Source organism: Toxotes jaculatrix, chromosome 16 (assembly GCF_017976425.1).
Source record: "Toxotes jaculatrix isolate fToxJac2 chromosome 16, fToxJac2.pri, whole genome shotgun sequence".
Lineage (NCBI taxonomy): Eukaryota > Metazoa > Chordata > Actinopteri > Toxotidae > Toxotes > Toxotes jaculatrix.
Window position 1 is genome coordinate 5041235 of NC_054409.1, and position 137738 is coordinate 5178972.

A 137738-nucleotide genomic window follows, 5' to 3' on the forward strand; every position below is an offset into this window, starting at 1 on the left:
CATGTCTGCCACACCTTGTGGGAACACATCACAAGTAACTGCCAACTGATCAATCCCCCGTTTCCTCCCTTCCCCCCAGATACGTGGGGGTCATTTCTATCTTTTTATACTTGTAAAAAAAAAAAAAACGTAGGGTGAAGCCCTCCTTTATAGCAACATGTGTGACTTGCTTGTTGTGAGTTTCAGTTGGTGTCAAACTGTCAAATGTATTTTCAATATTTCGGTTTAAAAAAAAAAAATGCACAGACGATTAACTCTGTAAGCAGCATGTTTGTTTAGAATAGAAAGTGCCAAAGACTGTTGTACTGTCACTTTCCCATCTTAATAATGTTTGAGATCAATTATTGTATCAGATGTTTTTTTTTCTTTTCTGTGTGTTGCCAGATGGAGCAAATAAAGAAAAAGAAGATTTGGCTTCATAAAAGGACCAATAATTGTCTTTATTGTGGGGAACTGTCGGGGGGGGGGGGGTGTTGACTTAAATGGTAGAGTCTGCTCTGACAGTTTGACACTGGAGGAGTTGTCATTAGCAACATGTACATGTAAAAGATGTACAATGACAATAAAAGGCATTCTATTCTAGCAGGAACATGGATGGTCACAGTGCTCTTCAGGCCCTCCTGTGGTCACAGTGAGGAACTACAACTCTATATTCTTTTCTATGAGAATGCTACAGGTATCAAAACTGATTGTTATTATGTATTTTATTGTAGGGAATAATCGTTCTGCTGTTAGAGCTAATGTTACAATGTAATGAAGTTAATTCACAATATACAGTATACCATGAGTACTTGGTAATGGCATTGAGTGCATTTACTATGAACTACAGAGCACTCGCCAGGTGTTTCCAAATTTGCCATAAACTTCATTATGAATCTAAACGGATGTTTTAGTGAATTAGTGTTTTCAGTGTCATTCAAATTAGTACGAAAGACTCTCTTAAGGAAAGCACGCATTCTAATGTCTCCTGATCCTTGACAAGGTTCAAGGACAGCAACATTAAATAAACATTGCTATTATTTATGTAATTGATTAAAGCTAATACAGAAATAGGCTTGTGATGAATTGGAGAGAACCTGCAGCACCTGGACAGAGAGCTAACCGGGATGCCCTCTGCGCAGGCCCGGCTCATCTCAAACAAACCCTACTGTCACAGCCCGTTGAGTTTAGCGTGTGGTTGCTAAGAAACGTCTTAAACTGTCGACTAAGGTCCAATCACTGTTGACGAAATATGTCACGTGTTTCAAACCGACCAACCAGAGAGAAAGGAGCGTCACTACCTGTTGAAGTTTATCCAAGCCTCCACTGTAACAAGACTTTTTCTTCATGTTAACCTACGTATTTTTTCCCCCGCTAAACAACAAACACTGTGTTGCTAATGAAATATATTTTCAAGTCTTGACGAGTACATTTTGGTTTCTCATATGGTAAGAGTGAATTTTTGTTAGTGAAGTGCACAGAAGCGAGTAAGGCTGAATTCAAGGTTAGCTAATAAGCTAATGCTAACGTCAGGCTAATGTATACGTCTTGCTAAGCTACGCTACCTTTGATTATATCTTTGAGACTGACACACCCTCCACAATCATCTGAAAATATTGCCGAATCCCTGCGCAACATATTGTTACTGCATGTGTTTTAGGTTGGAATTCATAGCTGTGATCATGTGTGTTAATTTTACCACCCTAACTTAACTTAGTGTTATTGCAAATAGGATTGGCTAGTGTTTGCTACTAAATATAGTTTTTACTCAATATAATCCAAAATATTTTATTCCACAGAGATAAAATAGGCCAAAAGTGCCACAAATAGTTTAAAAATAGTCACTTTGAAACTTTCTGAACACTGTTTGACATTATAGTAATTATACAATTATCCACAAAATCCTCCCTTTTCCTCAAAGCCCATGTTGTTCTGTCATAAGTTCTGATGTGAACAGTTCAATGGGCTGGAGATACTCACCCCCCCCCCCCCCCCCCCCCACACTGTTTCACAGAAGAAAGCAATGAGAACCCGCTCAAGTTCTCCTCCAATTCATGTGCATGTCAACGACACCACACCGGTCCACGTGCACGTGAAGAGCCATAGGACAAGTCCTGCCAGAACGCCTCAGGTTAGAGACTGACTGTACTGACATTTTGAGTGCCTCAAGTTTTTGAAACTCTTTCCACTCACTCCTGTTCATAGTGCACACCTGTTCTCATTCAATGTACTGTACTTATTATGCAGTATAGGAAGAATACAATGACATGCTGCAGCACACAATGTGTTTTAAAGGGGAAGACCAAAGTGGACAAAGGAAACCTCCGTCCTACAGCCAAGGTCAAAACTCGAGTGCCGTGGATTCCACCAGGAAAGGCCTCCATACGGGACGCTTCATACAAGTGGGAGGTAAGGACAGCTCGGATTGTTGTTGTGTCAAAGATGCAGTGTGACTAAAAGTGTCATTTGCACCAAAGGGGCCAACGCATCGGCTGGAGATCACACCACCGCTCCCCGAACCAGAACCCGAACAGTCTGCGTTACGACTGGCTGACCTTACATCAGAAGAAGAGGAAGGGCTGCACGGAAGAATCAGCCAGTATGAGAGGAAGATTGACAGCTTACTGACTGAAGTCAGCTCTCTGAAGAATGAGGTCAGTTCCTTCTCTGTTTCCACTTTGGACTGCAGCACAAGCACTTTTGTACGTCTGTGAGTTGTAAATTTGGGAACAACGCATAGACCCAAACATACCCCAAAAAAAAAGTGTGAGTTGTGTTTGGGTATGTTAGTTCTACAATAGCCGCCCATATTGTTTCGTGTGTTGCAGGTGGAACTGCGGAAAAGGGAGCAGCTGCTGGAGCGTCAGTCGGAGCAGCTGAGCGTCTCCCAGCGGGTGATCGCAGAGCAGGAGGAGGAGATCGCTGAGGTGACCAAGGAGCTGGAAGAGACGGAGCGGGAGAACACGCGGTTACGCCAGTCCATGGAGAAGATGCTGGAGGAGACCGACTACAGCAGGCAAATACTACGCTTAGCGTGATATGAAAAGAAACAATAATACGTGCAGGAATTATCTATCACTTTATTGTAAACTCTTTTGTCCCAGTCAGGATCCTGTAGGAGTGATGACTCCGTTTTTGCAGTGATGTGATTGGTCAGTAGTTGACAGGTTTTGATCTGATCCTCTGAAGTTAACCTGCTCTGGAGCAGGTTAGGTGTGCAGCATAAGTTACCACGGCAATATAACCCAGTAAGAAGTGAACCCTTCCTACGTTTGAGCAGTTCGTGGCGAGGTTAATGAAGTCTCACACAACACAGACCTTGGCTAAACATGATTTCACTTTATGAAATATTTTTACCCATGATGTATTTGTTTGTGTGGTCAAGCGTTAGCGTCCAGTTGGGACTGATTTCTTGCTCTGAGACACTTGATAAACACAACATTGACCTTTGAGAGAGACTCTAGCAAATACTGGAGCAAGATGCTGGCTTTATTTTAGCCATGTTTTTGGATTTGGTTGTATACTTTGGAGGCAGAATACAACAAATTGTGGGTAAATCCAGAGTTAAAATGTTCAGGATAATGCACAGCTGCTCTGCCTGATCCCTCTCCAGTGGGTAGGAGGTTAGAAATTAGATTCTATTTCTCTGCAGCCTGAAGGCAGATCTGATTTTCTTGCTCTTCCTCTCTGACACTATCTCTATAGAATCTCATTAACATCAGAACTAAAAAGTAAGACAAAGTTAGTTTGTGTTAATCCCGACTCTTTTTCCTGTCTTGTCCCTGCAGACTAGACAGGGACAGCTCTCAACAAGATAAAGAGGCTCTGCTCAGGAAACTGATGGAGGCTGAGGTGGACGGGACGGCAGCTGCCAAGCAAGTCTCGGCCCTGCGAGAGTCTGTTTCCAAACTGTGCAGTGCCAGTGTGAGTATTCCCTCAGCCAGTAACTAGCTGTAACAGCTAGCTGATTACCAAACCCAAGTCTTTGCTCCTTCTCTGTCTCTGTCTCTGACTGTCCTTTCTGTTTCCTGGTAAAGAGGCTGTCTGGCTCCGAGTCTTCGGTCTTGGCCCGTCAGAAGGAGCTGTTGCTGCAGAAATTGGAGACGTTTGAGGCCACAAACCGAACACTGCGGCACCTTCTCAGAGAGCAGCATGGATCCCAGGTACTGTGTGTGTGTGTATGTGTGTGTGACGTACCCTCAAAACACATGTTCATGTGCTGCAGTTCTCAGTGAGGCTTGTGATGCAGTCACCTCCCTGACTGTTCCTGTAACTGACCTGTGAGATGCATGAAAACTCTTGTTTACTTCCGCTCTATCAAATCCCACCTGCAGTGTGTCTGCAGCTGCTTCTCAGAGGCTGAGAATTTCTCATGACTTCAGTAAATCTAATGTGATACACAGTCGTTTTCAGTACACATCAAGATAAGCAAACTTTTCTCTGTGATGTTGACCAGTCCCTGGTCCCTAATGATCCCATGTGTGTTGGTGGACTGTCTTTGAACAGATGGACTCCATTCGACTGTCAGAGCAGAGGAACACATTACTGAAGAGACTGGCAGAGACAGAGGCAGAAAACGCTGTGAGTTTTGGAGCTTGTAGACAAGCTTATGAAGATACTTATTAAAAGCTGGTCTGACATTCTTTTCCCCACGTGTCGTTTCCCTCCTGTGTATGATGTGTGACACATAAATAAAGCTTTTTTCTTTTACAGCATCTTGTGGTGAAACTTCAGGAGAAAGACAAAGAGGTCAATGAACTCTCCACACTGTTAGATACCGAGAAGGTACTGTGAACACAGGTGTCAGTGTGTGTGATGATTTTTATGTATCTGTCTATTAACAGGGCTCCAAAACAAATCAATGTCTCGCTGAGGCCTTTTGTTTTTTGTTTCAGTCGGTTAAAGCAGAATACGTATTTGTGACTAATGTTAAATTCTGCTGGATTTTGGGGAATGCAGGAAAATGCTATGAGCACAGCTGATTTGTCCAAGAGTCTGGAGTCAACAAGAGCTCATTTACAAGGACAGCTCCGCAGCAAAGAAGCTGAGAACAACCGGCTCACTGTGCAGATAAAGGTTTGTCCAAGTACTCGCCATCCTGTGCGATTAGTTAGTGTTAGTGCTGTGTGTTGTAATTATGTACTTGGTAACCCAGCCCGTAATCCCCGGCTTTCTCCTTTCCGGGTTGGTTCAGAACCTGGAGCGAGCAGCCAACCAGCAGAAGGTGGAGTCGGATCACCTGAGGGAGCAGCTGACGAGGCTGAAGCAGCAGGCCGGAGCAGACCGAGAGTCTCTGAAACGAGCCACGCGAGCCCAGAAGCAGCGAGCGGAGCGCAGTGAGGACACCGCAGGCCAGCTGAGCGCCCAGCTGCTGGACATGGTGGGCCACAGAGCAGACAGGGCTCTTCTAATAATACTCCATTTATGTGTGACAAGATACACGTAATGACACTTAACATCCTCATTAGGTACTTTTTTCATTAGATTTCTGTCTGTATGTTAAAGAAGCACTAAAGCTTCACTTCTGCACTGGTATCTGAAAGAGAATTGACCTTAAACATCCCACAGTGAGTATTCTTCATTTAACAGGAGAAGCAGGTGGAAGACGCGCTGTCGGCAGCCGAGGCCTGGCAGAGCCGCCATGCCCTAGAGGCGAAAGACAAGAGTAAACTGGAGATTGAACTGTCGCTGTTGAACAGGTATTTGCTTTGCTTCAGATACAGGCAAACACTCTGTAAATGTCTTTCCTTATAGAGCCCTTCAAATTTAGCCTGGTGAAATTTTACACTGCTGGTGGGGCAAAAAGCGACACAGGTGACAGGAAGTACTGTAGATGGGGTTGTAAACATAAATTGCAGTGTCGATCTGACTGACAGAAAGGGTTATCAATAACGTACAAAGCCCCCAGTGTCTGCATGAATTTAGCATCACAATTGCAACTAGAAATTGACTTTTTTTTTTGGATGCAGTGGTTACTGGTACCAAACTGTGGCTAAAAATGAGTCTAACCAGTGAAAATTTGCGGCTGGTTCTGGTTCAAAACTCTTGCCGTTTGTTCTGTTCTGTTGTGTGAATGCACAGTCGCATAGCAGAGCTGACGGAGCAGCTGCAGAGCACAGAGGAGAAAGGCAGACTGGAGAGAGAAGCCCTGCTGGACCGCCTGCATGGACTGACCACAGAGAGTACTGCTGCCAAACTGGAGAACCAGTCCCTCAAGGTGAAACACCCAGCAGAACACGTGTATTGAATATATTAACCTGATCACGCTGTGGTCAGACTTTCTGCATATTCGTTTTGTGTCTTGGACAACGTCCTTCTTATTCCCATATTTCATTCTAATAGACTTATATTGCATTAAGAGGATGGATCTTCTGGTTAATTCACAGTAATAAGTGATGACACATCTTGTAAATGTGTGTGTGTTCCTGTCAGGCCGCAGCATCTGCTGTGGAGGAGAAGCTGACCATGTCTCAGTCAGAGCTTCAGCAGGTCAAAGCTTCCATCAAGCAATATGAAAGCCTGCTGGACAGCTACAAGATCCAGGTACGTGAAGGATACTGGACCAACAGGAATGCAGCAGATTGAGATTGTGACAGTACAGCAGATAACAGTATCATGGACACTGTTAACTTTGTTATCCCCGTGTTTTCCTTCTGTTAACCATCTCTGTTCAGATGGGAAAAACGAGGGCCGAGGCAGATGAGTACGGCGCGCGGCTGGCTCAGGCGGAGCTGGAGGCCCAGGCCGTGCGGGGAAAGCTGGAACAGGAGATAGAGGAGGTGCGCAGGGAGCTGCTGGGGCGGCTGGCGGAGCTGGAGCCTCTTCCCGAAGCCTTACGACATGCCGAGCTGCAGCTGCAGGAGGCTCAGGACAGGGAGCGCAGCCAGGAGCGACGCAGCGTGGAGCTCAGCACGACCCTGGCTGAACTCCGCATGAAGGTCAGAACAGTCGTGAGCATGCAGGTTCAAGTTAGACAACATTTACATGCAAGTGTACAGTGACAGCTCTAATAAAGACCACAGACACTTGGATTTACAGTCAGTCCAGTACCTGTGTTTTCTCGTGTTAGGTGGAGACCCAGGGCAGCCAAATGGAGCTCTTCAGACAAAAGAACAAGGTGCTGTTGGAAGAGAACCGGCAGCTTCAGCAGCGAGTGGAGAGTTTGGAAAGGTCAGTCGCCTCTTCTGGAGTCACACTGAGCACTTTTTTTTTTCCCTGTGATTTCTGAGCAGTTTTATGGAAGTTTATTGACAGTGGACAGGAGAGAAAATTGTGCTGTCTCCTTCTTCATGTGAAGAAGTAATGACCTCTGGAAGGCTGATACCCTCTGATGCTAATACATCTTCTCCACATGCTCGCTAGCTTGTAAAAAGTTGTTTACAGATAGATAGATAGATAGATAGATAGATAGATCTTGTCACTTGCACAGAAGTACAGGCGAAATCTCGTTCTAACTGTTGTCACTGTCCTTTCTGTTTGTCATCTTGTAGGAAGCTGGAGGAGGCTAGCAGCCAGAACAGCGACCTGCTGGCGGTCATTGCCAAACGCGAGGACACCATCCACAGCAATCAGCTCCGCCTGGAGGAGAAGACAAGGGAATGTTCCCTGCTGAGCCGAAAGCTGGAGGAGGCTCTGGATGATGCTCGCAAGCAGGTCTGAACCTGACAGCAGCTGGATGCTGCTGGACACCCAGTGTCATACGAGTGTATAAGAATACAGAAGTAGATTTACATCAGAAAACATAGCATCCTCACTCATTCCAGTGAGACCTCTGCATTGACACACTAACACATCTGTTTTCTGAACACCCGCTTAGAGGTCATTGTTTCTCCCATGAGCCTCTGCAGCTTTTGATGTGTATAATTACAAGTGTCTGCATGTCTTGAGGTTCATGTTGTTAGGGATTTATCAAATTGCATACTATTTTTCACTTGCTGTCACCCATTAATTAAGTCCACTGAGTTACTGTACATTAATCTCCAGATGTCAGAGACCAGAGAACGTGCTACCACCAAAGAACGCTCCACCCAGGCCAAGATATTGGACTTAGAGACCCAACTCAGCAGGACCACCTCAGAAATCAACCAGCTGCGACGCAGCAAAGAGGAGGTAAAGGCCTCCACTGATAGTTTACTCAAAAGTTTTGTGCGTAGACAAACCGTAAGCAGGTCTGTGAGATGTGTGTTTGTGATGCTCAGGTGGAGCGGCGATATCAGAGCCGACTGCAGGACATGAAGGACCGCCTGGAGCAGTCAGACAGCACCAACCGAAGCCTGCAAAACTACGTCCAGTTCCTCAAAGCATCCTACACCAATGTATTTGGAGATTTGCCCCTCAGCAGCTCTCTGCGGGCCCCCTCTCCCATCTGATAGCCCGTCTATCAGAGGTATATTATTGTACTGTACACACACATTCCAAAATAGTACTTCAGCTGGGGTTTGTTACTTTTACTCACAGGCATTTCTACCCTTATATGAAGAATTTACGAGTTAAAAAAGCTACAGAGAGGAGTTGAGAGGTTCACAAGTTATCAAGCATAAAGCATATCATGACACTGATGTGTTAGATGGGCGTGGTGATAAAGGATGTGCAATGCAAAATGTGCAAACTCGGTGAACTGTGTGCAGAGTCTCACCTCTCATTTGAATGCTGAAAACAAAAAAAAATGCTCATCTGGGTATTTTTGCTATGCAAAATGAGTCATGACACAGTGAACTCATTCAAAGACAAAGCAATGTTTGGTGTTGAAGACATTTTAGTTTTGTTTTTTTTTTTCTAATATTTTCTATGATTTCAGCAGAATTCCTTGTCTGACCAAACATCTAACACCTAATATCCTCATGTGTAGTTCCAGTATCAACGGTTAGTTTTTTTTATGTTAGTGCCTTGTAGCAGTTCAGACTGAATGTTGTCTTCAGAAAGGTATGATTGGATATCAAAGTGAAGTTTGTATTAAATTTTCTCTATGTGGTCTAGCCAAGCCTTGCTTTGTCATGACACCAGGTAATATATCTGTTACCAGAAGAAAAAGAGTTATAATGTGTATTTTATTTGTACCGCTATATACAAAAACTATTGGTTTATTTTTCACATTTGTAACAACTTTGTGGCCAAGTTAGCCATGACACATTATGTGTTTAAATCTATCTGTGCTCTTTGATATGGAGCTGAAAACATTGGTGCTATCATTGTCATTTGGCTGGTACAAGACAGTGTGTGTGTCAAAACAAAGATTTTGGGTTTACATTCTCACATACACTGTTAGTCGAATCAGTAGCTGTTAATCCTCATGATTTATTTTTCCTAACTGTTTTATAGAGCATATTTAATAGCTGAATAATTTATATCTACTGTGGAAAACTTTAAAGCAATAAAACTTTTTTTTCACCTTGAATCAAAGTGACTGAAAATTTGTGGTGTATGTGTCATTTTCTTAGCTCAGCTCCGTTGTCCCATCGCAACTTTTCCATTATTTACACAGTGTGTTTCTGTCATGTTCCGTTTAAGAAGACTTGTTTAAACCCACAAAGTAAAACTGAACTGCGCAATAAATAGGTCTACAAGCCCCTTAAATGACTGTATAATCGTACTAGGGGATACATATGCACAAACCAAGGGTGTGATCACATTTGATAACATGCATTTTTAGTTTACATCAGAAAAAGGCAGTTGAAGTTGAAAAGAATATTTCTACCAATACGTAACAGCCAATGCACAAATGGGCTCTTGTCTGTGCTTGCGGTTGTCAGCTGATAGAAAGGACACTGGTGATGAATGGAGAGATTATATAAAGGCTTTTTATTCATGGTTGAACACATGCCTTTTACTCCCCAGTGTTAATGGATAGTCACTTGATAGTTACTGGTACAGCTACAGTGTGTTCTGCATCAGCAATGTGCCCTGAGCTTGCAGGAACAGAGCACATGATATTGTGCATGAGCAGAAAGCAGGAAGTCCCTCTGTTTCTGCTTCATCTACTACTTACCTCACAAAGCAGTTTAAAAAGTGTTAACATGGTTTTCAGTTATGATTAGAACATGATCATTTGGGTAGAACTGTTAAGCATTTGACGCTGAAAAGATTTCGTGTCTTTCCGGTATTTATCGGTTCTTTCCGTACAGCTGCAGAAAATTACGTCACGTGTTAAAAAAAAAAAAAAAAAAAAAAACAGCCATCCCAGAGAACACCCTCTCATCCTTCGTCGTCGATCCGCCTGGATAACCACCACTTCGTTAGCTCTTTCGAAACCACATAGAGGTACGAAATATTCTTTTATATGTATAAGTGTGGTCATTTTAAAGGAAATTCGGTGCACAATCTAGATGTACATAGCTTTCTTAGCTCCCCCCCTCTGCTTGTTCAGTTTGTGTTCCCCGGCTGCTTCGAATTCGCTAGCTCAATGTTAGCTAGCTGCTAGCTGCAAGCGTTTCTTTTGTTGAATGACATTTACAGTACGGTGGCTAACATACATGCAGATACCGACGGACAACATTTGCCAGTTTGCCTCTAAAGCGTCTGAGGGATAGATTAAATCTAAACGTTAACATTAGCCACCCTACCAAATGACATTAGCTTGCACTGACACCAATTGACATGCGCTACATTCAAACGAAAATGGTTTAAACATTCATAAGTCGACATATTTAACGTCGGCTGTTATGTTTTCCGCCTGGAAAGTGTAGCTAACATTGTAATGTTGCTAAGTTTAGCTCAAATGTTAACGTTACGGAACATTTTCCAGGCGTTTGTCATGAGCTGCTGTATGCTAGCTAAGTCCGTTAGTTTACAACGTAAATTTGCTGTAATGTTAATCAAATCTGTTTGCAACGATATCGTCATTAATTGGAATGGTCTTCCCTTCAACGTTTCCATGCGCTGTGTTTTAAACCAGTGAATCAAATACTACTGCAATAAAAAATAAAAGCTGACACGGCTATGTAGGTGGCTACTTTCTAGCTTGTCGGCCATGGCTAACAGGGAGCCGCCCAGTGCCGTTGAATACCTTTGGACATATGGCCCCAGCTGTTCGTCCTCCTGTTACCCTTCATTGAATTAAATGCAGACAGTGTTACCATGAATAATTTACACGAGGGTTCTGGTGGACGGACATTCCCTCTAATGCAGGAACTATTTCAGAGACAGTTTAGTCAAATCTATTGTCACTAGTTAGCCTTTACATGTTTCTAAGGAGTGGTCCAAGCCCACGAAAAAACCCTGGCGTTTCCAACAGAGCACGATACTTTTATAGCTCACATAAAGATAGTGCGTAGTTTGCATAAAGATGATTGTGGACGGTAAGGGCACACTTGTGATGACATGGAAGTGCTGTCTCGCACCTCTTACACCTCTGCTACTGATTCCCCAGGGTGGTGCCAAGTTCTTCACATACCAACTCCAGCTCCACTCTGAATTCCTCAGCTTTCTGTCTGAGGAATTCAGACAGAGAGCTGCAGTGTACAGCCTTAAAGATAGTGTTTAAACACAGTGGGAAGGGAAGGGCAGTGTATGCGAGTGTCTAGGCTTATGATTAAAAGTACTAGTTCATATCTATATAGATGTATCTAAGGATTTAAATGTGTTAAATGTTAATGACCAGAAATTTACTCAAAAACTGTTAGCGTATTGCATGTCATCTAAGTTTTGCCACCTTGAATTCACAATTTGAAAAATAGCTGTTGCATATTTTAGAGCCAAGGCCTCGGCCTGTGCTTTTGAAGCAGCTCTGCCTTTTAAAAATTATCAAGTATAGATTTATGTGTCCGTCCACCTGTCCAGATTAGTGTTATGGTTGCACTGCTGTTTAGACCTGCATCTGACTTGCATTTTAATTGACTCACCTCAAATGTAAGAAGCTCATGGCTAGGCATATGTAGACTATCAGAAACTAGAACCAAGTTTTTAGTGTCATAAAATTGCAGGAGCAGAATCTGATGACAGCAGTAATCATTAGTTTGACTGAACAAGCAGTACGTATCATTGTTTGGCAGCAGTCTATGCAAACGCATTGGATGATGAAGGGTGTTTGCTCATCCATTAGAGCCTCAAGCAAGAGAACTGGAGATAGTGAGCACTTCAGCAAAGCTGGAAGCGTCTGCAAATGGTATGGACAGCACCAGATGAAAGGCTGGAAGTCTGAACTGATAATACTGTGATACAGAAACGTGGTGAAATTGGGACAGCCGTGCCACCTGAACTAAAATACTTCCCAGAAATTCCCAGGGCAAATTAGACGTCCCTCTACGCAGCCTCATTTTAATTGTGTTACAGTCACCACTTGAAAACATGTCATGTAAAAAATATTGTGCTCCATGTTACAACTGACACAGACATTATCATTATTTTTGTCATCATTCAGTGTGTCTAGTTACAGCTTGGTAACACAGCTGTTGGTCATGCACTTTTTCCTATTGCACTGTTGTTTATTTGTTTCAATTTCTCATTCCATTAATGCAATGTAGACCTATCACAGCATTTAGTCCGGTGCATTACATGATGTTAGACGCCTGTCAGGATATTGTGCAGGATCATCTCTGCAGTCATTTGTAATTGACCTCACTTTGTTTTATGCTGTTGAGCAATACTGATAACTCATAGCATTTGTACACAGGTATATAGACCTTGCTGAATGCCATGGGCTATGCTACAGTGAATTAAAACCTATGTATTTCTCTTCTCCAAACTCCCTCTCAACCTATATAACCTTCAAATGGTCTTTTTTTTTTTCACCATTGTAACTGTAAGGCGACTATGACCCAAATAGAAAATAGACCTCCTTGTCTCAGGGCTGTCAGATTTGGTATGGGGCCTGCAGATACTCTACAGCCTGCTTCTAACTCATTGTCATTTTATTGCTGGCATGAACTACTTTCCAGACATTTTGAGACTGTGTTCCAGAGTCTTTCTGTCCCAAATGTGCAGTGATTCCTCACTGCGTCGGCTGCTGAAACATTATCACGACGAACTGCTTGTGAAAGCATCCTCTTATTCTGACTACTCACTGCTGATGGCTTCTTACTGATCAATGCTATGCCCTGTATCCAGCCCACACAGACACGGAACATGTCAACCTTTACTAAACCCAAGCTCAAGGTAACAGCTGTGTTTGTGTCACTGCTGTGTGCCTCTGTGTGTTTGTGCGTGCCGTTGTGTCTTTTAGCTTGTACAGTAAAGAAGATTCGAGAGAAGTAGCAGGCTGGTGGTGGTGGTGGCGGTGGTGGCGGCGGTGGTGCTGTTTTGCTGAGTAATTGAATGGGAGAAAGCTGGAGGGAGGGGTAGGTGGTATGGAGCAGAGAGAGAGAGAGGGAGAGAGACGCATGGGCTGGGCTACATCTTGGCTTGCTCTTTCGTACGGCGTAGTCACTGCAGGTGCAATGCGTCTGTCTGAGCTGCTGTAGATGAGACTTAGCTTCCTCAATCAACCATCAGATGGTTAAGGAGTGCACTGGAGGTGTACACGCTGCTGTAGATTATGACTTTGCCACAGATGTAGCCCTCTCATCGGCCTAAAATACAAGACAACCTGAGGCTCCAGACTACTACAGATACCTTGTGTGTATGGTTTTTCATCCTGTCAAACTATCAACTCAGATCTGTCAGTATTTAAAAACAGTGTGATGTTTGATTTAATTTGAGTGCCTCAAGGTAAGTGGCTGAAGATCTGATTTGTGCATGCGTTTGTCTCTTTCTGTTGGTCTTGGTTGATACTGGGCTATAGGAGGAATTTCATACTCTCAGTATGGAATGATAGACGTGAGCTGAATTTCACTGCATGCCTTTTGCTGATGTGAGACTTTGCATGAAAGTGAAGTGTGGGCTTATCTTAACTACCAACTAATTACCTGGTGTTTGCTAGGTATGAGCCTAAAGGGATTAGTGAAAGGCTAGTTTGAGTGGACATGAAGGTCTGTCGGCCTTTGCGGGGCCAAGACTCAGCAAATATTCATAAATTGTGTCTCCTGGGACCACAGTTGCCAGGATTGCTGAATAACTGATTGCTTCAAATTCCCAATTCTTTGCTATCAGCAGTTATTGTGAACACATACATCGCGTATTGGACTTATTAAGAGTTCACGAGATGCTCTGTTCAGTTTGAGGAAAAGGAAAAGACGCTGGTGTCTTCGTCCCTCTCGTCCTGTCAGGGAAATGGACTTGCCTAGTCCCATGAGACTCACCCATTTCCTGCAAATCCTGTTAGCTTCCATCCTCCCTTTATGGCGTCAGTATCACTTCCTATTCATAACAGATGGTTCACCATAGTAACTGGGAGTTGCTAAGAGAATGACTTCATCCACTCCTCTGTGGAACTCTAATGATAACAGAGGACTGAGGGAAGGTCACTGTAACTTATTTATCCATTGGGAAGATGCTGCATTCTCTGAGAGAGTCTGATGTAACATGGTTACACCCAAGAGGAGTTCAGACATTCTGTACTTGGCTAACATTGTTTTATTTGTGTCTTTAATGATGTTCTGTGTTGAAGAGGGTTTAGGGTCATTGTCTTGAAGTCCACGTTTGAGTCCATCAACTGCCTGGTCTGCCGAGGACGTGAGGTTTACGTGAACTTCCTCTGACCCTGTCAGACCTGCTCTGAACTGTTGTCGAACTCAAAGAAACTTCACAAACTTTTTTAACTCTGGGAGGTGTTTTTGATCAGTGTAGCACTTTTAGCAGGTAGCTGTGAGGCTAGTGTTATAGTTCGCACATCTGTGACTATGCGAGGGGGCGCTTGGGTCCGAGACAAGTGACATAAATGTCGCCATCAGAGGGTGTACGCTTGGCTCTGTGTGGACACCTGTGTATCCACTAATCTGTTGTGTCCACTACAAGCGCACCAACTGAACATAGTCCACACCAAGTGGACTCCAAGCCGACTAGACTAGTATAACAACAATCAACTACGCTTTTGTGATGTCTGCAGTTGTCCGTGTGCACGTCCACAAGGAAATATAAGTGACGCTTAAGGGGTTAGATTGTTTTCTCTGCCAGGAAGGATGCATAGACTTTGGTAAAGGCTTTCCAGTGAATTATGCAGGTAGTAGTGTGTGGATAAGTATTTTAATGGAGTGAATCGATAGCCATTGCTCTCCACTTATCCACCCCCTTGCACTGATGCCTTTTATCTCCCCCCAGCACTTAGATGCAGCATCTGCAGTGTGTCTAAAAATATACAGTATGCTCTAATATACTTCGCTCAGCCTTACTGCAACACAACTGTTTGTTGTGTCATTGCCATGCAGCAGTGAGTATTGGCATGACACACTTCACTGACTTGTCATCAGCAGGGGCTGTTTCAAACTGGTATGCCACTGGTAGATATGACCCCTGTAAGGCAGCTGGTACTTAGGCTGTGTAGTAGCTAAGTTAGTGGAGCTTCCAGTGTCTAAATGTAGAGTTTCTTATGTATTTGTTTTAGCCCACAAACCCTGGTGGTCAGTTCAGCTCAAGCAGTACGAATAACTCACTCTACAACATCAACATAGAATATTATTGTTTTTAATTTCTTGAATCTTAACAGCCACTTTTTCTGCATCATTTCCTAACAAATATGTTCACAGTGGTAATAGCATTGCATTTGCTGTTTCTGTGCCTGTAAAAGTGGATAATTGGACTTTGGAAGGGAGTAAGTGTCGAATGACTATCCATCCATATAACAGAAACGGGCAGTACTGCTGGCTGATGTCTGTGTGTGTGAGAGAGCAGAAAACCCCACAGAGGCATCTGTGAGGTAAAAAGAGGGAAAGCTGTTATCTAACTGATACAAGAAGGGAGGACGTACTATCAGCGGTCGCAGTGCTGTGTTTCGGGGCGTCGGGGAGCTGTTAGCAGACCCGCTCTGACACTGACTTAGTCTCGCTTTTTCAGATATTTAATTCATGCCAGTCACTTCTATTGTAATTACAATAAACTTTATATTGAACCAAATATGTTTTTCTCCCTTTTACACATCAGCTCCTCCTAGTCCTTTTTAAAGACTTTGTTGATAGTTGATAGGATGTCACATTGCTGTAAAAGTTTGCTGAGTCACTGAAATTTTGAAATTACAGGCAGTATGTAAGTGAAGTGACTTACATTATGAAAACTAGCTGTGCATGGCATGGACAGTAACTCCCATGCTGAGTGTGTCAGTGTCCAGCAGCACATGTGCACCATTCAGATGACAAAAAATATTTTAAGAAAAAGAATTGAAATAAAAAGAATTGTGTAGTCTAAATAAAGCATGTTGTCTCAGTAAAACCTTTTGGGTTGCCAGAAAATAAAAATAAAAAAAATCCGTCCATAGTTTCAGGTACTAAATGGGGAAAGTGGGTCTTTGTGTGGGTTTATTACAGGGATGAAAGAGAGATCACTCCTGATCTGAAATCATGCTTGTGTAGCCCTGTACTGTTGAAGTCATTGGGCGTGTCTGTTGCATTTGTCTGTCCCCTTTAGTTGACATCACTGTGCAGAATGAGGCTGAGGTCTGTTAAATCCCTGAGATGATTTAAGCTCTCTGTGAACTGGGGCAGGCTTTTAGATGGTCGGGGGGGGGGAAGGGCACGGGCCAGATTTTTCTGGACGGTCACTTTTCCCAGTCAGTGAGTTGATAATGCAGTGATACCGTGTTGCGTGTTTACATGTGTGTGGCCTCACAGGGATGCTCACTTGTCTGCAAAGGTAAATGGCACCTCTTGGGGACCAAAGCACGTCTGTGCACTGGCTCTGGAGTCTGGATAAAAAAAAAAAAAAAGTCAGCTTCAGCTGCAGTGCTGACTCCACTAATCCCCCCCATTCAGTGGTTTCGTGGATCAGGAGACTGTCTCACACCTATCCATTGCTTTTTGTATCACTGACTGCAACATCAACAAAAACTCTTTCATTTACATTTCGGTTTGACAGACTACACACACACACACCCACACACCCCTACCTCACCCTGCACTCAGCTTAGGATCTAGTTGACCTTAGTTGGGTTGACTGATCAATATCTGTCTCTCTTTCTCTTCCTCTTTACCTCTCTCTGTTGATGGGTGGAGTCTGGCTTCTTAACAAAGAATATAATCTGGTTTACGCTGTGGTTCAGTGCTTTTACTGCCTCCCTCCTTGGTGCAAACCACCAAACAACCACAAGTGAAACTTTCAGTCTAGTTGGTACTAATTTTAGTTGGCCTGTCGCTGCCTCTGTGCTTAGTAGTTGTCTTATATGTTATATTGACTAAATCAAAAAGTTGAAATCTAGGCAAATCACCTAAATGAGTTCACTGATAATGGCTTTTATTTTGGAAAGACTGTGCTGCCCACAGCCTGTTGTTCCCTGTTGTGGATGTGAGCAAAAGATCACAGTTTTGTCATGGTTCAACAGGGTTGCTAGCTGGACGTGACCTCTAGTATGAGGCTACACTGGCTATGGGAGCCAGGGACACAGAGAGGACAGAGAAGCTGACTGCAGCGATCCCTTTGTGTAGTGAAGCCGGGTTACTGTTAGCATGCGTGTGGAATTTCCGCCCCCCACCCCTGTTTGGCATTTCACTGCTTCAGCTGCTGGCCCCTTGGTTGCACAGCCTGGGACAGGATGGGGTGAGGGGCTTGTTTTAGGCAAACAACTTTGTTATATCGGGCCTCATAGTTCCAAGCCAAGTTTCCGTCAAGAGACAAGTTGTAAGTTAAGGATCCTCACACAAATGATCCCCTTTCTCTCATTTGTTTCCCATTGTACTAAATGAAAACAACTTTATATTGATGAGGGACAGAGATAGAGACAGAGGGACAAACAGGAGCTATTTACTATAAAGGCTAGATGGCTTTTCTGAATATTCCCTTTAGTCAGTGTTGTCTAAATTTCACAGAAATTAATTTGCTTTAAATTTATGTTAGCTGCTTTTCTGCACAGAGCTGATCTGTCATGGATGTAGTTTAACCTAGTAGTGGTCAAGCAGTTTGATGGTTTAACCTGTGTTCAGAACTAACAAGTGTAACCCATTGTCTGTTTCCAGAAGATGGACACCGCAGGGGTCAAAGTTCTGGAGACAGCCGAAGACATCCAGGAGCGCCGGCAGCAGGTGCTGGACCGCTACCGGCGCTTCAAGGAGCTGTCGATCATGCGCCGGCAGAAGCTGGAGGACTCGTACCGCTTTCAGTTCTTCCGCCGCGACGCTGACGAGTTGGAGAAGTGGATCCAGGAGAAGCTGCAGATCGCCTCTGATGAGAACTACAAGGACCCCTCCAACCTGCAGGTCTGTCAGCCTGGGTTTAATGTCTCTCTGCATATTTGAACTGCTGCCCAGTTAGCCACAGTATGTTTTATAGTTGGTGCAGGACATTTATTTGAATAATTTTGTTGATTTGTTAATTGGTTGAATTAATGATGGCACATTATGCTTCTGACGGCGTGTTTTCTTCTTTAAACAGGGTAAGCTGCAGAAACATCAGGCCTTTGAAGCTGAAGTTCAGGCCAATGCTGGGGCCATTATCAAACTGGACGACACTGGAAACATCATGATCAGCGAGGGCCACTTCGCCACTGAGACCATTCGAGTAAGGCACACAGTGATGAAGACGCAATCAGTCTGATACACATTATCGGTGTACAATAGCATTCAGTGTCCATGGCGGGCTGGACGCTTAGATTGCACCATGAAGGATGCTTATAGAAACATATGTAAACCTGACTTAGCTTTGCTTCCTGAATATCCTGTTTACTGTTAACACCTTCCATTTGATTCAGTCCTACACGCCTTACCGGACACAACAAAGACCCATAGTTACCAGTGTCAATATGGCTGAGTATATCCAAGTAGGTGTTGAACTGCTGTGTGACTCCTGAGTGCTGTGAAGATTCTTCCAGATCCAGTTCTTCTCAGTCAGCTTTCTCTTCTTGTTGCTCTGTTGTGAGGAAATGGCCTGACTTGTGTATTGTGTTGAATACGGTTCAGCTCACAAAAGAATATACAGTAATATATAGTATATATTTGCACCATTCAGCCACAACATTAAAGCAGGAAACTGGTTTTAATATTGTGGCTGATAGATTTTCATAAATTCTTTGACCTTCTGCTTCTCTTTCTTCTAACTTGAATAATAAAAAGTCTTTCCACCTGTCTTGTGTGTGGTAGACTCGTCTGGAGGAGCTTCATCGCCTATGGGACCTCCTGCTGCAAAGGACCAAGGAAAAGGGAATGCGTCTCCTGCAAGCCCAGAAACTGGTCCAGTACCTGCGTGAGTGTGAAGATGCCCTGGACTGGATCAGCGACAAGGTTAGATTCACAAATCTGACAAGCATATAGATGATGTCTGACTTGTGTGTAGACATCAAAACACTTTGACCTCAATGTTGTTCCTCCACTGCCGCCTGTAAGGAGGCCATGGCCACCTCCGAGGAGCTGGGCCAGGACCTGGAGCACGTGGAGCTCCTGCAGAAGAAGTTTGAGGAGTTCCAGACAGACCTGGCGGCCCACGAGGAGCGCGTGAATGAGGTGAACCAGCTGGCAGCCAAGCTGATCCAGGAGACCCACCCTGAGGCCGAGCTCATAGTTCGCAAGCAGGACGAGGTCAATGCTGCCTGGCAGCGCCTGAAGGGCCTGGCCCAGCAGAGGCAGGGCAAGCTGTTTGGGGCTGCTGAGGTTCAGCGATTCAACAGGTAAACATCACTTTTATACAGTGTGTGTGTGGATTGAAATTAGGTGTCGTGTTGAATACGAACACGTTATTACTTTCTCTCATGGCCCATATTGACGAGGCTGTGCGTTTTAATTCCGACAACAGGGATGTGGATGAGACCATCAGTTGGATCAAGGAGAAGGAGCAGCTGATGGCCTCCGATGACTTTGGTCGTGACCTGGCCAGCGTGCAGGCTCTGCTGCGCAAGCACGAGGGTCTGGAGAGAGACCTTGCCGCTCTGGAAGATAAGGTAGGACTTATGTCAGGACACATAACGGGAGCAGCCATGAAGTGGAAAAACCTGATGTACTAATTCTCATCCTCTCCTCTTCTTCTGCTCTTTTAATTAGGTCAACACACTGGGTGGCGACGCAGAGCGCCTGCAGCAGACACATCCCCAAAATGCCTCCCAGATTCACCTGAAGAAGGACGAGCTCATCACTAACTGGGAGCAGATTCGCACTCTGGCTGCTGAGCGCCACACCCGCCTGAACGACTCATACCGGTAAAACACTGCTGAGCCACACGGCTATTACTCGTGCAGTACACTCGGTTACTTTGATTGATTAGTTGATAGACAGAAAAACAACAGGGCGTGTAAGGCGGCGTCTGAGCCTCGCTCTCCACAGAAGTCTGCTCACTCCTGCCCTCTTGTGACCATGTCTTTCAGGCTGCAGCGTTTCACTGCTGACTTCAGGGATCTGACCAGCTGGGTGACGGAGATGAAGGCCCTGATAAACGCTGACGAACTGGCCAACGACGTGGCTGGAGCTGAGGCTCTGCTGGACCGCCACCAGGAGCACAAGGTAACAAACATGTCTCAGACCTAACCCCGTCATAGAAAGTTGAAATTTGATGAGCTTTTAAGTTTTAAGTTGAATACAAAATACCATATAACATTTATTTCACGCTTAAAAAGAAGAAATGTCAGTTCAAAGTGTCTTTCTTTCATGTTTTTCAGGGAGAGATTGACGCCCATGAGGACAGTTTCAGAGCCACTGATGAAGCTGGTCAGGCCTTACTCAATACAGGACACTACGCCTCTGAGGAGGTCAAGGAAAAGGTAACACGTCGAGCAGCACATCCAGATTGTACTTTCTTATTGTACTGGATTTATACCAGCACGCCACCATGTGCCATGTTTAAACTGGTGTGTTGTGTTGTGTTGTGTTGTGTTGTGTGTAGCTGGGCATCCTAGCTGAGGAGAAGGACTCTCTGCTGCAGCTGTGGGATGTTCGCAGGCAGCAGTACGAGCAGTGCATGGACCTGCAGCTCTTCTACAGGGATACTGAGCAGGTTGACAACTGGATGAGCAAACAAGAGGTAACATTAATACCTTTTGTCAGGAAAGAATTTTCCCTGGTTCTTACTGACTAGTAGATGCGATGTACCAGTTATTAATGTATTTTCATTGTATAGGCTTTCCTCCTGAATGAAGACCTTGGTGACTCCCTGGACAGTGTAGAGGCCCTGCTGAAGAAACACGAGGACTTTGAGAAGTCACTTAGTGCCCAGGAAGAAAAGATCACTGTAAGTTACTCCAGTTTGTCCACCTATATGATTACATTCCACCCTCCACTCTTTAAGCAAGAATATCATTTGCTCCTGCATGGAAGCTGTGCAGTCACGGCTAGATTTAACATTTACAGTTGTATAAAATACAAGTCTTAATCTCTTTGTCTTGTACATCTCCAGGCCCTGGATGAGTTTGCTACCAAACTGATCCAGAACAATCACTATGCCAAAGAAGATGTGGCTACCCGCAGAGATGCTGTAAGTACCAGTCAAATGTAGAATCCGCCTCAGATCTAAGCACTGAATGCTAACACAGATGGCCGGATTTCAGAATTCCTCTCGGTGGAAACCAAAAAAAAAAGTAACATGTCTTCCATGTCACATCTTTAGCTGCTCAGCCGCCGCAACGCCCTGCACGAGCGTGCTCAGTCTCGGCGCGCCGCCTTGGAGGACTCTTTCCACCTGCAGCAGTTCTTCAGGGACTCTGATGAGCTCAAGAGCTGGATCAACGAAAAGATGAAGACCGCCACCGATGAAGCTTACAAGGTAGTTTATCAAAGAGTCGGAGATTGTATGGAGCATTTTGAAATCCATGTAAGTCAGTTTAGAAATGTATTTGGACATTCCAGTGTTCCACTCTGTTAACCATTGTGCCTCTGTACCTCTCTTGACAACAGGACCCCTCCAACCTGCAGGGCAAGGTGCAGAAACACCAGGCCTTCGAAGCCGAGCTGTCAGCCAACCAAAGCCGCATCGATGCTCTGCAGAAGTCTGGCCAGGAGCTGCTGGATGGAAAGCATTACGCCTCCACTGAGGTGGCTGGCCGCATGGAGGAGGTCAGCTCCCAGTGGAAGAAACTGCTGGAGGCCACTGAGCTCAAAGGTAAAGCGTGGGTCAACCAGTGAGACCTGAGAATACGGAACATTCATAGTCACTGGATCGTTTAATGTAGTTACAAGATTTAAATGAAAAAAAGATGTGAGGTATGTTGGAAGGTTGTACAGTAGAGCTTTATAGATGAGAATCTTTTGACTTATTAAGTAAAATATTCAATATGTAGCTGGAACCGTAGTCTGCTGTCAAGTGTTTGTGTTTTAGCACCATCATTTACCACAACAGTCTGAGCTGAGTTTGTTTCCTGCTGTTTTCCTTTAGGCATCAAGCTCCGTGAGGCCAACCAGCAGCAGCAGTTCAACAGGAACGTAGAGGACATCGAACTGTGGCTGTATGAGGTCGAGGGCCACCTGGCTTCCGACGACTATGGAAAAGACCTGACCAGCGTCCAGAACCTGCAGAAGAAACATGCACTGCTGGAGGCAGACGTGGCTGCTCACCAGGTACCCAACACTAGGCATTCATTACAAGGGGATACCTGATACTCTGTTTTTGTTTTTTTTTTGTGCACAAAACTGTGATGTAAATGTATAAATTCCCCCCTGTGAACGTGTCTCGTAGGATCGTATTGATGGCATAACAATTCAGGCCCGTCAGTTCCAAGAGGCTGGACATTTTGATGCAGACAACATCCGCAAGAAGCAGGAGGCTTTAGTTGTCCGTTACGAAGCTCTGCGCGAGCCTATGGCTGCACGCAAGCAGAAGCTGTCCGACTCTCTCAGGCTTCAGCAGCTGTTCAGAGATGTGGAGGATGAAGAGACTTGGATCCGAGAGAAAGAGCCCATCGCTGCCTCTACGAACAGAGGTAAAAACTGAAGCTCACCCTCCTCACATACATTTCAAATGATTGATGAAGTTTTAGTAAAAGCTCCCCTCTCTGTTTTCCTCAGGCAAAGATCTGATTGGCGTACAGAACTTGCTGAAGAAGCACCAGGCCCTGCAGGCTGAGATCACGGGTCACGAGCCTCGCATTAAGGCGGTCACCCAGAAAGGAGAGGCCATGGTCGAGGAAGGTATTCTTCTTCTTTGAGATAATTGTGTCCTTTTTTTAATCCAGTGAAAATACTGTCCCAACATTCAAAATGGCTGATCATTCTTGTCCGGGGTACCCAGGGCACTTTGCTGGTGAGGATGTGAAAGCTAAGCTGGCTGAGCTGCATGGACGCTGGGACACACTGAAGGCTAAAGCCTCCCAGAGGAGACAGGACCTGGAGGACTCTCTGCAGGCCCAGCAGTACTTTGCTGACGCCAACGAGGCCGAGTCTTGGATGAGGGAGAAGGAGCCCATCGTGGGGAGCACCGACTACGGCAAAGACGAGGACTCTGCTGAGGTACGTGCATGGAAGAGATGCGAGCCAGATATTTTATATTTCTGTTTCTTTTGCACATTATCATCATCAAATGGATTTTTAAAAAAAAAATATTTAATTCATTTGCTTTATTCAACATGTCATCTGCATATAAAGTTGCTGATCATTCTGGTATTTCAACGTGAAGTCCTCCCTGTTCATCATGTTACTTGATGTTACTGTTACCTTGTCAGTGGTCAGACACAGCGGTGCTGAATAGTTTGTCTTCCACAGGCTCTGCTGAAGAAGCACGAGGCTCTCATGTCTGACCTGAGCGCCTACGGCAGCAGCATCCAGGCCCTGAAGGAACAGGCCCAGTCCTGCAGGGTAAAAAAAAAAAACCCAGTCCTTCTCAGCTCCTTAACAGAAGACAGATGTTCTTTAGTTTTTCAGAAAACACAAATCAGTGACACGAATTGTTTGTTTAACTGAACAGCAACAAGTGGCGCCGACGGATGATGAGACCGGGAAGGAGCTGGTCCTGGCCTTGTATGACTACCAGGAAAAGAGCCCCCGTGAAGTAACCATGAAGAAAGGGGATATCCTCACCCTGCTCAACAGCACCAACAAGGTACAGATAAGAACCAGCTCTGTGTACAATGAAGAAGGTATTTAATGTTAATGTAAGGGATGAAGTAAAGTGTTTAATCACTCATTGGCCACACTAATGATCAGTAATTGATTAATAATCTCTTGTCAAGGTTGAACAAATTAAAAAAAGATTAAAGGTAATAAGCAGGGTGTCCCTCTCTTCTTCCTGCTGCAGGACTGGTGGAAGGTGGAGGTGAACGATCGCCAGGGCTTTGTTCCCGCTGCTTACGTGAAGAAGCTGGACCCCACCCAGTCCTCTTCCAGGGAGAACCTGCTGGACGAACACGGCAGCATTGCACTGCGCCAAGACCAGATAGACAATCAGTAAGACGCCAGCATCACAGCCTCTGAAATGTTGCAGCAGAGCATCGTTGACTAACTCATCTCTCCTTTGAAGTTGAAGTGTTTCTCTCCAGTCTTTTCTCTGCTTTGTTTAACCTCTCTTTACTTTGCTGCTCAGATTTTAACACTACTGACCTCGCCCCCCCCCCCCCCCCCCGGCCTCTTTCTGTCTCTCCTCTGCTGTCCTCTCACTGTATTTAACAACTTAATTCTCGCCTCGCTGCGCGTTCACCCACGCCTTGCCAACTGAGCAGGCTTGTCACCAAGGAGGCCTGCAGCGTGTCTGTGCGCATGAAGCAGGTGGAAGAGCTGTGAGTAGGAATCGGCGTCCCCTGTGCGTGTTCTTGTGGTCACGATGCCGCTAAATATCATCTTCAGTTTTTACACCCCCACCTCCCACCCCCAACCCACCCATACCCCAGAACCCCTCATGTTGTGTGACACTGGTGTTCACGTCATCCTCATCTTCTATTCAGCACAGGTATAGAAGTACCACACCTTTTGCTTCCTTCTCATCCCCGGCTTGTCTATGAATGTTCATTTCTGATTTTTTTTTTTTTTTTTTTTTTTTTTAACTGCATCATCAGCCGTAATGTGCCTCATAAAACATTATGTTCTGCACATTTTTGTAGTGGCCACCTTTAATCCGTCAGAGAAATTAGCTTTAATAATCATTCAGTAACTCAGTTGAAATGAAATTCTGCTGATCCTGGTGCCTCAGAGAATCACAACTGAAATCTACTGCATTATAGATGAACTTGTACGTATAGATGGACATGTAGATAAACTCTCTTCTAACAATTTAGAGTTTAGATTTTCTGATTTCATTTTTATTATTTCCATTTTTTTTTTTTTAATGGAATTGATCGAAGTGTCCTTTGGGTTGTTTAGAGTTGTTAACAGCCTTTTGTCTATCTATTAAAGCAGTGAAATAATTATTACCTGAATTTACATTTTGGGTATAAAATATAGAGATAGATAGAACTTCCCAGAGTCCAGAATATCTTCAAATTGATTGTTTTGTTAGACAAACTTAGGGATAACTAGCAAAAAGTAGGTCGTCAAAAAAACAAAAACCAGAATCTACTCAAAGTAGATTTGAGTAGATTTTGTTCTTCCTGTCCCCTTGGTGTTCAGTAATAGAATCATCATTTCATGCTTTGGTTTAATAAGTGTTTATTTGCTTTCACAATGTCTAAAGCTCATAAATCTGTCCCACTGTGAGAGGCTTCCTCACAGGATCTATGTGCACAAGCTCCCATCACACAGCATGTCCGTGTTTTTCCAGTCACTGACTCTCCATTGCTTTTTCTAATGTAACATTTCCTGTTATCCCTTGTGTCCCCCCCTCCAAGGTATGGGACTCTGTTGGACCTGGGAGAGAAACGCAAGGACATGTTGGAGAAGAGCTGCAAGAAGTTCATGTTGTTCCGTGAGGCCAACGAGCTCCAGCAGTGGATCAACGAGAAGGAGGGCGCCCTCACTAACGAGGAGGTCGGCTCCGACCTGGAGCAGGTCGAGGTCCTGCAGAAGAAGTTTGACGACTTCCAGAAGGTAATGTACAAGGTTTTTAATGTTCGAGTCGTGTGTATTGTCATTTATTCGTGGCCGTGTCTCAAAGAAAAAAACGTATGCTGTTCTTTTGTTTGATGCAGGACCTGAAGGCCAACGAGTCTCGTCTGAGGGACATCAACAAAGTGGCGTCTGAGCTGGAGTCTGAAGGCCTCATGGCTGAGGAGGCCCCCATGGTTCAGGCTCAGGTAAAGTCCTCTGTCCTCAGGTCACCTGTATGAGCCACCTTCCATGTTTTAGATGTAAATTAACGAAGACCATGTTTTTTCTTGTTTTTTTTTTTTTTTCAATTTGCAGCAACAAGATATGCTGGGTGCAGCTCCTGGCAAGGTTGTAATGATTTCTGTAATTAATTTCTTTTTGCTTTATATTGAAGAACTTTTTCAGTGACGTGTGTGCTTACCACGCCTTATTTCTCGTACAGGATGAAGCTGATTCTAAAACTGCATCTCCATGGAAGGTAAGCTCCATCTAACACAATTGAATCAGTCTCCAGGAAACACATTCAAACATTCCAGTTTCTTTGTGTGTGTGTGTGTTTTTTCTTTTTTTTTTTAACTAAATGCATCAACTGCAAAGATTTGACAGCCTGTCGATCTTGATCTGATACTGTAACTGTGCATGACTGTTCAGCATTGGGTTGATGTTTGACTCTGATGTATCACTACTACAGTTTACTGCAATCATGCCCAATAAGACATCCACCTGGCATTGGGGCTTAATGTTACACGTCCTCATGGAATAATATGATTGGACATTGATGAGACAACTAGGGAGCCTCGGAATCCCCCCCCCCCCAAGATTCCATTTCCATTTAAATGATGTCTCCAGATGTCTCAATTGTCTTTGATTCATCATAATTCAGTGTTTGGGCTCTGGTTGGCTGGTTCTGCTCTAGCCATGGTTGCAGTGCTTACTGTTTCCTGATTGGTGTTAAAAGTCTCACTTGGTCTTGGGAGAAGACCAAGACAAAACCTGGGAGTTTTCATAACCCTCTTGACTGGTGTGGTGTTTTTCTGTTTTTGTCCTCCTCCTCCTCCTCCTCCTCCTCGCCCCTCCCTTCTCTCTGCCATGTTCTGTTCACCTTTTGACTGTAGAATATTCGCTTGGCTGTTCATACAACGGCTAACTTTAATTCTATCAAGGTAAGATGAACTAGTCCATCCCGTCCATCCCACGTCTGTCCCCTGCATTGTGATCAGAGAACTAACCCCATCAGTACGGTCTCCTTTCGGTTGTTACGTGATCTGTCTTCCTGTCCTCTGAAACCTCGTCTCCAGTGTCGACAGGGCTCAGTGTTAGTTTGGTTCCATCCCGTTTCCCTGTGGCATACGTTCGTCCTCTCTCAGTCCATCTTGTTTACTGATGAATGAATGACTACCGACATACTACTTGAGTTATGTCTTCAGCATCTCTTTGTAGATGTTGTCTTTGTGCTCGTACTTTTTTTTTTTTGTCCTTTACACCATGTCATGTTTAGGGCTGGATAGAAAAATTGATTTTCCAGTTGATCCTGATTTATTTGAACGATGCCTTGTTCAGATATCAGGCTGATGTCCTGTCAACACAAACAGTGCAGATGAATTAGTGAGCAGACTTTCAGTGTCTGTCCTGTCTCATCGAATCGATTCTGGACGTAGTGCATCCAAATCAAAGTGAGTCGGGAGATCAGTGCCGATATCCAGCCCTAGTAATGTATTCACCACGCATCCAGTCCTGTGCATCTCACCCTCATCATCCATTCACCTTTGTGTGTCCATCCCTGTCTGTGCCCAGCAAATGCACATCAAGTACAAACTATGCCAAATAGCACATGCTCTGTTTGCATCCTTGTAGCTAAGTTAAATATGTTTAGTCATTTCACTTTAGAACTTGATCTCTTAATTATCTGTTTTATCTTTGTATCTGTTTTATGCTCATGTTATTAGCACGTCTATAATCGCTTGATGAGTTCCTTTTATAATTGAGCGTATATTAAGTTCACGTACTGCCGTCTGATTATTTCGCAGTAGAGGAAACAAGCAGCAGGAAGGGCTGAAACGTGTCGAGCGCCCGTTCAATATTTATTGTTTTATGTCCAGGAGCTGAATAATCGCTGGCGGTCGCTGCAGCAGCTGGCCGAAGAACGGAGCAACATGCTGGGCAGCGCCCACGAGGTGCAGCGGTTTCATCGGTACGAACCAAAGCTCCAGTTTGTGTTGACACTTACTGGAGCCTGGGTGGTATCATGTCACACTGCACTTCCAGATGATGATGATGACACACGGGTTCTCTTTACAACATCTGGCCAAACAAGTTGTGTTTGTGCGTCCACAGAGATGCCGATGAAACTAAAGAATGGATTGAGGAGAAGAACCAGGCCCTTAACACCGACAACTACGGGCACGACTTGGCCAGTGTTCAGGCTCTGCAGCGCAAACATGAAGGCTTTGAGAGAGACCTGGCAGCCCTCGGCGATAAGGTCAGTCGGTCGTAAAGGATTTTGGCTGAATGTAAGATTTTACAGGATTTTCTTCCGAGACTTTAACTCATCGCTTGTGCTCCCCTGCCCAGGTCAACTCTCTCGGTGAGACGGCGGAGCGTCTCATCCAGTCCCACCCGGAGGCAGTGGATGACATCCAGGAGAAATGCACTGAGCTGAACACTGCCTGGAGCAGCCTGGTGGGACGTGCTGACCAGCGCAAGGACAAACTGGGCAACTCCCATGATCTTCAGCGCTTCCTGTCTGACTTCAGGTGAGGAGAGAACTGAAAATAGGGTGTGAGTCTAAGATGCATTAAGGTATTGTTTGGCTCAAACTCTTTATCTGTACACAGAGATCTGATGTCCTGGATTAACGGCATCCGAGGGCTGGTGTCCTCAGAGGAGCTGGCCAAAGATGTGACCGGAGCCGAGGCCCTCCTGGAAAGACACCAGGTACTGAACTCCTCCCTTCTGTATCTGTACATATTCACAGACATCAGTGCAGTTTATTTCCCATCTAACTTCTTTTCTCTCTTTCCGTCTGCTCAGGAACACCGCACAGAGATCGATGCTCGTGCTGGCACCTTCCAGGCCTTTGAACAGTTCGGTCAGCAGCTCCTGGCGCGAGGCCACTACGCCAGTCCTGAGATCCAGCAGAAACTGGAGGCTCTAGATCGTGAGCGTGCTGACCTGGAGAAGGCCTGGGTGCAGCGTCGCATGATGTTGGACCAATGCCTTGAGCTCCAGGTAACGAAGCCTTAAACCATGAGACAACCTGTAAGAGACCGTTATTACATCATCACGGGCAGCTGTCTCCACCGACTGACTCTTGTCTGTGTCCCTCACCAGCTCTTCAACAGGGACTGTGAACAGGCTGAGAACTGGATGGCAGCTCGCGAAGCCTTCCTCGCCAGCGACGACAAAGGCGACTCCTTGGACAGCGTGGAAGCCCTCATCAAGAAACACGAAGACTTTGACAAAGCTATTAATGTGCAGGTCAGTAAACGAGTCTCACGTTTTTAAATGGATTGCTCAGCGTGTTCTGTAAATGATCAAATGTTGCCCTGTTGTACAGGAGGAGAAGATCGCTGCCTTGCAGTCCTTTGCTGATCAGCTGATAGGGGCCGACCATTATGCCAAACCGGAGATCTTCAACCGCCGCAATGAAGTCCTCGACAGGTAGGAAACATCTGCGTTCATTTATGGATCCGCAAAACACACCGTTCCAAAGGGGGTAACACTTTAAGTTCCAAGAGACAAAGACAAAATTACATTAGTGCAAAACAGAAAGACAGACTTGTCCTGAATCCACTCCATGCGTCTGAATACTTTTGTTGTTTGAGTTCACTTTTTAAACTTCCGATTTCGATGTTTGAAAGGTGGCGCCGGCTGAAGGCCCAGATGATCGAAAAACGCTCCAAGCTGGGCGAATCCCAGACCTTGCAGCAGTTCAGCAGGGACGTGGACGAGATAGAGGCTTGGATCAGCGAGAAGCTGCAGACCGCCAGTGACGAGTCCTACAAAGACCCTACTAACATCCAGGTAAACATTAGTCTTCTGTTAGCACAGGCTCTTTGGGCCTGTGAAACGTTCAAAGAAAAATGTAGGGAACTAAGGAAAATTTGTTAAGGAAACATACATATTCACAGATGGTACCAAATAAATAAGCCAGTCATGTGACCTTAAAATGGCTAATGTGTTTTGTCTTGTTGTATTGACAATACTCTTCTTTAACTGATCCCTCCCTTTGTCCTGTACTGAATTTTTCTCCCGTTGTCGTATTTGTTTTTTTTTTTTGTTTTTTTTATAGCTGTCCAAGCTGCTGGTAAGTTTGAGTAGTGTGTCAGCTGACTAACAACCGAGCAAGGTTATCCTCCATGTGTCCTTGTCTTTGCTATGTGTGTAGTCGCGACTTAGACCAAGCATTCTGTCCGTCTTTGAGTTTGTCCCCTCATCAGCACTGTTGAGTTCCAGCTTCTTTTCCACTTGGGAATTAATTTTTGATAACTTAAAAAAAAAAAAAAAATCTTTGGTTTAATTCTGTGTTCATATTTATATATATATTTTTTTATTCTAGGTTTGTTTTGTCATCAAAGGCTACTAGTTTTTGGGTGTGGCTTCCATTTTTAATTTCAGTTCTTGAGGGGAGGGGGTTATCTTTAAACTTGCTTCACACACACACACTTGATTTGAGCCCGCAGTCAAAACAAATCAAATTGGACTGAGTGATTCCTGACTGACAGCAGTGTCGAGCTGACAGATTTGCTCCCTGACTGGATCCGTTTCTTGAAGTTGAAAAACATGATGGAGTGTGAGCGTCTTGTAGAGCGTCTGTGGAAACTTTGAAAGATACAAACATGAAGCAACTTTGAAGTGACTCCTTCCTCCAGTAGGTTTTCTCAGAGTCGGCTCTGTTGCGGATGTTGTCCCGCCATTTTTTTTTGTTCTTCACCTGTTCGTCCTGTGTGTGTGTGTGTGTGTGTATCAACGTCCGACACATTGTCTGTCACAGTTGCTGTTTTGTGTTGAAGCAATTTTATTTTTGTATTCCACTGCAAAAACTACAACAGCTTCATAATGGTCCAGACAAAGGGTTTGGTTTTTTTTTAAAAACTTGGTCAAACTGGGAAAACAAAAACCAAAATACTTCCTGTTCTACTTCCTGTAGTACAGGAAGTATCAGAGGGTTCAGTAATGCAGTTTGTTCCATTTGCATTAACTTTCAAGACTTCATTTAGTTCCATTGCTGCTGTAAAGCTGTAAGTTGATTACATTATTTTTCAGTTCTTGGTTTTATTATTATTATTTTTTAATCCTTACCTTTGTACCATTTAAGGTTACTCACTAGAAAACTGGGGGTGTCCTAAAACTCAATTAGTAATCTCAGTGGAAGGAAAGTTCTGGGACATTTACACCGTAAATCAGGAGCTCGTCCACCGAGTGGTTCTCATGCTGTGTCCCTGTTTTCTCCCACCTCTTGTCTGCGCTGTCAGAGTAAGCACCAAAAGCATCAGGCGTTTGAGGCCGAGCTGCACGCCAACGCAGACAGGATCCGCGGAGTCATCGACACCGGCAACGCCTTGATCCAGAGAGGAGCCTGCGCTGGCAGCGAGGACGCAGTCAAGGTGTGTTCTCCCTGTCTGAGTACACAGACAAGAATGAGATCCACGGACAGTGAATAGCTTAGTTCAAACACGACTCTTCTGGTTTCAGGCGCGCCTCAGCGCTCTGGATGAACAGTGGCAATTCCTCGTCAACAAATCTGCAGAAAAGAGCCAGAAACTCAAGGAGGCCAACAAGCAGCAGAACTTCAACACGGGCATCAAGGACTTTGACTTCTGGCTCTCTGAGGTGAGAGTCTGCGTGGCGGACAGAAACACTGAGAGAATCTTCTATGAGTGTGTGTGAGTCACATGATGACATGTTGTTGTGCCTCAGGTGGAAGCCCTTCTTGCCTCTGAGGATTATGGGAAAGATCTGGCCTCAGTCAACAATCTGCTGAAGAAACACCAGCTGCTGGAGGCTGATATCTCTGCCCATGAGGTATGAAGCTCATTACTAGAAGTGGCTCAGCATGTGGGTCAGCTAGACCTGAGGGAGCACACGGTATTTTAAAAGGTCCCAGTTAGGACGAGACCCTCTGACCAGTCTCTCTCCCTCCCTCCCTGCAGGATCGACTGAAGGATCTGAACGGCCAGGCCGACAGCCTGATGGCCAGCAATGCCTTCGACACCTCTCAGGTGAAGGACAAGCGCGACGCTGTCAACGGCCGCTTCACCAAGATCAAGAGCATGGCCGCCGGCCGTCGGGCCAAACTTAACGAGTCCCATCGCCTACACCAGTTCTTCAGGGACCTGGACGATGAAGAATCTTGGATCAAGTAAGAGTGAATTCCCCAAGCGGTTCACGTTACCTGCTATATCAGTATGTATAATATAAACATTTTTGCTCCAACTCCCCCCCTCACAGAGAGAAGAAGTTGCTTGTGAGTTCGGAGGACTACGGACGTGATTTGACAGGTGTACAGAATCTGAGGAAGAAACACAAGAGACTGGAGGCAGAGCTGGGAGCCCACGAGCCGGCCATTCAGGTAGGGAGGCCTGACTCAGGCTAGCTGCTAGCTAGCTTATATAATAACTGCCCTGTTTGATCAGTTCATTAGGTTGACATTCTGACTTAATCACCCCAGTATCATGTGAGTATAAGGGGGAATACTCAGGGAAATGCTATGGCTCTGGTATCCAGTGATTGGATCAGTGTGTTCTGTGTGCCCCCAGTCGGTGCTGGACACTGGGAAGAAGCTGTCTGATGACAACACCATCGGCCAGGAGGAGATCCAGCAGAGGCTCGCCCAGTTTGTCGACCACTGGAAGGAACTCAAAGACTTATCTGGAGCAAGGTAAGGCCGCTGAGCCAGGCAGCCGCAACCCGTAGCAAAGAAACCCGAAACGGGTGTTTAAACGCCATGCAATGTGTGTGTGTGCTCGCTCACCAGGGGACAGAGGCTGGAGGAGTCGCTGGAGTACCAGCAGTTTGTGGCGAACGTGGAAGAGGAAGAAGCTTGGATTAATGAGAAGTTGAATCTAGTTGGGAGTGAGGACTACGGAGATACGCTGGCTGCTGTGCAGGTGCTGTTCAGGGGAAGACTGAGAAAAAAAAAAAAAAACAACCTATTATTATTTTTTTAAACCTTAACAAGTGGTGATGAGTTTTACTTCAGCGAATTCTATATTTTCAACAGGGCTTGCTGAAAAAGCATGAAGCGTTTGAGACTGACTTCACCGTGCACAGGGACAGAGTCAATGACGTGTGTGCTAACGGAGAGGAGCTGATCAAGAAGGTACTGGTTAAATAGCACATTAATAATCATCTGTGTGACTTGTGCAGAATGACTGTAGAAGCAAATGTGTATTAACGTCTTTTTTTTTTTTTCTTGTGTGTGTGTGTCTCAACAGAACAACCATCATGTGGACAACATCAGCGCCAAGATGTCGGCTCTGCGAGGCAAAGTGTCTGAGCTGGAGAGGGCAGCGGCTCAGAGGAAGGCCAAGCTGGATGAAAACTCTGCCTTCCTGCAGTTCAATTGGAAGGCCGATGTGGTGGAGTCCTGGATTGGTACGAATACATGAAGCGGCTTGTCCCCAGACACTTTGTCCTCCCTCTCAGACCTTCAAGGTCCTTTAGAGGCTCCAAGACCAGTTATTTATTCTGTTTCATTATATAACATGAATTCAAAACAAGGAAACAGAATATGCTAAGCAAGTCCTGACTCCTGTTAGCTTGTTTGTGTTTGAATCGCTTCCTAACCTGTGGATGTGGTTTGTGTTTAGGTGAGAAAGAAAACAGCCTGAAGACCGACGACTACGGCAGAGACCTGTCCTCCGTGCAGACCCTGCTCACCAAGCAGGTACTCCCTCCCCTCAGACAGTATTCTGTGTTTCCCTCTGTGCCACGTTACTGTCTCCACTGACCACGTCCCATTTTCGGTGTCTCTCTGCAGGAGACGTTTGACGCCGGTCTCCAGGCCTTCCAGCAGGAGGGCATCACTAACATCACAGCTCTGAAGGACCAGCTGCTGGCTGCCAAGCACGTCCAATCAAAAGCCATTGAGGCGCGTCATGCTGCCCTGATGAAGCGCTGGAACCAGCTGCTGTCCAATTCAGCCGCTCGCAAGAAGAAGCTTCTGGAGGCTCAGGAGCACTTCAGAAAGGTAAAGAGGACAGAGGGCGCTCATGTTGTCAGGTTGTCCATGCCTCCACAAATCCGTTCGAAATCCACGCTTAAGGATCCTACGCTTCTTTTCCACCCCAGGTTGAAGACCTGTTTTTGACATTCGCCAAGAAGGCGTCAGCCTTCAACAGCTGGTTCGAGAACGCGGAGGAGGATCTGACCGACCCAGTGAGGTGCAACTCCCTGGAGGAGATCCGGGCTCTGCGTGAAGCCCACGAGGCCTTCCGCTCCTCGCTAAGCTCGGCTCAGGCCGACTTCAACCAGCTGGCCGAGCTGGACCAGCAGATCAAGAGCTACCAGGTTGTGTCCAACCCCTACACCTGGTTCACCATGGAGGCCCTGGAAGAGACCTGGAGGAACCTGCAGAAGATCATCAAGGTACAAGACACAGGCTAACTCCTGTTGTCTTCCTAATAAAAATAACTTTATTGGGAAGTACACGTAGGAAGTGATTAGCAGCTTCACACAGTAACACTCTTTACCTCGCTCTGTCTATAAACATAGGAGCGAGAGCTGGAGCTGCAGAAGGAGCAGAGGCGACAGGAGGAAAATGACAAGCTGCGTCAGGAGTTTGCACAACACGCCAACGCTTTCCACCAGTGGCTGCAGGAGACCAGGTAGAGGACAGCGGTCCAACCTCGAGAGCTCTGTTCAGCCTAGGCGCTCGGGCTACGATTGTTCCCGAAAATGTCCGATGTGGCTGACACGACGCCGCTGTCGACCGAATAGGTCGCGACACCGGCGTGTTGCAGGCGCGCTTTCGGCAGTGTGTGTCTTTCTGTAGAGCCTCTGATGACCTCAGCTCGAGGCATGCTTTACCCGTCGACTGTTCGTTCGTCAGAACACGTCTCCAATTTCAAAGCTTAAAAACAAAGTCGCCACCCTGCGTTTTTTGGGGTTGTTTGCACTGTGTTGTTGTCTCATGTTGTTTCATGTTGTTAATGTGTATTTATTTCTCTCTCTCTCCCCTCTCTTTCCCCCCTCCCTTCTCTTGGCTGCTTCCTCGCTGGTGCTTGGGATTACTGTGCTAATCAGGACATATCTTCTGGATGGGTTAATATCACTTTTTCTCTTTTTTTATTCGTCTGAGTGTTTGAATGTGTGTGTGTGTGTGTGTGGCTGTGAAACCTGTGTCAGTGTGATCATGTGATGATGAAATCTTTGATCTTTAAGGTGGGTGTTGTATTTAAATGATCAAGCTTGGTAGGACCAGTTTAAACCACATGTTCCTCTTACTCCTTATCCTTGATGTACATGAGTTTTTGGCTGGACCGCGACGGCTGTGGCTGAACTTCCACCACTGGTCAGCTGACTGAGTGATGGAGTTTCCCCATCAGCCGTTTTTAAAAAAGTACCTAGATTTACCAACTTTTCAAACCCTTTAACATCTTGTTATTTATGATGTCATCTAGCGACGTTTCGAGCTTTAGCTTCTCTCCATTCAAAGCAGCAGTTTACAGCTGTTTTCCACAGCGGTCCAGCCACACACCAGGTCTTGATCTAGTCTCGTTTTCTGGAATATTCCCTGTGTTTTCCCTCTGTTTCCTTGTCTGATGTTTAACCTCTGGTCCTCCGTCCTCTCTCTGAATAGCATAGCCTATCGACGGGTTATCTGTGTCTATCAGTACCAAGTTGCTGATGATCTTTCCGGAAGGTCAACCTCTTTCGAGCCTCGCTCTGGTTTCCTTTTTTTGCTTTTGTCTTGACCCACGCAGTTTGAGGGCCGTGTGACCTCATGCACACCCCAGTCTAAAAAAAAAAAAAAAACACCACATTGGGCTCTGGTGTGCTCAGTCACCCCCCCCCGCTGTAATAACACTCACCCAGTCCTCCAACTCCCAAAGTCCCAGCCACTGCTTCCAACTAGTGGATCGGCCTTGCCACCTAGTTTGTACTGTGTGTGAAGGAAACTGCACTTGGTTGTCTTCCATTATTTAAAGCAGCTTTCATCAGTGGAATTTGGTCCCATTGGGTCCCTGTGGTGTCTTTTCCTGCTCGTGTGCTGTGAACCTGAAAGAACACCATCCACCCATCACCCGTGACACAAAGCTGACTTTTCGTTTTTTTCCATGAGCTACTAACGATCGGCTGCAGTTTCCAGTCCTGCGTGCAGCAGCAGCAGCCTTAGCAGCCCTGCATGGTGTGGCATACCTGTAGATAGTGTTGAGTATTAATTCAGCTCCACTCTGCGGCAGTAAAACGCAGCACAACAGATCCACATTCAAATGTGAATTGGACTTTGTCCCAACAGGGGGACATGTTAAATGAATTGATTAAATAATAAATACACCCAAGTTTCCCAGTTTCCTCTGCACCTGTCATCAGAACTCATAAAGGTTTCTCTGGGGGGACACTGAATGTTGAAGAGTGTGTGTCTTCCTAACAGTGTGTGTGTGTGTGTGTGTGTGTGTGTAGTGGTGGACTGTGCTGGTTTCTCTCTGAATTCAGTTTCTGTTGGTGTCAGGTCCTGTATGGTAGAGGAGTCTGGAACCCTGGAGTCTCAGCTGGAGGCCACTAAGGTAAATATCACAGTGGCAAATCATGACGTGTAACAGCGCTGCTGCTGCTGGAGGCGAGCAGACGACAAGACCAAGCTCTTCTGATGTGTGTGTGTGTGTGTAGCGTAAGCATCAGGAGATCAGGGCCATGCGCAGCCAGCTGAAGAAGATTGAAGATCTGGGTGCAGCTATGGAGGAAGCGCTGATCTTGGACAACAAGTACACAGAGCACAGCACGGTGGGTCTGGCCCAGCAGTGGGACCAGCTGGACCAGCTGGGAATGAGGATGCAACACAACCTGGAGCAGCAGATACAGGCCAGGTACACACCACCGTACAGTTACTGCAGGTGGCCGAGCTGGTCTGGAGCGGGAGGAGGCCTCGTGTTCACCTTGTGTTCTTCCCTCTTTGTGTTTCAGGAACACCACTGGAGTGACAGAGGAGGCTCTGAAGGAGTTCAGCATGATGTTCAAGTAAGCACCGTCGACCTGCCGTCGCCGTGACGGTGTTTCTGTGCCTGATCCGATCCGATCCAGGTCGCATCCTCACCCTCGCCCACTTTCTTTTACAGGCACTTTGACAAGGAGAAGTCCGGCCGTCTGAACCACCAGGAGTTCAAGTCGTGCCTGCGCTCGCTGGGCTACGACCTGCCCATGGTGGAAGAAGGAGAACCTGATCCCGAGTTCGAGGCCATACTCGACACGGTGGATCCCAACAGGTCTGTCACATGTTCAGGAAATTAACGCTGAAGCTTGTAAAAGTGAAACCAGTGTGTCTGTTTGTATTTGTTGCCTAACTCCGAGGACTGTGTGCGTGCAGGGACGGAAACGTGTCATTGCAAGAATACATGGCATTCATGATCAGCCGCGAGACGGAGAACGTCAAGTCCAGCGAGGAGATCGAGAGCGCCTTCCGAGCCCTCAGCACCGAGAACAAACCCTATGTCACTAAAGAAGAGCTCTACCAGGTGAGACGAGCTCACCGCTCACACCCCCGTTTTCGGATTTAGTCTCAGTGCCACATCTTCTAGGTCTAACCCCCCCCCCCCCCCCCCCCCCCCCCCCTCACCCTACCCCCCCTCCTCTCTCTTCCCCTCTCCCCCCCTTCCTCTCTCCTCCTCTCTCCTCCTCTCTCCCCCCCCCCCCCCCCCCCCCTCTCTCTCCCTTTCAGAACCTGACCAAGGAGCAGGCGGACTATTGCCTGTCGCACATGAAGCCCTACCTCGACAGCAAGGGCCGCGAGCTGCCGTCAGCTTACGACTTCGTCGAATTCACCCGCTCACTCTTCGTCAACTAGCCCCTCCCCCCCACCAGTGACCAATCGGGATGCGTTTTCCCCACACACACACACGCTCTTCAACACAAACACACGGCTGAAACTGCATGATTGTGGCACCAGGAATATTCACCAATAACAACTGTCTGTATTATCTATTTATCTCGCTCTGCCCTTAACTTTGTGCTTCTCACAATAGCATAGTGAATCTGTCTGCGTTTGAATGTGATTGTTTTAGCTTTGTGCTTTCGATGAATTTAAGAACCTAATAGTAACAATAATGTTGTACCGACAGCTTAACAACTACAGTGTGCTTTAATAAACGCTACTGGTTAGAACTGGAAACCTCCACTCACTCGTTTTTATTTCACTTCCACGCTTTAGTTCTTTTCAGTCTTTGAGATTTGTGTTCACAGTTGACATCGTCGCAGCAATCTGTCCCAGGTAGAACGTGTCTCATTCTGCCATCTGATTGGCTATCTGCTCCAGCTGGCTGCTCTCTCTGGGTCTCTGCTCCGTCAAATCCGTGCTCAGCTGCCAAACACCGATTTTCCCGTCTGCGCTCCCCACGGCCAAGAGGTGGGGGTTCTGACGGTTGAAGGACAAACAAGTCGCAGCTTGGCCTGCTGCTCCCTGCTGGATGGTGGCTGCTGGTCTCAGAGACCTGCGGCCCAGGTCAAATATCTGCACCTCACCTGGGAGACAGAGAGAGAGAGACAAAAACACACACATACTCCATGAGAGGTCTGCCTGTTGATCTGAATCTGATTTGTAAATCCTGCTTTGAAATCACAAATGTGCTGTAAAAAAAAAAAAAAGACGACCTAACAGAAAATACACCATCACACAGTTTAGAAGTTGCACCTTGTCCTGTGGCTGCAGCAAACACCAGTGGTCTGGTTGGAGACCACTGCACCTGAAACACGTAGGACTCTGAAACCCTGAGAGAGAGAAGAGGGTCCGCCTGCAGCATAGAGTGGACGTGGGCCAGACCGTCAGTCCCTGCGCTCACAAACAGGTTCCTGCAGACAATATGAGACACAAAGTCACTACTGGGTCATCTGGAAAATAACAGCTGATCACCAATGTAATTTTCATTTCTTCAGTGTGTGAGTGCGTGGGTGGGGTGGGGTGGGGGCTGTCACCTGTGGAAAGGGGAGCAGTGGATGGAGTGGATGGGGCCGCTGCGAGGCCTGAATGAGAAGACTGCTGGAGCTCTCAGCGTCACGCTCTGGCCCTCGGAGGCTGTGGCCGCCAGGGTCTTGGAGGATAAGGAGCATCTGAGCAGCAGGCCGCCCTCAGAGCCCACCAGGAAGGTGTCAGGGTCCCAGGGAGACAGGGCCAGGGAGGTGACACCCACGGTGCTGCTGCCTCGGGCCTACGGGCAAAACCACACTGTAACTGTGTCTCAAATCCAGAATGATTCAGAGCAGCTTTTGAGTCTGTGGAGACTGAGGAGCTGCACACACAATCTCTGTGTCTGACAGCGACAGGTGAACAGTTCCTCAGTGTTGCAGTGAAGCTGTTGTCTTCCTGAAACTCACCTTGAAGGTGTCGCTGCTGCTGTGAGGAACCTGCTGTCGTACTAAGGCGTAGGCGGCATTCAGGACAAACCCGCCCTGGTCGGAGTCCACCATCCACAGCAGCACCCGTCCTCCTGAACTGGCACTCAGCACCCCAAACTCCCCTTTCTTCTGCAGAGGTACCCATGCAACCTATGTGCGCGCACACACACACACACACACACACACACACAGGACATGTTGTACTAATGTCTTTTCAACTGAAAACCAAACAGACTGTATCTACCTACCTGATAAACAGGCTCCCTGTGGCTGTCTGCTGACATCCCAGTTAGGGCCAGCACAGGATCCTGAGTCTGACTGGTGTCCCAGACCACCACCTCTCCACTGTACAAACCCCCTGCACCCGCAGCAACACACACACACCCACACACACAGACTGAGATTTAAACACACTTCATGACCTCACAGGCAAACGAGTAACACAGGAACACTCCCATGTTGGAATAACAGGAGACTTTCCCAATCCTACCATTCTTAACAGGATCATTTTAGCCTGACTACAGTACATAAACCTGGGTTAGTTAAGTTGAAGAAAGGGTCAAAGGTCTCAGCTGTTAGCAGCCTGCAGAGACAGCCTGTCATCAGCTGAGGGTCTACCTGCGATGAGGGCCGGCTGGTTGGGATGACAGCACAGAGCGGTGACTGCAGTGGGAACATCTATGACCAGGTCTGCTTGTTTGGGGCTGAGGGCTCGGCGATCCAGATTCCACGTGCAAACGTACGACCTCTCGGTGCTCCAGCATCCATCGTCGATCCTGCTCACAAATTACACACACACACACACACACACACACACACACCTGAACCACACTGACCACATGATGACTACAGAAAACAATTCCTTCTTCATGTTTTGGTCGAAAACATCCAGGAACATCATCAGCGGAGTTTCATGTTTGTTAACATAACACAGATGAAATTAGGTGACAGAAACATACCGGCCATATGCACAGGCAATAACTGAACCCGTACAATTCCAGGACACGCTTGTTACATGAAGACCTCTCTCTTGAGCGATGGGATGTTGAAGGCAATGGAGGCATGAAACCTGCAAACACGGAAGAACAGACTAAGGCACAAAACCTCTCCATAAAAATACGGGAGCGCCTCAAGATTCATTGGTCCTGCTTACCAGCTGACTGTGATCAACCCAGTTGGCCTGGAACCCATCAAAGGCATGACTCCTGGCATTTTTGACCAATTCTCTGATGACCGTGTCCTCAACCCGCTGCAGGAAGTCCTTCAGGCCTGGAGGCTCTGGCTCGTCATGGTTTTGTTGGAAGAGCTGCTCCGTTACTTGGTCCTGTGGCTCCGTCTGGGTACAGCTGACGGCAGTGGATGTAGTCTGGATCTCTGCCTCAGCACTGAGCACCGCTCTGGTCTGGCAGCCTCTCTGAAACACCAGCAAGCAAAAGCCACGTTCACATCAAATTCAGAGTAACAGGTGCGATAGTGATGGTTTATATTTAATATTTAATATGGTCATTTATTTCAGTACCTAAAACGTTTAAAAAGCTAGCTTTGGGTGAGTGCTTCCGCTGTATACCGTTGTTTGTATTAGACTTGGATAAATATGTTATGTATAAGTATTAATAAGTCATATTAATATACTCAGCATCTCATATTGGGGTGGTTTCTGTTATTTCATGCGGTGTAAAGTTACTTGCAATCGGTTACATTTCCGAGCAACACCTGAACGTAACGCGTTAGCTTCTGATAGCTAGCTAACTACTGTGTACAGTGTTGTTTCTATAATACATAGACAAAAAAACACTGTCATTCAAACTAAGAAAGAGCTCTGGGAGTTCAAGGGGGAACAGCTGCTCAGACATACCGACTCCTGCTCAGACTGATGGGAGTTCCGCCACAGTGACCGGACACTCACTGAGTCCAGAGCTTCGTCAGCAAACATGCTAATGATTCACGTTTAAAGAAAATGTGAAGGATTAGCATTCAGTGGCTAAACTGAGCGCACCGAGGCAGTCCGGTGGTACTATAGCTGGATGCCACTGTTCACACCACAGCCATAGTGTCGCTTGCTGTTGCCGGACGCTTCACGCGCAGCCATTTTCTACAAAGCTCGCGTTACCTTGGTTACGGGGAGGATGTCCGGGTCAGAGAAGTCTCGCGTTCACTTCCGCTTCCTCTCCAGGATAAACAAAATCAATGCTTTTCTTTCAGCAGCGGTTTCAGCTGTGGAGCCGTTCGCGTATTGGATCAAAATAAACAAAACAAAGTTAACAACTTACGAGTATCTGTCTCCACAATATTTTTAAATTGTAGCTAATGGTATTCTACAGTAATATCGTCTTCCCTGAGTATTCAACTCATGCTAACACGAACAAGGCCGACTCCCCCTCCCCATTAACTAGAGCCAGGTCATAGTGACCCGCTAGATTTTGTTCCCCCAGAGACCAATCCAGCATCACTCCCCAACGACTAATAACGTCCAACGGCTTCTAAAGCACGCTAATCAATCAGTAATAAGTTATCAGACTACTTACACACCCGATTTCACGCTTGTATATTAATGTACAACGATGGCTATGTCCTGGTGTTTGCACTAGGGCAGTGGTGTCCAAACTGTCCCGCAAAGGGCCATGTGGCTGCAGGTTTTTGTTCCAACCAATGAAGAGCACACAGTTTGACCAATCAACTGTCTGAAGACTGAGATCAGTTGATTAAATGAGTCAAGTCTGGTGTGCTGCTGCTTGGTTGGAACAAAAACCTAGAACCTAGACATTTCTGCCACCTATTGGTGGGAGAACTACATCACGCACACACATAGATGATGTATGGTGTGTTAGCCATGTTTATTTATAGTTCTGGTATTATTTCATTAATTGGGGTCCTCATACAAATAACACAGTCTTTTTCATGTTTTAAGCAATTGTGAGAAAGATGGGAAATATTCAAGGAGCAACACTTTATCCAAAAATGCAATGATGCAACATTAGTTTGGTGTTTTGTTAACCAACTGAGCCCCAAACTGAGTTCCTGACTGCTACAGCAGACCGATCAAATAAATCAAGGCTTTTTTTTTTTTTTTTTTAATAACTGTTCAGAAGTGTAACCAGCAAACACGAGAAAACAGAGCATGATGCAGGTTTTTATCAAACAAGGAACTGCAGCTGAAATGTGACCAAACTACTCCAAAAGATCATGTACACATTTATTTATTGTAACAAAGCAACTGGTACACTTAATTTAATGTGAACAGGGTTTCCAGTGGAACAGGAGAAAAAACGCTGCAGACTCCACAGAGGACTCCACAGAAAATCTTTTTTTTTTTCTTCTTCTTCTCTCCCATCTCAAAATGTTAAGCCGAGCCTGAAAATTAGATTTTTAGGTTGTTTTTTTTTTTTTCTTTTTTAATATATAAAAAAATGTACATTTCAAACTTTGTTGTGGGTGCCTGAAAAAACAAGATAATGAAAATTTATTTAACAGAAGTCCAGACTTGGTGTCAAAGCCCCCCCACCCCCCCAAGCTGCCCCACCAACACCTCCCCCATTAAATTGTGTACAATTAACAGCTGTCTTACCAAGATACATGTATATCCCAAAAACATTTACAACAGTTGAAAGGAACAAGCTGGTGCTTTCAATCAGTTCCATTAGTACAATAAGTCACAAAGGAAAATGCAACTTCTAATAAGCCTTAGTATCCCCCACCACTGGATATATTATAATATACATTTATATATAAAAGTGGCTAAGGATGCTATGATTGAGTTATCACTGCACCATGGCTTATTTTTAAATTGAACTCACAACTTCAACAGAAACTGTCATTTCATATCTTACATAAAAATTGCTATTGTACGTATTTTAAATCTACGTAGAATGACGTGCAGAATGCTACAAACTTTTTTTTTTTTTTTTTTATTCTTTTGCATGTCTTTGGGAGATGTAGAGAAACAATGACAGGTGAGACTTCCAGAGAGCCACCAACACACGCCCCGATGACCCACCCACCCCAATGCAACCCACGAAGACCTGCTGTGTATGGAGCTGGTCCTCTTATATACATGGCATTATGGACAGGCCTTGGCTGCAGAGGAAGAGGACGGACAGGCTGACAACACACAGGGGAAAAAAAAAAGTTGTTTTTTTTTTTTTTTTGTCTTTTTTACAAAACCCCCCCCTCCCCCCTCCCCAACAAAACAAAATATTTTGTTCCCATGGGTTGTAGGATGATCACAGAGGGAGGACTGGGAAAAGGTGTTGGCTGAAATCTTTAATCATCCTCACCATCATCCTGAAAGAACAAAAATAAGCAAATTAAATAAATTGTAGTGGCTCTTTCAGGGCATTTTGAGGGGACTTCTACAGGACAGGAGGGGATTAAAATCACTGGTTCAGGACTCCAAAAAACAGCAAGTGAGATGTTTTCCATGTGGTATCCTTACCTCTCCATCTTCCCCATCCCCGTCCTCGTCCTCATCCTCGCCTTCCTCTTCCTCCCCCTCGTCAATATCTTCCAGACCCTCCTCTTCATCATCGTCGTCATCGCCGTCACCTTCCTCATCTTCCATGTCAGGGACCTTGGAAAACACATAGACCAGAGGTGTCCAAACTGTTCCACAAAGGGCCGAGTGGCTGCAGGTTTTTGTTGCAAACCAATGAAGAGCACACAGTTTGACCAATCAACTGTCTGAAGACTGAGATCAGCTGATTAAATGAGTCAAGTCTGGTGTGCTGCTGCTGCTTGGTTGGAACAAAAACCTGCAGCCACACTTTAACGGAGAGAGAAAGAGGACTGTGGAAGTCCAGACGAGATCTACGGGACCAAGAAAACCTTCAGATAAAACCGTAAACTCGGATCTGTTCTTCACATTGAAAAGCGATGATCCTACCAGGTAGTACTGCAGGGGGTTGGGCCAGATGTCGTCCTTGATCACTTCCCCCAGCTCATCGGCCCCCGCGTCCGAGTGGTCGGTGAACCAGGTGAAGAAGCTCTCCGGCTCCTCATGCTGCCTTTTCTTCCCAGCTTTGTTTGGCGTCTGACCCGTGCGCTTCGTCAGGTCCTGGTGGGGCAGAAAATCAAGATTTCAGGTTAAAAAGAAGTACAAACAACACTAGTAGCACAAAAGTGGAATAAAAGTTTGTGGAAGTTTTAAATTCTAGCTTTCCTACACCTTAGGGTAAGGAGATTGTGTAATAGCATTAAAAATATAACTATAATTCTTCATAAATTCAAATCCAAAAGCAAAAGAAACATGCAAACCAACCTTTCCAGCTTTCCATTTGATTTCAGTGGATTTGGAAACAGGATCTCCGCTCTCGTTTACATTAAACTCTTTGGAGAGGGCTTTGTTCTCAAAGTACGGATTCTCATCAAAATACTGTGGAAGACAAAACACACCCGCGTCACATTACATTACATTACATTACATTACAGCCTGATATTTATAATGCGTGCAAACACAGAGTGAACTCACAAAATCTATTCTATATCCAGACTTGATATCCTCGAACTCGGTGACCTCCACCCTCGACAAGTAATGAAGTGCTTCCTCGTCCTCCTCCCCAAGAAGAGCTGAGACTACAGGTCAGACGCAACAGACACACACCAACACTGTTAGCTGCTGATCACTCTTCTGTATGTGTGTGTGAGAAAAAGATTTACATATGTAATCACAATGAAATAAGAGTTTACCTTGTGGATGGTTGACGAATGTTGTGACCCAGAAGTTGGGGATTTTGGCTATGAGTTCTGATCGCTTCTGAAAGAACGGCTGGCGTAATTTGTTGTACTTCTGCTCTACTTTTAAAATTTCTTCGCTAGCCTGTTCGTTCAGTCTGGGAAGGAAAGAAAACAAAAACATGTCAATAAAAGAACTTTCTCCATGCACCTGCCTTTCAGGGAACACACACTTCAAACTCACCTGTCAATTTCATTCTGTACTTCGTCAATGTGTTCAATGGCTTCCTGTTGCTCTTTTTCTGAAAGGAAAAGAAAACTTTATCAACTTTGGATTTATTTTATTATTTACTGGACAATGACTGGTATAATTAGAGTGGCATCATAATAACCAATTAAATTTGGCCACTATCACAAGCCCTTCCGTTGCTCTTATCATCTTTTTTTTATTTTATATAAACACAAGGCTTCCTTCCACCCAGAGCAACAGAGTCCCTCTATTTGCAGAGCAATAAGAGAAACACCCGAGCAGAAAATAAGCTGCTCTAATTGTAAGTGTTCCTCTTTTGATAAATGGCTTTCTTGGAGAAAAATGATTTTGCCACCTTCCTTTCACAGTCTTTTCTTCATTGCATTACAAATTAGTCGACCTATTTGCTCTTGACTTCTTTTTCCACAGACCATATTACCAGCCAAAACCAGCAGACAAAGATGGGGAGAAAAAAAATAAAGATATAAAAACATATTAAACAACATGACCTCCAATGATGCTACCATGTCCTCCCCTTTTGTTTGCACAAATTACATCCATTTCTACTAGTGTAAGAAAAGCTATTAAAAAAGTCATACAAATTCTTTCACTATATTCACATGCTCCTTGACTCTGTCAGGGACTTAATTCAGCATTTATTCAGTGTGTGGGTGTTTTTTTTTGTTTGTTTTAAAGACTTTTTGTCTCTGGTCAACGCACCTGAAAATGTATTGGGATGTGTATACCACAAAGAATCAATTACAAAAGAGAATAATAGCAGAAAATGGGCAAAAAAAACTGAGGACAGAATTAGTTGGTTTTAGTTTTGGTTGCCTTCTAAAGCTAGACTGATGAAACCAAATAAAACCATCTGCCATTACTGGCTTGTGCTCTTGTGCTGGCTTATTACAGATCTGCATCAGTGCATATGTTGGACGTCATTAAGAAGCAGAGTCTCTGTTACATAGTTTTTTTTTCTTGTTTGTTTTTGCAATACAAGTGTACTTCTATGCTGTTAAAATTATCCAGTTAATTAGGTACCTGGACCATAATTCTTCAAATAAATAATAATAATAATAATAATAATGAACAATAATAATAATAATAATACAATAATAATGGAATGAAATAAAAATGAAACATTTAAATGTCACACTTCACATTTTCGTTCTACGCGTGAACATAAACTGCTTACATTAACATCTTCACGCCGCCTGATTTTGACCGATCATGATCATCATTTTATGTTTAAAATATTTTAAAGCTAAAGCCTGACCGTGCAGCCACACGAACTCCTCGCAGTCATTTCTCCGTTGCATGAGAGGTGTGTTAAAATAACGCGGGACGCCAAAGCGTAATGTGTTTGGTTGAGGTGTGTGTGTGGTGGATCCATGGCAGACAGACCCTCTGCCTCCTGCAGTCTGGAGCTTCCTGTTGCTCCTAAAGGCGGCCTGGTTTGAATGAGGGGCTTAACGACGTCTCGCTACAAAAAAAAAATCTGTCTGCCGCACACGGATAACAACACACTGCGAGGTCCGCCAAAGCCTCTTGACGCATGTTTAGCTCATTAACATTCATGCTTCCACTACATAGCGATATTCCTGCTTTCTAAAAAAGGAACAAGAAGCGCTTGTTTACATTTTGTCCTGCTCGCACACAAAAGCCAAGCTCGCACGCATGGTCCTGTTAATCTGAGTTAGCTAACGTTATCAGCGCTATCGGCCTCTCTTGACAGGTGGGAAACGGGACACAGTGAATGTTGCACTTGCTAATAATGTGGGCAAACAATCGTTTATGAAGCTCCAAGCACAAGCGCGTATGAGGAAGCGCACAGCTGCACCACTTTCACCAGTACCTCCCTACAACAAACCTCCCGAGGCTGTCTGCATAAATAATAACTGCACATCACGCTAAATGCAGCCTATGCAATGCAAATACCGGCCTCCTTCATGTCAACTAGCTGTTAGTAGCCAGCGTAAGCTAATAGCTAGCTAACCTATCATGCTGGCTAAATAGTTAGCCCATGCTAGCATGCTACATTACTGAGAAGTCCAGCACAACCGCATTTACTTCAATTTGTATATGCAGGAAAATGTAAATTAAACTGTTCATCCCTGAGCATATATCATTTCAACACGATACTGCACAGGAAACTACAGTGAAAATAACAAAATGACGAAAAACAAATGAAAATGGCGTTGTACAGGATAACCGCCATTCCTTAACGTTACCAGAGGTCTCGTCCGCTCCGTCGTGATTTGAATTCTCCTTCCTACTGACTTTCGCCGATGAGGCCGACATGGTTATCGTTTGCCGTGATTATTTCGACCAGATGTATATCCCGGGTGGTTGAGAACTCTTCTCTGACGGATAAAAGTTACTTCCACCTTACACAGTGCGTGTCCTGAAGCCCACGATCAGGAGGAATGAGCGCAGCTCTGCACGCTGGTTTTCTCTGTGGCGCCCGGTCGGTGAACATATTTATGGTACTCTACTGCCCCCAGCCGGCTGGAGTCCGACACTGCAACTTAAAGCTGTAGGCAGCGCGCCCAACTTCTCAAATCTGTAGGTAACCAGGAGAACGTGCTACCAGACCATGCGTGACCACAGTATGTTCTGAAAGTCACATGTTTTACTTTTGATACTCATTTGTTGACAACCTTGGGCTGAGGCAAACTGCAATGTCTCAAAGTAAAGTTCCCATCTTTATAAATTATAACTACTGGCCATATATACAGTCATGTATATCATGTGACTAAAACAGACAGTCAAGAAAACAAGGGTGGTCTAATAATCTTTTCCATGACTGTATATATATTGATAGTACAGCAATAGTAGTTGTAATAGTAATAGTAATAGTAATAGTAATAGTAATAGTAATAGTACAACATTTAAAGCTGATGCACACTCAATCCTCCAGTCTATGCTAAATCCAAACCCTCCTCTTCAACAAACCCATGTATGGTTGTCTGTCACTTACTGCTACAGTAGTTCTCTCTCTGGTAAGTTTTATCTGCTACTGCAGCAAAACACACTGTTTATTTTAATCAGAGGTCACCGTGTTCCCATTCCTGCAAATCTCATCCAGCTGCTTTTCTATCTATCAATCTTATCTATGTAATAGGAGACATCAAATTAAAAGGAGAAAGGTCATTCAAAGATTTTATTTGTGAATCATCATTAGCCTTAATGGGCAATGCATCGTTCACATGCTATTTGAAACAGAAATTTGAAGCATATGAATTACCATGGAAGTCAATACTCCTGGTAAGGCTTTCTGACAGCATGCCGAAAAAAGGTTGTTGTGTAGTTTACCTTTATTCCTACTCAACACGTGTTTGTCTCAAATATAAAGATGGAGCTGTTACTTTGTGTGGTCAAGTGTATTACTGAAGTACCAACAGTGTTGCTTTCTAGCCCCACACAGGTTTTTTTTTTTTTTTTTTTTTTTTAAATCCACTTTCTCAACGTTAATTATGTTTACCTAAAGAGCAGAACTTCTGCCAGTACCGTAACCACATGGAGGAAAAAAACACGCCTTTTTATTTACATGACATGCCCACAGTACAACAAATGTGAGACAAAATTTCCAATCCCACCCACTCTCTGAGTGTGCGGCTGGATACAGCAGACTACAGCAACAAGTTATGTTAAAAATGGATTACATGGCGAGAGGTTTTTGTCCAGTTCATTGTTGAAAATACGTGTCTGTTAAGTCAACAACAGCAACAGAAGCCAGGGTGAGGTCTTTACAAAATACCTTTAAAACAAACCATATTACTGTTTCATTTCAACGGCTTTCATATTATCTAAAGATTCAAGAGCAGGTTTATGAATATATTACATTTATTAAAGGCACTTGTCTTTGCTCAGGTTTTTCGTAGCTGTGTGTTGAAATCAGGTGTGTGAGAGGAGATCTTAGGCTTCCTGAATGCTTCAGAAGGCAACCTCGGCAGGTGCACTGAATAGTCCAATGTGATTGGTTCCTGCACCTCCTCTGTCATTGCCGACTGCCAATCAATCCTGCCGCTGCCCACTGACGTCAAGTTGTGCGTGGAGCCCAAGTTGAACTGAATTCAAACTTTTGACTCAGGTTAGTGTCCGAGACGGGTACGAGAACGCGGCTATGAAGAGTCTGTGAGCAGTTTTTAACAGACGTTGAATTTCACATGCCGCTGTCAGTTTACCTAAGCCAGTTGTGCCATTCCCCCCGGAGCTGGTTCACTTACTTTCCGAGCCCGAAGAGGACCGTTGGCAGCGGGAGTGGACGTTGACGCCGCGTGAATGTCCAGCACAGACCACTGACAGCCACCATGTCAGGTCAAACACTACAGGTATTTTGTTTTCTTTTTGCCACGGGATGTCCAGTTCCTCAAATGAAATAATCGTGGAGACAATTAGCTGGCAGTTTTACGCCAACAAATATTACCCGACCTTCAGATTAGTTAAATAAAGCGAATTGCCACTTTGCCAGACGGGCGCGCTGGATTTTCCTGTTTGTCTCGTTTGCTTCTTCTCATAGTTCCGCTGCCTTTGTGTTAGCCGGTCAAATACCTGTAAAGTTTAACTGTAACCCGTTTAAACAACTTAGTTTCACCAAGAAAAGATTGTAAGCGTTTAGATACTTCTTCGACATCGGTAAAGTGAGTTACTTATTTGAGTAAACACTAAGTGTCTTGCTAAATAGTTAAATAAAATGCAGAGAATGAGGTTACTTTCAATACATTTTTGTTGTTTGGACAACCGTCCACAACCCGTGGTAAAGGAATTGCTGAAGACACATTTTAGTCTATCGTTTGACATCGTATTAAAATAAGTCATTTAGTAATTTTGCATGGTAACGCAAGATATAATAAACGCATTGTTTCTCATAGGTCTAGTCCAATTAAAACGAAGAATGTAAAGCTGTCTGGCACACTTTGGTTAGCATGATATTTGGGTTCATTGTTTTTATATTGGATCTAGAATTGACACCACTTCCTGGGACTGAAAAAGGTGAACCTGTTTTGACTGCGAGGGTGTGTCTGTTAGGTAATACAGGGGATGAATAGAGACCGGTAATGGCTAACACAGACGACGCTGAACTCAGGTTCCTGTTCACAGCTTCTGATATGGCTGGGAAAGTCAGGGGAAACAAGTTATTGTCAAAATGTGTGAGACATCGCGGTCATAGCCATAACACTGTTTGAAACCCCTTTTCAGATCTGTGAAACTGTTATTTTGTTTTGTGAAAACACAAAATTATTTCACTGCTCTGTTTATATCCAGGCTAGGACACAATAGACAGTATAATGGGATAATGGTGGACATGTCTGCAGGCAGTTTGGAGATCATGAGATGAAGTGTTGAAAGACAGGTTTCATCAAAATATCTTCATAAATAGATAAAATGAAGAACAAACAAACTAATGGCTGAATTATGGTGCTTCTAAGACAGTAAAGGGGTTGTCAGAAGTTAAGAAAATGAGCCAGAGAAAAGCTTAACACAGTCGGTTTGAGGACAAGAGAGAGAAGAACAGCCCCTAGTGAATGTAAATCGAAATACAGTAGCAGCAGTGGTCAGGAGGTACAGGAAGAGCCATACTACCTCTAACAGCTTGCACTGAAAAACAGATGAGTAAGGGCTTGACTTGGCACAAGGATCATCAGTGAAAACTGGTGTTTCAGTGACTGATCAGACAGTGAGAAGGACGCAGCATGAAGTCAAACCTCTATGGACACAAAACTTTCCATAGAACATGGAAAGAAGCCTCATGAGCATTCACACATTCTTTGGTCAGATGAAAGCAAAATAAAGTTTGGATCAGATGGGGTCCAGCATGTTTGGTGCAGACCTGGTCAGGACCACCACAGTGACTGCACAATTCCGACCGTGAAACGTGGAGGTGGGAGTGTGCTGATATGGGTCAAAGGTGCAAAGCTGTAAGTTTCAGTACTATAATATATATCCTTATCAGTGAGCATATAACCTGTCTTATGAATTCAGTTAGCATTTTTATTTTGATTACTGGTTAATCCTCTGATTATATGTTTTATTAAATGTCTGAAAATGTGAAAAAAATGTCAAAAAAAATGCTCATGTACAGTAGCTTCAGAAAGCATTCAGACTCCTTCACTTTCTTCACACTTTATTGGGTTGTAGATTTAATTTTGAATGGATGACACTGACAAAATGACATGATTGAAACACACTGGCACTTTTGATTGATGACTAAATTAATTTTTTGCTAAGAATTTACTCCTTTATCAGTCATGAAAATAAGCAACAGTTGCAACCCTCATCTTGTCACAGCACCTGATTTCCTGAAAAAGTTGATCTTAAATGAAGTTGCTGCTGTAGTAGAAAACTCATCCACAAGGGGGAGGTGTTGTGTCATTTGTTGTTGTCTATCCTCAGCAGTCCTTCCTGTTAGATCAGATGGTGCCTTTCCTTTGTTCTTAGGCTGCATCAACACAACCTAATTTCTATTTAGTGTTTTTTTTTTTTCAATAACATGTTTACATTTTTAGTCCAGTGCCTGTTGGTGGGGGCTGATTGCTTGACCATCACCACAGTGGCTTTGGTCCTCAGCAATACAACTGCCATGATGTAGTCACCTAAATCTACCCTGAAATCTTGTGCTCAAACAACCTGGTGTGTGAGTGAAAGGCACAGAAAATACTTTCTTAAAACCCAAGCATTCACGTTATGGTGTTTCTTTCTTTTTTTTTCTCTGAACGGCAACCTTCAGGGTCTAGACGAGGGGGATATTCTTGACCCAGAGTTCCAGCAGCGGTTGGAAGATGCTCGTACTGTGCTCAGGCAGGAGATCCAGCGGGAGCTGAAGATCAAGGAAGCAGCTGAAAGGCTGCGACGGGCCGTCACCAATCGCAAGAGTGCCGCCGACGTGGAGGGCCAGCTCAAGGCCTCGAGCCGCAAGCTGGACAAGTTGCACTGGGAGCTGCAGGAGCTCAATGCCAGGTCTATGGCCACAGAGAAAGACAGTACCACAGGTAACTCAATCAGAGACTTTACTTCTTCTTCAAGATTGTAGTTCCTTTAATGACCTTCAGACCATATACTCCCATGAGGTTCAGATTTTCATTCTAGTCCATGATGTGGTATCTTGTACAGTGACTGGCAGTTTTCTGTGAAATATTGTGAGGATATTCAGGTTCCTAAGAGGATGAACCCTGGCCTTTTGATAATCCCTGACCTCTGCTGTAAAACCATGAGGCCACAGTATTTCAAATTTTTCAATTTATTCATGCTCCAGAGGATGAACCCTGTCTTTTCTGGACTGTTCTGGGAACTTGCAGCAAATGTTGGTCTTCAGAGGTGAGATGCACAGAGGATTGTGGCCCTTTTTTTGGGCACTTAACAGTCAAGTTGTGTTACTAAAAGACAGCACTCGTGCGTTGTGCAAGTAAAATGGAGGAAAAGCGTCACATTGGTGTCATGCGATATGTATTTTAAGGCATACCTGTTCACAGGAGCAGAATATGACCGGTCAGACTGAAACAGTGAAATGTCCCAAATGTTCAACTGATGTCAACACCTCAGTGATCGCAAAGAAAAATCCAGCCACTTGAAATTTGTCTTTTAATGGCATGTAACAGACCCACTCAAACATGTCATGGCGAAGCATCTAGATCCTGACAACACTGCTTATTTTATGTTATACAGCTCTGACAGTTTTGTCTTCTGCGACTTTGTCATTGATCTAAGATGGAGATGACTAAAGCCTGTTGGTTTGATTAGTTCAAGGCATTTTAATGGAATTTGAAAAAGTCTGGAGAGCCCAGTGGCAGATTGTAATGCACACTGCTGTGTCGACTTACAAAAACGTACACCCCATGAATAATTGAAGGATGCTGTACTCACAAAAATTATACACAGGGACTTTAAAGACGTAAACTAAACCAGTCCTTTAACCCTTTCAAATGATTTACTTCTAAATGGAGAGAGCTGGTTTCCCAACATAAAATAATCCTTGCTTCCCCCCATGTTATTATTATTATTGTTATTTTTATGAAGGCTGCTTGGAAGAAGAAGACAACCAGTCAGCAGAGCCGTGTCAGTGGGAAGAGGTCACATCACCAATGGCCAGTCGAGTCAGAACCCTGAAGAAACAGCTCACCATGGAGACCAAAGTCAAACAGGGTGCTGAGAACATGATCCAGACTTATGCTAACGGCTCGGTTAAGGTACAGTACGCTGTGGCCCAGATTACATGCACATCACAACACACACACTCACCCCCACTCCGTCTCGTCCCCCTTTTCACACACTTGGTCACTTTGCTGATAGAGATGGTTTTCGGAGATTAACACTGACTCATGTTGGAAAGTGCTTACAGCAGGAGAAAGATGCCGCGCCGATGTGTTCTCACACATCAGAGCTGCTTTCTCCTGCTGTAAGCACAGAGGATTGGACAGGGGAAGGAAGCAAAGAAACACCACTGCAGAGAGAGTACTTGAGGACAGGGCTGTCCTTAGTGGGCACAGCATAGTACTAGCATGAACTCTGTTGTCCACCTTTCATCCTGAATTCTTTTTTTAATTTCATTAAAATGTAGTTGTGTTTTAAATGTGCTAAATGGCTCTCATTTAATGTCGTTCAGGCATTATGTAAAGCAAATGAACTGCCCTAGAGAATCAAATTATTATTGTTCCTGTAATTTTCTTTGCGATTGTTCATTTGTTTGACAAAGAAAAACATGTCACATATTCAGTTGGAGGTATTTCAAATGTAGGGTATACATCCTATGAATGATATGACAGGAATTTGGGTGTTCAAATGCAACCATGTCAACTATGAGAGGCACGAGCGTGGATTTATTTACGTGTCAGCAGTTTGACTGAATGGGGGATCGGTTGTACCACAGAGACAAGTCGATATAAGTTTTATGTTTTTTTTTTAATTAGTGTCAAATAGCTGAGGCACTGTGGTGGTCTTTAGCTGTCCATTTTTGTCTTCCAGGACAGGAAGATGCTGTCGACAGCCCAGCAGATGCTGCAGGACAGCCGCACAAAGATCGAGCTGCTGCGCATGCAGATTATCAAAGTCAGTCAAGCCGAGGAACGGGATGGCACCCATGGTAAATCTTAATCTACAGATAAACCGTTAACAAGTTCCATCATCCATCATTCTTATATCACGAGTCACTCAAGTTTTATAAACCAGGCAAATACAAACAATATGAAGAAGCTACTCAGTGCAACAAAAATGTGTTGAAGTTCTTTACATTATATCATTATGTTTTGAAAGCTGCCCATGATGCCTCAGTCTGACATACTCCACCTGCCTTCAGGTAACACTGTGGGGATGATCAGTCAGCTGGAGCTGCGGGTGGCCGAACTCGTGCACCACATGAAGATTGAGTCGGCCGTAGCGGAAGGTGCTAAAAATGTGGTGAAGCAGCTGAGTGGGCGGAAGATCCAGGACCGCCGCATACTGGCAGAGGTGTGTACCTGCTGGATAGTTACAGATATGTTTGTGTTATATTTAGTATGCTGATATTTTTCAGCCTCCTTTAAAAACTTCAGGCTCATCTGAAGATATGTTTCCATGGTAACTTTGGTCCGACTTTCTTAAACTCTATGAAACTGTATTTCCTTAAAATACGCCTGACTTTAGGTGTGGGCCATAAGACCAAAACATCCTTGGTTTGTCTTTTGCTGCATGTCTCTCTCTCTCTCCCCCCATGCCCGTGTCTTTACTGTCCTTTAAAAAGTCTGGAGAAAAAGAGTTTGTCGTGTGTCCCTCAGGCTCAGGCACGAATGCAGGAGTCGTCTCAGAAGGTGGATTTGTTACGTCTCTCCCTGGAGAGACGTTTGAGTGAGTTGCCTCAGGACCATCCCAAGTATGCTGCTATTAAAGAGGAACTAGTCCTGGGAACCTCCCCTTCCTATGGCACACCAAAGAAGCAGTCCAATACTCCGTCCTCTTCTTCCTGCTTCTTGAAACCAGCCAGTCTAACAGGTTGATACTAATATTTAAATCTACTCTTTTCATTTAATTTCCATGGTAAATAATTGGTCATCTGAAAACTTTGAATGGTGTTTGATAAATGATGTTCTGTGTCGCAGGTCGGTTAGAGGTATGCTTGATGGGCTGCCAAGACCTGTTGGAGTCCGTTCCGGGCCGTAGTCGTGTGACCAGTGTCTCGCCAGTCCCTGGAAGCTTCTCAGATGGAAAGTCTCTGAAGGTGAGAGCCGGCCTATCAGGGCGCAGTGCCAATGGCAAGACGACCAAGGCTGACGACCTGTCCTGTAAGTGAACACTCCAACTCCAAGCTATTGTTTGTTTGGCCATATCACTTTCCTGTGTGTGGGGAAGTAAAATGTTGTTGCATCTCGTCATTACATTTTATTACCACGACACCTCAAATTACACCCTGAAAACATGCCGAAGATCTTAAATAGTTTCATGAGTCCCGAATACTGTCTACAGAACTTCCTGTCAGGCTGCGGAATGCCCCATCCAGCTCCACCAATCAGAGGCTCCACATGTTTCAGGGTAGTTCTATGTAGCCACATAGAGGATGTTCTAAGAGCTGAAACCTGGGGAATTGGAGACCTTATCTCATAATTATAGTAACATAGTTTTATCTTTTTTTTGTGTGTGTGTCTCAGCGGAGATAAGCGCTGTGCTGAAGGTGGACAACAGGATAGTGGGACGCACACACTGGAGACAGCTGGGTAAAGAGGCCTGGGGCCAGAGCTTCAGCATCGAACTGGAAAGGGTCAGTTGGCTTTCACTTCACTAACAACCTAAATTACATCTGAGCCCTTGCTTTTTGTGATGACATGAAATGGAATTAAAAATGGAAAAAGTGAAAACACATTCTTAAAATGTTTGCAAATCAAAAAAAATCATGCTCAATCAATCAATGATGCAATCAATGATGCTCCAGATTGTGTTCAGGTTCTTCCTGTCGGCTTTCGTTATCTTTGAGATGTGTCTAGAACATGACTGGCACACACCTGTGTATATAAAGTCCCGCAATTCACGCTTACATGACAGGACAAAAACTAAGCCATGAAGTCCAACTAGTATTGGTGGTCCTCTTGACTGAATAGCTTACTGTAAAATGTTCTCTCTCTCTCTCTCACTCCTAATGGTGAACATCTGTCAACAGCCCAAGAACATTAACCCTGAGCTTCTGGCTTCTGGTCCCTCTGCGGGTCAGAATGGCCTAAGGATGTCTTTGATAGTCTCAACCTCCTACTCTACTCATGTAATCCTTACCACTAATCCTCTGACATTTGCTCTAATCTGGCTTTAGCTAAACACGCCCAGCATCCCCACTTAAGACTTTAGGCTTTAGTGCTGAATGCCCCAGCTCTTCTTCTCTCTGTTAGACCTTTTAAAGGGAAAAGTCGCTGAACCACCTCAGATCATGTAGGTTTATGTTATGTGCACCGTTGACCTCAACTTTGTTTCTGAGAAATCAGAACTTTTGTTAGCAGCACCTGCTGTTTGCAGAATTTTAATTTTGGTTTCTGAAATGCACAAATTATAGTTTAACGTCTACCCTGTTTTTATGTCCTCACTGTCGTAGTTGTAGTATGTCTGTAGTAGCAGTAGAAGTGCTCTAGATACATAACACACACACCGAAATATGAAATTCTGAATATGTATTGAGTATTTGTGTGTCGTTCTAGTCCAGGGAGCTGGAAATTGCTGTGTACTGGAGAGACTGGCGGGCGTTAAGTGGGGTGAAGTTCCTGCGGCTGGAGGACTTCCTGGATAACCAACGCCACGGCATGTGTCTCCAGCTGGAGCCTCAGGGCATCCTCTTCATCGAGGTTCTCACTTTCATTTACATCTGAAAGTTCTACCGTAGTTTATTTTACTCTTTATAATTAAACTACACTTAAAATCATCGCTGCAAACCGTAAATAATAAACCATTTCATTTTAGAGAGTTTTTGCATCCCATATAGTGTGCATGCATTTCTTATTCCAGAGTTGCCTTAATTTCCAAAACAATATTAATCCTTGGGTTCAAATATTATTATTGTTACACCAACAGTCCTGTAACTGAGTCTTCATCAGCTCCTCTGATCATTTCCAGGTCACGTTTATCAACCCTGTCATTGAGCGGCCTTCCAAACTCCAGAGGCAAAGGAGAATATTCCCTAAAGAAAAAGGTAGCAGCTATTTATTTGTTGATATAAAGAAAGGGGAGCTGCAGAAATCCTGATGACCAGGCAACACCATAGCACCTGCAAACCATCAGTGAAATCCCTCAGACAAACATCCAAAAAAAACAACATAGAGAACAGAGAACTTGCAAATATTATGCTTTCCCTTGAGTTAGAATTTGTAATTCCCTTAAAAGTAATTCAGAACCTTACAGTATATAGTTCAGATCTTTATTTATTTTTTTCTTTTTTTGTGTCTCCTTCTCTCCTCACAGGAAAGGATTTCCTGCGCGCCGCCCAGATGAACATGAACTTTGCCACTTGGGGCCGTTTGATGATGAGCATCCTGCCTCCCTGCAGCAACTTGGAGCCCATGAGCCCTCCATTAGCGGGCCCTAACGCTGGCCCCACGTCCACTTCCACCACTTCTCCATCACAGTAAGACTCTTGGTGTGTCTGTGTACATCGTGACCCAGAAACATCTCTTTGTCACATCCATGAAAGAGCTGTTTCAGAAGTGAGCTATTAACTTCTCCACTTAGCTTCCCACTGTGACTTGAGGCTATTTTTCCTGCCCACTCATGTTCTGATCTGAAACTAGAGAGAATGCAGGGCTGATGGCAACATTATCACTGACCTGCATTCAGAGTTAAGAGAAGTCAACACACATTGGCTTGATAATAATATTAATAATAATATGTGTTATAAAACATTTTGTCCAAAAACTATTTAAAAGCACATCAGTGAGCCACACTGTTCCTTCATCACCACGAACACACACACTATAGTTTCTCAGTCCCACACACACACACTATGTCATGCTGCCCTAAATACTCACTAGAGCACCAAATGTGGATTAATCCACTGCTGAAAATAGTCCCTACCAAGCCCTTTTTTTTTTCATTTTTTAAAGTTTATTGTCTTGAATGCTTTTAAATGTAAGAGCATAAAGTTTTTTCTGAAAAACAAAAAATCACTGTCTATGAAAGAAAAGGAGGACCTGATGGACGAGTAACAAAGAAAAAACAAACATTTATTAGACTGAAAAAGGGGCTTGTGGTGAGGTGTACAACAAGTGGTTTTGAAATTTTCAGAATTAAAACCCGTTTTATCCAAATTCCCAAGAATCAGTGAAAATCGGTGTAATGCATTTTTTAGTTGTGTGTTTTGTTTTTTTTTGTTTTTTTAGCGAACCTGCTTCAGTGAGTCTAAACTTTTCTGAAGAACAAATTGGCAGATCTCCACATCGCACAAGAAAGAACACTAAGGACTCCTTAGTGGTAAGTAAGTCAGATTGTGTATCAATAATCTGGGGCAGTGTTGTTTTTTTTCCATCCATCCGTTGATGTGTCAGTTAATGCCTGTGCCTGTTTACCTCACTAAAAGTTTCCCGGTGAAAACAAGAGCCCAAAGCCCAAGGAGCAACCTTGGATCTCTACAGCTTCACAGTAAGTCACACGGAGCAGGAATGGGTGGGATGAGCGGGACACAGTTCTTCCTGTAGTTCCTGGAGGATTTCCACTAAAATACTGTGGTTTCAGTGCTTACATCTTCAGTTCTTCAGTCAAACACACTGGGTTTGGTATGTGAGAAGACACAGAGAAGACTCTTCAAACAAGTAGAAATGTGTAAAACTGGTTTATGAATCTTGAATCACTTGCTAAATATTTGAATGTTGTTCTCATGCAGCAGGGATAAAGGGCTTCAGATGGAAGACTTCAACTGTATATCAGTCCTGGGGAGAGGTCACTTTGGAAAGGTACACATGCATCTTGTTCTCCTGTGTAATTTACTTGTAAAAATAAATTACACAATACTCATACTTCCTGTCAGCTCTCTCCTGCATTGTAAAATAAGGCAAATGTTTAGGTAAAAAAAAAAGATATAAAGGTAACTGTGCATCAGACAATCCTCCTTTGTGTTCTGACTGATCCAAGGTGCTGCTAGCAGAGTATAAGAAGTCCGGCAAACTCTACGCCATCAAAGCCCTGAAGAAAGGAGACATTGTGACACGCGACGAAGTCGACAGGTGAGTTGATGTTAGTCAAATGAAAGCTGAAACTTGGTGCTTCAAAGCAGAATCCATTATTTTATTTTAAACTGAATGTGCTGTAACTTTCCAAATACGTCTGACCTTTAATGTATATCCCTGTCAGGATCCCCCATTAAAGCTGACACAGCAGTAATCAGGCTATTCTTGATCTGATCCTCTGAAGTTAACCTGCTCTGGGGGCAGGGTAGCTGTGCTGCTTGGGTTACCATGGCGATTGACTCCCATTAAAAAAGTGAGCCAGTCCCGTGATACCAGAAAACCTGAGATAAGCCCGGAGGTGGACGGACAACACAACAATCTCACTTCATGTTCCAGGACAGTGGAGAACTTTGTGTTGATGTTCTCCTCTTGTGGAGAACCCTGTGTGGTCGATTGGCCATGACTGTTAGTAACCAGCCGTGTGTGTGTGTGTGTGTCTGTGTTCAGCCTGATGTGTGAAAAGAGGATCTTTGAAGTGATCAACGCCTTTCGGCATCCTTTCCTGGTCAACCTGTATGGCTGCTTCCAGACCGCAGACCACGTGTGCTTCGTGATGGCCTACTCGCCGGGAGGCGACCTCATGACGCACATCCACACCAGCATCTTCACAGAGAAACAGACCCGGTGAGCACGCACACACACACACACACACACACACACACACACACACACACACACAAACACTGCTCTGTAAACCACAGCAGCTAAAAGAGGATGTTGATATTGATCCTGTATCATCTTCTCTTCTCTGCGTTAAAGGTTTTACTCGTCGTGCGTCCTGCTTGGTCTGGAGTTTCTCCACCAAAACCATATAGTTTACAGGTGAGTCCTTCTCTTGCTGCTTTCTGAGCAGCGTTACCTCGTACCAAGATGCATGCTGGGAGCATAATTCAGTCTGTGTCTGCCTGTTTGTGTCTGTCAGGGACCTGAAGCTGGATAACTTGCTCATGGATGCGGATGGGTTCGTCAGGATTGCAGACTTTGGCTTGTGCAAAGAAGGTAGGACGTCTCACGTCTCCACCGTAGCGGCATGTTGAAGTTAATACGTCTCCGTGAACAGCACTGACCAACAAGCTCATGTGATCGCTGCTCTGTGTGTATCAGGTATGGGCCACGGTGATCGCACCTCGACGTTCTGTGGCACACCTGAGTTTCTGGCTCCAGAGGTCCTGACAGACAACAACTACACTCGCAGTGTGGACTGGTGGGGGCTGGGGGTCCTCATCTATGAGATGCTGGTGGGGGAGGTCAGTATATAGGAAAATTAAAGGAGTGTTTTTAGTTCCAAATCGTCTTTGGAGACACAAAGAAAGTATGTTTCCTTGCTGCGCTGCTGCAGTAACAGAAACTAGAAAATCTCTGGGGAAGTTTTGAATGTGTCTGCTGCTCGTTGTGTATCCAGGAGAATCAACCAGCTGTGAGATGCTGGGTGTTTGTAGAAGTGGCTGCTGGATTTGTCCACCTCATTTTAGCCTCTGCTTAACTGTGATCACACAATGAACGCCACAAGTTGGTGCCGCTCTCTGTTCTCTTTCAGTCGCCCTTCCCAGGGGATGATGAGGAAGAGGTGTTTGACAGCATCGTCAACGATGAAGTGCGCTACCCTCGCTTCCTTTCCCCGGAGTCCGCGTCCCTCATTCAGAAGGTGGGCGGTCTGTTCACGTGGATCCCAAATCGGCGCATCAGCGCTTTCCGTCGACATTTGAGTGACTCCCCCTCCGCTTGTTCTCACTGTGTTTCAGCTGCTGCAGAAAAATCCTGAGACCAGACTCGGAGCAGGAGAGGAGGACGCCTTGGAGATCAAGAGACACCGATTCTTCCAGGTCAATAACCTGCTTGCGTGTGGTCCCTCAAACAGCAGTCACCTGTTCCACGCTTCTGTAACAGCTGAAGGGAGTTTAAACTGTCAGAGTGGAAATAAAAGCTGAGCGCGAAGGGTCATTTAACGTGGTTATGTCAGGTCTATGAACTGAAATAGAACACGAGTTGAAGTGTGAGCACTGAAAGCAGTTCAAGTGGCTTGTGTTTGAGCAACAGAAGCAGAGGAACTGTGAGCTGATGTGAAGAGTAAGAGATAAAAGCAGTTGAAGAGTAAGAGGCGCCTTGTTTGTCTTCTGATAGCTGCTGTGAAAATAATGTTAACATATTATGACCAGTCATATATATATATATATTACAGATGATGCAGGTTTTTGTGTTTTTGGGTCTGTGATTCTTGCCGTTCTTACACACCCATTGTCTGTTGACAGGGGATGGACTGGGACGCTCTCCTGGCCAAGAAGGTGAAGCCGCCGTTCCTGCCGGCCATCAGGGCACCGCGGGACGTCAGCAACTTCGACGAGGAGTTCACCCGCCTCAAGCCTGTCCTCACCCTCCCACGGACCCCCTGCGTCCTCACGGCCGAGCAGCAAGAGATCTTTGCTGACTTTGACTTTTCTTTCGTGAGCTGACCACACCCCCCCCTCCTCCTCCTCTTCCTCCCTCCTCTGTGCTGCCGCACCGTCGTCAAATGCAGCTAAGTGTTTGTACTTTTATTTGACATGAAAGTGCTACAGTTGTGCCTTTGTTCACGTCCACACACTTACCACATGTTCAGGACCACGTCATCGCCTTCGTGGCTCGTTTACAGCGCACTACAAAGCCCTTGAGACACTCAGTTCTTCCGGCCTGTCGCACTTCACCGCCACATCTCGACATCTCACAGGCTCCGGTCTGATCTGATGATGCAGCGTTTACTTTTTAACGCTGAGTGTTTAACGTTTCGCCTGGGTGTATTTTATATGAATGGATAGTTGGAAGTTCTACTTTGTAAATATTCGTGATCTCAGTGAGGTAAATTGAATGTACCTTTTTCTACTTACTATAACCATTTTACATTCATCTGTTAACTGACCTCTTACACGTTGTTGGGATGTAATACACTGGGAATTGTTAATTTAAGCTCTTTGAGGGATATTTCTCAGCCAATATTTGGATTTTTTAAAACATGACTCTCATGAAGATCATGCTTGTATAGAACAAACCAGCGTGTATTTAAAGTGTCAACTACATGAAGGAAACATGAATGAATAAATTTCAATCTGCTGGACAATGAAGGACCGGGAAACTCTTCATGAAACATTTATTTATTGATGTACACAGTATTTTCAAAGTAGTAAAAAAAAAAAAAAAAAAAACATTGCATGACAGTATTGCATATAATTCAAGAAGAACATGACATGAATTAAATGTCAATTCATTTAAACCAGAGCTTTCACAAACAATGACAGAGTCTAATTGGAGTCCAATCTCTGCTTCACATTAAATTCAACACCACCATTTATTGCTGTCTGACAGGGTTAGTATTGCACAAGGAAAAGCTCAAACAGAAATACCACAGATGTATTGCACTCAGATCTTTTTTTTTAAATATATATTTTCTTCCTCTCAGCTCCTGTTAATCTATTAAAACACTCGTACAAAAATCTAAAGACATTTTCTGGTTTAAAATCGTTTAAAAATTATATACAATTATAAAATAGCTTGAAATGCTGTCCATTGAGAGTCAAAGCTTCCTGTACATGGTTGGATTAAATACTAGAAACGATACAGTACTCGTATTTCAAATCAACGGAGCTTTACTGAATAAATAAATAAATTAATTAATTAATAATAAAAAGATTGTCTCACTTGGTCTCACAGCTCTTTTTAAGACGCAAGCTGTTGAAGGAAGTGAACCCTGTGAAACCTCTGCGCGGGATAAATAAGACTCAGCAACTACAGCGAGTTATTACATGAAACAGGAACAGAATGAAACTCCACGCTAAAAACAAACGTACTGAAACTCTCCTCCACTGTCCAGAGTGAACAGAGAAACCGTACTAACCATAGATTCTGGATTGTCTACACGTGCTCCTAAAACTACTCTATTTCTTATTCAAACCCAAACGTTGATTCGATATTAAACATTGATCAAGAGTAAACTTCAGCATTAAGTAACAGTCCGTCAGTCAGGTTTACCGTGTTACTGTCATGGTGAGACCACGTCACTACTCCTCACCATAAATGATTCAGTGGAAGCAGGAGCGAGGGGTCAGATGGGATGTGGGTGTTTGGGTCAACAGAACCTAAAAACAGTAAAGTGCCTGCAGACAACGTGGAGAATTGCCTGCTTTTAGGGGGGGATGATATGGTCGAATGCTTTGTAAACAAACGTTAGAATAAGGAGAAGCAGCTGCAGTGCTGGTAACCCATCGTCCATGGAGACGTTAACAAGGAGCAGGTGTCTCATTCTGAGGACACTTAAGACTATTTTCATTCTGCTGATGGGGCCGTGACTCTGGGAGAAGAGTAGAGAGAATAATGTGGAATGCAACAACAGAGCAAGACAACACGAGCAAGCAATCCACACTTATGGCACAACAACACAAGTGCCTATACAAAGGTAAACTGCACACAAGGGTAGTTTGTCCCCCAAACACTGTGCTCAAGTGCATGAACACAATTCCAGAAAGGTTGTTCGTGAGTGAAATCTAGTCGTTTCAGTCTGCTTAATGCTCACCGCGTGTTCCTAGACTTGGTCGCTGCCCTCCCTGAAGTACACCTGCTCCCACACCACTGTGCCCCACACACAGAAGAAACCCCAAAGGTTGTGGAAGGTGCCGCGGTCGAACGGGTTTTCATCGGCGCCGCAGTGCTTGAGGTAGGAGATGCGGTGGCGCGACATGAACTCCCAGGTGGTGGTGTTGAGGGAGACCAGGTAGAGGTGGGAGCCGAGCAGGAGCAGCACGATCAGCGACAGCAGGGCCACCAGCACGGCCACGGCCAGCAGCGTGCCGTTGGTGCGCAGCCACAGCTGCCAGGCGGGCGCGTAGCTGAAACCTGTCCTGAGGAAACAAGTGGGGGGGGCCATACAGCTGCAGAAAACATCTTGCCAGTGGGACAGGATTGGTGACGGGGGTTTGTACTCACCAGGCTATGTGCAGACCCCACAGCAGCACCAGCAGCTGCACGGCGAGGTAGAGCACAAACCAGCGGTGGTTCCTCTCGCCGACACAGTTCTCAATCCAGGGGCAGTGATGGTCGTAACGCCGGACACAGTGCTGACACGTCTGGCAGTGCTTCGATCTCATTGGCTGCTGCTCGAAATAAAGGTCAATGTATTTACAGCAAACATCAATAAAGGTTTGTTGTTAAAAAAAAAAACGTTAGTCTGTTAGTCTCTATTAAAACACCTGTCAGTGGACATGAGAGAAGATTTTTCATAGTAGAGTTAAACATTATTTTACATCTGACTGCAGGTAGTGTGTGGGTGTGTAACAAATAACGGTGCTGCTAGGCAGCCCATCTGTTATTCTATACCACTGAGGGATCCTTAAAGTACTGTAGAGGAGTGTCACATTTCAGCCTGAGAGCTGCACTGGAACCTCAGAGAGATGACGAAGTTACAAACACCAAGTCCACTGTGAATTTAAAAAAAATATCAGCTCAAGATCCTCTTTATGCTTCCAGAGCTTTCAACTGCATCTCAAGTCTTTCCCGGCTCTTCCTCTATTTTCACTGATGTTATCACTTTAAACGCATGACTGAAGTTCCATAGTTCACAGCTGAGCAAATGCCATCCACCATCTGTGAGGTTCAGCTGAAAGACTCTCATCCTGAAACAACCACCACCACCACCACATCATGAGCCCACAGCCATGGCGTACAGCGTACCTGCAGCAGACAGTGGCCACAGCGGCGCTGGCGCAGGGACTTGGTCGTGGGTGGGATCATGTCTTGCTGCTCCTCAGTCACTCCCAGTGTGAACTAGCACAACACAGGAGACAAGATAAGACCAGAAACTGGTCAGGACAGCCACTGTACCATCTACAGCTCAAGCTTTTATCATAAGCTGCTCATGATCTAATGCAGACTGAATTTACAGAGATTTTACTTGGGTCGTTTGCAAAAATATAAACAATATATAACAATGCCTTCATACATTATCAGTCTTAGTCAACCAGCATCATCTGTACAGCTGCCTTTACAAATATGATCCAAACTATAACAGAGCTGTCACGTGCCTAATGACAGAAACATCCATTAGGATCACTGATTACCTGCAGATCGCTGTCATCGGACAAGATGAAGCCCGGGTCCATCAGAGAAACCGCGAAATAGAGCAACACCGACACGAGCACCAGCAGGACGAAGAGCACGGGCTGGACGAGCTGGCCCGTCTCCTCCTGCTTCCTCAGCTCTTCAACCAAAACACACAGGGAAATTTGTTTTAGCCAAAATAATACACAGTGAATTGATACTGAGAGATCCAGGGATCAGCTGGGACCTCTGCTCACACTCAAGAGTTTAATTCATTAATCAGACAATGTAAAAAATCAAGGTTTATTGTTTAGCTATCATCAGTGTATTTAGCATGGCTGTTAAACATCAAGAATTAGCTTCCGCTTATTATTTTCAACTTTAATCCTACAGCTACACACAATGCAGTGCTGTGGCGTGTGGTGTCAGGCTTACCTGTATCATGTAGGAAGAGTATTAACGTTACGACCCATGTCAGAATCACATGAGCTGTTCTTACCAGAAACCCTGAGCCAAAAACATTTTTGAACATGGTCCTAGCATATTACAGCATCCATCGCAATCTTCGGCTGAACCAGGACGTTCGGACTCGCAGGAACGCCAGCGACAGGACAGTCTGGGGCGAGTTAGCTGCTAGCAATAAAAAAAAACAAAAAAACAAAAACAAATCCCAAACAAACAAAATACTATCTAGCGTTCAGAAACAAACCGCTAACGTTAACTTTCCCGAAGCGTCAAAACAAGGGGTCCTGTCAGAGAGCTAGCTAACATTAATGTCGTCAGAGAATTAACGATTATATTATGACGGTCCGCACGAGCCTGCGGCGTTCACAGTAATTTGTTTCGCGCGACTAAGCCAAAGACTGAATTAGACATGAGTCGAAAAGCACTATATTTGAATTTAAGCCTTTAAATGTGATGTCTAACAACTGTAGTAACCAAGATTCGACGCCTGTAACGCAAAACAGTCCGCTCGGTTTAATGCATTTGTTTGTGTGTTTTTTTTTTTGTTATAGTCCCTTTCCAGTCTCCGCTGTGATTGGCCAGCGTCGGTCACATGACAGCCCAGGATAAGGCAGCCGGGGAGGGACATTAAAGCTCGACCAGCCCACTACACAGGCTACGGGGTCTAAACCATAGAAATCTTTGTCTTTTTTTTTTCATTTAAATAGATCACCAGCATGGCTACAAAGAAATTAAATGGTAGACATCATTTAGAAACAACGTAGGTACATAAACTCCAGCGGTCAACCTCTTTCTGTTTAATCCTAACTGCATCTATTATCATTTAGCTGACTCAGTATTCAGATGTCAACGATCTGCAGCTGAATCTGATGAATCAGCCTTCAACATAGATGATAGAAAACAGTGATTAAAGGTCATGGAATTAAACAGTTGGAATACTGTAGTTTGATTAAAACCAAATCATCAGAGCTTGTTTAAATATTCTGACATGTCAAAGGTTTTATTGGATTTTCGACTTCTTACTCTTTTTTTTTTTTTTTTTAAATGAGCTTTTTCTTTCTCTACAGAAGCTGCTGGAGGTTTTTCATGCCACTGTGCCTCAGTGTAGGAAATATTCCTCAAAACAATTCAATTAAGACCCAGCTAACTGAACTTCTTCCAAGAATATCATTAAAACACTTCTCATGTGTTTCCTGAAACCTTTGAAATTTAATTCTAGGACCTTTAAACAGGCAGTAGAGAGTAGAATGAATTTTAAAAAAATAATGAGAGAGAACACAAGGCGAAGTATTCTGATTATACTGCTTTTTTAGATAAGATTTCTATAAATTCCCATGGCTTGGTTCTTGTCCCTTATTTGGTTTTCAAGTAAATCCCATCACATGATTTGCAGATTTTTACAAAAGTGACATCAGATGCACGAAATGCTGGTTTGATATGATGATCATCACACACACATACAAAATGGTCCAAAAATGAATTGAAACTGTTTAAACAGCTTGGCTGAAACTACCCAAACACTTCCATCAAGGAGCCTGCAGCTCTTTGGCCCGTTCTTCACTCAGAATGAATGGAGTTGGCAGTGTCTTCCCTTTCAGCAGCGGCTCCAGGCCCTGGAAGAGAGAAGTGAGAAGGTGGTTAAATTACGGTACCTTGTTTAGTAAATATAAAGATAAAACACTAACTGCTCTGTAGGTTTCACCAGTTTAATGCTGTAAACCAGCAGTGAGTGTTGGCCCAAAGAAAACAAACGTTTCTCAAACACTCATCATGATTTTTTTATTTGGATCTGTGGTTCACGTTCCTGCTCTCACCTCTCCAAAGTAGGAAACCAGTGGTGAAATCTCACACTGAGCTGGACCCTTGTCCGCTGCAGATACACTATAGGGAAAAAAAACACACACACACATAGATGAAGTGTTATAGATGAAGCTAAAGCCAGCAAGTGATTAGTTTGGCTGAGCAGACTATGATTAGAAGTATGGTTCAAGTTCTTATATGACATTATATATTGCTGCAGGGCGTTGGGAACATTCCCTCTGACCTAGCCGTAGTAGGAAGAAGGTCATTCCCGTGTTCGTCCAGCAGCTTGGCTCCAGCGGCCACGGCCCAGCGGCAGTGCTGAGCCAGCAGAGAGTTCCTGGCCGTGGTCGGGCTGTCTGTGGCCGCCCCATCTGCGTTTTTCAGGGGGGAAAACTCGTCCTCTCTTACGACCTCAAACACAACGAATTTGCTTCCAAAGACAGAGAGTAAATGTTTTAACCATTAGCAATGTGATGATTTATGTCGTTTTATGTGCAGTAAATCAATGGATGTCAATAGTTGAAGACACAATATAATAATCAATAGTATACCTTGAGAATGAAAAGACGTCAAACACGAATTTCTCCATCTTTATGCCGTTGGGTTTGGTGGGTTTGACCTGATTGCCCTGTGTGTCCACAAACGGCACTTTCTTGATTGCAACATGTTGTTTCAGTTGGCTTTTAAATTTCCTGCGAGACAAAAATAAAGTAGGAAATCAAATCAATATTTACTGTACCCAACAACAGTAACAACAGTAAGATTATATATACAGGGTTTATCCTCTGTGGGGCATGAAGTTCCACGGCTGTGTGATGGAAACCTGTCAGAACATGTTAGGGATTAAAGGTGGTAATAAAAATGCAAACTTTGGCCTAATGGTGGTGGTACAGGTTAGGTCAAGGAGTCAGCAAAATCTTTAAGAATCAGGGTAATGAGTCTACGTGACAACATGAGTTTAATATCCAGATACATCCCACTGAAGTCCGCTAATCCGCATGCTGAAGCATCCTTCAGTATGTGACAGCTGAAGCTTCTTACTGTGCCACATCCTGCAGGAAATCCCTGGTAAAGAAGTGATTGCAGATATTCCCGGCGCTGTAGACCAGCTCCCCTCCAGGTCCCCGGAGTTCAGCGGTCTCTGGTTGGATCTCGCTGTATTCCACCACCTGGGAGACGCCTCGCACCCTGCAAACCACGCCCACTGGCTCTGCCGGGTACGCCTTCTCCACCACCTGACGTAGGATAAAAGCGAGAGGGGGCCACTCATAGTCAAGTCACGTGTAGGGTCCAACACGATAAATAACAACGGGGGTGTTTTTATATCCCACTGTGTGATATTGCTCTACCTTGGCCCCGCAGTCAGCCCCTTTGCTCACACAGAACCCAATGAACACGGGGTCGGCCATCTTGACCAGGATGTTGTCCACGCAGTACACATGCAGGTACTCCACCCCCCTCTTCTTCATGTCCTCCAGCACCATGTTGTCCACCAATGCCTGATACAGGCCACCATTCCCATCTGACAGAGAGCAGAGAGCTTTAGGAACATTATCATCTCCTCAAATTATCCTCAGCCAAGTGCTTTCTGTGTGTGGGTCCTCTGAATGAGCTGATCTGTACTTACCTGGAGCCATGGCTATCTTCCCTTTACCCTGCAGGATGACCTTTCCATCAAAGGTCACTGCTGGGATCATCCTCTGCTCAAACATCATGATGTTTGATGGCTCCAGACCAAAGTAGTTGTTGTCCTTGAAGAACTTCTCAGTGGGAGCCAGAGTGAACTCACTGGTCATGATGTACCTGAGGGGGTCAAACCACAGGCTGTTTTCAGGTTCTGCTCTTAACTCATTTTATATTATCTCAGTCTGTAAAGCAGCATTAGCAGCTAAAGAGCAAGATATTTTCCTCAGGAGTTGGTGAAGACCAAAAGACCCTGTAAACAACATAATGCTAACATAATGCTAATATAACAACAAACAGTCGTATGATCTTACCATGGAACGGTGCATTTTGAGCCATGCTTCACATCCACCAGCTCCTGGATTTTGCGAATGCGCTCTGCCTGAATCTGATACAGGGTTTTACTGCTCGGTAGCCCAACGTTATACATCCCTTTGGGATACTGAACACCGAGACGGGTCCCCTGACCTCCGGCCAGGAGCAGGACTCCAACTCGGTCCTTTGAGATTTGCAACAGGCCTGTTTGGAAAATAAATAAAACTTATTTGCAATCAAGGCATTTAAACTTTATAACAGCATGCCAACACTGCACAGGACTTTCATAAAACTTCATAAACTGGCATGAATCTTTAACTTTTATAATGCAGAGGTGGAGCTGTTCAGTAGTTTCACTGCTGTGGTTCACAGCCTTTTTGGCTTGTGACCCTCATAACCAAGCAATGCAGTGTTTTCCTAATACACAGTTTTACTGAAGAAAAAAAAACATATAGGAGTCAAATACAAGATATAGATGAAATGTTGTGGATAGGAAGTTTAACGTAGCATAAAATGGAAATACTCAAATAAAGAAGAAGCAAAAAAAACATCAAGTAAAGTAGAAACCTGACTCCTTCCTCTTTTTTAAAACTTTTAGCCACTTTCCAAAGTATTCCAGCTTTGCCGTAAACCGTGTAAAAACCACCCACCTTCATGTTCCCACGCTGCGAGAGACTCTTGGTCACTTTTCCTCACGCTGCCGATGGACTGCGGAGGGAGCGGCTCTAAGTGCTGGTCCAGGATGTCCGTGGGGGAGGCTGCAGCCTTCGCAGCCTCCTCGCAGTGATCCCTCAGTCCCTTCAGATCCAGCTGAGACAGCTCCCGGAGGAAACTGTCCCTGTCCTCCTCACACAGCTCCGGCCAAAAGTGCAGGACGTGAGACTGTCCCGCCTCCTCCAAGCTCCGCTTCACTTGCTCCAGAGAAAGCATTTTATCCGGGAAACTAAACCGTGGAGAAGGAGGAGGTGAAGGAATGCAGACGCCAGACTTCCCTCTCCCAGCGGCGGGCTGTAGGTGCTGAGCTCTGAAGGAAATGACTGTGTCATGAGCAACTCGTGACTTCAGCTCACGGATCCAGAACAAGATCCTGCGGTGAAGGATCGGGTATAACAGGATGTCCTGGTGAGGCCGAGTCAAACGCTTCTCTGTACCGTTACAGGAGCGGCCATGTCTGAAAACCAGCGTCTGCACTTCAGCACAGAGCCCGAGTCGATTCAGCGTCTTTCATCAGCTGAACACAAAGTTTCACACATGACACGCTCAAACACGCTTCTTCTTCTTCTTCTACGCTCCCTCTGAGGTTTGAAGCAGCTCAGGGACCGTCTCCCAAGTGCACATAAAAAAAAAACACATTTACTATCGTTTAATGTTAATTTGAATTAAAAATATAATAGAGAATTAAACATTAAACACATCTATTGTAATTTAACCTTTTTCCAAATTAGACATCAGATGTAGAACACCTTACACCTTTATTTAAAAGATATTTTTAACATACCATCAGTGACCACTTTGTCAGGTATATCTGTCCAGTCTGATACAACGTCCATGACAGTCCAGACTTCTCTGTCTTCTCTGGTCTTCAGGTGGTTCTTTGGGTCTTTATCCCAGACAGACCAGAGGGAACAGCATGTCTGTAGGATGGCTTGGCGCTTCTCCTTGGTCAGGGTGTTGTTCATTCAGTGCAGGAGTCCAGCTCCAGGGAATCTATAAATGGTACCTTTTTTTGCAGTCGTCCACTGTGAAATGCTGAATTCTGGTATTTCTTAGCTCACCCCAGGTGTTTGGCCTGGCCTGGCCCCCGCCCCCTAAGAAGTTGGTTTATGCCCCAAATTAGATTGCAGACCTAGAAACAGAGCAAATATTTGTTCTTCACTTTACAAGACACAACTTCTTGTCTTTTAAAAATAAATATATATAGCAACATATTTAAAAACTCTCACTGGAATTTGTAATGTGACTGCAGCATATTTTTTGTTTTGGTTGAACACACAGAGACAGTAACAGGGCGTTTGTCGTTTGTCATGTGGTGCAAACCCAGGTGTGATTCACTGAATATGAAACGAACCCACATTAAAACACTCAACACTCAGTTCGATGCTGAACTAGTTTATTTAACAGCTGATCTCATACGGAGCATAAATATCCTTTTCATAACATTCCTTCAGTGGATGCATCTACAAGCAGCTACTGCAAAAGTACTCACATACTCATTCTTGCATCTCTGTCACTTACAACTAGCATAATAAAATAAAAATAGAAATATATATACTGAATACATTTTGTAATTATACCACCATTTACCAATATACATTGTAGCCTTCAGTTTGTATAGTCTAGCAGTTCCTGTACATTTCAAGTTCCACTGGCGATTTGCCTTACTGCCGTTTGGTCAGTACAACAGACATTAAAGGCTACTGTTAAGACATTAGAGAGTTACATTTCACCCTACAAAATATGGAAAAAAAACATTTACACGCAGCCACAGGGTGACATCATTCTGTGTCACAAATTTATGCATATATGATATCAGAGCAAGGGGTCAGATAAACACTCATGCCAGGAAGCAAGAGGAGGAAAGACGGATGGACTGAGGATCAGTGCTCAGCTGAGCAAACATAAGCCCATCATCTCTCCTCCACCTGCCACGAAGACACAGCGTGGTTTCGAAAGCAGACGTGATATGCTGGAGTAAGGCGGCTGACAAAAAGCAGCCTGGCATTCTAAAGGTCACAAGCAGACAGTCCAACATGTGAGACTGCAGGTCTACCACAGACGTACACAGATTGTACAGCACGTTGGTTTGTAGAGGAGGCGAGCTCGCCTGAATACATCCTTCCTTTTACTACAGTACATTTCACAACACATACTTGATTCAGTATTCAGCAGAGATCCTGTTCAGATTGTATGTTTCACTGTCCAGAATGTGTTTACTCTTGATAGCAGGCTGTGCTGATGCCTGAGCAGCATTTGCAGCTGAAATGCTTTCAGTTGTATCATCATAACAAACTGCTGCTGAGGGTAATCTTCAAAGGAATCTTCATATGGAGACCCAAAATGTTCAATAATAGTTAGTTCCCGTTAGCTAGAGCAACAACAATGTCAAAATACGTCTGAATCAACCAGCCAAGAGGCCGCTGCTGTAAATAAACAGTACCAAAGCACTGAAACTAACATCTCCTTTTATTTATTTAGCTAAACAAGGCTGCACATGCTAACGATGCAGTGTTAATCTTAGGTGGTTAACTCAGTTAACTCTGCAACGCTTTGATGCTAAAGACACAACTTTGTGAAGAGCAAAAAGACAGTGTCTTCATCCTTGCTCCCACCAACTGAGCTTGCTAACAGCTAACACTGGCTCCTCACTTTAAAGCTCACAAGCTAATTTAGCTACTTAGCTACCAACTAGGTAGGTAGCATTAGCATTAGCAGCCTTGTTACACTGAGACCTTAGTTTCTCTGTCTGTGCTCTTTCTGTTCAGAGCTTGACATAGCCAGATAGTTTCTTTAGCTAACAGGTAGTGAGTGGAAATAAAACTTGACATCAAATAAAAGTGTTATTGGGAAAACTACCATTATGAAATAAAAACAGATTTTTTTTTTTAAAAAAGGACATATTGATATAAAAATGTCTATAATCAAATAAAAAGAGTTTAGATGTAGATTTAACAAATTATTTGGTTTTTCATATATTTATATGATTTTTTATTTCATTTCCCCCCTTTATATATTTAATATTGAACACTTTGGGACTCCAAGGCTTCGACTCGTGTCAAAGTCACTTCCGTCACTCAAAAACAAACCGTGAACCTCAGTTTTTCCACCAAGACCACAGGTTCCTCGAGAAAAAAAAAAAAAAGCCTCATAAAGATAAAATGATTCAGTACAACCAACAGATCACAAATGCAGTCATTATTCCTTTTTTTTTTGAGAGAATAAATAAATAAATATAGTAATAAATAAAACAAAAACTGGAATTAAAGCAGAGTACCTTAAAGTGCATTCAGTGTCCCACAGACTCCAGCTCCTGTAGTGTTTGGGTGCATTTATGTAAGAGAGGCTTGGCACACAAGGCACTAATGGGAATCTGTGACCATTTGACACAGGCATCAGTCAGGCTGAGAGTCCTTCCTCTGCTTGGATGTCCTGTCAGGTGACTTAAAGGACTGCTGATTTACATCGGATGAGGCTGGGAAATGTCTTAAGCCAACGAGGTGGTGAAATATTCCATAAAGATCCAGCTTTCAACAGCATTTCAAAAAAAAAAAAAAAAAAAAAACTTTAACAGAAATCTAAACTGCAAATCCTTGTCTCTCCTGTAGTCAATACACTTCTATTTTTTTCTTGAATGTTCATATGAATCTAGAGGAAAGGAAAACTGAAAGTCGCACATGCTGAACATATGATAACTGAAACATTATACAGGAATTAAAGGAGGAATGCTAAAGCTTCCATACACGGTTTTAGGAAGGACCTCTGAACTCTCACAATATCATATTGTTGATACTGAAAAATAATGCTGCCAACTCAAAACAAGATCATTGTGATGTTTGATGAAAGTAACACAGTGTGGTGTCTTATGAAAAAGAAAAGAAAAATACAAAAAACAGCAACAACAAAAGACTCCCTAACATTTTGATTTATATATTTGTTTACATCTATGAGATTTTAATAATTAATATTGTTTTTGCTTTTTCTAACTGTCTGTCACCAGTTTTCCTCAACAACTGCTGCAGAGTAACATTGTTAAACACAAAGAAAAATAAAACTTTGCTGTAAAACCAGGATCAGCTGGTGTTGAGTGATAACAGCTTATGCCTGCCTTAGCCGCAACTACAGTAAAACTAAAGTTTCTCAGTGAACGGGAGCACTGATTAAAAAATGTAAAATGTCTGTAATCATGGCAAGAATTCAACCTTTTCATTTGGCAGGGAGTGTGAAGTTTTCCACACTGCGGGTTTCCTTGGCGATCTCTTGTATCAGAGATGACTGCTGTTTATACTCCTCTGTCACTATCACAACCAGCCCATCAAAGGTACCCATGCACCTTCAGTTGTTGCTGCTCTCTTTCTGTTGCTATCACTCAGTTTAAAAGGTAAATGCTAAACGACAAACTCAATTCTACAACAACAAGTCAGCTGTTTTTAAATGAAGCCAATAGCTCCCTCCTGGTTTTGCCGCTTAACTGACATTCCTCCTTTAGTCAGTTCACTAACATTATAACCTTTCTGTTAATGTGCTACACATACACTACATTTCATCAGGTCACATGAAAATTTCAGTAGTTTTATCACAAATGTAGAACAAGAAGTAAACACACAGGAGACATGTTGTTTCCTGCTTGTGGTCACATTTTGCTTTATAAAGCTGCTGACTGAGTGTAACTGATGGATTTAAAGCAACTGACTCAAGAGAATCTTGGGGGAAAAAAAAAAGGAAATTCAAAGTCTCCTTATCCTGTATTTGTCACTTGTTCAGCAAAAGTGCCACAGTCTGGTTTTAAATGTTAAGGCCGGGAAAAAGTTATTCTACCTAATACAAACCTCAGCCAATAAAAACACTGTCACTGCTCTACATATTTACATCAAGGACCATCAAAGTGCATAAAGTCTGACTGCCTGACAGCTCAGGCTGGACTGAATCTTCAGCTTTGCATTTAAAATGAATGGGTTTTTTTTTTTTTTTTTTTTTGGAAAAGCACAACAAAACCCAAATCAACACCTTTTCCACCTGCTCTTTCATAACGTCCCCACTAACTGTAATGTTCCTGCCGCCCCCACAGCACCAAACGTACTGGACGGAACAAACAATGGTTCTACTATTCCTAGATCCTTACCAGAGGTAGGATGAGGTTAATATAAAGGTAGCACTGGATGAAAAGGGGGGAATTCAACTTACAAACTTCCAAGATGCATCCCTTTGGAAGCACTGATGTGTTTGGGTAATGTCATGACATGAATGCTGATGAGTTCACATTTTAGGCCTGAGTGGCGATGGTGGGGGTGGTGTGGGGTTGAAGTGTATCTGAAAAGAAACACGTCTGCCAAAGAACAGATCAAAGAAACTGCAAACATCTGAAAACAAAGTTGCTAAATTCTCTCCACAAGCTGAAGAATCAAGTATTATTTGTGACAGTTTAGTTGTGATTTTTTTTTTTCTCTGTGCGTGGCCTGTCATGCATTAACTGCAGGAGGCCTGTGCACTGGGATGTGAATGACTAGAATTTTGTCTTCATGCAGGTAAATGAACTATAAAGTATAAATGATGGCACTACAAAGTATCTCTCAGTCCACAGTAAAGTTTGTAGACATGAGAAGCCTCGATGAAATATTAGGAGCTTGTAGTTGAGTATATTTTTACTAACTTCCTAACTTCATTAAGCCTTCTTTTGACCATGGATCATCTTGGTTCACAGAAAGCCGTGGGAACACATCGAAATGAACATAAAGGAGCATATTACATCCACAAAGGGAATTTACAGACCTACACCTCAGCTCTGTACACAGTCAGTCAGCAGGGAGACACGGGGAATGCTTTGTGATATATCTTAGCAAAGCCCTTCAAGATTAATTCTTCTCCTGCCACAGCACTGTCAGTACCCAAAACAACCAGGTATGTTCACCTTCAGTGAACTCGATGTAAACTTTTGTCTTCCTAAACAAAGTGAACAGGTGCAGAAGAGCTTCTGAAATGCTGAGGGAATGATTCAAACAACAGCAAACCACAACAGAAACAGCTTCAGTTAAGCTTTCCTCCATCCATAAAGTCTTTGTCGGCCTCCCTACATCGTTTGCATCACCTGACTTTTATCTTTTAAACCCTGGAATTTGATAACTTGATTTAAATGTAAAGCATCTTAGCTGCTTGTTTCTTAGATCCCAGCGTAGTCAAACTTAAGCACAAAAAAACCCAAAACAAAACAAAACCTTTGGCCTCTTGATTTCTTCTGTCTGCCTCCGTGCTCACTTTGACTGGACCCCTAGGGTGATTTTGAGGTACTCGTACACCACGTAACTGATGCTGACAGACGGAATGACCTTCATGAAGTTGGGCGCCAGGCCTCTGTAGAGTCCCATGGGTCCCTCGGTCCTAATGATGTGTCTGAACAGGCCCGTCATGTTCATCTGAGGGCCTCCTTCCAGGGTAGCTGAGGCAGACAGAGGGAGGACAACATTGTTTTCATTGTGAGTATGACTTTTACTGTCTGTACTAATGATTGCCTCTTCATCTTGACACTGCACCTTGACGATGCAACCATAGCAACCACAGAAACCGCAAAATGATGCCGGAGCTGATTTTCTACATTCCCTGAATTATAAGTACGTTATAAACAAACAAACATAACTTAGAATTGAAAAGAAAAACAAACAACAAGGTCTTGAAGCTACATTACATCTGAAAGTTAATTATCCAATAACACTGTCTATGATGTTAAATAAACGTATTCATGTAATATCAATGGTGTCAAATTGCTCGTGTGTCTCTTGAATGATGAGTTTAAATGGTTGAAGCAGCCATTTGCATATGATTGTTGTCAGTAAGATCGGATGTAGCCAGTAGCCATGGCGACAGAGCTGCACCCTGCCGCTGTTCAAAATCCAGAACAGACGTAGCACGAACCACTTGCTGTCTGAAAGAGCCTTTAGTGACACGTATATTTTAACGAATACTGAAGTGGTGGTACAACAGTGCTTATAATACCTAAATAAAATCTGCTATCTGAAATTCAATCTTCTTCACGGTGCAGCAGAGCTCTGCAGTGACTGACCTTGTGCCTGCATTCGAGTCCTGACCAGGGCGAGTGGGTAGCTGGCCAGCTGGCCACATGTGCTGGAGGTGGTGCCACAGGCCAGAAGCACAAACACTCCTGGATCAGCGCTGTCTGTAGCGAAGCGCTGCAGCCACGAGTTCTTCAGAGTCTGACGGAGGAGAGCAAAAGGAGTCAGACTGAGCTAACGAAATGATGAACAAAAACAGAAGCTATCCCTCATCAACATCAACCACACACACCTCATAGACAGCCAGGTCGATACCAGCGTAGGGGATGATGCCCAGCATGTTGGGGACGTAGCCCTTGTAAAAAGCAGCCACGCCTTCCCTCTGGAAGATATGTTTGGCACAGTCCAAGATGCCTGAGTACTGGCCCGTCTTCCTCAGGGCTAACCGTGTCTTCAGGACCTGAGAGGACAGGAAGTGATGTCAGGCCTTCTGACAGATGATAGTCACCTCCACTTCTAGTCCAAGAGTCGCAGAAAATGTTTCACACTTGAACAAACTTAGATTCACATACTAATGCCGTCCATTATCTTTCATATTAAATTAAACCTCAGTTACATAAATAACTTGCTCACACTTTGTGCATAACTGAAGGTCTGTGAGTCTGCATGTGAAGGTCTGTTTTCCTCCAGATAAGAGGTCACAGTACAGTTTCACACGATGGGTTCAAGGCTAAAAGTTAGAATGGGCAGTCAGTCACAAGACAGAAGGATTCACTTGGATATTTCTGCATACAAACATAATGAGTCGTGAGTTAATACAATCCTTAGGACCTGGTCTTGTTTGTTTCGTTCTGTCTGTGCTCACAGATCTCTCACCTCCATGGGGTAGATGCTGCTCTGAGCGATAGCTCCAGCCAGAGAGCCGGCCACCAGTCTCTCTGCGATGCCCAGCGTCTCCTGGTTACTTCCAATTAATCGTTTGATCTGACAGACATGGATGTTATTATTTTTTTTTGGTTAGGGAACAACACAAAATGTGACAGAAATAATCTCTATATTTGAGCCTGAGCTCTATGAGTGCGCACCTGTTCGTAGGCCATGAACTTAATAGCAGACTCAGGGGCGATTTTGATGACGTTGATGCCGTTGCCTCGCCACAGTGACCTCACACCGCCTTCTCGGATCATCTGGGCAAAGCCCCCAGTGATATGCATGCTGTTGCTCTTGGAGGCATGAACCTAGGCAGGATAAACCGTCAGCATGTATCACACAGTGCCTTGTAGTTCACATCTGTGTGTGTTCTCCTTCATGAGCTGTGCGTTTACCTGCATGAGGACTTTGAGCCTGTCCAGTGGCGCCGTGCAGGTTCGAGACACCGCCCCAGCTCCTCCTCCAGCCACCAGGTGTCGCCACCACATTCCCGTTTTCTTCTCTTCTGCCGTGAACTCGTCAGGCACCATCAAACTCTCCCCAACATCCAAGATCTGAGGAGGAAGCAGAGGGTTTCAGTCTGGTGACAGAGTAAGTCTGAGCTGGTGACAGGAAAACACCATGAAGAGGTACAGAAATCAAAAGGAAGTGTTAGTATGGGAGAACGGGGGCCTTATTTTTGTGAATATGTCTGAGACTGCCGTCGATTATCTGTCGCCACAGTTACCTGGTGTCTTGGAAACACTGGGGGAGTTATTAGCAAAGAGAGAAGTTTCAATCGATGTACAATATTTCTCGAGACTGTGTGAACTGTTTTCAGTGTGAAACGGTAGATTGACGAAGTGCATGGCTGTAAGGAGACTCACCAAAATAAGTACAGACTACCAACTAACTGTCCAGGATAATCACTCATCTGTCTTTGTTCTGTCTGGTGTTATTACCGGTCAAACAGAAAAAGTTTTGTTGGTCTTTGTGGTCATTTGTCAGCTGGTGGACAAAACAGCTTGAATCTGCTTTTTTCTAACCTTAACTTTGTTAGTTCCTGTTTTGTTTTTGTTTTTTTTGCAGCCATTTGTTGGCTGAAATTTAAGTATCTCTTCGCGGCTAGTAGGCGGCCATTTTGAGTTTGATATAACTGCCTCAAAATAACAGAAAAATTATGACCCAGCATCATGTTATGTCTCCTGTCATGTTAGTGTTGTGCGGGGGGTGTGTGTGTGTGTGTGTGTGTGTGTGTGTGTGTACCGTGGAGTGTTTCCAGTGGAGGATGATCTCAGGAATGTTGTCAGCTGGATGCAGGAGGTGATAATCTCGCCACTCGTTCCAGTCAATCGTCATTGTGCCGTTTTTATCCATACTGGGGACGGAAGATAACACGGACTGTTATCAACGAGAGAGTTTTAAACGATACAAAGAACAAGCCATCTGCTCACATGCATGGTTTTACTTCTCAACAATGGCGACATCTGTTGGGTTATAACTCAATCAACACACTATTACTATTCTTTTGCCATTTGTTGCAATTTTCCTTTGAAAGCCAAGAGATAAAAAGCAGCAGCTGGTAAGTGAATTTAGATGATGCAGTGGTGATTGGTGCAGCGCTGGCCGAGCAAGCAGACTATAGAAGCCACTACTTACTACAAGATAGGGGCCCAGATATGACCCCTCCTTATTCTGAGACCAGCCAGAGAGAAAGAAGAGACAGACAGACAAACAGACAGACAGACAGACAGGCGGGAGGTTAGAGGAACTAGACACACATCACACTGAGCCACAACAACATGAACCCCCAAAATACCTAAACTGGAAAACTGGGTGGAGCTGAGGAGCAGTGAGAAGCAGCAAACACTCCCTGAGTTAAGATAGGCCACTGACTGCCTGTCAGTCTGACCAACACATACCTGAACACACCCCTATTGCCCGCATGTCATTTTAAAAATAAGAATAAGTGATATGGTGACTTTCACATAGCAGTAGCTCAGGTGACTGGGTGTCAGGTGTGACACCCTAAAGTTAAAGTACTGACACCTTTATGTAAAGAGGTGCATGTATGACAGGAGCAGGAGAAACGAGTACACTCCTCTGTTCCACTGCACATGCACAGGAATGTGACATAAAATGAAAACATACTCACAAACAGACTGAACACAACTGTGGGTCTATGAAGTGTATTAGAGGCTGTGGATCATCACATTATTCTCACCTTCTGAGAATCTTCTCAGCCTGTTCCTCAGAGATGTTCACCCCCAGGTCACGCAGAGACTGCATGATTTCTTGTGAGTCGATCCGGCCTGCACCACAGAAATGAATCATTTATCAGTGAAAAGGGAAACTCCAATTGATTTTTACACATGAAGGGCAGTTTCTGGGAGACTTTGGATCGTGTCTGAGAAAATACCCCTGATGAAGTCACTCTGGAGAGTATACACTGTGTTAATAACAAAAAGCCTCAGGTGGGCAATTACAATCCCTGTGACTAAAACTCGCTTTCAATATTATTATTCGACCTCTTTCGTCTGAGCGCTCCAGCTGCATGGGAGCAAACTTGGTCTAATCTGTTCTCAGTGCCTGAAACAGCAGACTTGAAACATAAGTTGCAACAAGATCCCTTACCATCGTTCTTCTTGTCCAGGCTCTTGAAGACCAGCCGGAGTTTCTTCTCATGGTCTCTGAGATAATGAACGAACTCCTCAAAGTCTAACTGCCCGTCCAGGTCTTTGTCTCCGGCTTTCACTATTTTCTATAGGGAGAGAAGAAACGGGAGAAACATTTGAGGGACTCGTGTCTATTGAGAAACGAACACGTGAGGAAATGAAAGCATGAAGCACTAGCTGTATATACAGTAAAATTATCTGTGAAGGATATTAACATGAACTAATTGAGCCAATTCATCACTGTTATTAAAGACAGCTGTACAACTCTGTGGATAGAGTGATGTGACAAACAGCAGCAGAGGTCAGAGCTTCCACCATCTCCTGCCATCTGTGCTCTGTTGACTCAGCCTGCAGTTCAGACCACTTTACAGCCATCACACAGGTTATATCAGTGATCTCTGACAATCAGGGCCACTTTCTGCCCATAGAGCCTGCCAAGCCAGCTGGAAGGATTTCTACAAGGAATCAAGAGTTAGCTGGAAATTGTAAATGTGCAACATCAGTGAAAATTTAACTGTGCAATGTCAATATTTCCAGCTGGAATGAGTCTGTTTACTTATTTGTTTTACTTTTCTTTTCATATTTTGCTCTTTTGCTGATTGCTGCTTGCTATTGCACTCTCTCCTTTGCTGCTGCAATGCTGAAAATGTGTCCTCTGTAGGGTTGATAATGGACTATCTTATCTTATCTCTAACATGAATACACATTTTACCGGTGGAAAATAGGAACCCGAGGGAAGGAACGGCTGGGTGAGCAGGGCAGAGAGGAAACCTACATATTTGCCTTTGCACAGACTGCACCTGAACAATACTTTGCTAAATGATTTGCTCAGCTAACGAGGGAGCGAACCTGACTGAGCATTGGGGGGGGGGGGGGGGGGGGGGGGGGCATTGTCTCTCCTTTGCTCAAGGGCAACTTAAAAGACTGAGGTAGAACACAGCACATATTCAACAGCTTCAGTGAAGCTGCTCAGTTGCCTGGCACCACAGTGTGGTTGTACCCAGTAGCTTCCAAGTGTAAACATCTGGGGGAAAAACTATGTGTTACCAGGAAAGAGCCTTTACCCCGGTGAACCAGCTCTGGGTAAATAAAGGTTAAAGGAGCAGTAAGTGATTCTGGAGAAAGATGGTCGATCTTTGAACTAAAAAAAAAAAAAAAAAAAAAAAAGCAGCAAAACAAATACACCCCTCCCGTCAGTGGACCTTAAGAAGCTCCACCCCCTATGTTATCCAGACTGTGGGTTAGCTAACTGTTGCTACAGTTGCTGCTGCAAAGCTAACATGCAGGGAGGGCGAGACGGTTTCCCATAGCCAGAACACCAGCTCCAAACAACAATACTCACAATTCTCCTGCTACTATAGCTAATGTTACCCTCCTGTCATGCATAAACAGATTAACCTCCGCATCCGTCTTCATGCCTTTCAATGCTCTGAGGTCTTTCCAATCCATAAAGTTTTTACTGGCCCTCTCAGTGGTGCCTGTTGTTCGGGGTGTCACAAAATGATGCCACACCTTGGACTTCCTGCCCAAAATTTAGAATTGCGATCTAATGCCTGCAGGAATCTGCTTTGTAAATGATATTTCTCCATGACTGGCTGAGTGTCACCACTTCCTGTGGGGTCTTTTTTTTTTTTTTTTCTTCCAACCAACCGACCAAGCAAAACTTGGTTGGCTAAGACTCTTCTCACTGAACGAGTCATGATGGTGCTGGATGAAAAGTCAAGAATTCAACAGTCATTAAGACTGATCCCCTATATATACATTCAATAGTTGTCAAGATTACTATAAGCAGCACAAGAGAACACAGCCACCCACTTCATCCTACCTGTTGAAAATCTGTAGGTGGTGCTACCATGATTAATACTGTGGTCTTCTTTGGAGGAACATTACTCCCGCTGATTTCTTTACTGTCAGAGGAGTGTGCAGCTTGCAGCTCTTGGCAGTTCCCAGTACTTCCACTTTCTTTCTCCCCTGGCAACTGGGTGTCAGCAGGCTTGCACTGTGTACTGCCAAAAAGGCTCTGGCACAGGAAACTCAGCATGTTCTGCCGAATCCTCCAACTGTGGTTTACTGTGTCTGAGTGACTACCCTTGACTCAAACACGACGACACTTAGCTGTGTCTGTCGGCGGACGTCACAGAGCTGAACTACCAGAAGGTCAGCTGAGGATAACGTGGGGCTGCAGAGAGAGCTCCTCCAAATTCTTCTACCTCTCTGCTCCAGCTCAGCATCTCAGTGTCTCTTCTTCTCACCGGATCTTTTTCTCATTAAAATCACTCAGGTGACAGATGTCCACGCTCAGCAGCGTAGGCATCCAACGAAGCAGGATAAAAAACAAAATGCTCCTAGCTAACTCTTCGTGTATATCTTCTGAGGCATGATTAGTTCTCTGCTCATCAATCTAGAATTCCCCACTGTAAATACCTCATGTTAAGTGATAACAGTAGCAGCAGACAGGCAAGATTTCCTTCTAACCGGTTTCAGTATCAGCAGCCAGGGAAATGCAGCAAAGAGAACCTCCAGAAACCTGCATCCTCACTGCAGCCGAGCCCGGCCAATCACTGCAGCCCATACTGGCAGGTCCCACTGTCGAGCCACGGAATGAGCCCTCAGCCAATGAAGGACAGGATAGTACTGTGCAAATGAATTCATGCCTTTGACTGTCTGTCAGAGCAGGAGGAGGGGTGAGGGTGAAGCGCAGGGCTTCCCTCTGTCACACCCCCCCCCCCCCCCCCCCCCCCCCCCCCCCGCTTTACAGGAGAAAATCTGCTGAGTGATGCTTCCCCCACTTCCTCCCTCCCTCACTCGCTATCATCTTGCACACCCTCTGAGTCATGCGAAGCACAGCATCCAGCAGACAATTCCCATCCACACAACGACGGAGCTCCACCGCATTTTAATTCTCGAAGCATAACAGGTTCCTCCAGCTGGGAAAACTACAGCGTGATGCAGCAAAGCAGGGCCAACGCTTCATAAAATCCTCATTACTTCCAGCTGCTCTGTGCAGCTCTGTGCACTGCACTGCTTGCACAGTACATTGATCCCAGTGTAATTGATTATTGACAGAAGCAGGAGCTCTCCTAATTATAGTGTTTCTGATGTAACACTACTCCCAAACATTATAACACTAAGTCTTTCTCCCCTTTCACGAGGGGCTTTCACATTTTGGTAAAGATACAATTCTATTTATTAAAGGACGTCTGCTTTTATTCTGTGTATTTCCTGTTGTCAACACGTTCCATAAAAAGACCAAAACTGAAGGCGTGTTGGTCCATGTCTCAAGACTTTGTGACTTCACTATTCTGTCTGTGGCTCTCAGCTCCAGACCCACTGGTCCCTAGGACACAATCATTTAAAAACACCTAACAAATGTATAATATATAATATATACTTAGAGTGAATATCGTGTTATTAAAAATAACCTTGATATGATCGATGGGACCCTTGGCCTGTCCTAAAGGCAGCCCAACATGGTCTCCTGTAGGTGGACAAGCTGTTGCCTGTGGTTTACTGACTAATGGCAGTGAGTCAGCAGTAGATTATCAGTGAGCAGGGCTTGGGAGGCTTTTAGAGTCTTCTTCATGGAGAAAGGCCTCTTATCTCATTTTGAACTCACCCCTCATACACACTGTGTGATGCACTGTGGGAAGAGGAAGTGCTTCAGTTTACTACACTGCTGTTTTTCTTGGAATGGGAGAGTGTTACATTCAAGGCTGTTAAACATATCATACTCCACAGTGGCTGAGCACCACACACTTGTGAATGGTTCATTTTCATTTGTGGTTACTCTGTGTGAGATTGCTTTCCCATTTCCATTTGTTTATGTACGTTTGCGCTTGAACGATTTTTGAAAAATTGAATATTATAATTGTTGTTCCTATTATGTCAGCACCACATTAAACACCCAAATGACTCTGAAGTGTCGTTCATTTGTAAATTGTGTTTGTGGAACCTAAACAAACTAATCTGTGTTTCATTATTATAAGTTATCATGATTAATTGATGTGACATGTAACACTCATAAACCGAAAACTAATGATGGAAAAAATATTTGTTTCGCTTACACACATGATGTGCAGACATATGAGTCAGGTGGATGTTACCTGGTTAAAAATGTAATGCTTAATTTCTCTTAGACTAAACTAGTTCAACTTTGCCCTGTACACTTATTTTGTTAGTCAAATTCTATTTTAATTGTCAGATGAGCCTGAAAGACTGGCTCAGTAGTTTATTTTATCTATCTGGGCCTCCAGAGTCCTTCAAGTGTCAAACATTCTCTGTAAATTAATACGTACTTGACAAGGTGAATGTTCTTAACTGTATCTGTCGTCATTCTAAGGTCATTGTAACCTATTCCTCCAAATACGGGTCCAGCATTGTGCACTTGGGGGTGAGGGCACAACAGCGTTGCTGCTGAAACGATCCTTGCAGAAACACTGAATTCAAGGTATAATGAACCAATACTAAAAAAACAGAGCAACGGAGCATTTAAAGACATTTAACAAAGCAGCTTGTCATTTTGAAATGGAATTACCTTGTTCCAAAACAACAATGTTAATGCAGGCTCCTCCCCGATCCTTAACATGGGGCTAAGTGTTTGGCACTGCTATTTGGACATGGCTATAACCCACTACATTCCAGAGAGTGTTTGGAGGGATATCCATGACCCTGGACTGTAGCTTGGAGAGGGAGTCTGGACACAGCCAGTTACAAGACCTGCTGTCAGTTAAGGTTTAGTGTATCGGTGGGCCTCCCACATCATTGCTATGTGTGCATGACATCTATGAAGCATGTGTACAGACGTGCATATCGGCAGAACATGTTTGTGAGTCTAAATATGCCAAACTACCTTGGTTTAAAATGAACAATACACAAAATTTAAGTGTGCCACGCCTTTTATTACAACCTGGGAGGGATCCATAAACATGCTTCTTCTTAGCTGGCAGGAGAGGGACTCAGTGAGTGCACTGTCTTGTGCTGCTCTAGCCAGTACTTCAAGTGTCACATGGAACAAAGCTTTTATTTTTCTACTTGTAACTTTCCTGTTAGCTTGAACACCAACACAATGCTCATCGAGGTATTGCATCTTGCCCATTTTAATGTTTAATCAAAACTAACTCAACCATTTTCACTGTGTCTGCAGGCTTTTTCTACCAACTGAAGGCAATCATTTACTGTTTACAGGAACTGTAAGTATGAATGAGCAGGTGTACTTTGGGTAGAAAAAAAAATCTTCACTGAAATGTACTATGCTCTACTGGTAAAAAGTTTGAGAACACTCCCATTTTTCTAGTTTTTATTGAAATTTAAGCAGCTCAAGTCCAATGAGGAACCTTAAATAGTATAAATGTAAGAGGTAGAAAAAAAGTTTAGGTCACTAAAACTGAAAAGTCATGTAAATTTCATAGAAACAGGTCTTTTTCAGGGTGTAAGACATTCATTCATTAACCGCTTCATTGCAGCAATGGAAGTAAATGAAGCTCTGCAGGTGGAGCGCCACCATAAGCTGGTGACTTACAAAGGCAGTGTTGGAACAAATGCTGCTACTACACCTTCTGATTCTTTATTAGGAAATAATTCATAAAGAAAACTAAAAAAAAAACAACTATTGGCAACAAATCTGCTCAAAGAAAATCAACCCTTAGGATCCAAGAAAAGCTCTAGCTGTCAGCTGATGCATAAAATATTATGGTGACCGCCATAGTTTTGGAAATTTGCCACAGTGTCAAAGAGCATGCAGAAGGTTGCATTATTCAGGACTACTTGACTAACCGCAGCAACAAAGAGAGGGATTTCCCCAGAGTATATATAAATATATTTCAGTGTCTGAAATACACTTACTGTAAACTGTTCTTATTGCAATTAGTTATTGAGAGAAGAGACTAACTATGACGTCTGTTACTACAGTGAAGTCTGTCTCCAAATCCATTCATTTACCTCAACCGAGACTGAACAAACTGTTGTTTTTTTTTTTTTTTCATACAAAGCCTGTGTTTCCAGATTTGGCCACTAATTCCATGACAACAGAGGCTACATTATTCCTACAGTAATTCCTAATTTGGTGATGTTGAGAGACGTGTTCCTTACTTTCACTATAATATGAATCACTGACCAGACTCCAGTTAAACAGCAGAGCAATTCGAAACTTTGTGTCATGAACATGCCAGTGAGTGCAGTGTACTTAAGCAGCCTCCCTAGTCACTAGATCCAATCCAGCAGAACACCTTTGGGATGTGGGAGACTGGCAGCGTGAATGTGCAGCTGACAAATCTACAGAGATAACCTGATTCAAAATGTCAAAGGAAGTTTCCCAACTTCTTGTCGAACCCACGCCATGAAGATCTGAGGCTGTATTAGTATGCTGTTCCTCATACAGTGCTTGGTGGGTGTATATATATAGTCAGTGAGTGTGTATATATATAGTCACTGCAATGCCATTAAAACAAACACTATGAAAACTTTTCAACCAAACAGTTATTCTTAGTTACACCCAAGTGTCTTCTGGCCAACAAATAACCACATCATTGCACACTAAGTTACTAACACATCTGATTCAAATCTGGATTCTTCTAAGAGTTCTCAGTTTTCCCCAAAAATATTTCAACTGTGTTTTTTTCTACTGTTGTTTTACAGTTTTGGCAGTTTCCCTGCTGCTGTGTTATTTTCCTATTTACAGGAAGCTATAAATACTTTAAGTATAATATTTTCCTATTTATGGGAAAATAACATATATTTGTCCTGTCATTGTCCCTGTTACTTTCTATTTTGCAGACTAAATAACAGCCAACAGTTGTCTGTTCCTTTCTCCTGGCATTCATTATCAATTATACACTTTGTTATCTTCCAATGGGAAATGCATCTGAATTTTCAAATCAATTGTACATATAATAAGGCAGACACAAAGGCAGCAACACGACAACGAAAAGGATTCAAAAGCATAACCCAGCACCTTACACAGCTCAGAAGAAATATGTCACTTACCATGAGCTCATGTTCGGTGCGATGAACCCCTAATTTCTTCAGCCCAATCGTCAGGTCGTTGACACAGATGCCTCCATCACCGTTTACATCCAGGACCTGGAACAGTACTTTGAGCCTGTGCTCCTGCTCGGGACCTCCACATGTGTCACATGTATGCGCTGACTGGCTGGGGTCAGAGTGCCAGTCACCGGCCACGGGCTGTCGGGTGACCGGTTTAGATGGGGAAACTGATGAAGGGTCCTCGGCGTGGCCGCCTCCGCCGCCCGGGTCGACCCCGGCCGACCGGCACTGGCAGAACACATCACCGAGCAAGGGGGGCATCAACGAGCCCTGCTGGTGCATCACGAACAGTCTAAAGCTCCACGAGCTGCAGTGTGACCCGGCTGAGAGCTCAGTCAGAGAACGGCTGAGCGGCACCGTTAAAGCTCGAGCCCTGATGGCAACGTCACATGCCCCTCGATGTCAGCCGGCATTGAAAGCAAAAGCGAGCAGCTGCCGGTTAGCTTACAAACCCGACTCCTCAGCACGAACACATACGAGGACTTCACATGAGACGAAAAACGGGACCTCTTAGCAGTAATTCCCTTGGACACATTAACTCAGCTAGGTGGAGTTTTCAGCGTAACCTAAGGTGAACTAAACGTTATTGATGCCGGTGAAAAGAGACGCGGTGATGGGATAAGGAGAATCCTGAGCTGTCAGCCCGTTCGCCGTCTGTAAAAATACCTTCACAGCGACGTAGGTTAGAGTTAATACCGAGCTCGTATATCACAAATCACAACTAACAAAGTTCACGTTTTAAAGACCGTTCTGGATAAGATGTTGATTCCGATATTTAAATGCCGTTAACTTGCCCTTCGTTGAGAGGAGAAAGATATTTGGCTCCGGGAACCGGGTGCGTCAGAAGTCTCGCCGTGCAACGCGAGATTACAGCACGACCGCATCAAAGGTTAGGTTAGGGTAGTGCCTGAGAGCAAAGTGTGTACGATGAATTGATCAAGACCTGAAGATATTTGATGACCTCTACAGCAACAACGGAAGAGGACGTATTTTAAGGAATGTTACTATATGAACTTTTTATTTAAGTTATCTTTCATATCCAACGTGCCTTGTATGCTAGTGGTGTTTATTGTTGTACATTCCTTGATGTAGGTAGATATTCATCTTCAATAATAAAGAAAGAAAAAACAATACTAGTGACATGCAGCCAGGTCCAAGTTCAAATAAATTTATTTCTGTTTTGAAGGTGTTAAATGAGATAGGTCATTACACCTTACAAATCTGTATCAACATCATTTATAAAACAGTTTTATGAACCACTGTTCAACAGAATCTGAGGCTTTACTGACTGTTTACTATTTCTCAGTTTCTACTGCAATGTCACATTAAATATAACAGAACTAGAATTAGATCATTTGGCCATAGATTAAATGGTCAAATAAAACAATGAATGTTGGCTACATATTGGAAAAAGCCCTATGGTGTCTTATAAAGTAATGCTTTTTATTTCAGTTATTTAAAAAGAGTATTGCTATTACAAAAAATAATGAATTATTATTGATAATCAGAACTATTATTAATGATTTGTCATTTCCTGTTTCACTGAAGAATACTGAAGGTGGTATGCTAAAGATTGTGTAGTATGCAGAATTTTATTTGGGCCAAATGGAATTTTAAAAAATAAAACTGAATAATAATAATTTTAAAAAGCTCTGTGTTGTTTTCTTATTCAGTTCAGTATTTTGCAGGGGTTACCCCGTCAACATAAATTACCACACAGACAGAGGAGATGTTGAATAAAAAGGATTAAAATGGTACAGATAGTTTTTTGAAGAGTTACATGTCTCCTTTTTGTTGTTGATGATGTTAATTCTATTTATTTTGGCTAAAATCAAATAATTATTTACACTAAATGTATGCATTTCAACTTTCTAGTGCACACACACACACATATACCAATTGTGTGCTTATTTACTGTGTTTACATCAACAATATATATACATACATACATAAATATACACACATATGTAACATCCATTGAATCCTAATGTTATTAACATTTTATTATTATTAAAAAAATCATTTATTTTTTATAGTTAAATTCCATTCATTTTAGTTTAGTAGCCTGGTTTATTTTTTATATAATCTATTGTCTTTAAGCTAAAAGTTTACAGGCGCAGAAGACACACAGTTTATGTTACAGGTCCAGCAACAAACCAATGGTCACTGTCAGTGAGTTTAAAGAGATGACAGCTAAATGGAAATCCATGAGTGACACACAGTGGAAGGATGTGGTCAGCTGCAGCCTGGCTGTTAGTCAGCTGTGGTTCATTAGATTTCAGATCAGCAGGTGCTGGACCTAATTGTGTTTCAGTGCCTGCAAACATTTATTAACATCAACAGATGTTAATATGAGATTTATCAGAAGACTGGCCTGAGGGGGAGTGAAGATTATGTGAGCAATGCTTTGTCAGAAGTTACATAAAGGCCTTTTGTCATTTTACCTGCTTAAAACCATAGTCACTCAGTTTGTAAGTTTACTATTTGAATTGTATTGCGTCATAGTGGCTGGTGTCTCTATTTTTTAATTTATATCAATAGTTGTAGAGCAAATAACAGAAACACCTCTCTGTTGTGTATAAACCACAACTCACAGGCAGCAGGCTTTAATGTAAAGAGAATGGAAATCTACTATTTCTCCCTTCCCTGTTGACTCAATGATGACTCAGTCCTGTTTTCATTTGTAGGAGATCACTCCTGATCTGTTTAGATTTGGGGCCCTTTTCTTGATTATATCAGAAAGAAAATTGACTGGGCTGCAGCTCAGGAACTTTTGTTTTTATCTTTTAGCTTTATTTACACTTGTGCTTTTCCTATGGTGACATGTAAAAAAAAATCCAATAGGACTCACCTCTGACTACATGTGTAATCAGAGTTAGTATTTTACAGAATAAGGGTTTCAAGTTGAATGTATCTCTAAAATTCATCAGGGTGAAATGTGTGTTTACTCTTTGTTTTTGTCATGTAGGCTGTTCACTTTTATACACATAAATATACATTTTTAAAGCTTCTACAAACTTTTCAGGATTTGAAAATCAGAAACTTTTATTCGTTTAGTTTTTCTATTTTTTTTTTATTGAATAACTCAATTCATGTAATTATGTAAAGTCATGGTAATGTATCTTGGGTTTCTCTTCACATACACAAAACATACATGATACACATAATGCTCTTATTCACCAACTACGACTGGAAGACAAACTGAGACAACGTCGAGAATTTTTCTTTGGCTTTTGTTTGGCTCGCAGAGTGATTGACGTTTGATTAAAGCCAATAGCAATAGAGAATGTAGCATGACCGCGAGATACCCAACCAATGGGAGTGCCAGGGGGCGGGGCTACTAGCACAACCGCCGTTACGTTGTGAGTCGGAAGAAGAAGCCGATTCTGGAAGCCATTACGTTGCGCACATCAGTTGAGTAAATCCTACTATTTTTGCGTACAATACGCACAATTACCTCCCCTAAAAAGGAATTTCTGCAATTATGGCATCGGTGGCGAAAAAGAGAAAAATGAATTTCTCGGAGAGAGAGGTGGAAATTATTGTGGAAGAAATAGAGAAACAAAAGCACACACTGGTTAACCACTTCAATGCTGGAGTCACACACATGGCAAAGAATAACGCGTGGGTGGATATCCTGAAAAAGGTGAACGCAGTCACCACCTGTCCCAGAGAGTTGCCCGAGGTGAAAAAGAAGTGGTCCGACATGAAGACAGAAGTCCGGCGGAAAGTGGCCCAGGCGCGGGCTGCTATAGAGGGGACCTCCGGTGACTGCACTCCAGTTCCCGTCATCCTCACTGCCATGCAGCAGAGGATCTGTAACCTCCTGGGGGAGGCCACCATCATCAGCCTACCTGCAGGGGACTCGGATGCTGAGATTACTTTACCTGTTACGGTGAACACCGCCGCCACCGTCACGCTGGCAGAGAGTAAGTTGGCAGAAGTTTGCCGCTCTGAACGTGCGCAGGATTCAGTTACTGTGTCAGGAGCTGTGTGTGTGTGCTGCTATAATAAGAGAGAAAAGTTCATTTGTTGCCCTCTGGTGGATTCATCTTAAGAGCTGAGTGAGAAACGTTGCTCAGAAAGTGAGCTGACCTCTGTCACTCTGCATGTGCAAATCAAAATATACAGTATATATGAGATTCATTTGGCTTTAATGGGAAATTTAACAAGCTGAGTCTTGTCTGGTAGGTGTGTGTAGGAGGCTGAGAAAAGGCCAACACACTGCATTGTGGTGAACTCTGACACACTGACGTACACAAAACCTGGTGCATCCTCGGTTTATTTAAACCAGCAAAACCAGGCTTAGAGAAGAAGGTTTGGTAAGAGCAGATGTGCTGTTAGTGTTAAAACAAAGAATGCGCCTCTGCTGCACATGTTTTATCAAACTGCTTCCACCAAGGTCTGCAGGTTATCTTTAAAGCAGTGCCTCACATAGCTGTGTCTACATGTCACAGGCTGCATACGTCAACAGGCTGTGTACGGCCGAAGAGTCAAAGAGTATTTTATTTGGATTCGTTTTTGAGGCCCGAAAATGTTTTAAAAATACGTTTTCTTCTTTTATATGCCTTTTATCATCCCCTGAGATTTATCTCCTGTCTCCTCGAGGCAATCCAGGCCTGCAGGCAGGGAAACGACGCTTTAAAGCACAAACATTTGCAAGAGTTTGCTCATTAGTTCTGAAATCAGCCTTTGATTGGAAGAAGAAAAATCTGGGGTGATCCAATTAACTCGGGGAAAAAAACCCTACCTACCTAAAACATTATTTTAAAGGTTAATTAATACACAATTTCTCATTGTCAAAATAAAGATTTAAGTTATAGGAGTAGGAGGAAAGACAAATGGGATGCTCCCCCGCCTGCAGGCTCTTTGACAGTTGATTGCATGGTGGTGTGTCCTTGACTCCCTGTAGATTTGTGTGTGAGTTCTCAGACATAGAGAGACACAATGTGGACATATCACACAGCTCTCAATGTCCCTCCTCCATCTCCCCCTTATCTCTATGAGCTAGAATCTCATGCTGAAACATGCGTATTACTTTGCTTGGTATCCAGATCCAGTGAATCACATCTGGCACCTTTAATAGAAAAATATTAAAGGACCATACAAGTGTTTTTGCAGGATTTTATATTTTCTTACTTCTTTTTCATTGATCGTTGGTGTATGGGAGCAAAGTGTTGTGTTTTTAGCATCATATTCTGTCTGTTTTTTTTTTTTTAGCTCTTCCAGCCGGCTCAGGTACAGTCTGTGATGAGGCAAAACCACTGAACGGTAAGTTTTTTTTTTTCTTGTGTGATATATTCATACCTGCATGAATCAGGACTGTGTTTTTAGTTTTGAAGGTTTGAGGGGAAAATTGCAGACTCTTTGGTCACATTAACTCATAACTAAAGAGAGCTTTACTGTCCTGTTTCCAGCTGAGACAACGTACCACACCCTGGAGGATGGAGGCGTGGTGGAGTACTGCACCACCACTGTAAGTGATTCCGCTCCCACTGTGGTGGCAGCTGTCGAGGCTCCGGTGGAGATGCTGGCCTCGTCCGCAGCTTCGCCACCTCCTCCTCAGAGTCAGGCCAAACCTCAGGAGCTGAAGAGCCGCATCGCCCTCAACTCCGCCCGCCTGCTGCAGGAGCAGAGGGTCACCAACGTCCACATCCGGCAGATCGCCCAGCACCTGGAGGGCCAGAACGAGCTGTTGCAGATGATGCGGCGCTCCCAGGAGGCTCAGGCGTTCGCCCAGGAAAGACAGGCTCAGGCCTTGGAGGGTACCCAGGCTGCCCTGCTTGCGTTAGTTCAGATGCTGAGGCCTGCTCTAAAAGACCTGCGCAAATTCCTGCAGAGTGGGACAGAGGTTGCAAACCCAAGCAGCTCAGCAGCCGGAGGAATGACTGATGGGTCAGGCACAGAGGAGCAAAGCAGGCCCAAAACACCACCTCCTCCTCCACAGCAAGCTGAGGAGACACAATAGACACTGTGTGTGTGTGTGTTTGTGTGTGTGGCACTACGTCCTGTTTGCATTGCACATAAAGGAATCCATGCACACAGGCTTCAGTGAACAATGAAAAGCTTGTCAAGAGTTGCCTTAGGCAGAGCATGTACAGGATTTTATCTGCGTTTTATGATTTGGGGAAGCAGAAGCAGTAGAACGGTTATGTTGAGAACATTAGTTTCACTTTTCACAGTCCATTAATTGGCAGTGAGCTGACGTTACTTAACCCACAGATGGGCGACGAATGAAAGGAAAAACCCAGAAAATGGGTGGAGAAACAGGATGACAGCGCCCCCATCTAAAGGGCACGAGGGGTGACCAAATGGTTTGAGTATGAGGATGATGCAAATTATGTGCTGTGGCCTTCATAATCACCAGATCTCAGCCCTTTTGACACCCGTGGGAGATTTTGGAGCAATGTGGTGGACAGTTCTCTCTGCCACCATCATCAAATCACCAAATGAGGGAATATCTTTTGGAAGAATGGCGTCCATCGCTTCAGTAGTGTCCAGATTCTTGGAGAATCAATGCCACGGTGGACTGAAGCTGTTCAGGTGGCACATGGTGGCCCGACACCTTATTAAGACACTTTAATTTGTCACCTGTCTGTTGATTTGCTGTTGAAATTATGTTTTTAATAAAAAGATGCTGAAGGTCATCACCCTGATGTGGGCGAGGTGATTATTTAATTCTTATTTTCTTCATTGTGTGGTTTACCGGAAAAATCAGCAGCCTGTGCTTTTCCCTACAGAGTGCATCACTAACGGTCAACCAGAAGAGGTCAGTGTGTGGAAACAAGTTTCATCACTGGTAAACCAGCAGTGGAGATTTAAGTCTTTGTGTTTTGTGGAATACAGTATTTTCAGTCTTTTTCAGAATTTGGACCTGGGTTCCTGCTGTAAAAATCAGGAATGTCAAACTGTAATTCCCTTATAGAACATAGACTTCTACCAGACAACAACATAAAGACACTCCTGTTACTTAAACTGATTCAGCTTCACCCTTTTCCTGTGTGTTAGCCAGCACATACAGTGTGTCTACATATCACACCAAAGGCACCACAAATTCAAGTTCTTTATCTGTAAATATGTATGATTAAGGCACTGTGAAAAATTGGATTCTGAGAAAAAAGTTGTGGGATTTCTGAGAAAAATGTTGAATTATTTTTATTTTGTCAAATGATGTTCATCATGTTCATGTTCATTCAGCCTATTTCTGCTTTCGGCATACACAGGACAACATTACCATTTGTTTGTAGATGTGCCTCAGGTGACCTTATGACCATAAGTCCAGTAATCCCCCTCCTTTTATCTCTGGTTTGGTCACCACCAGCTCCTAAGGGAAATAGCTGATTCTTTGGCTGCTAAATGCTCCACTATGCTTTGCGAATAAAGCTGATCCTGTTTTTGAGGAAAGTAGGATTTAGCAGTCAAAATGAAAGTAACGGTGGGCTCTGTACTTTATTTGTATTGCTTTGAAATGCATTTTTAAAAAAAAAATCATATCATTTATAATGAATCCAAAACTTTTTTTTTTCCAAGTTTCAATAATCAGATTTAGTTTCACATTCTTTTTTTTTTTTTTCGGTACCCCTTCTGATCCTCTTCCTCATTCACCTCTGCTCAGACTTTGTGGACGGTCCCTAACTCTCCCCGTGAGACGTTCACGGAGCCGCTCTGACTGACTCTTGTTGAGATCCAGCGGAGGGGGGAAAAGTCGATGGAGATGCGTTTAAGCTGAGAAACTGTCAAGTACCCGGACTCCAGCTCTCCAGCAGCGGTACACAGCTGTACTCTTTTACCAAGTATGAGGAGCAGCAGACCGACGAGACGGTGAGGTTTAGCTGGAGGTTTATGTTGTACGAAGGCTGGGGTTAACTCGCCGAGTGGTTTTGTTGTTTGCGTGGCAGCTGTCTGCACCGGGAGCGTCTAGTAACGTTAGAGAAAAACCAAGAAACCATGTGAATAATGTCTAAAAGTAATTTAAAAGACAGAATTCATCAGTCCAGGCTGTACTAACCAATGTAAAGAAGGTTCTGTCATGTTTGTAATGTGGGGTAGCAAAAAAAGTAAAAATAAACGGACCACATGATTACCACAGCTGTCACTGCTGCAAAAACCTGAACATGCATATGCAAATAAAACCGAGTTTTGTTGTATAACAGTCTTTTTTTTTTTTTTTCTCAATCCCAGGTCTAAACAACACTTCAGACATGATGAACCTTAAGGCAAAGAAGGATTTTCACCCTCCACTTTAAAGTCAAACACAGTCTATTTATTTTTTTATTTTTTCATTCATTGGCATTCAGAATACCATGAGCACGCTCCAGCACCTGGGTACAATGTCTTTTTTAATGAAAAAGAAGAAGTTCAAGTTTCAAGTGCATTTCACATTGGAGGAGCTCACAGCAGTGCCTTTTGTCAATGGAGTGCTTTTCTGCAAGATCCGGCTGACTGATGGTGGGGACTTTGCAGTTTTGTCATCCAGGTATTTAGAACAACTTGTCACTTCCTTGTTGGAATCCACTTAAACCTTTTACTGCATGCTTACTGGGCCCTCATGGCCGATCTGCGTCCAGGCCAGAAACGCACTGACTTTCCCTCCTCAGATGTTAAATGCCATGCTTTTCTATTTCCATAGCTGATACTTTGCTGTTTTCTACAAAACAGAGCAGATTATATAGACACACTCAGCTGCAGAGATGTGGGCCATTCACCTTAGTTTGTTGTTTTCTGTGTCAAATGAGGGACAGAGTGCATCAGATGGTGACAGCTGTAAAACTGGTATGAAACTGCTTGTCGTGGAGTTCAACATTTAGTTGCGCTGTGTGTTATTTTGCCCTCATGTCTCCTGGGAAAGTTGTCTTTGTGGTGTGTCTCAGCTCCACCCTGCCGTACACTCGCACTGGGAGCTTCCCAAAATTGAACTCGGCCTCCTGTAGTCGCTCTGTGGGAACCAAATTGAGGTTGTGTGGTTTGCTCGAGGACTCCGAAATTGTCAAGGGTGTTGACAGGAAAAATAATCACTCGCTTTCCTGTCAGGATTTAAACTGGCAACTTCCCTGTTCCAGCCAGTGTCTCTTCATGTCTAGATATCTGTAAGGTCCATTCACTGAAACCACAAAATCATTCCAATGATTCCAAAGTTCCACTAAGAAAATGTTTTTTTTTTTGTAGTTTGGGTGAACTAACCCTTTAATTATCAGCAATTAGTAGATTAAAGGGCAACTGATAGGCCCACAAATCACACACACACCCCCATTCTCCATCCATCAGCGGATACACCTCACTGGTGTGACTTCAGTAAGACTTCACATGAGTAAGCTGTGGGGAGGTGCCATGACAAGTCTCCACGTTCAAAGATTAAGAGTTAAGCCTATAAGGACCACACCAAATGTTTAACATGTTTTAACCCATTTGGAATGTAAAAAAATAAAAAATAAAAAAAATAAAAGCTCAACATTTAAGGAAATACACGGATTTGCTTTCTTTTCCGAAGCTGAGATGAGAAGATCAGTGTCGGTCTCATGTCTTATGTGGAGCTGGAATCAGGATGCTGTTAGCTTAGCTTAGCATAAAGACTGGAAGCAGGGGGAAACTGCTAGCCTGTCTCTGCCTGAAGCTAAAAGATACAAAAATTAACCCTTATCTTATGTTCTGGCTTTAGAGGGAGTTATGTGTTGTAAGTAGTTTATGCATGTGTCCTGTACGTCTGTGCAGGGTCTCCAGCTATAGTGTGGGGTCAGTGAGTACAGGTTTTGGTCTAGGTCTTACAGGCATGATGGTGAGACCGTACTATGATTATTTAGTTCAGTATCTGCAATTGGACAAATAGATTTGAACTGAATGAGACTGTGACTGAAAGTGAAAATACCTAAAAGAAAATATCTAAGATGAGGTTTGTCATGAGGTTAAACTTCAGAGAAAGAATCAAAGGTCCTGTCTTTTGTACAGGTTTTTTTTTTTTTAGCATTTCCTTGAGCGAGCGAGTTGTCTGCCAACCAAGAGGTTGGTGGTTCAATCTCTGGACATTGAATTGCAAGATACTGAATGCCCCTTGATGGTTGCACCTTCAGTGTCTGTGTGTGTGAAGGGGTGAATGGAATATAAAGTGCCTCAAGTGGTCGATTAGATCAGAAAAACACTAGTGCTGTTTTACTTTTGTACCAATGAAAATGTATCAAAGTCTGAATTGGTCTTAGGTTTAGGGAGCGTCATATTTTCCCCTCGGATGCACATACATGCTCCTGGGGATCATCAGGAGTTTTGGGTCTTTCAGCATCATACTCTCTACCCCAGGCTACTCGGCAGAGGCTGATCAGACCTCTCACACCCAGGGGTTGTTCTGGCTTCAGCCATGTAGAGACTCTTTTTGCTGCAAGGCTCTGGGAGGTGAATGGGCAAGAAAACCTCAACTTCCAACCTCTGTTGGCAGACACTGCCCCTTCTGTCTTGATTCTCTGCACTGGCTAATGACATCTTCATACTTGGAGTCTGACATCAGGATGTTCAAATGATGAGGGGAGAATATGTCCAAGACTAATTGTTTTACAACCGCAAAGGTTTCAGCAGTTTCATCAAGTTTAGAAAGAGGACTGGTTGGATGACTAGATTTTATCCTCTGTACTATGTTTGATGGTTCTCAATGTATGTGCTGGTCCATGGGTCGTGCCTGTGGTGGGCAGCTTTGCACAGTGGCTTGCTTTGCTTTGGCTTTTGAAATGAGGAGAACTCAGCTCAACACTGTTTCCAGTTGCAGTATTCGTTGTCGAAACGGGAAGTGTAACCAGTCTGATCTGCTGGTCTGAGTCTGCTCACAGTCTCCTGTCTGCTGTGACTGGAAATAATCGTTTTCCTGCTTTCACTAGTCAGTATCAGGTGTGTCTGCACCACTGGGAAGATAAGACTTTCAAAACTCAACAAAGATGTTACATAAGGTCACAATGAGAAATGTCATAGTATACTTACAATGTCATATTATGCTTAATCCCTAAGAATAGTCTTTGTCAAAACTTTAATTTGTGTGTTATCAGCAGTAACAGTCAGCTTCCATAGCCATGTGGGGAAAAAAGGAACTTAACACAGCAAGTTCAACATCCAGGATCAAATGGAGTTACTTATCCTGGTTGTTGTTTATGAATGTTATAAATCACATCTGGTGTAAAACAGTATGAGTTTGAATGAAGGGTTGATGAAGGATGTGGGTTACAAACCTCTGTCTTTGGATTGGTTTGCAAGTTCCTCTTTTTCCTTTTTCAGAACCGTAAAAACTCTTTTCAGATGCTCTAAAAAATTTCTCCACTGTCACTGCACCACACCACGAGTGTGTGTGTAACTCAGGTTGTTTCAAATTTGCTATGGCACTTGAATTGTTAAAGTAAAAGCCAAAATGTGACATAGACTGTGTGAATTAACAACAAATCGATGCCCCCTTCACAGGGGGGCATCTGCTGTAGTCAGCTTGGTGGAGTGGGGGTTAACGCATGATGATGATTATGGTTAAGGGTAAGGGGTTAGGCAATGAATTATGTCAACGAGTGTCCTCACAACAATAGAAAAAATAAGATAAGAGACTGAGTGTGTGTGTGTGTCAGGCTAATTTGCATCTCTGTCTCATTCCTCAAATACTTCTACCAGAGAAAAACAACAGCGTTTACATGGAGCCAAATATTCCCATTATAATCAGTTTAAAAGAATAAACAGAATGAACAGAATAAAAATGCTCCATATAAACACCTCAGTCAGACCTGAAACAATTGATTGTTTTGCAGAGGTTTAGCCTGATTATGTTCTGCATGCGGGGGCGTATGATTCTCTCCTGCACGATCAAACGTGCCAAGGATCAATTGATCAGACTTTATTTGTACAGCACTTTTTGTACGTACACATTATAACACAAAGTGAAATACAAAATTAAAAAAAAAAGGGACTGGAAACTGAAAACGCTAAAGATAAAGAGAAATTTAGAATTGCAAAAAAATTTTTTTGAATTAAAAATGATTCATAATAAAATAAATAATATTAAAGAAATCAAAGGGAATTGTGTAACAGAAAGAATCTGTTGAAGTGAGTAAGTCTAGAGCCTGTGTGAGCCACTGACCTGACATTTTTCCCCACTACTGTCCAATAGGAGGACAGAATTTTTAAGCCAAACATACTTGGTAGCAGCACTGTGCCACTTTTAACATCAGCAGATGGTGAGAGAATTTCCTTTCACTTCATTAATTTGGGCTCTGACATGAGGTGTGTATCCATCCGCCTGCTGTCGTGGTGGTGGAAAAATTGATTGTCAATCAAAGCGATGAGGAAACTGGAACCAACACGTCTGATTTTTCCTTCACGTTTTCCCACATCATTTTAGTTTGTTTGAGCTTGGACTCTGATTGGTTGTTTATTTCTCCAGCTGAAACACTGATGTCTGATCTACAGATAATAATGGACAAAGGTCACTGTGTCACACACTTGTCTTGTGATATTACCTATAACGTAGGCTGGTGAATGCAGTACTTGTTAGCGGGCCGAGCCGCCCGTTGTCTCTCATGTTCATCCACAAATGGCTTCCTCCTACGTGACAAATGTTTTTTTTTTCTGAGCTGCCTTGTGTTCTGAGTTTTTGTTAATCCTCGAGACAGCTGTCTGTGAAAAATGCTACAGTTTTCTGGTCCCGGCAAAACCTTCTTCTTACTCACCGTGCCCTATTCTGTCTGGTCACTCTTTAACCCTGTTATTTGTAGGCAAAGCAGGTGTGGAAGTCAGGGGGAGTTACTGTTACATAGCAACACATATGCAAATGAAAGAGAACATCCGCTGGGTAGAGACAGGATAACAATATTTGCTTATTAAAGCTACAACTCTTACATCTGATGGTGTTAGTTTTTCTTGGCAGCATCCAGTGGAGGCAGTGGTGCCCAGACTTTTCATGTCAGGGTCCAACATGGAGAAAACATATGTATTCCTGGGACTATGTACTTTTAGTCCCAGGACTATATAGCTGGGAACAGTGACTCTCAAGTGTAAAATCTCATAGTGGAGAGAAGTACAGAAGTGAGTGTTAGTCATCTTGGATCTCAGTCGGCTCAGATGATATAGAGCCATCATCTGGGGGGAATGTGGACTCTTCCAAACCCCTGTAGACCTGTTGACAATGGGTGCTGCTGGAGGAGACAAAAGACTATCATTACATTACATTTCAGCAAAGTCAATATGGAGCTACGCTATGACATAATATATACATAAGCATCTAATAACAGAAAATGCTCAGTAGACAAACCTAAGAATGCCTCTGTAGCTACAGTAAAAATAATGGAGGTAAGAGAACTTGATGAATTGAAGGAAATGATGGATAAAAGGATCAGTGAAGGAACTGATCCATTCATTATCATCACTGGCGTCTGTGGATGGATTATACGCTGTAATCCACCATTTTAATTCCTTTTTCCACATTATAGACACGTTGAGAGAAGTGAGAAGGTGCAAATGCACAGAGTAGCCAATAAAATGTACAAAATTATCAGTTTACATAATTAGATGATTAATGTCTAATGGAAGTGTCTACTTTAGTTGAGGGTGTTGGGGCCATTAACCAGTCCAACATGTTGTTCTTCCTTCCAGTCAGACTCTGACCCCATTACGAACAGCCCCCCTCAGAGGCTGGGACCAAGCAGCCACGTTGAGAAAGAGAAAGCCTTTTGCTTGTATCTACCTGCCGTACAATGGTGTGTTTGTGGAGGCAGGTGGGTTGGGCTGTAAGAAAAGAAGTGGCAGAACCTGTCTGGCCATTTTCTGTCTCTCTCCGTTTGGAGCAGCCGCCAGCCTCCAGGTCTGCTGTTTTCAGAGCCGTAAACTTCAGGTCACCCTTCCTGATAAGAGGGAAAGGTTCCTCTGATAAAGCTCGTTGTTAAAGTTCAAATGCCAGCCTTATCGCTGATTGCATAAAAACAAAGCGAGGTAGAATATGTTTAAGACGTCATATAGTCCCTTTCACTCTGTTACAGCAATGATGATGCTGCTTAAAATTATAGAGAAGAAGAGTTAGATACCAAGAGAGTGGAAAAGCTAGGAATAGCATAGAAAGGCTGAAAAGCCTTGGATCAGTAATGACAAGCCCCAGCATGATCAGGTCTTTATGTATGAATAGACATTAAGTGTTTTTCTTTTTTCACTTCTTTTTTGTGTTTGAAATAAAGTTTAATTTCTCTCTCTCGTTTTTTTAGTAAAGGCATTGAGGACCTCAGTGATTTGTTCAAACAGTTTTGGTTATTTCACATTTTTTTTGCAGCCTTCCTTCTTTTGTCCTCGCTTTTCTCACACGTGGAAAAAAGATGATGTCACGTGCACCTGCGCCAATCAGAGTTATGCAGCATTCGAATCAAAACTCGATGGCAGCTGCGGGGTTGTTTGCTCGCGCTGTCAGCGCCATCCTTCAAAAACCACACCCTCGGAGTCCTGACGAAGGAGATCAGTTGAGGTTTTGACTGTCGAACTCAAACCAAGGGTTTTGGGTTTTTTTTTTTCTTGAACTTAAACTTTGATTTTTTGATTTTGGCTTATTCATTGATGTAATAGAGAAATAGATTAGAGCTTAGTAGCTGACACACACTGGACTTAGATATACTCACATTTGTAGAATGTTTGAGTTCCTTCTTACTGTCATTCAGTCACAGGGTAATTATCATCCAACTCTTTGTTTGACAGAACTTTTAAGCCATTTTCAGTTCATTGTTTTGGTTTTCTGGACCCACAGACTCCACTCCAGCATCAGGCAGCTGTATTAAGCAAAAAACCCACTGTACTCTACCTGTCCAGAACATAGTGGAGCATGTTATACCACTGGTTGCCTGGCCAAGTGTTGGTGTTTCCCTATTGGCTGTTCCTTTTTCAAAATGAATTAGAAGTGCAAACAGTTTCTATTACGTCATCAGGGGGCTTTTTACGGGCTGTTCTGCCACCTTGGCACCTTTGTCACCTTTTCAGACCCCTTTAGAAACTTTTCAAAAAAGCACCTAGTGACAAATCTTGCGACTTTTTGGACAAACCTATTTTCTGTATAAGAGAGTCACCAGTATTGCCCCACAAGCATGAGGGCACTCTCTATATGTCTCAATCAGCTGACTGCACAGCAGCTGACATAGACGTAAGTGAGCGTCTAACTTTCTCTCTGACTATCATTGTACATGTAAATATAACTGAAATCATGACATCGCGGTTTTAAAATCCAGATTTTAGCCGAGCAGAGCGGCAGTTTGGAAATGGTGGGGGAAGGAGGTGTCCTCAGTTTCATACGCTGACCACACGCTGTCCAGTCATATACCAGGTTTTGAACTAGTCTTGTTTGTTTAGTGTTCTGAAGTGCATGAAATGCAGCTCTGCAGTTTCAATGTTTTTAAGAATTAGTCCTTTGCAGACCTTTATGCGCGGAAGAAAATGTATTTAAAACATGAGATAACAGTGAGGGTTGCGATTAGGGTTTGCTAGAGTTGGTTTAGTTGTGACAAAGTGTCTATATATGTGTGTATGTATTTAAGGAAATAACTGATGGTGAGGTTACCCATACAGGTGGGCAGATTTCCATGTTGATTACAATGATTTTCCTGCATTTTTCACCTCACATTCCAAAGAACCAGCACGTGGGATTATCTGCTCCCGATCAGAAAAGCAGCAGGCACTTGTCTGTAGTCTGCACTTGTGTCGTGTCACTAAAAGGCTGCAGAGAGCTGCGTGTAGAGACTCCCATGTAATGTTTCCTCTAAGAATGATCTGGAAAGGGACAGATAACATCAGAGTTCACCAGCCAAGTTGGGACAAGCCCAGCACGCTGATGGTCTGTGTGTGTGTTATATGTAGTGAAGTTAGTAAACCCCTCTGACAGCTTTAGTATAAGTTTCCTGATAATAACTGCTCTAGTCTCAGCTGGAATAACTTGTCTTTGCTCATTATTCATTAGTTTAGTTAGAAAAGCCTGTTTGTAGATCGAGGGAGGGGATCAATCCCATGAGGCTTTGTTTCAGTCTGCAACCTCCCAAATTCCACGAATGAAGGTTACACTCTCTTCTCTTGGCCTTCGTGTTTCCAGCTCCAGGCTGTCTCCCTGCTCAACAGTTTCAGCTTCAGTTTCTTCCACAAGGAAAGTTGTGTAGTTGTAGCAGTTGTGCCGATTGAGGAAAGAAGGGTACTTGACAACTTTCCCTACCTATGTAAGCTCTAGGCCATCACTACCTGCACATCCTTACACTGCAGATCACGTGTGACATCATAAGCTAGTTACACATACACCATTCACTGTGCAGACTGATACTTTTTTTTATTATAAATCATAGACATTACATTAATATTTACAAACTCTGTGGCTGTTTGCACAACTTTCCATTTATCATTTCCAAGAAAATATTGAAAAGAAATTTGTAGAGTATTTGTTACCTCAGTCGGCTTGTCTGACCAGAAGAACCTCCAAAGAAACACCATGGAAAGGTTCTAGGGATCAAATGATCAGTTTTGGTGCAGGTTCAGGATTCTGAAGAACTGGAAGAAATAAGACGACAGTCAGAGGACAGTGCAGGCCTTGGCTTTTTAGGCTTTTTGTGTGTGAAACTGTGACATTTATTAGTTAATTAAAAAAAAACATTCTGAATTTTTCATGGAGATTTTTTTTTTTTTTTTTAGAAAAGATGAAAAGCATTTCAAATTAAAACCGACCCAAATTTAAACAGAACCAGTTGTTTGTTGAGGGAGGGAGTTTGTGCAACGGCTCACTGAGTTTTAGGAATTCCTTTGGATAAATGGAATGAGACGGAGATAAGAGGCAGAGTATTTCAAGATGTTTCCTAAGGAGAATTCCTTAAGTCATTTTGTGTAAATCAAGTTTCTTTCGGAGGAAATCTTCGGTGCACATTTAAGGTAAAGCTTAACTTTACAGTCCACGTCGGGCCACCCACAGCTTCGCTAACCAGTAAGATGCTGTGCATATAGAAGTCCTATCACTTAACGCCATCTCATGCACAGGCAGTGATAAATCCCCTGCAGAACAGATCTCAAGGACCTTCTCCTCAGGGAACTCTGTTACATCAGAGCCAGAGTTCATGCAGTGATGATTTCCTATCACAGCCTCACCATTGTTCTGTTGATCTTTGTCACAAAATATAAAATCTCAATGCAGATCGTTTGGCTCCATTTTCACTTTTATATGAGGTAAAAGGTGAAGGAGTGGTCATAGGTTTAGCTCCACATTAGGTGAACTGCCTTAAAGTGAAAGTCCCTCAGCCAGTTCTCCAGCTGCTCCCGGGGACCAGCTCGGTTTATTGTGTGCTGCTTGGAAAAAATATGCAACAAATGAATTTTCCATCAGATTCAGAGGTTTGTTGTATCTGCTGAGGTCAAACAAGGTGTGGACAGAGACTCTGGCCCAGGTCAGTGGTCTTCTCAACCGCAACTAAATGTACAACGTTTGATCAAATCTTCTCAACGCTTTGCTAAAATCATTTGAGCATCAGGAGATAGAGTCTGAGATGGGGAGAGCCAGAGACATCCTACGCCAAACTCCATGTAGATTTACAGCAAATCTGTTTTCAGTAAGTGGAAAACCCCTCAGCAGACTGCTCAGTGTGATGTGTCACATCCCAGGATGAGGTCATCTGGGCCTTCAGATGCACGGTTTTATGGACTTTAGTTTTCATTTTTCTGTTCTTTTTTTTTTAAGAAAAAGCTGGAAAGACAGTTAATGGCTTACTTTTGATTCAGCCTGTGCAAAAAATACATCTCTTATAATTATCTATGTTTACTAACATACTCAAATACATTTGATCTTTCTTCTTTTTTTCAGCAGTCTTTTGGGCAGCACGTTCTCACCAGACCCTGATTCACTTTGTTTATAATTCCATAAATCAAGTCCACTTGTAAGCCTTGTTTGATTTTTTCCTGTGTGGTCCATCACAGGGTTAAATTATACCTCACATTTGTGTCTTGTTATATAAAAAAATATGATGCAGTCCATAAACCTGGTTCACCCTCCTGCAGAAAGGTGCAATCAGTGGCCCCATCAATGGAGGAGGAGAGGCCTCAGGGTGCAGGGGGTCCAGAGCTAGACAGCCCCCCCGGTAGCTTGCAGAGGTTTATAGCTATTTATTATGTCAGAAAGGTAAACAGGATCTCTCTGTTTACACCTATAGACCTTATACTAAACTGTATGCTGTAAATATTTGTCCTCCAGGCAGTCTAACCTGATCTGTGTGTATGTTTGTTTGTGTATGTGTGTGTGTGTGTGCAGGGAGGAGGTGCAGCAGAACTGTGTTCGGTGGAGAAAGAAGTTCTCTTTTGTGTGTAAGATGAGCGCCAATCCAATCACTGGAGTGCTGGACCCGTGCATCTGCAGGGTCTCTGTACGCAAGGTAAACTACAAATCCCAACAGCCACCTGTCCTCGCTTCTCTCTCTCTCTGTATGTGTACGTCTGTGGTCTGTGTTGATCAGAGTTTATTACAGACTTTGGTCCTTCACTGTTTTGCTCTCTGTTTTTTTTTTTTTCCCAGGAGCTCAAAGGAGGAAAGTCCTTCTCAAAGGTAAGTTTATTTTCTGATTATGTGATTAGCAGCTAGTTGGTTACATGAGATATCAACAGTAATCTTTGACCGCGGCTCAAGTTTAGCTGAGTGTGAGCTTGTAAAGTTTACGGCGTCAGTGATGGTAAAAGCTGTGTTACATACCAACTTTGTCAGCATCACGGGGATTTGTTATGGAGGCATGAAACAGTCAGAGGGTAATAACTGTGTGTGCGTGTGTGTGTGTGTGTGTCTTGTAGGTTAAAGTACCAGCTGTTTGAGCTACATAAGGGCTGCAGCCATGACAAATTGCTGGAATATTGTCAGGTCACACCCTGATTATAGGGATCATTTATCCTCCTGGGTTAATGACTAGGGTCCCTCCATGCTGAGTAATGTGTGTATACAGTGTGTTGGCTCGGACCTGTTTGTGCTGTCTTCTATTATTTAAACTTCAAGAGAAGAACAGTCAATCAAAGCAGTGACTAATGGATAGATACTTCAGTGTTAGTTAAACTGATGCTTGCTAGTGACCCCTGCAGGCTGCAACAGTCATGACAAGGGAGACAAGAACTATCATACTGATGATTTTACTTTTTGTGTGTGTGTGTGTGTGTGTGTGTAGTCTGGCTCCAACCCCTGAATCCCTGCCACTCAAATAGATTTGTTTTGTTCAGTCTAGTGTTTGAAGAGAGAAGACAGACGATTAAGTTGCACGGAATTTCGAAGCGGATCATGTGTTTTGCTTTCTCCTCTACATGTGGCTTTAGTGAGGTCAGGTTACTTCCATTAGAAATGAATGTAAAACCAAGAGAGGCATAGCCCACCTATCACAGTGTCTCACCATGAGTCAAGTCAAGGTGGAAAACTATGGGAGAGAGAAGATGCTGAGTTAGTGATGTGTATTAATGGGAAATGCATGAGTACAGATGGAGCAGAGAGAGGAGCTCAGTGCATCATGGGAAGTCCCCCCTGCAGTCCCTATGGTGTTTTGGGTGGTGTGGAAGCTGCAACTCTGCCTCCTGGTCTCAAGTACTTTATTTCTCGGATGTGAAGGTCATTTTGAAATTTCTGATGTGTTTTTTATTGTATTGCTTTGTTGAACATGTCAAATGTTATTACGTTATGTTTCTTTTCCTGTGATGGTTGTGAACACTCTGCGCACACATGCCCAGCGCTGACAGGGCAGAAAATCATGAATGAGGAGGTTACAGGAGGTTACATGAACATGAGGTTACATGAAGTCACTCTCTCCTGTCTCCTTTCATTCACTTCCTCACACGATGGGACTGGTTGAGTGTCAGTTAAAGACATGATTTATTCCATGTGGACAGAACAAAAAAAATATTTTGACCAAAAAAGATTTTCAAAATAAATCTCATAGGAAGAAGAATATTTCCTGCTGACTCCGATCTGAGAAGGGAGCCAACTAAAAAGAAGTGGACTTAAGCTATTTCTTTTTTCTTTTTTCCTTTGTAATGAACTGTTTTTCCTGCTTGAATGTTTTCGCTCTATGTTGTTTTCTCATGTCTGTCTCCAGTTAGGTTTTGCTGATCTCAATATTGCAGAGTTTGCTGGATCAGGCTCCACAGTTCGCTGCTGCATCCTGGAGGGTTATGACACCAAAAACACTCGACAGGACAACTCTATCCTCAAGGCAAGGCAAACACACACACACACACACACGCAAACACACACACACACACACACACACACTCTGGAATGATCGCCACTGGTGTTTTGTTACACATCTGTGTTTTTTATAGGTAACAATTGGGATGACTCTTCTGTCTGGGGATCCCTGCTTTAAAACGTGAGTTCCACTTTTGGTTTTTGAAGTCTGACACTCTGCACCTTCCCTCAACACCCCCCAGGTCTACCAGCATCACCACCCCTCTTTAGCTAGCTAGGTTTTCGTTGTTTTACGAACACAAACACCTGTGACGTTAAGCTCGCGGTATTTTTGCCTTAAGTTGAGAAAGCACATGTGACTGTTGGGACCCTTTTGACATCTTCATTCTGTTTTGTGCCTGTTGTTTTCATCATAAGGCCTCTGAGCACGGCCAAATCTGTCTCCACGGGGGACGAGGACCCCACCCTGCAGCTGGACTGCAAGGGAGAGAGCACTGATTCCACAGCTCAAACACTAGGGGGCATCGTGGAGGGACCTCGTGCCTTCAAACCCCGACAGTCGTCAGTACGTAGCTCAGGTAACTGCTCAGCTTTATTGTTCCCTGTGAGTTTATTACAACCTGGTTCAACAAAAATAAAACCGGTAGTTCTCTGATCATATCCTGCAGGTCTGCCTGAGGAGGGAGAGAGTGTGTCCAGCCCAGATGAGGTCTTTCACACTGGTCATTTCCGCAGCTCCAGTTATGCCAGCCAGCACAGCAAGATATCAGGTCAGAGAGCTTCCTTTCCCCGTCGCCACCATCAGACACGTTCACTTCCTCGTGCTAAGACTAGTGAGATACTTTCAGAACGACCTGTTCAACCCGAGTGTCCTGAGACCAGCACAGTCCATGAACGTATTTGACCCTGGTCCTAAAAATGGACTTTGGGTGGTCTAATGAAGGGGGGGAAATAATCCAATGGTGGTACTGTACATCCATCTAAGGCCCCTACACAAGGCTGGATTACCAACAGCTGCCCAAGGGCCCCAGAAGTCCAGGAGGACTTGAAAGCCTTAGCATTACTGTGTGCTATCTGGTTTGTGCTAATTAAACTGAAAAGCCAGTCAGTAAATTCATCATAATTTCCACTAATTCACCACTGTGAAGAACCTTTTCCTTCTGTTTTCTTCCTCTTTTCCTCTCCTCTCCTCCAGGCTACAGCACAGGTCACTCCCGCTGCTCCAGCCTGACTGACCTCGGTCACCACAGGAACGCCTCCTCCAGCAGCAGCGCCTCCTGCGGGGTCGCCCACCCGGCCCAGCCACCTCCCGCCACCCCGACTGAGCCTCGCAGACAACAAGCGACTCCTACCAAACCAGAGAGGCCTCCTGCACCTTCTGCGGCAGCCCTCATGTCCAACAGGTCCTCCAGGTAGATACAGACACACCTGTGCTGTTGCCGACACACATCTGTTCTGCATGTCTGTCATGAGCTGATGTCACTGTGAGGATAGCAGTGAGATCAGTGCGTTGGTTTGAATGTGAACCTTTGACGTTTTACGTGTCAGATGTGGGATGAGGACAACCTGAAGCTGTAGGAATCTTCTCTCCTTTGCTGTTTGTCCAACGACAGGAGGAAGAAGGACACCGTGGAGAGGCAGCCCAGCTGTGTGGACGACACTCGCATCGATGCAGATGACATTGTGGAGAAGATCGTCCAGAGCCAGAACTTCTCTGACAGCAGCAACAACGAAGGTCGGATGGAGTTTCTATTTTTTGAGATTTAGTGCAGAACTTTCATGTATCGCAACCTTAACCTCTCTCCTGGATTCCCTGTTTTCCTTCAGACAGCAACTTGAGACTGTTCGTTAGCAAAGATGGGACCACTGCCCTCAGTGGGACGCTCGCCAGCAGGTAGACTGTGCATATCTAATTTACTGTTATCGTTTTACCAACGCAGTTTTCCTCTGTCTAAAAGATGGTGTGTTTCTGTACTTTGTTTTTTTTTTTCCCTAGGGGAACACCTGGTATTTTTGAGCCGGTGGTTATTGAAACTCACTGAGAGAAACGGCAACACATCGACTCCTAATGGTTCTGTGGCATCTGATTGTCTGTGGCTGTGTCTTCAGTGCACACAGCTTGATGTAAGACTACTATGACATAGGTTTGGAGCCTTTCTACTATGTTTAATCAGGTGATTGAAGGTGTGTGAAGGTGTATTTTCTCAAATAGTAATTGTGGCCTTGTTTTACCTTAAATGAAGCAAGGCTTTTGTTTCTAAGGCCTACATTTTATGTTCCACTTCCAGCAGTCCAGGGGGAACAGTTCCTCTTCTTTTCTAAGAAACTTTTATTGTGGAACATCTGCAGGAAGTGCTATCATTGGAGCTCAGCATCAGGTAGAATCAGTGTGGATTTACCCACCGATTAGTGAGAACCCACAGAACCTGACAAGTATAAATGGATATTGAACAGAAATTGATGGATCTGAATTAATGTCACGTTACTTACTTCACAGTTAATGCGAAATGAATTATTGTTAACATTTTGTTGTTACTCAGGAGTGTTAACATCAAGCTAGCTGCTGTGTTTTGTTACTGAGGCGCCCACAAATACTGAATCAGATCCTTTGGAGTTATATTTTGCAGCCAGTGCATCCATTTCATTGGTCCTTGTCCCCTCGCAGCTCTCTTTTATACAGTTGTAATTCTGTATTTCACCAAAACCAATTTTGATTTTCTCAGGTGAAATTCAAGTGCCAGATTCTATTTGAGAATTTACAATAATCCAGTGATGATTTCCTTTATATCGGGTGTGTGTCAAACCGGTCCCCTGGATCAGTGGATCACTGCTGTGAGAATTTTGTTTCTCAATTGTAACAAAAAGTTATCAAAATTCACAAATTCCTTCCAGCAGGTTAAACACAGCCACAGCTAATGAAGCTGAATGACAAAAAAATAACTACAGTAATCCAGTTTACTGTACAGGGTTTCACCGTACAAAGGACCAGTCTGAAACACACCCAGAGAAACTTTAAAGAGTGCTAAGTTCACAAATTACTTGAACAGTACCCTGAAAACCACCACATTGTGACAAGTGTAGTGCAACACTGAAATAACACTGCATACAGGAGGGGGCCCTTGTCAACTCAGGAACGTTGGAACATGTCCACGTTTGCCACCAGGAAGTGGTACAGGTCATGAAACCCAGTGTCCACTTGATGGACTACTGGAAGCAGGTGTGACAGCCTGCATGTAGTGATGGACTAACAGGAACAGACTGAATAGTCGATGTCTGGGGTCCATCACCTTTTCACTGCTCCAGTCCATGCTATGGATTAACCACTGGCTGATGCCCAAACACCAGTCATACACGAGGTGAATATGCCATGATCATTTTTCTGACTTCACGAGTTGACAATGACCCACCGGATGCAGCGCAAGAGCCATCAAAGGCTCTTAGTGAGTCAAAATCAGCCTGGAACAGAAGCTTTTTATTATATTTTAATGCTATTTGATGAGTGTGTACTGTTTGTACTTATTACACTATTTTGCACATGTGTAGTGAGTGTTAGAAACCACTAAAAGCAATGGGAGATGGCTAAGTTGTCTAAAATGGCATATGACATTTTTTTTTTTTTTTAAATGTCTTTATTCTTTTCCACATTTCGTTTCACTGCTCCGCTCTTATGAGCTAGCACAAAGCCGGGGGTTCTCATGGCTGGCCATGTGGAACCATCCATTCCCTGCACTTACTTAAGTACTCGCTCACTCTTTGAATCTCAGTCTGAATGTTCTGTTCGCTGCTGCCCCGCCTACGTTCTCGCTTCACACTGACTAGACTCACTGAAGACTGACTTCAGCCACAACTCAATGCACTTTGTAGTTTTAGGCAGCCCCTGCTTTGTGAAGGTGCTGCAGTATGGGGTACGACTGTAACTCACAGTAGATTAATCCCAAATTCCTGTTTTACATGTCATAGTCGAATGGGCTTCTGTAACCTCTGTAAACTGTCCCTGTCGCCTTGTCCATGGAGCTAACAGTGATACTGTAGGCTGGGACTTGGCTGCAGTGAGGTCAGACCCACAGCTGCAGCAGCAGCAGCACAAAGCTCCTGTTGTAGCAGGAGCGACAATATACAATAGGTCCTCACCCCCGTTGGACTCATATATATGTATGTATGTGTTATATGTTAATGTCTTTGTTGTACTGTACTGTCTGTGTGTGCCGGCCATGCATGTGTGACAGATTTGAAAAGAAGTACATCAGATTCTGGAAAGCTTGTTTTTTTTTTTTTAAACTTCACTATGGTCCATTAATCTCTGGCTTATACTGGGTAAATGCTGCATTAATACTGTACAAAGATTAATTGTAGGCAACTACTCATGAACACAGGAGACAGCAGAGTTTTGTGTTGCTGCCCACATTAGAACACACAAACCAGGAATGTATGTACAGTACAGTGCCTATAAAAAGATTTTCCCCTCGCACCCCACTCATCCCTGTAAACAAACGTGCTATTCTCTCAGTCTTTTCCAGTAGCTGTCCATATTTATCACTTCATGACCATAGTGCTCTACAGTATCTATGTACATGGGGTCAATCTCTGTACATATGGAACATATGGGGTTCCACTCAGAGAACCTTGGTTGCACATATAACCCTCCCATCTGTTTTCCTTTTTGATTTTCAGACCAGCGGGCTGGTCTGCAGATTTGTACAGAACTGTACATTTAAGCTAATATCTGATGGTGAGACGGGACTGAAAGGACAGGACAGTTATTATTTACAGTGGAGGCTGTGGTCATTAGAGAAGACCAGGTCCAGTAAAGGGAGCTGTTGTGTTGGTGAATTGCCTGAAACTGTGATTTGTTCTAGAAATGCTCATTCTTTCCTTTGCACTTGACCACGTGTTGCCTGTGATATTATTACATTATTATATACAACTAAATGCTTTTTTATTTTGTTATGCATGTGGTGAATGGGATTCTATTTTCTTGATTATTTGAAATTTAACCAAATCGTTGCATAATTACGTCGGGATTATATTGCATTTGTAGTTGTGGTACTGATATAATTTTCATAAAAAATAATGGTAAAGATTTCTAGCTTTTGTAACTTATTAATTTCATATATTGACAAAGGGAAGTGGACCTATACTCATCAATTTTGGAGAATAATGATAAATATATGCATATAAAACACAGCATAAATATGTTCAATAAACACTGTGCTGTCACGTTCTGTCTAAATTATTGGATCATTTTTGTTTTCTCCAAAAGGGAATGAAAAATCTGATTTTATGATTTTTCTTTACATACTATAGCAGCGGAAATAACAGCGTTTTCTCTCCTTGTGTGAAAATGTTGGGAAATTCATGTGAAAGTCACATCGAGAATCAAGACGATCTGTTTTATTAATGTCGGTATGTAAACAACAGCAGTGTTGAGGAGCTATGAAATATGATTTGATATGATAAGATAAACATGCACACCAAATAAAACGTTAAAGCCTGGAATCATCATCATTCTATATTTTATGTGGATTTATTTATTTTGTCATATACACATGGAGCTGATGCACCACACATCAATGCGCCTTATGAAATCTTAAGACTGAAAACAATCATATAAACATTGATATTATATATAATGGATTTATTAAACGTGACAGCTCATACATATCTAAGGTGACTGTTCTACTTTTGTGCACTACACTCACAGTAAAAATGAAATAAATCTAGTTTGACAAACAAACAAACAAACAAAGCAATCACTATCTTCCTAATTCCTCCCCTGCTCTAGAAGACAGGCATTTGATTTAGGAAACCTTAAAAAAAAAAGAACCTTCATGTCAAAATTCATGTAATTCAAGTAAAGAACATTAACAATAATAATTGATGATGATATCTAAGCAAATAAATATATAAAAGCAATGTAGAGGCAGTATTAGCGCATGATCAACTATACTGTGAAAAATGTGGGCTTCTTTGTGTTGTGATGATATTTAGAAATAACATTCTTTTTACTGTTTTCATTTAAGGGCTATTTTTACATGGTGGTTGTTTTTTAAGAAGTGCAATAAAATACATGTACTGACTTTAAACATTCGGGTCACATTTGACTTGGCTGACAAATTATGACAGTAAAAAAAAAAATCATTCAATAAACATTCATCTTATAGGTAACATCCTATTTAATTTATGAAGTGAGTAATGCCCTGAGTTTCCTTTGTAGTGCAGTATATTTACGGCGTGGCGCTGCTGCTTTTACTGTAAGGTAAAAGGTATCTTACACATGAAGTTGCAGTGTCTCTGTACACACGTGTGGCTGAGAGTTTTCAGGTAAGCCAGCAGGGGGCAGCAGAGACTCAATGATGGATCTGATGAGCCGCATTAAAAACCAGGAAGAAGAGCAACAGGGAGACGTCAGCAGACAGCAACAACATTTCAGAAATGGTAAGAGAGATAAACGGAGAAAACTTTAACAAGTGAGGTTAAAGGCAGTTATTCTCAGCTACCGCTAACTCCGAAAACGAAAATAACTTTCACCCGATATAGAAGTTGACGTCGGCAAACACATGTTGCTAATTCTCAGGGTTATTAGAAACATATTAGAGGCATTAATGTTAGCTTAGAGCTAGGTACTTGGCGTTAAATCTATTATGACCAGCTTTTCTGTCTCTGTTTTAGCTTACGGCCAGTTTAATACTGCTTTACAAATATACAAAAGCCGTAAATATAACCAAACCCTTTAAACTTCAGATCCGTTTATCCCACAGATGCTCCTGCATTAGTCATTCATAACTGATAGCTTTTATTGGAATAACTTTTAAAGCTTATACAAGTTTTCTATGCCGAATTTACAAGGGAACACTGCTTAATTAGTAAACCAAGGGCATTTGATGTTGTGCGACGTGACTATATTTGTAAATACGCCAGTTAGTTTTTAACTTGAGAAAATTTGAATGGAGTTTGGCATGGCTGTCGATGCTAAGCGGACCCTGACATGTGAGGACTGAACTGTGAGGCGCCTGTCAAAGCGTCTTTCTCTGTGAAACCTGCCAGTCTCCTGAGAGGAGGGTGCACAGCACTGAGGTGGAGCCAGAGATTCCTTTGTGATTTCATATCATATTAAACAATTATCTAAAAACTGACTTTAATTAATTTTGTCCTGTAGAACTTTACTAATGTGAACATATGAACAAAAAACAATGACAAGATGACATGAGATTTCAAACATTCGAGTGTTTTCTGAGTAAAAAACAAAACAAAACAAACAAAAAATAAACATAATACTAATAGTAATAAGAGAAAGCACAGAAACAGAGAAAAAGGTGTGGTCCAAAAATATGTAGACAACAGAATTCTGGTAAAATTTCCCACTTGAAAAGATTTTTTCTTCCTTGTAATGGAACACACTTGTTATTTTGTTGTCAGAGAAACTGGATATAGTGGTTAATATCTTCCATTGTTGCAGCGGTTTGGCTGGTCAAAGGTCAAATAGCTGCATTACAGGAAATGATTTTGAATCTTGGCTCATACTAAATGTCAGGATATCTTGTTATCTGCTGCTTTGATTTTTCATCAAATTACTGTGCCCCAACTCAGTGGGAGTGTAATACTACAGTTTATCAGTGGTGTATTCTTTTGAACCATATATGTAAATAATAATAATAATTAAAAAAAAAAAAAAAAACACATTCCTTTGTGTTTCTTTGTTTTCAGGCTACAGGAGTGGATCAAGCAGCTGGCATGAGTCTTGTTGTCTTCAGCCTCTTGCTGTTTACATACTACTCAGTCTGGGTCATCATCCTGGTATGTCCTTGTCTGTGTCCCTAAAATCTCAGTTCCAGCTGCAGAACCAGAGTCAATCTGGTCTGAATTCAGATCACGTGCAGGTGCTTCTTTCAAACCTCAAACTTTGTCTTCCGAGACCTTTCTGCTTTGTCTACACAGCACAATATATAAAACAACCAACGGGGTTAGGGTTAGTTTGCATCATTCCTTTCTTGTCCTATTGCACAAATTACAGGCCCTCGTCCAAAAACCACTTACACGTGTTTTCCAAGAATTCAAAGCATTTGAGAATTTTCTCATGCACATAGTTTAAATATGACTCTGTAATTCAACCAAAATAAACTAAAACAAGCTAAAGAAACATTATGATCATCATCATCATCATAGCTACATCATTACTGCTGACCTTCTACAGTTCAATAATGATGAAAAGTCTCTCACTTTGACTCACAGTCTAACATCACCCACTGTTTGCTTTAATGTTCTGCGGTTTAGTGTCTCTGACTCACATGGTGTTACTCACTTCTTATGTTAGTCATGATTCACTTTGCTGTAGAGATACGTTTTTTTGGTGTCTAACCTTAAACCGTTCCACCTTTCTCTCTGCCGCTCTGACGACACATCTGCAGCTGTATAGCCTACAAAGGCAGCGTGCTAACACGCTAATTTCCTGATCGTTTCCTCGTCATTCATCAGGTTGAAACAGGCAATTTTACCACAGTTAAGAGAATCTGTTGAATGTACTTTGGAAAAGTCGCATGAACAAACACTTGTTCTGTTAAAACTGTAATGATGTTCTTATTTGAAAGGTCACCACCTGTACAGTATACTCCTGCTGTGCCACAGTATATGATTGTTAGTATTAACGCTGGAAGGAACTCAGTCTTTCAAGAGCACGTATGAGATAATGTTTTAAAATGAAATCTGTGTTGGGCTGTTTGGTCCTTTCTCCAGCCTTTCGTCGCCAGTGATCACGTACTGCACAAGTATTTTCTTCCTCGGGAGTACTCAGTCATCCTGCCCGGCATCGCAGCGGTGATCCTGCTCCTCTGTATAGGTGAGTAGACCTATCTCTACCTTAAACACAGTGTTCTCACTCAATCTACAGACTCAACATAAGTGTGAGAATGTGTCCGTACTCGTCCTCTCCACAGGGGCCTTCACTGCGGTCGTCATGTGGAAGAATCGCAAGCCAAAGAAAGTGGACTAATGTCAGGGTGTTAGAGAGCGACTGCTGTAAAATACTTGAAAATAACCTGGATCTCTGTTGCCCCCCCCCTCTCTTCCCCACGAAACAACAACCCTACCACCATTCTCTAAAAATGGCTCCTGAACAATAAATGACATTGATGCTGACAAAGTTATTTGTGTTAGAAAGAGTGAGCTTCCTGAGATTTAGTTTAGACTGTGGTTGTGGTTGATGAATAGAAATCAGCTTCTGGATTTTGGTGCCCCCAAGTGGCAGTATGAGTGAAGACACTGAGAGTCTGAAAACAACATACACAGTGGGACCAGTTTTCACTGAGACCGTCTCATTCTTCTACAAATCAGATTTCGAGAGAATGACTTGAGGGCTGACATGAAGAAACTGACGAATAGGCTTTTCATGGGAATCCAGCAGATCTGAGACCAGCTGCGACAGAAGGAGAACCTGAGACGACACGGATTTGCAAGGGATTCTTTTACAGGAATCCCCCTTCTGTGTTTTTACTTAAGACGCCAAACCTGGATGGCCCATCCACCGCTGGATTCCCATGAAAACCCTATTTGTCAGTCGACAGAGAGGACAGAGTGCATCAATCAGTTGCACTCTGTCCTCTTGTTTGGCTCCTTATCATGACTCCCTGTGACTGCAACAGTGTCTGGCTGCTGGACAGATTGTTCAGCTTCATATCAGCGGTGACATTATAAACTGACTCGAGGAAACTACAAAGAACCCATAATGCATCACGCTCTGTAGGAGCTGGTGTTCCACCAGTATCTTATATCGTGGATACACAGATGTCCTCTAATATAATACAACCCTTTTATATATATTTGGGCCATTTCCGACTATATTGTAAACAGCGTGGGTCTTAAACTCTGTAAATACTGTGACATATTGTATAGGAGTCCATTTTTTGTAGCGTTTGAACTTGTGGCAGATGTGTTGTAAATCGTTTTTTGAATGCGAACCAACATTTTGTCTGCAGCTGGAGATGGAGCTTCTGGTGTGTACAAATAAAATGTTGATGCTGGGAAACGTGTTTATTCAATACAAATGTTTTATTTATCCTCACATTTGCGGTGCGGTAGATGCAGTGGGTCTAACAGCGGTGACAAGCGTTGAATTTCCCACCTCGCTGCTATAAAAAAATGATCCTTCTTTATGGGGGGGTCTAAAACCACAGACAAAGTAAAAAGTTCTGAGGAAGATACCCATGAATCTAAAAAATTGTGCTTGTGTTTTTATTTCATGGAATTGGAATGGTTTCCAAAGAAGAAAGCATCCCATTAAAGTTTACCTTTGGCAATACCTGTACAGTGTCACCATGAGTGGAATAGTTCAACCATCACTGGATGCATCACACAAAGTGCATCCAATAAAAATAAAATAAAAAGTTTGTTGCATTTTAAAGATGGAACATGAAGGTGATGAATGACATCTCATCCTCCACCTGCTGTTATCTGCTGAGAGCCTGTGAGATGAGGAGCACCAAATGAGTGACAGAGTGAACAATCTTTAGAAATGAACAGATCGGTTTCGAAGATTGTCAAACCCGTTGGTTCACCTTTGCCTTCTCACTCGTCTCCTTTATTTGCTGCTGGAAAAGGTCACGCTCACATCCTGTTATCTGTCTCCTCTAGTCCAAACAAGGGGACAGGATGACGTTGTTTGTTGTCTCCTTGTTTGCTTTCCTCTCTCAACGAGCTCAGGAGTGTAAGAACAGGAGGGTCTCGTCCACAGGTTCATGCGAAGCGAGAGGTCGTTTTTTTGGTCGATGTTTGTTTTCTGTTTGTTTCAGTTGACGATCTTGCATCCAGTGAAATCTACTAAACTGGATTTCAGTTCAGATCATCTGATTGTCACCACACGACTTTATTCCGATGATTCGATCAGTGAGCCTGAACCTGGAACACATCTGCAGCCGATGATCAGTGTTGTTTGCTGTTTTGTTTCTGGAAGTAGAGACAATTGTCAGGGAAAAAAAAAATCACAATACACTTCAAAAAGAGGAAATTACATTTATATTTGGATTGACATTGCTTCACTTATTTGTTCTGGATCAGCATGTGGTGAAGATGAAATGATTCATTATGGGATTCTTCAGCTGTCAGACTTCACAGATTGGTTTACATAAACCTTTATTTGTGCAATGACAGCCTTTTGTTTCATGAGTTCACTTTGGAAATAGATCATTGAAACAACACAAGCGTGACTGCTGCGTGGATGCTAGGCAATGAGTGCCCTGATTAGTGTGCGATCTTGTCATCCCAAGGTTTCTAAGCCTGCGTTGGCTCTGATGCTTTGTTATTCTGTTGCCACGTTTATCTAAAAAAAAAAATGGAAAAGTCAAGTTAGAACCACGCAGATGGGATTGGTTGTGGTACTGACAGTGTGTGCAGAGGGTGGACATTGTGTGAGTGGACTCTGGCGTCTTTGGGGGAGCCTCTTATTCAATCATCTTGGCGTCTCTGAATCTTTCCTCCTTCTTTTCTAATTAGCTGCAGCACTTTTGAAACTCAGACAGAGGAGCAGGCCTAAAGTCTGCAGTCAATGGAGTGTTGGTCCATTGCCACTCATCAGATGACACCATGAGTCAGCAGGGTTTTCTCACAGACTGCTTCCGTCATCTCAAAGACATAAAACGCGATACAAATTCAACAGTGTTTCCCAACGAGAGGAGATGTTTGTGTTTGCGTGGCGCGGCTCAACTTGTCAGAGGCGCTGGCGCTGCGTCTTTCGGTCCGAGGCAGAGTGTGTGTGGGTGTGACCGCAGGGAGAGCCAGGCTCCGCAGGCTCCGTCAGTCTGCAGGCTGACATGTGACACAAACACACACACACACACGCACACACACACACGCGCGCGCACGCACGCATGCACGCACAGACCAGATACTGACAGACCGAACCAGGAGGCTGCGCACGGACCTGCTCTGCTCTGCGTCCAAAAGCCACACCAAGGCAAGTAAAGCGCTTTAATCTGATGACAGCCAGGATTTACATCTTTACCGGTTCCTCTCAGAGCTTGAATAATAACCCCCCCCCCTCTCTGTATTTACATATACGTTTCGTTGAGTTTTTTTTTTTTTTTTTTTTTGCCACAGATAAAGCTTCAGCACTGAACTGCAGAGAAATGCATCCTTTTCTAAATCCTGTTTCTCTGCAACTGGAGCGACAGACCTGACAAAGCTTAAATACTAAATATGAATTTTGATTATCTGATAGGAGGCAGTTCACCAGACTCCTGTTTAAAGCTGAAACTGTCTGTTATCTTGTCTTTTGATTGATTGAGTGATTCCTGTCACACTGTGAAACAGCAGGACACTCTCTCTCACTTAAATGGAAAAGTTGAATTTATTGTTGGTGATGGATAAAAATGTTTAAACTACCCCCCCCCCCTCCAAGTTACAGCGGTGGGTAAAAATGAGGTTAGGGGCTCGACCCATACTTCTGATCCAGGACTTGAAAAGACAGCCTCTATGCTCGTTGTCAACAAGCTGCATAGTCAGCATCACTGGTTCGACCTGTGTGGCGCATGGAATGGGATGGTTGGTGTTGACAGCATGTTATTGTACTTGTAAAAATGCGAAAATAAAAGAAAAATACCAAATATCAGAGATGTACAAGGATTTGTAACAGCAGCTAGTTTGTAGCTGGTCCACCCCACACAAGTGTAATGGCTTCTGGATTGAACTTCTATCTATTTGCTTTACATGCAGGCAATTTGAAATTCATTCCCCATAGCATTAGATTGTGTGTTCATAGAGGATATCATGTGTGCAGTCGGTGATTATTTTATATGCCTTTCTGAGGATTTGTTCAGTATGTATGTTGTGGCAATAATTTTATAGCTGAGGTTAACAACAGCTTGCTTTCTGTTCTTGTCCTTTTGTCAAAGGGAAGTAAACCACTTGGCACCAAAGATGCACAGTCACATCTGTGTTTTCACTGAATCTCAAGCTGTAATCAAACACAGCTCCCAAGTATCTGTGGGTGTGGATGGTTTCAACATTTATATCAGGAACGACAGTTGGAAAGACTGTCTGTGTGTTCAGATTCTAACCTCTTTAGTTTTGGATCCATTTAAAAAAAAACTTTGTAGGTGACTGATCTGACGGACTGAGAAGAGACATGACAACACTGATTGCCATCAGCAGATTCCACGATGTGAGGATTTTTATATTTACGAGGATGTCATCTTTGTACAAGATAAAAAAATAAAGGAGAAAGGACATGGCCCTGCAGTGAGGATGTACAAAGTGATTTGGGTGCTTGAATGTTTACAAACCACTGTCTGAGTTCCCATTATGAGAAACTGATAAACTGATCATCCATCTGATGAGTTGATGTTTCATGTGGGTGCATTGTTCATGTGGCTGACAAGAAAGGCAACAAAAGCTTATCTTTTGTATAAGTGCTTGTTTCTTCTGGGTGTTTGTGTCCAGATTTCAAAATAAATCACTTCGCATTATCAGCACTTCTCCTAGGCTTACATGCAAACTGGGGACTAAGCACTCATCCAGTTACATATAATTCAGATTGAACTGTTTTTCTTTTTTTCCCCAGAGTTTTTATTAGTGAGGTTGACCACAGCCAAGGCTCTCATTTCACTGGGAGAGACTGAGCAGTTGTACTTCCTTGTACAATGTAAATAGGTTGCTCTGGTCAAGTAGGTTAACAATCATGTTGTTGTCGAAGAAGAACCATGAGTGTGGTTCCCACTCAGTCTCGGTCTCCAAAGATGTTCATAAACACATGTCTGGCTGTGGGTTTTATTAAACTCTGTGGGTTTGTTAGTGGTTGAGATAACTCAGAAAGGAACAGAAGTCACTAGTTAATCATCATACAGCCATACCCATAAACCCCATAGAAATACATGGAAAATCGTGGTAGTTTTTTCCATTGGAAAATCTTTTTTTTTTTTTTTTATAAATAATTCTGACTTGAGTCTAAGTCTGAAGTTCATACATGTGATCATAGCAATCTGTATTTCCTCTAGTGTTTTTGTGTAAGATCATAAAATGAGTAACCTCACATGACTGACAACTAAATATAGTATGACACAGAAATGGATATATATCAAAAACTATAAGGAGTTATATCAAATTCTGAGAACCACTGGATTGAAAACAACTTCAGAATAGTTAATCCATTCTTTAGCTGGATATAAACATGAATGTTCTGCTCAAGTTGAAATGTTGTGATTATGCTGACACATGAAGTTGTGTCATCCCCCCATCTCTTCATGGACTTTTGTAAGCAGTTACCTCAGATCTCATTGATTTTCCTGTCAGCGCACACAGATAATTCCTTGCTACAGAATCAAAATGTGACGAGATGACATCCATGTGACAAATTTCGCAACATAACCATTTGTGACTGTGACTTGGACTTTTTCAGCTGGGTCTATGCACTGGACTCATGGTTGTGTGAGCAACCATTTCTCCTAGAAAATATGTCTCTATACAGTTCCCTTACTGTTGCAGTTTAGTTGTATAGAAGCTTACATCAACTTTAACCACTTTAGATATGTACAGAATTGTTTCTTTCTGGTTGTATGATGCCTCCTACAGTTCAGACGGTTTGCACTCAAGTAGATTAAGGGCATAAATGCTCACAGACATAGGAAACTGCCTAGGTGACTGTGTTAGATGAAACGAAAAGTCTTCTTAGCTTGTGGGTTGTGGAGGTAGCTTGGCTTTTAAATGCTTCCCATATCGTCTTTGGAACTCATCATTGGATCACTTGCTTTTATGATAAATGGTAAGGTCCCTTTACTTTGTGTTTTGATCAGAACCCCAAAATCGTAATCTTATAGAAGATAAGATTAAGATTTCTCAAGTTTATAGAATGTGAATTTTCCTCTGGGATGAATAAAGTATCTATCTATCTATCTATCTAGAAGACAACTGACTGTGATGAAGCCAGTTAACTTTCCTTTTAGTTCTGTTCTGGTTTTTCCACTGAATCCTGAGACACACCTTAATATCGAACCTTTTTACTGCCAAAAGCTTCACTTGGTTCATCGAGTGAAACAGCTGAAAGACGGGGGGTAAGTTGGGTTCATTACTGCGGATGACCCTTTCATCCATCATGAAAGTATTTATTAGTATAGCTTTAAAATAAACACATCAGTGCATTAATATAGTGAAATTGTGCACCTAATGACTAAATCATTTTTAACAAACACACTGAGCATCAGTCAATTTATCTAAATTCCTCTTTAATAACACAGCACAGAATCCACAGCAGAATGCTTTTAACCGAGTTTTCTCCAGGCCTTTTCTTTTTAAATTACGCTTTTGTTTGTTCAAGAAATAAACACTGTAATGCAACACCCTCTGACTGTCTGAACTGCTGTGTTAAAGATGTGATGTGTTATAACCCCAGCAGCCTAAGAACTCAAGCGGATCATCAAACAGGGTCTCACAAGGCTGTGATCAGACAGCAAAGCTTTTGTTTCTCATGGTGAAATGCAAAGTGAAGCTGCGAGCGTTGCTAGTAACAGAGAGAAGAGCTCAAAAGGTGAAAGGAGCTTTGCATCATGGTCGTTGCTATGGAACTGCCCAATAGCTTCGCTGGCTACCTTACAATAGGGGTTAATGCAGTGATGTAATTGCAGTGGCGACTGAACAAGTGGGACTGGGACTACAGACTGGGAGGTTGAGTTTTAAATCAGATATGAGCTCTGTAGCTAAATTATACCAGGAATGACTAACAGAAATGACAAATAAATGGAATTATCAGTTTAAGAGGAAGCAAATTAAATCTGATATACTAACTCAGACCTGACTTGATGTAACAGGAAGTGCTCCCGTGTTATTCACAAAGAGCAGAATTACCCTGATTTTCAGAGGCGGATTAATCCATATTTTGGAGCTCTAAGTGAATAATTCTGGCAGCAGGACGGTGTGTGTGTGTGTGTGTGTGTGTGTGTGTGGGACTGAGTCAGAATAAACTACAGTGTGTAAGTTCATGGTGATGAGGGAACATGTCACTCGGAGCAACATCGTGGTTCACTGATGCAGTTTCAAAGGATACACAAACAATGTGCGTTAGAGGATACGTTTAGCAGCTTCCACAGTGAGAAATCTGTAGTGAAGTGTTTAGCATTCTCGCCGTTGTTGTCCACTGCTTTCATGCTTCATGTTCCTTTACTGTCTGCTACTACAGCTGTACTTTTTAATTTGTATACTTGCTGCTGTCTTTATGTCCACTTTTTGAAATAAATGTAGACATTGTTGAACATTCAAAATGTGTTTTAATGAAAATGGTTGAGGAACCAGCTTTATACCACTAATCAGAACACAGCTGATGAAGCAATTATCCCTTTGTGTTGGTTTCCATAGTTACCCTGTTAAAGACTCAGCTGTTAGTTAGCTGTCTTTTGTCTGTTTGTCACCGGTCTCTCTGACCCCCCTACTTACACTTTGATTTCTTTTTGCTGGATCTCTAAAAAAAAAACCTCCTACTCTCTCATAGGTATTTGTGTTTCAGTATAGCTGGAGATGTCAGCAGCCAGAGGTGGCCTGAGGATGACGTCTGGTCACCATCAGCGCTCCGGCACAGTGAAGAGGAGGAGGTGGGGAGGTTTGAGGCAGCAGTGGAAACTTCTCGGCTTGTTTGAGATCGATCAGCAGCATGAGTTCTACAGTCTGACCTGCATGATGAAGGAGGGATTGGCAGCGGCCATCCAAAACACCATCGACAACGCGCCTACAGTGAGTACCCATCAGCACAAACACACGCGTGTGTTAAGTGGCAAAGTGCTGTCCAGCTCCAGACGGGACACTCACAGGACAAAGCTGTGCGAGTGTTGTGACATCTGAATGTGAATTTGATGAAACTGCTGCTTTTCTGAAGAGCTGACATGATGGTATGTGTCAAGACGCCACCAATGCTCATAAAGAAAACAATAGATGCAGGTGTTTTGACCGGGGGCCCCCTGTCTGGGGCCCCAGGGCAGTTGGCTGGTTTGTAACACAGACAGTCTGCGGCAGAGTTTTTCAAACTGTAAGCCGTGCCTTCCCAGGGAGTATAGAGGTAGAAGTGGGAGGCAAAGACACTGCGACAGGGCAAGTGCATACTGGGCATCATAGTTGTCTGTCCCACTTATTGACACAGTTGGCAGTCAGAGCCATAGCAGCGGCTGTGACGCATCAAGCTGAAACTCTCTAAAACCCTCAGGGCCTGATTGTATTTGCGTCAAAATGAATATTTCCCTGTCAAATCTGATCACTCAGACACAACACATATTTTTAGGTACAGTGTGAATCACACAACATTTCATCATCTGTCTTTGCAAATGCACAACTTCTTCTTCAGTATCACAGTGATCCAGTCATAGTTGTCTGTACATCTATGAGTACACTGCAATCTATTTCCTGGAACTACAGTTCCCATTTATTTAGGGGATGTAAACAAAAAGAATAATGTTGCAAGGACTAGTCAGGGGGCTACAACCTGGACCTTGTTCAAGGTGTATGCTGAATTATTAGAGTATGATTATTCACCAATAAAAATAAGACAATAATAGTACAAGTTACAAAAGCCATTAATATGACCCTTTTTTCATGTGGCAGTGTCAGTAATGTTTTTTTTTTTTTTTTTTTAACATTAATGAGGCTGAGAATATTTCTCTCCTCTATCCATCCATGTACAGATATTTGCCCTGTATTGAAAACTTTCAAACAACATTCAAACAAAAAAAACAAAAAATTCAAACAACGCTGTGGGCCTCTGTGGGGCCCACAGTGTCAGACTTTGAAAACCCCTGGTCTATACAAACCCATCTCATTCATTAACAGATCAATTTGATTGATTTACACTGGGATGAACCGTGTTGCTTTCATTACTGGGAAAGAACACGGTCAGCTTTTGGCCATTTGAGAGAATGTTGCGTGTCAATGTATCAGAAAGTACAAGTCATTGAATGTAAAAGGTCACTCTGTTGTGGAGCCTGTGAGTCAAGGTCGACTCACAGGTCTTTTGACAGTGTGGGCTCCACACGAGCTGCTCCTGTCTGACAAACAACACTGCTGTTCAACTGCTGTTCACTGGCTCACTCCAAACAGTGAAACTGCCACACAGAGGCCAAGACTTTTGTGTAATACTTGTCCTATCGCTGTACTTACAGCTAACAATGCGGTGGAACTATAATAGCACTCGGCAGCAGTCAAAACAAGGCCAGGCTTTGTTGCTGAGCTTGCCTCTGTGTTGAGGACACAACAAATTTGTGCGCTGTTTGGCTCTGCTGTGACAGACATTTCACATGGTGGCTGACCTATAACCACAGGCCTCTGTGTGGAGTGTGGCGGGAAGCAGCACTGTAATTTTAAAGGTGATAAACCAATAACAGTTAAAAAAAAATGGATTGAAAAACATTTATTATGGCCAGAAAACATTCTAATCAATGGTTTTACATCCAAGTGGAAATGTAAAAGATTTTTGTGACCTCCAGGCAACTAAGGTCTCAAACACACAACCTCTCAAATACGTCTAAAAGGAGCTGTCAGCTGTTCGCCGTGGCAGATGTTTTCCTCCTTCCTGTGAAGCTGTGCAAACACCATATCTGAATGGAAACCCTCTCCTGAACGAGGCCTTAATCCGGAGAGTGGAATGCAGTGTCCCCCCCCTGTGGCTGCTGAATGAACAGTCACAGGGGCCGTTCAACAGGCACAGGCTGTGTGCTGCTGCTGCTTCACCCTAATCCCAGTCACACACACACACACACTCTGCTGACTCAGCAGGATGATTGCATGACTGTCCCGTCTGTTGTCTTTCATACGCAGTGTCTCAAAAACACAACACACACTCCTCTTTGCATTGAAAATACAGAGAAATTCTTTACCCCTTCTCTTCTTACATTCATTAAAGAATTATAAAATACCATACGATCAATTCAATGTTTTTGCTATCAGTTATGACACATTGCATGATTAGAACAGTAATAATGGATAATGTCAGACCCTTTATTCTGTATTTGAAATCAGCTTTTAATGTAACACGTATATATGTAGCATAAGCAGTGTGTATATATGTAGATATATAGATATATAGATAGATTAGATAATTATTTTATTCTCAGTGACATTTTTCCTCTTCCTTTGACTCTAGAATGAAGTGTCAGATGATGATTTCAGATTAGAGGTCACTCAGATTCATAAGGTAGGTGCATCTGTCTGTGTCTCTGTAACTAAATTTATTGTTCTGAATGCTTCTGATGCTTCTGCCTGCGTATTTAGCTGCATGTGTATGTATGTGTGTGTGTGTGTGTGTGTGTGTGTGTGTGTGTGTGTAGGATTTTACAATGGAGACCTTTGCAGGCCCCGTGTTTGCCAGCCTACGCAGCTCTTTGGGAATGACAGAGCAGGAGTATCAGCAGTCGCTCTGCTCTGAAAACTGCTACCTCCAGTTCATCAGCAACTCCAAGAGCAAAGCCGACTTCTTCCTGACGTGAGTCACCACATATTAACTCTCTCATATATGTTCAGCTGTTTTCATTGCAAATCCTACACGTCTAACCCCAAACTCCAGATTTACAGTTTTATAGAATTTTAACCACAACTCTAAACTTAACCAATTAACTTAACCTTTTCCCTTACATGATGATTCAGGTTTATATCAGCCTGGTGTATTTCCCATAAATATAGCTGCTGTGACTCTCTGGGTTTTGGAGAAACGAGGACTTGCGCAAAACATGGTAGATCCTGGCAAGCCGGACTTTATAATTATGAATCATTTCAAAAGCTGCTATCTATCACTTGCTGATGGAGAATCGAGTTGTGGCTTATTGCTTTGTAAGTTTGCCAAAACACAACAACTGTAACCTTTCCTCTCAGCTACCAGTGGAACCAGGAAAAGGTATAATCAGATGCTAATGATTATTGCTGGTGGGTCATGCATTTCGTAATCCCTCATGTAGGTTTTTTTTTAATGTGTCGTCTTTTTCTTACTTTGTGGAGAGCTGAGAATTCGGCTCAGTCTTTTCTCCAAGTTGGTTTTTTGGGAAGATGAAACAAAGACATGCAGGACGGCGAGTTTTGATAAGCGCTACAGATTCACCATTGTAGTTTCACTGATGGAAATACTATCATCTGTGGTCACATCTACTTTCGTCAACTTCATTCAAAATTCCATTGACATGTTGTGGACATGCTTGCTGAAAGTCAGCTCTCTGGTCAGGTGTTTACAGGTCCCGGACTCCGAGACACGATATCTCTATAGCCAGAGTGTTTATTGCAGTCGAGTTACGCATTCACATGGACGTCAGTGTCTCGAGACAGAGTGAGATGCCGACACGAGTTACACAAGCACACAGTCCTCCCATGACCCATCAGAGTCTGACCTTGGCCAGCACTGATGGTGACTGATCAACTGACGTCATCCTACGCAAGTAACTACTAAAACACATTAATTCCTTCTTGAATCTACAATCCTACAATTAAGATAAGATTTTGATTCACCCTGACCCTTTAATTCATTGTGTAAACAGTCAATTTCTCAATCTCTCAGGGTCGTGAGTTTGAACCCCACTCGGGGCAGCATCACCTCCCATGGGCTCACCACCTGTGGGAGGTGCCATAGAACTTCGGTGCATTGTGGACTGGGCGGCATTCGCCCCTGCGACCTGGGCCTGGATCCAGATAAGCATCAGATGATGACATGACATAACATAACATGACATCACTCAATTTAATCACAAAATAATATCAAATGTTATTTGTGTCTCTTAAAGTCCAATCTTTGTTGGTACTTTAGGGCAATAATGCAAAACTCTGTTTTTGTTCTCTCAGTACATTTTGAGGCTTGTCCAGTCAGAATCCTCCTCTTCTTCTCAAAGGCCAATAATGGTTGTGGTAACTGCAAATTATACATTTGCAATACAGGTACAATATAACAAGACAGGACAAACAGGAGTGGCATTATCACTCCCATGATTCATGGGTTCATGGTTGTTGCTCCCACGGTTTAGTGAACCACCTGTTGGGATAACGCTGCTGCTTAGTGCCCATTCTAGTTGGAGTCAACCAGTGGGGTTTTTAAACCACCAGTAGAAGTTTCTCTTTGTCTCTGTATCGGCCTTGACTGAGCCCTCTGTGCCCCCATCGTCCTCAGGATTCTCTGGGGTCCCCTGCTGCTGTCTTACAGCGATCAGCGTGGACCCAGGTTACTTGCAGTCCACAGTCTGCAGCATCAGCTCTTGCTGTTGTTGCTTCAACCCACTCCACTCAGAAAACATGTCAACAATCATCAGACAATTTTGTTTCCCTCACATGCAGAATGCACCCCCCCCACCCCACCACTGTAAGATTGGGTCCTGTGCTCTGGGATGTGCCTCACATCTACACACAGCCGCTTTCTGCGGAAACAAACAAACCCTCTCATTTTCCACAGTGTTCCAAAAGTATGAATTGGGTGAGAAAACATCATTCCTACTCTGGCATTTATACAGTCGTGTGCGTCACACATAAACCCACATCCTTCTCCTCTTGTGCCTCCGGCTTTGCTGGATGGACACGTGTGGCTCAGCCAAGAAATTATTTAAAGTCATTGTCAGTTGTCTGTGCCAGACAAACCTAAACAAACAGCGCACATAAACCTATTTCCCCAAAACAGATGTACTCTTGTTATAGCCGTGACTCATTTCCTTTCCTCAATCAATGTTGCTCTCATTCTTCATAAGGCTCTGGTGTGTGTTTGACAGAAGCTGCGGAGTATAAATCTTCAATGTGCATAAAAACAGTTCCCTTTCTCGGAACCTGTTGTTTGGCAAAGTCTATTAGCATTTTGAAAACAGAGCGTTGATCATCTGGTTTCAGAATGTGGGAAAGGAGGAGTAAATCTTTCTTTTGTCACCTTTCCTCCTGCAGTTGTCGCATCAGTGCTTTTTTTTTTTTTTTTTGACCATTTGGTCCCTCACTTGCTTTTAACACTGAATATGTTGTGCCTGAATCTGCCAAAAACTCACTTTCTTTTATTGCTGCTAACAGTTTAAAGCTAACAGGTGGAATGGTTTTTTTGTTATCATTTGTATTTCTTTTTCTGCTGCACTATGGTCTGTTTCAGCAGTGTCTGGTGTGTGTGTGTCTGTTCCTGCTATTACTGCATTTGTCCATGGGTGGCACACACAGATTGTTCTTGCTTTAGTGCCACCTTCCCTTGGGTTGGCAACCTCGACTACTCAAGTCTGCGTTCTGTGGGCTAGCTGCTCGGCTGGGGAGGTCCAGGTAGTGGAGGCTTCTTGTGCAGGATGAAGGGGGAAGACCTGATGGCACTGGCAGGTGTCTGAGGTCTGGGCAGATAGAAATGGGCAGAAAGTAATTTGGATGAGAATGAGGCCTGAAGGTCTGAGGTCTTTCCTGGCTTTGTGAGTGGGATGGCTGCAAACGTATTTTAAGTCAAATGAGCACATCAGGAGCAGGAAGTTCTACAGAGCTCAGATAAGCTAAGTGGATTCATATCAGGTAGGATAAATAGTGGACATCCACGTTAGGAAATGGAAGACAAGGGAGGGAGACTCACTGGGGAGGGAGACTTACTGTCTAGCTTATTCACCAATTTGTCCTGGTGGACAGTAAATAACATCCATAACAGTGTGGTACTTGAAAGAGGTGCATTTGTTTAGAGGCACCAGTTGAATGAATCTATATTAGGGAGCCAGTCTCACCTTCTCACTTAGACAGACGGGAAGTATGAGAGAAAGTGCGGTGCAGCTGGGGTAGGAGTGTTTTCTGGTTTAATTCAAGTTTCAAGAGCCAGTACGTCAAGAGGTAGCTGGTTGGCATAGACAAGAATGAAATCAGCTTTGCCAGCTGCAGACTGACAAGCTACAACGCATCAGGAAGGGAGATACGTGAGGAGATCAGCCAGATTTCTTTGCCTTTTGGGATAGTGATACTTCATGTGGTTACCAGAGACAACAGGAATGCAGGGGAAGTACATGGCTGTGGTGCCGAGCACAGAGTTTCAGGGCAGATAGGACAGTTGATCTTGTCAGTAGACCTTTTCTCTTTGTAATATTATTTACACAGACCCAACATTCTCCCATGAGCAAGCACTTGGCTGCAGTGGCGATGTGGCAAACTTGTTCAGGCCTCCTTGGTGTCCCGAAACCTTTTTTTTTTCTGTGCTCACAAAGTAAAGGTCATTAAAATTACTAAGGTTTCAGTTTGTTAAAATGAAATACAGACTGACTGCTGTAGTGGATGTAAACCTAGGGAACATACTTTTTTTTAACTTCTTCAGAAAAACACATGAAGGAAATGCAGAATGAGAGATTGTATGGAGTCACAGAAGATAGTGGAACAGAGGCTAGACCAGGCATGACGTCACGACTTCAGCCTCCCGCAACTTTATACTCTATACACTATGATGTACACACTGCTTTGTGCGAGTCCTCGCTTCCTTGAATCTTTACAACGGAGATGGCATTTTGTGGACGTTTGTGCATGGTGCATTGTAGATAATCCTTTTTTTTAATCTTTGACTGGTAACTTGCTATAGTTAGCTAGAGAAGCAAGTGTGCTTCTCTAATATTAGCAAGCCAACAAGCAAATCCCACAGTGATTTATCAGCTCAAATCAAAGTTTTCTTACTAATCACCTTGGTCAACATGTGCAACATCTTTTTTCTTAGGAAGGTAGTTAGAGTTTGGGGATGTTCTGTTATTAACTGGGTGTCTACTGACTCTGTGCTTTTGAACTTCTAGAAATGATAAACGCTTCTTTTTGAAGACCCAGAACAAAAGGGAAATCAAATTCCTTCTGTCCAACCTGAAGATCTACATGGAACATCTGAGGAAATACCCCCATTCGTTGCTGGTCAAGTTCCTAGGTACACACAAATACACAAACACTCACAAATAAAGAACTGTATTTGACCAAGACATCAAAACAGGGATGAGAGTGAGCACACTGGGACTAACTAACCACACACTGATGCTATCACCACACACTGATGCTATCTGACCATGCACTGATGCTATCACAGCCGGGTAGTACAGCAGCGGTTCTGCGTGCAAGTTTACCCTTTAGTTTACCTTGGTTTAGGTTGGTTCAGCCACAAAAACCATGTATTAAAACATTCATAGATTTTTAGATTAATTGCCCAGTGCCCAGGCTGTGCTGGTAAATTTAACTTGCAGACACTTGGGCTTTTCATTCAGACTTACATATGCATAATTATATAATGCTGATGCAAGCATGGGCGGAACAGAAAACACCACGAGTATGTGTTGGCACATCAAATTGCTGATCTCAGGCCGGTCCAAAGTCCAAAGTCGCACTCTTTACTTCCTGTGCCACAGCTGCCTCCAAAAGTCAAGGTTAAAGACAGTGGCAGTGCTGGGATTCTTTCTCCCTTCTCAGTTTGTTCAAAAAGTCACTAGATTTGTCGCTAGGCGCTTTTTTTTTAAAAAAAAAAGGCTGTTCCTCGGCCATCCTTCCTTCTTGACAATGTGATTATATGAAGGGGTACATGCCGCCGTTACTCTGCAGCTGGTGAACGTTGGTTCCAAGCGTTCACCTTAATGTCGCTGTCGGTCTCTGGTCTGCAGTCCCAATCAATCTGTCACTGACGGAAGCCTAGATTCGTGATCCTTAAATAGGCACTACCCGTTAACATGAGCCAGATTTACCTTTTTCCTTCCTTCTTTTGATCCCACTGCCCTCTTTCCACCATCTCTGCTCTCCTCATCTTCTTTCCTGTGCGGGAGCACTATAGTGTTGTGTGACTCACTCTGAGTCACTGTGTTTGTTTCCCATTTCTGTTGACTGGATTCTTTTTCCGCCGCGCGTGCACACACACACCCACCCACCCACCTACACATACACACCCACCTACACACACACACCCACCCACCCACCTACACACACACACAAACCCACCCACCGACCCACCTACACGCCTCATGTGTCACGACTGGGCAGCCAGGAACGTGAGGAAAGAGAGGACCCAAATGCAAAAACCCCAAGACAGGCGATGTGTAAGCTAAAAGTCTTTTAATCAACTCAAAATCACTGGAAGAGTCCAGGGCCAGAGAACAAAACTTAAACAACTAAAAATCATCCATAAACGAGAGAAAAAGGGGAACACGCAAGACACAGGTACAGGAACCAACATAGGTAGAGACACTGGCAAACTCAGGTATGGACAAAGATGAACTGACAAGGATACAGGGAAACAACAAGACATAGATACAGGAGGCAATGGGCAACAGGTGACACCAATTAGGGCAGAGCAGACAATCACAAATGGAGGGAAACTAGATAAAGACAGGAAGTAGACTAAGACAAGATACACAAGGGCTGCCACTTCAAAATAAAACAGAAAATACGCAACCAAAACTCAAACATCTAAAACATGACTAAAGAAACAGCTGGAACTACTAACAGAACTAACGAAACTAAACAAGAGTCCAGAAGCTCCAAATGTCCATAAAGAGTTCAAAAAACAAACCAAAGGATTCCGAAAAACAGCCCCCTTAGGGACTGATCATGATTGTTTGTGATTGTCTAATCATTATCAAACGTGTTATTGCATAACAGGGCCTTCGCTGAACTATTGTTGACCTTGAAGAAGGCATGAGGGCTGAAACATCAGCTGTTTAAATAAAGAAAAACACACATGGAAATACTCAAGTTAGAAAATTGTTTATAAATATAAATATACTTCTTATAGCAAATATAGTAATATAGCAAATCTATTGCTGCTGCTGTGGCCCCTTAGGAAAGTTACTACTACCACTGCTTTTCAGACCAAGGCCACAAAAGACTTTGCAGTTTCAAGTTTCTTTTTAAATAAAATATTTCCTACTTTAAGTTCACTTTGAATTAAAGCTGCACTGATCAGTATTTCTGTATTAAGATTCAATCAAATGATTAGATTGATTGGTTAGTTCAGGATTCACTTGAAGTGACAAATCCACAGAGAATGAATGCTTATGTTACTGTCTGCCGACATGCTGACACTGAACTGGGCTGAGTTTTTTCTTTCTTTTTTCAAGGTGTTCACAGGATCAAAATCCCACACAGGCGGAAGGTAAAGATGAGATTCTGTCACTGTTCTGTGTGATACTATAGTTTCACAGTGTTACCAAGGATTATAAAGCACATTTTCTTTTTCACTTTTCATCCTTTGCAGAAATACTTCATCGTCATGCAAAGTGTGTTTTATCCAGATGATCGAATCAATGCCAGGTAAGTTTGGTTTGCTTGCCAGAAATACATACCATGAGTAGCAGTAGCAGTAGTAGTAGTAGTAATTTAAAAAAAAGCTTCTTTATTTGGTTTTTAATGTGCATTTTGTGTTGCCAGGTACGACATTAAGGGCTGTGAGGTCAGTCGTTGGACAGACCCTGCACCAGAGGGAAGCCAGATTATTGTGGTTCTCAAGGATCTCAACTTTGAAGGCCAGTACATCAATCTGGGTAAGGAAACAGAAGGTGATATTCATATGTGCTGAGAGTCAAATGCCATTGTGTAATAGTAATACACAATGGCAGCATTATTACCCGCCCCCTCCCCAGGCCAGTCAGAATGTTGATTCTACAACTCTGCCAAAATGCATTCCTCTATCATGAACTAACTAGTTTAAATAAATGTCACTAAATTCAATGCCAGGGATGTGTGTAAATGTTAGTAGTTGTAATGTTACATACATGTGTATGCGTGCAGACCAGCAGCGTCCCTGGCTCCTGCGGCAGGTGGAGATCGACACACACTTCCTGCGGAGGCTCAATGTGTTGGACTACAGTCTCCTACTGGCCCATCAGCCCTTACACCACGATGAGCGTCACCAGAGTCTTTCCTTTGCTACTCTCATCATGAGAACCAAAAAGTCAGTGTCTTTAACACCTTAACCGATGCCCCTTTGCTGGCATTCATGACTGGGTTTCTTAACGTTTTATGGTCTCTGACGCTGTTTTCAGTTGCCTTTTTCGTTTACAGTGCAGTTACAGAGCTGTGATCTGTTCCTGTTTGCCAGTTCATACTGGTGTCAGTCTCAGAGTGATAGTAGGCATCCTTGTTTTAATGTGGCTGTCTGAGGCCATGACCACATCAAGATTTCTGGCTTGGTTTGTGGTTTAGAGATTGAAGCTGAGTGGAAAAACAATTACTTCAGTTCTGTTTTGGTTTAATTGAAGAAAATTCTGGTGCATCCAATCATTTATAAACCAAAGTACTGGACAAATGTAAGTTTTAACCCTTCAGACATAAAAAGAGTTGTTTTACTGTAGGTATACAATCATTTGACAATCTGACAATCATCCCATTACCTGATTTACATCAATCTGTTAGCATGTTAGCATGCAGACATTAGCATTTAGCTTGAAACACTGCTGTACCTAAGTGTAGCCTCACTGAGCTGCTATGCTAGCATTCTTATTCTTGCACAATAGAGTAAAGCACAATAAAGCCAATGCTCACAATAATTTTTTTTTCCAATGGTGAAAACACCTTTGCGTTGTCATAATTCTAAGAGAACATAATGGTGTGTTTCAGTGCTTGTGGGAATTAAGATGAAACACAATTATTTGAAAACGTGCTTGGAAATTCTGCATCTGAGTTGTTGCAATCAGATGAGATCACCTAGTCCCTTTCCCTGATTCAGAAGGTTTGCGTCACACATTAGAAGTTATGTCGTAAGAAATAATCTATGTCATAAAATAATTTTACCTACATTCAAGAATTCATGTAACTGTTTTTTAAACTATACTGAAATGTTGGGCTACAAAGTTGTGTGGTGAGATGCATCATCTCCCTGTCTAGACGATTCAGAACATTTCACAACTCAGATAAATTGTGAGACCGGCCAAATAGTTGTGATTCACACCTGTTCTCTTTCATGTGATTTTAGGTCTGTGAATCCAGGCTCCAGCCCTGTCCACACAAGCGTAACTGCTGTCCCTGGGGAAGTTCCAGAAGATGATTCCATCCTACTTTTGTCTGAAATGGACGGCGGGTGTTTGAAGCAACCACAAACAGGACATGCATCAAGTGCTAGCACTGTTCAAATGTTCCCAAAGCATGCTGGGCCAAGCAGTGATGCAACTGAGCTTGCTGATTTGAGGGCCCAAAACCGACGTTTGTTACCAAACTTAAAGAATCCTCTACATATCATCGACGGGCCTGAGCAGCGCTACTTCATCGGCATCATTGACATTTTCACAGTTTACGGTTTTAAGAAGAGGCTGGAGCATTTGTGGAAGAGGCTGAGGCATCCAGGCCGGTCCTTCTCCACCGTCAGTCCGCAGACTTACTGCCTCAGGTTATGTCAGTGGGTACAGGACCATACCAAGTAGACCTTGGATGAGTGGTGGAGATCACCGACTCTCGCGGAGGGTGTCCCAACCAAACAAATGGTCAACCAAAACGCATACACACGGGTGAAAGAAATGTTCCTACATCTGTTCCATGCCCGATCTCTGTGGTCAAATTTGTGATTCTTCTCCACCTAGTTTCCATTCGCTCCAATTTTCCATTTGGAGACTGCAGCATGCTCTAAAACTTTTCCCATCTGCAAATTCTGCCAAACTTTGTAGCACACATACTGTAGCAGGGATGTTAATAAAGCAAGAAAGCCACTGTGAGTGCCCAGTGGTCTGAGAGTGCACAGAGCGGGGCATTTGAAAGAAGGTACAGAACAGATTTTTGTTCTGTCAAATTAACTGATTATTTGCTTGATTGTAATGACAAAACATAATTTTTGAAAAAAAAAAAGCATCATCCATCATTCCATACATTCCTTTACAGTCGGAGCAGTTTTCCGAAACACATCAAGGGGAAAACAGCTTCTGAGCCCCGTGCGATGCATCATAAAAAGGACAGGAAACAACCAAAAAATGCTTCTGGTGTGCCTTTGTAAAGACAATGTAAAAAGACAAGTAGGCTTCAGAGGCCTGCATGCGCTTCCGAACCTGACTCATGGTCATTTCATTTTCTGAATGTGGGTACCTTAAAGGGCTTTTTTTTGTTTTGTTTTTTTTAAACAAAGGATTTCATCAGCAAAACTTACCGCGGCCGCAGTTAACCCCAAATGCTGTTTGGAATTTGTTGTACTGAGAAGTAAAACAGTACAGAGCTGGGTATACTTGAAGAGCAGATGTGATTGCGTTTATTATTATTTAACACTAGATGAGAATGTTACTCTCCTCTGATGCAGTACAATGCAATGGAAGTACCACTTTTTTTTTTTAAAGCCAGAATCAGAGGTGGAGCACAGATCTCCTGTTTCTGTAGAAACTCACTTTAGTATATTTTCAATGCAATTTGCGTTTTAGTACCAGAAACCTCCAGATTAGCTTTTGCTCTCTTCAGAGGTATTTCTCGCTTTTTTAACCTTTTGCGTGTTAGCAACACAGTTACAACTGAATGCAGTTTTCAATGTTCGTACAGCAGTACCCCTACCTTTACAGTATGATTATCAATTCAACAATATCCTGTAATATGATTAAAG

At 43.3% G+C, this 137738-nt stretch overlaps 12 protein-coding genes across 25 annotated transcripts; 7 read left to right on the forward strand and 5 right to left on the reverse strand.

Moving 5' to 3' along the window:
• Nucleotides 1-1305: 1305 nt before the first annotated feature.
• odf2a (outer dense fiber of sperm tails 2a) lies at nucleotides 1306-9435 on the forward strand. 2 transcript variants are annotated; one of them, XM_041059638.1, is made up of 19 exons: nucleotides 1306-1427; nucleotides 1994-2110; nucleotides 2275-2388; nucleotides 2457-2633; nucleotides 2808-2995; nucleotides 3768-3903; nucleotides 4017-4142; nucleotides 4486-4560; nucleotides 4693-4764; nucleotides 4939-5055; nucleotides 5174-5359; nucleotides 5569-5678; nucleotides 6061-6196; nucleotides 6412-6522; nucleotides 6654-6917; nucleotides 7049-7149; nucleotides 7470-7632; nucleotides 7963-8088; nucleotides 8178-9435. In XM_041059638.1, the coding sequence occupies exons 1-19, from the start codon at nucleotides 1425-1427 to the stop codon at nucleotides 8346-8348; spliced, it is 2493 nt and encodes an 830-aa protein (XP_040915572.1). In that variant the 5' UTR covers nucleotides 1306-1424; the 3' UTR covers nucleotides 8349-9435. The 2 variants fall into 2 exon arrangements, with proteins under 2 accessions (XP_040915572.1, XP_040915573.1); XM_041059639.1 differs by lacking the exons at nucleotides 7963-8088; nucleotides 8178-9435 and having other exon boundaries at nucleotides 7027-7149; nucleotides 7470-7626.
• An 8513-nt stretch (nucleotides 9436-17948) lies between these two features.
• Nucleotides 17949-38184, forward strand: sptan1 (spectrin alpha, non-erythrocytic 1). 3 transcript variants are annotated; one of them, XM_041059758.1, is made up of 54 exons: nucleotides 17949-18188; nucleotides 18364-18489; nucleotides 19068-19208; nucleotides 19311-19591; nucleotides 19717-19861; nucleotides 19962-20116; nucleotides 20282-20417; nucleotides 20573-20674; nucleotides 20797-20934; nucleotides 21031-21141; nucleotides 21307-21384; nucleotides 21517-21672; nucleotides 21804-22008; nucleotides 22282-22463; nucleotides 22582-22825; nucleotides 22911-23033; nucleotides 23134-23351; nucleotides 23604-23696; nucleotides 23806-23940; nucleotides 24136-24284; nucleotides 25658-25856; nucleotides 25958-26062; nucleotides 26172-26204; nucleotides 26299-26334; nucleotides 26972-27019; nucleotides 27956-28047; nucleotides 28191-28335; nucleotides 28428-28609; nucleotides 28691-28790; nucleotides 28887-29084; nucleotides 29187-29333; nucleotides 29413-29516; nucleotides 29717-29879; nucleotides 30148-30162; nucleotides 31331-31462; nucleotides 31551-31688; nucleotides 31776-31880; nucleotides 32009-32217; nucleotides 32307-32427; nucleotides 32615-32736; nucleotides 32833-32965; nucleotides 33079-33177; nucleotides 33293-33452; nucleotides 33668-33744; nucleotides 33838-34047; nucleotides 34149-34445; nucleotides 34572-34684; nucleotides 35103-35120; nucleotides 36532-36586; nucleotides 36690-36886; nucleotides 36984-37037; nucleotides 37136-37282; nucleotides 37384-37531; nucleotides 37735-38184. In XM_041059758.1, the coding sequence occupies exons 1-54, from the start codon at nucleotides 17952-17954 to the stop codon at nucleotides 37858-37860; spliced, it is 7383 nt and encodes a 2460-aa protein (XP_040915692.1). In that variant the 5' UTR covers nucleotides 17949-17951; the 3' UTR covers nucleotides 37861-38184. The 3 variants fall into 3 exon arrangements, with proteins under 3 accessions (XP_040915692.1, XP_040915694.1, XP_040915693.1); XM_041059760.1 differs by lacking the exon at nucleotides 35103-35120; XM_041059759.1 differs by lacking the exon at nucleotides 30148-30162.
• On the reverse strand, nucleotides 38178-41533 carry dync2i2 (dynein 2 intermediate chain 2). Of its 2 annotated transcripts, none has more exons than XM_041059761.1 (10): nucleotides 41515-41533; nucleotides 41260-41338; nucleotides 40558-40818; nucleotides 40364-40473; nucleotides 40023-40180; nucleotides 39653-39762; nucleotides 39384-39554; nucleotides 38985-39217; nucleotides 38704-38861; nucleotides 38178-38534 (listed from the first exon to the last, which is right to left on the reverse strand). In XM_041059761.1, the coding sequence occupies exons 2-10, from the start codon at nucleotides 41335-41337 to the stop codon at nucleotides 38296-38298; spliced, it is 1518 nt and encodes a 505-aa protein (XP_040915695.1). In that variant the 5' UTR covers nucleotide 41338; nucleotides 41515-41533; the 3' UTR covers nucleotides 38178-38295. The 2 variants fall into 2 exon arrangements, with proteins under 2 accessions (XP_040915695.1, XP_040915696.1); XM_041059762.1 differs by lacking the exon at nucleotides 41515-41533 and adding an exon at nucleotides 41445-41463.
• Nucleotides 41534-42759: 1226 nt separating this feature from the next.
• Nucleotides 42760-47772, reverse strand: LOC121195808 (protein SET-like). Its single transcript, XM_041059470.1, has 8 exons — nucleotides 47553-47772; nucleotides 45316-45373; nucleotides 45087-45229; nucleotides 44869-44972; nucleotides 44659-44772; nucleotides 44284-44454; nucleotides 43837-43971; nucleotides 42760-43685 (listed from the first exon to the last, which is right to left on the reverse strand). The coding sequence occupies exons 1-8, from the start codon at nucleotides 47620-47622 to the stop codon at nucleotides 43665-43667; spliced, it is 816 nt and encodes a 271-aa protein (XP_040915404.1). The 5' UTR covers nucleotides 47623-47772; the 3' UTR covers nucleotides 42760-43664.
• A 1653-nt stretch (nucleotides 47773-49425) lies between these two features.
• On the forward strand, nucleotides 49426-62623 carry pkn3 (protein kinase N3). The gene is made up of 22 exons (XM_041059468.1): nucleotides 49426-49655; nucleotides 52052-52313; nucleotides 53338-53507; nucleotides 54283-54400; nucleotides 54614-54765; nucleotides 55071-55284; nucleotides 55392-55574; nucleotides 55938-56047; nucleotides 56970-57113; nucleotides 57382-57457; nucleotides 57727-57889; nucleotides 58641-58731; nucleotides 58838-58899; nucleotides 59141-59210; nucleotides 59389-59480; nucleotides 59931-60107; nucleotides 60243-60305; nucleotides 60406-60482; nucleotides 60588-60730; nucleotides 61021-61128; nucleotides 61226-61306; nucleotides 61733-62623. Exons 1-22 carry the CDS (start codon nucleotides 49635-49637, stop codon nucleotides 61931-61933), a joined length of 2778 nt encoding a protein of 925 aa, XP_040915402.1. The 5' UTR covers nucleotides 49426-49634; the 3' UTR covers nucleotides 61934-62623.
• A 141-nt stretch (nucleotides 62624-62764) lies between these two features.
• On the reverse strand, nucleotides 62765-66885 carry zdhhc12b (zinc finger DHHC-type palmitoyltransferase 12b). 3 transcript variants are annotated; one of them, XM_041059472.1, is made up of 6 exons: nucleotides 65979-66885; nucleotides 65564-65703; nucleotides 65178-65270; nucleotides 64434-64600; nucleotides 64024-64348; nucleotides 62765-63801 (listed from the first exon to the last, which is right to left on the reverse strand). In XM_041059472.1, exons 1-5 carry the CDS (start codon nucleotides 66073-66075, stop codon nucleotides 64033-64035), a joined length of 813 nt encoding a protein of 270 aa, XP_040915406.1. In that variant the 5' UTR covers nucleotides 66076-66885; the 3' UTR covers nucleotides 62765-63801; nucleotides 64024-64032. The 3 variants fall into 3 exon arrangements, with proteins under 3 accessions (XP_040915406.1, XP_040915405.1, XP_040915407.1); XM_041059471.1 differs by having other exon boundaries at nucleotides 62765-64348; XM_041059473.1 differs by lacking the exon at nucleotides 65178-65270 and having other exon boundaries at nucleotides 62765-64348.
• A 308-nt stretch (nucleotides 66886-67193) lies between these two features.
• Nucleotides 67194-71057, reverse strand: uap1l1 (UDP-N-acetylglucosamine pyrophosphorylase 1, like 1). Its single transcript, XM_041059469.1, has 9 exons — nucleotides 70460-71057; nucleotides 69809-70013; nucleotides 69439-69614; nucleotides 69161-69333; nucleotides 68853-69046; nucleotides 68363-68503; nucleotides 68053-68241; nucleotides 67823-67889; nucleotides 67194-67621 (listed from the first exon to the last, which is right to left on the reverse strand). The coding sequence occupies exons 1-9, from the start codon at nucleotides 70737-70739 to the stop codon at nucleotides 67535-67537; spliced, it is 1512 nt and encodes a 503-aa protein (XP_040915403.1). The 5' UTR covers nucleotides 70740-71057; the 3' UTR covers nucleotides 67194-67534.
• An 845-nt stretch (nucleotides 71058-71902) lies between these two features.
• slc25a25b (solute carrier family 25 member 25b) lies at nucleotides 71903-89012 on the reverse strand. The gene is made up of 10 exons (XM_041058919.1): nucleotides 88093-89012; nucleotides 81071-81197; nucleotides 80661-80748; nucleotides 79703-79814; nucleotides 78853-79011; nucleotides 78613-78765; nucleotides 78404-78511; nucleotides 77820-77987; nucleotides 77578-77728; nucleotides 71903-76956 (listed from the first exon to the last, which is right to left on the reverse strand). The coding sequence occupies exons 1-10, from the start codon at nucleotides 88432-88434 to the stop codon at nucleotides 76772-76774; spliced, it is 1593 nt and encodes a 530-aa protein (XP_040914853.1). The 5' UTR covers nucleotides 88435-89012; the 3' UTR covers nucleotides 71903-76771.
• Nucleotides 89013-91493: 2481 nt separating this feature from the next.
• On the forward strand, nucleotides 91494-94758 carry naif1 (nuclear apoptosis inducing factor 1). The gene is made up of 3 exons (XM_041059193.1): nucleotides 91494-92081; nucleotides 93373-93423; nucleotides 93570-94758. The coding sequence occupies exons 1-3, from the start codon at nucleotides 91637-91639 to the stop codon at nucleotides 94118-94120; spliced, it is 1047 nt and encodes a 348-aa protein (XP_040915127.1). The 5' UTR covers nucleotides 91494-91636; the 3' UTR covers nucleotides 94121-94758.
• A 1078-nt stretch (nucleotides 94759-95836) lies between these two features.
• Nucleotides 95837-111498, forward strand: LOC121195725 (protein FAM102A-like). Of its 3 annotated transcripts, XM_041059366.1 has the most exons (12): nucleotides 95837-95973; nucleotides 96334-96628; nucleotides 106400-106520; nucleotides 106661-106690; nucleotides 108210-108326; nucleotides 108436-108482; nucleotides 108719-108879; nucleotides 108970-109071; nucleotides 109497-109713; nucleotides 109915-110036; nucleotides 110129-110195; nucleotides 110298-111498. In XM_041059366.1, the coding sequence occupies exons 2-12, from the start codon at nucleotides 96456-96458 to the stop codon at nucleotides 110341-110343; spliced, it is 1203 nt and encodes a 400-aa protein (XP_040915300.1). In that variant the 5' UTR covers nucleotides 95837-95973; nucleotides 96334-96455; the 3' UTR covers nucleotides 110344-111498. The 3 variants fall into 3 exon arrangements, with proteins under 3 accessions (XP_040915300.1, XP_040915301.1, XP_040915302.1); XM_041059367.1 differs by lacking the exon at nucleotides 96334-96628 and having other exon boundaries at nucleotides 95856-95973; XM_041059368.1 differs by lacking the exon at nucleotides 95837-95973 and having other exon boundaries at nucleotides 96501-96600.
• Nucleotides 111499-114681: 3183 nt separating this feature from the next.
• Nucleotides 114682-124889, forward strand: dpm2 (dolichyl-phosphate mannosyltransferase subunit 2, regulatory). 2 transcript variants are annotated; one of them, XM_041058688.1, is made up of 4 exons: nucleotides 114682-114736; nucleotides 116006-116095; nucleotides 117032-117134; nucleotides 124764-124889. In XM_041058688.1, exons 1-4 carry the CDS (start codon nucleotides 114734-114736, stop codon nucleotides 124781-124783), a joined length of 216 nt encoding a protein of 71 aa, XP_040914622.1. In that variant the 5' UTR covers nucleotides 114682-114733; the 3' UTR covers nucleotides 124784-124889. The 2 variants fall into 2 exon arrangements, with proteins under 2 accessions (XP_040914622.1, XP_040914621.1); XM_041058687.1 differs by lacking the exon at nucleotides 124764-124889 and adding an exon at nucleotides 117232-117365.
• On the forward strand, nucleotides 124790-136694 carry pip5kl1 (phosphatidylinositol-4-phosphate 5-kinase-like 1). 5 transcript variants are annotated; one of them, XM_041058679.1, is made up of 9 exons: nucleotides 124790-125002; nucleotides 127398-127448; nucleotides 127582-127736; nucleotides 131992-132116; nucleotides 134287-134321; nucleotides 134424-134479; nucleotides 134597-134709; nucleotides 134957-135119; nucleotides 136140-136694. In XM_041058679.1, exons 1-9 carry the CDS (start codon nucleotides 124790-124792, stop codon nucleotides 136582-136584), a joined length of 1356 nt encoding a protein of 451 aa, XP_040914613.1. In that variant the 3' UTR covers nucleotides 136585-136694. The 5 variants fall into 5 exon arrangements, with proteins under 5 accessions (XP_040914613.1, XP_040914614.1, XP_040914615.1 ...); XM_041058680.1 differs by lacking the exons at nucleotides 124790-125002; nucleotides 127398-127448 and adding an exon at nucleotides 128466-128676 and having other exon boundaries at nucleotides 127610-127736; nucleotides 128796-132116; XM_041058681.1 differs by lacking the exons at nucleotides 124790-125002; nucleotides 127398-127448; nucleotides 127582-127736 and adding exons at nucleotides 128310-128676; nucleotides 128796-129698.
• Nucleotides 136695-137738: the final 1044 nt, after the last annotated feature.

Coding starts and splice junctions, on each gene's coding strand:
- zdhhc12b (XM_041059472.1), bottom strand. CDS start 66,075: ATGTTCAAAAATGTTTTTGGCTCAGGGTTTCTGGTAAGAACAGCTCAT. Junction 65,704..65,978: donor ACTCTTCCTACATGATACAG/GTAAGCCTGACA, acceptor TTTTGGTTGAAG/AGCTGAGGAAGCAGGAGGAG. Junction 64,349..64,433: donor TGGGGTCTGCACATAGCCTG/GTGAGTACAAAC, acceptor TTGTTTCCTCAG/GACAGGTTTCAGCTACGCGC.
- sptan1 (XM_041059758.1), top strand. CDS start 17,952: ATGGACACCGCAGGGGTCAAAGTTCTGGAGACAGCCGAAGACATCCAG. Junction 19,862..19,961: donor TTGCCGCTCTGGAAGATAAG/GTAGGACTTATG, acceptor TCTTTTAATTAG/GTCAACACACTGGGTGGCGA. Junction 28,048..28,190: donor GAGGTGCAGCGGTTTCATCG/GTACGAACCAAA, acceptor GTGCGTCCACAG/AGATGCCGATGAAACTAAAG.
- LOC121195725 (XM_041059366.1), top strand. CDS start 96,456: ATGAGCACGCTCCAGCACCTGGGTACAATGTCTTTTTTAATGAAAAAG. Junction 106,691..108,209: donor GAGGAAAGTCCTTCTCAAAG/GTAAGTTTATTT, acceptor GTCTGTCTCCAG/TTAGGTTTTGCTGATCTCAA. Junction 109,714..109,914: donor ATGTCCAACAGGTCCTCCAG/GTAGATACAGAC, acceptor GTCCAACGACAG/GAGGAAGAAGGACACCGTGG.
- odf2a (XM_041059638.1), top strand. Junction 3,904..4,016: donor CCAAACTGTGCAGTGCCAGT/GTGAGTATTCCC, acceptor TTCCTGGTAAAG/AGGCTGTCTGGCTCCGAGTC. Junction 7,633..7,962: donor TGGATGATGCTCGCAAGCAG/GTCTGAACCTGA, acceptor ATTAATCTCCAG/ATGTCAGAGACCAGAGAACG.
- pkn3 (XM_041059468.1), top strand. CDS start 49,635: ATGTCAGGTCAAACACTACAG. Junction 52,314..53,337: donor AGAGAAAGACAGTACCACAG/GTAACTCAATCA, acceptor ATTTTTATGAAG/GCTGCTTGGAAGAAGAAGAC. Junction 58,900..59,140: donor TGGATCTCTACAGCTTCACA/GTAAGTCACACG, acceptor GTTCTCATGCAG/CAGGGATAAAGGGCTTCAGA.
- LOC121195808 (XM_041059470.1), bottom strand. CDS start 47,622: ATGTCGGCCTCATCGGCGAAAGTCAGTAGGAAGGAGAATTCAAATCAC. Junction 45,230..45,315: donor GTACAGAATGAAATTGACAG/GTGAGTTTGAAG, acceptor TTTCCTTCCCAG/ACTGAACGAACAGGCTAGCG. Junction 44,773..44,868: donor CTGGATATAGAATAGATTTT/GTGAGTTCACTC, acceptor TGTCTTCCACAG/TATTTTGATGAGAATCCGTA.
- uap1l1 (XM_041059469.1), bottom strand. CDS start 70,739: ATGCTTTCTCTGGAGCAAGTGAAGCGGAGCTTGGAGGAGGCGGGACAG. Junction 70,014..70,459: donor CGCAGCGTGGGAACATGAAG/GTGGGTGGTTTT, acceptor TTTTCCAAACAG/GCCTGTTGCAAATCTCAAAG. Junction 68,504..68,852: donor TTCCTGCAGGATGTGGCACA/GTAAGAAGCTTC, acceptor TTTGTCTCGCAG/GAAATTTAAAAGCCAACTGA.
- naif1 (XM_041059193.1), top strand. CDS start 91,637: ATGGCATCGGTGGCGAAAAAGAGAAAAATGAATTTCTCGGAGAGAGAG. Junction 92,082..93,372: donor CACCGTCACGCTGGCAGAGA/GTAAGTTGGCAG, acceptor TTTTTTTTTTAG/CTCTTCCAGCCGGCTCAGGT. Junction 93,424..93,569: donor TGAGGCAAAACCACTGAACG/GTAAGTTTTTTT, acceptor TCCTGTTTCCAG/CTGAGACAACGTACCACACC.
- pip5kl1 (XM_041058679.1), top strand. CDS start 124,790: ATGTCAGCAGCCAGAGGTGGCCTGAGGATGACGTCTGGTCACCATCAG. Junction 125,003..127,397: donor CCATCGACAACGCGCCTACA/GTGAGTACCCAT, acceptor CTTTGACTCTAG/AATGAAGTGTCAGATGATGA. Junction 127,737..131,991: donor AAAGCCGACTTCTTCCTGAC/GTGAGTCACCAC, acceptor TTGAACTTCTAG/AAATGATAAACGCTTCTTTT.
- dync2i2 (XM_041059761.1), bottom strand. CDS start 41,337: ATGTTTGCTGACGAAGCTCTGGACTCAGTGAGTGTCCGGTCACTGTGG. Junction 40,181..40,363: donor ATTGCCTGTGCATATGGCCG/GTATGTTTCTGT, acceptor ATTTGTGAGCAG/GATCGACGATGGATGCTGGA. Junction 38,862..38,984: donor CACTGCTCCCCTTTCCACAG/GTGACAGCCCCC, acceptor TATTGTCTGCAG/GAACCTGTTTGTGAGCGCAG.
- slc25a25b (XM_041058919.1), bottom strand. CDS start 88,434: ATGCACCAGCAGGGCTCGTTGATGCCCCCCTTGCTCGGTGATGTGTTC. Junction 81,198..88,092: donor GCACCGAACATGAGCTCATG/GTAAGTGACATA, acceptor CTCTCCCTATAG/AAAATAGTGAAAGCCGGAGA. Junction 76,957..77,577: donor GACTCGAATGCAGGCACAAG/GTCAGTCACTGC, acceptor TGTCTGCCTCAG/CTACCCTGGAAGGAGGCCCT.
- dpm2 (XM_041058687.1), top strand. Junction 116,096..117,031: donor CAGTCTGGGTCATCATCCTG/GTATGTCCTTGT, acceptor TCCTTTCTCCAG/CCTTTCGTCGCCAGTGATCA. Junction 117,135..117,231: donor GATCCTGCTCCTCTGTATAG/GTGAGTAGACCT, acceptor TCCTCTCCACAG/GGGCCTTCACTGCGGTCGTC.